The 144,179-nt window shown below is 42.5% G+C and overlaps 6 protein-coding genes across 6 annotated transcripts; 3 read left to right on the top strand and 3 right to left on the bottom strand.

Moving 5' to 3' along the window:
* The first annotated feature begins 66,805 nt into the window (after window positions 1–66,805).
* LOC127336331 (maltose excess protein 1-like, chloroplastic) lies at window positions 66,806–71,336 on the top strand. Its single transcript, XM_051363137.1, has 9 exons — window positions 66,806–67,254; window positions 67,346–67,501; window positions 67,589–67,879; window positions 67,999–68,088; window positions 69,085–69,186; window positions 69,284–69,402; window positions 70,445–70,507; window positions 70,615–70,676; window positions 70,865–71,336. Exons 1-9 carry the CDS (start codon window positions 66,976–66,978, stop codon window positions 70,945–70,947), a joined length of 1,245 nt encoding a protein of 414 aa, XP_051219097.1. The 5' UTR covers window positions 66,806–66,975; the 3' UTR covers window positions 70,948–71,336.
* Window positions 71,337–71,575: 239 nt separating this feature from the next.
* LOC127336333 (trihelix transcription factor GT-3b) lies at window positions 71,576–74,337 on the top strand. The gene is made up of 2 exons (XM_051363140.2): window positions 71,576–72,079; window positions 73,514–74,337. Exons 1-2 carry the CDS (start codon window positions 71,849–71,851, stop codon window positions 74,084–74,086), a joined length of 804 nt encoding a protein of 267 aa, XP_051219100.1. The 5' UTR covers window positions 71,576–71,848; the 3' UTR covers window positions 74,087–74,337.
* Window positions 74,338–74,631: 294 nt separating this feature from the next.
* On the top strand, window positions 74,632–77,676 carry LOC127336332 (uncharacterized). The gene is made up of 6 exons (XM_051363138.1): window positions 74,632–75,201; window positions 75,343–75,591; window positions 75,991–76,125; window positions 76,415–76,597; window positions 76,771–76,932; window positions 77,059–77,676. Exons 1-6 carry the CDS (start codon window positions 74,731–74,733, stop codon window positions 77,461–77,463), a joined length of 1,605 nt encoding a protein of 534 aa, XP_051219098.1. The 5' UTR covers window positions 74,632–74,730; the 3' UTR covers window positions 77,464–77,676.
* A 12,288-nt stretch (window positions 77,677–89,964) lies between these two features.
* Window positions 89,965–90,333, bottom strand: LOC139835835 (F-box/LRR-repeat protein 25-like). Its single transcript, XM_071825704.1, has one exon. The coding sequence runs from the start codon at window positions 90,331–90,333 to the stop codon at window positions 89,965–89,967; it is 369 nt and encodes a 122-aa protein (XP_071681805.1).
* A 20,364-nt stretch (window positions 90,334–110,697) lies between these two features.
* Window positions 110,698–112,742, bottom strand: LOC127336334 (putative F-box/LRR-repeat protein At4g15060). Its single transcript, XM_051363141.1, has 3 exons — window positions 111,819–112,742; window positions 111,554–111,721; window positions 110,698–111,277 (listed from the first exon to the last, which is right to left on the bottom strand). The coding sequence occupies exons 1-3, from the start codon at window positions 112,740–112,742 to the stop codon at window positions 110,948–110,950; spliced, it is 1,422 nt and encodes a 473-aa protein (XP_051219101.1). The 3' UTR covers window positions 110,698–110,947.
* Window positions 112,743–112,859: 117 nt separating this feature from the next.
* On the bottom strand, window positions 112,860–115,488 carry LOC127336335 (thylakoid lumenal 29 kDa protein, chloroplastic). Its single transcript, XM_051363142.2, has 11 exons — window positions 115,333–115,488; window positions 115,128–115,235; window positions 114,836–114,920; window positions 114,674–114,708; window positions 114,514–114,579; window positions 114,354–114,394; window positions 114,109–114,239; window positions 113,883–113,989; window positions 113,633–113,770; window positions 113,374–113,508; window positions 112,860–113,253 (listed from the first exon to the last, which is right to left on the bottom strand). Exons 1-11 carry the CDS (start codon window positions 115,417–115,419, stop codon window positions 113,143–113,145), a joined length of 1,044 nt encoding a protein of 347 aa, XP_051219102.1. The 5' UTR covers window positions 115,420–115,488; the 3' UTR covers window positions 112,860–113,142.
* Window positions 115,489–144,179: the final 28,691 nt, after the last annotated feature.

The raw sequence follows: 144,179 nt of genomic DNA, 5'->3' as shown, positions 1-144,179 counted from the left end.
TTGATTACACCAAACACCACTGCGTAAATGGGTGGCTATAAAGGTGGGATTAAGTATCCTAAAGTATGAGTTGAGGCATATGGATCAACAGTGGGATTTGTCCATCCCGATGACGGATAGATATACTCTGGGCCCTCTCGGTGGAATGTCGTCTAATGTCTTGCAAGCATATGAAAGAGTTCATAAGAGACCACATACCACGGTACGAGTAAAGAGTACTTGTCAGGAGACGAGGTTGAACAAGGTATAGAGTGATACCGAAGATCAAACCTCGGACAAGTAAAATATCGCGAGACAAAGGGAATTGGTAATGTATGTGAATGGTTCATTCGATCACTAAAGTCATCGTTGAATATGTGGGAGCCATTATGGATCTCCAGATCCCGCTATTGGTTATTGGTCGGAGTGAGTACTCAACCATGTCCACGTAGTTCTCGAACCGTAGGGTGACACACTTAAAGTTGGATGTTGAAATGGTAGTACTTGAATTATGGAATGAAGTTCGAATATTTGTTCGGAGTCCCGGATGAGATCCCGGACATCACGAGGAGTTCCGGAATGGTCCGGAGAATAAGATTCATATATAGGATGTCATTTTATGTGAAATAAAATGTCGCGGAAGGTTCTATGGAAGGTTCTAGAAGGTTCTAGAAAAGTCCGGAAGAAACCACCAAGGAAGGTGGAGTCCACAAGGGACTCCACCTCCATGGCCGGCCAGCCCTAGTGGGGGTGGAGTCCCAAGTGGACTCCACCATAGGGGGCCGGCCACCCCCCACATGGGAGGTGGGAATCCCACCTTTGGGTGGGAGTCCTAGTTGGGCTAGGTTTCCCCCTCCTATGGAAGGTTTTGGTTTCGGGTCTTATTCGAAGACTTGGACACCAACACTTGGGATCCACCTATATAATGAGGGGCCAAGGGAGGGGGCCGGCCACCCCAAGACCACATAGCTTGGCCGCCCCCCTTGAGTGGCCGGCCACCCCCTCCCAAACCCTAGCTTTGCTCCTCCACTTCATATTTCCCGCGTAGCTTAGCGAAGCTCCGCCGGACTTCTACACCGCCACCGACACCACGCCGTCGTGCTGTCGGATTCAAGAGGAGCTACTACTTCCGCTGCCCGCTGGAACGGGGAGGTGGACGTCGTCTTCATCAACAACCGAACGTGTGACCGAGTACGGAGGTGCTGCCCGTTCGTGGCGCCGGAACCGATCGTGATCAAGATCTTCTACGCGCTTTTGCAAGCGGCAAGTGATCGTCTACCGCAGCAACAAGAGCCTCATCTTGTAGGCTTTGGAATCTCTTCAAGGGTGAGACTCGATACCCCCTCGTTGCTACCGTCTTCTAGATTGCATCTTGGCTTGGATTGCGTGTTCGCGGTAGGAAAATTTTTGTTTTCTATGCAACGTTATCCTACACTATGGCCTTCTAATTTAGCTCAAGTCGCCGCACACATAGTCCTCCCGCCGACAAGGAATAGGAGCATCAGCCCTTTCGTCGCTTGTTGTTATACATAATCATATACAGTACCATATATATTTCAAATTTCCATATCAAAAAATAGTTCAAATCTGAATTTTAACATCTCAAGCTAAACCCTCGCTTGCTCTTAAACATAAACATACCATAGTTCTACTTTTGTCTTCACCGAACAATAGAACACAATGTGTTCATCACAACATAGCCAACCGGAGTACCTAGTAATGTAACTAGAGAAGTGAACCTATAGTTGATCAAGCCTTCAACTTTAACACAATAATACCCCCACATTATGTGTTGAGGAGCCACACCCATATATTTAAGAGTACCATCATGTAGACCACAAATGCATCAATGAAGAGAGGGGTATACTTATAGACCACCTCTTTACAAAACACTTGTAATTAGTAGACCACAATTGCCTCGTTCATTAGCTATGAAATTACATACTATCAGTAGCTACAATGGCTGCAAGCCCTGTTTCAGAATTAAACATCACACTTGTTCCAATCCGGGGCGTTGGCAAAGTTTGGGATGAACCAAAGCGGTGTCTTTACCAGGTACCTATCTTTTTTTGTTTTGCATGTTTTCTCCAAGGCGTTGGTTTGGAAACCAACGGCGCAATCTTCACGATTCAGACTGAATCGGCATATTTCAGGCAGCTGCGAATTGCGAAGCCATGCTTCATTCGGCAAGGTGTACACACAATTTCTTCTCGTCGGACATCCTGGGACAACATCTGCACCGCCTAATGGCAGCATAATCGGATAGTTCACTCCAAGGAAAAGAGAATATTCTCCAAGGTCATCAATCTTTTCCCATGGAATACCTTCATTTAACTTACTAGTGTCCTTCGTGAACACCAGGCAACCAAACCCGTAAGCATAGTTGCCAACAGGCGACCATGATGAACACGACGATCGGAAGCAAACGATATGGCAAACTTTACAGAATATTCCCTTTCATCAGCAATGCCCAGTGTATGGATCAGAAGAAGTCTAGAACCATCTATAGATCTTGCTAACCACCACATGCCATAATCGACCTCGTGATCATGGCCAAGAGCATCATCAAGTGCACACCGCCATTCAAACACAATGGGCGGTGGCTCTACGATCAGCGGAGGACCTGCTTGAAAACGAAATTACTGTTAAGAAGGGTATGTTTGGTTTGCACAAATCTGAAAATGTAAGAATTGGGAAAACGCATTAGGATTCAGATGGGATGATATAATGGCATTTCCATTCAATAATACAACATATTGGTGTATTTGAGTACATCACATGGGAAACCAAAGGATTCATTTCAAGAAGTTCAAGTAGAGGTCAAAATCCAACATAATTCAATCTGAGAATAAAACTCCTAATTATACAATCCTCAAATTTTTCTATGGTAATCATCTCGAATAAAAAGTCTAAATACCAATGAAATTTCATCCGAAGCAAATATGCCCCAAGCCTCCAAGTCAGATCAGTCAGGTTCGAAAATTAATAAGTTTGTGCATTAAAATTATCTTTACAGCCATGAATAATGAAGCTCATCATACACTACGTCCGGAGGAAAATTACCAACTTGCCGAGGATTCCATGCGTGAACGGTGCGTATGAGTTGTGGCAAACACAAGCCCATTGTGGAGAATTGCATCGCTGTAATTGTAAAAGATGTGGGACTTGGGCTCGTAAGAACTGTCCATCCGTAATCTTCGCCGCAAAGGAGGGCAACTCGATGTCAAAAACAGCAACAAGAGAGAAATTTTGTACCCCCAGAACTGTGGGAACTTGGCAAATATATATCTTGTGAAATATAATAGCACGAAGGTTGTGGTGGTATATATTTGGAATGTGGGTGGTTTCAAACGACAGGAGAGGAATTTCACGGCGAGTGTAGACGTTGACAAGTTTCCATTTGCAAGCAGGAAAGCCAGTGTCAACCATGGCAACCCAATCTCCATTGGCACCTACCCACTGCTTACCCGTACCGTCTGGCATCACAGCGTCGGAGGAGAACCTGTCCAGCGGCGTCAGCTTGCAATCCCGTGCTACCTTCGTCGGGTGAGAATGAAGAACACATGGCAGGCCGAACGGGAGAGAAAAAGATAGAGTTGCACTATCATTTGCAGAGTCGAAAAATAGTTTGGACGAACCGACGAGGCTCGCGGCGGTGATGACGTCGCATCTTGTTACGAGTTCTTCAAGGGGACCTTCGGAAAAGACCTTCTGAAACAGTTCAGAGTCATCATTTTCCTTGTTCGATGCCGCCATCGCAGGGCAGGGGTGGGTCTATGAGGTTTGGGTTCAACTGATTGGAGTTTAATTTGGGTTCGATGGCGGCAGGTGGCGGGGAAGATGAAGAACGGAGGCTCTCAAACTGGGCGGTGGAATTGATTCTAAAGCTGCATGGCGGCGGCACTGGCGCGCGCTATGGAAGGTGGTCGATTGGTGCGGGCGGGGGCGGAGGTAGACGATGGAGGTGAACCGAAATAGGGCAGGTGGGGGCGGGGCGCTTGACTTCGCTCCTCTACACTCTACAAAGATCTCCTCCTGTTTCTTGGAAAGTGTATAGACCCATAATAAAAAGTCACTGTTCTCCTACGAAAAGGTGAAGAACAAGTCACTGGTCTAACGTGCAAATTTGGACATCCCAAGCTATGTGTTGTCATGTCAATTCAATGTCCATGGCAGTATTTTGAATTTTGCGTGAGCAAAAGAAGTACGCCTTGGCCTTTCACAGTCGGGGTTTCTTTAGAGCAAGAACAATAGAAGAGCCAACAGCTGGCAAAAGTACCACGTAGGCGGGCTATAAGCGCCCACTATTGTCCTACTTCCTCTTGGCGTGATACTCCCTCCGTCCACAAATAAGTGGACGTGCGGGATTTTCAAGGTAAATTAGTAAAAGGAAAGAAAAATGCATTGGAGCACTCGTATCTTAAGAAACACATGTACTCAACCACGGTTGTAGATTTTCTCGGCGCAAGACTTTTCCCCAGCCAGTTGTGGCTTTCAGTTATTCGTGGGTGTGGGGAGGAGCTCCGCCGCATCGGTAGAAAGCAAAGTGGGACGGCGGCTCTCGATCGTGCGGTGTACTCGTAAATCACGTGCGACCCATGCCCTAATAATTCACAATGCATTGATGAGGGCTATCACTTCATCATCCAATAAAATGTACTTAGTAACTATGGTAATAATATTGTCTTCTCGCAAAAAAAATGGTAAAAATATTGTCTCTTAAGCCATGTACTAGTACAAGGCAAGATGCTTTAGAGAAATAAACCTATATTTTATTGCTACTCCGTAATACACATGGTTATTTATTCTAGGCAAATGCCTACCGAAAGATGTAGGAATAGGGAAATGTAGGATTGCAATGTCATGTCCACTCCAATCCTATAGGAATTCATAGAATCCAAACTTTGTTTGATTCCACCATAGGAAAAGTAAAGCATTCTTAAAAAGAGGCATGAGTAGATGTTTAATTTTCTATGGAATCAGGCAAAGAAATCCTTAGGAAAAATTCCTATCGGAAACAATCCTACAAATCAAACAGCCAAGGATTCAATTGTACCAATTTCCTATGCAAATCCTTGGTGTTCACCCAATCCTCTCGAATACTCATCCAAAAAATGCACTAATACTTTGATGGGGAGTTTTTGTATTCTAGGCAAGAATAGAGGGTTTGCGGGGATCACTTGAGAAGTGTATTAACCAAAGAAGGCATAAGTAATACACCAACACACACTAACATGCCCTTAATGGATGTATCTCCATAAACTCCCTCTGTTCTTTATTACTACTACTAGTTTATGTACTTCTTAACTAATATGGGATAATCATGAAATATATTTTCAAACATTCAGCCAAAATATAGTGTTTCGACTTTTTAAAATACTGAAAAACTAGTAATTAAAAATATTTGAGCTATCAAATCTAGGAAGTTTGAAAATATTTTGTATTCCGTCTGAAAGTTGTGTTACTTGGTGTAAGATTCACACAAAAATGATGAAAATATCAAACCTTCAAAAAAATTGTAGTAATTCAAACGTTATGTGCGTTTCATAATTTTGCAAAATCGATTCTATTTGCAATTAAAACTATAGTAGTTGGTGGTCCCCGATCATCTGATTTGCTCTTAAACAGCTCAATCCTAAATTTGAACCTCCCCGCAATGTAACACGATAGTTGGTGGTTTGTGCGGAAAAAAATTACAGTTTAAAAAAGTGTTTTACGCAACGAAGGTAGCAATAAGCGGTAGTTTGTGCAATTTCCTCGTGTAAACAACATGTAGCGTCGAAGTAATAGTACTAGGAGTACAGGAATCTTGTGTAATTTCTAGTTCTACATATTACTAGTGTCCACTGTTTGAGAGTTGATGGTGAATGGGTCTAATTTTCAATCGAATGAGAATTAGCAAATTGATTTTTATGACAAAAGCATACAAAGGGAGTAAAACAACATACCCGCATTCGCATTGCTACCAGCATGCGATGCCTCCACGAGTGCATTGACGGCTGCTGCAAATCCTCGGAAGGCATCTAGGTTTTGCTGATCGTCGATTGCCGCTGTCCGGCTAAGCTTAACCAGCATAGCTGCCGCCAAGATATCTCGGATTTGGACCACAGGCAGAAGCTGATTGGGGTCGAAGGATTGCCTGATTCGGAATTTGAAGTACCAAGCCCTCGGCTCCGATGATGGAAGTTTGGAACTCGGCCCGGCGTAACCTCCCAAATCAGTGTGGCATTGGATGCCCATCGGCATCCCCAATGCTGCCGACGCCGTGATGTGGTCGATCGCACTTTGGTCCCCACTAAAGGCCGGGGCTGCGACACGTCGTCGCCGCCCCGACGTCCCCACGACGGCAACGCCATGGACCGAGGCGCTGAGTTTGTTGGCGAACCCGAAGCCCTGGATGGCAAGTGCTTCTTCACAATGGAAGCATCCTCACCCGGCGAGGTTCGCCCCCGGCGCATGCCTATGCTCCGACCAGCCCACTTTGTCGCTGCTGCCTGGGCTGCCGCCGATACCTGGGCCACCGCCGCTTCATGGGACCCCCCTCCCTCCTCTCCCTCTCCTAGATCAAAGGGCGCCAGGAGTCTAGCCACAAGAAGACACGGAGCCGCACTGCTTCATCGCACACCAATGGCACATGACATTTGCGAGCTTTAGCGCACACCCCTCCGAGGCTGAGTCGTGGAGCCTGGGTGCACGGGGCTATGGCTGGAGGAGTCGCCATGGGACGAGGGGTGTCGAGTGCTCGGGTAAGTACGGGAAAGGCGATGTTTTGCATAACCTTATATGATCACATCAATGCTTCTCAAGGAGCCAAATACTGTATGAGAAACCGGAAAAGTTTGAACGTTTGAAAACTTTGCCGGCATAATGCATCCTTCCAATGCACGCCTACTAAGGTAGAAAGCCAACTCAATTGCTACTTTGTTGGAAAAATGTACCATGGCTCAATCTTAGGTCACACACCCATGAAGCCAAGTTAACACATCTATCAATTGGTCTATTTTGGTCATATTAAAATTTTTACTTGAAACTTGTTGGTCATGTCATTCTACTACTCGCCTAACACTTTTTCTACGCGGGAAGGAGGGGGGTATGATGCTACCCTGAATTTTTATGCCCATTTGTATCTTGGTCAAATCCTAGGTTTGACCAAAATTTAAAACATGAAAATGAAAAATTAAGCCTGGATCCACTACAAGAAAAGTTGCCAAACTTTTCTTGTAGTGATCCTTCTTAATTAGTAACTTCAAAATAAAGCTTTTGGAAGGTTTTTGAAATTTCCATGTCTGGAACCCAAAACACCTCTTCATGATTGACTTCATAAGACAAATCGAGTTTAGGGTTAGGGGTAGATACATGATTTTTCTAGTTTGAATATGTCTAGACCTGGCTTATCAACTTGAATGCTTAGTATATGACATAAGAAGATGTACTATGTGCATTGGTTTTTCATTTATTTGATTTGTTTTGAATTTTTATGCCGAATCAAATTTTGGTCAAATCATAGGTTTAACCAAGATTTAAACAAGTTTAAAACATTAAAATGAAAAATTAAGCATGGATCCTTCTTAGTCACTCCAAAATGAAGCTTTTGGCACTACAAGAAAAGTTGCCATGGCCGACGAAGTTGAAGTCGCGCCGTGGTTGCTGGTGTACCATGGCCGACGATTTTGGGTCCCCCCGTGGTGCATGTCAAAACTTTTTTTTCTCGTTTTTGAGGCCACCTAGCCCAACGAAAGCGGCCAAAACGTCGCGTATGGTGGCCCGGGATGTGGTGCATCTCGAAATCTCGGGTTCGCCGGCCGAGTCAACGCAAATCCGCACCGCCGAGGGATGTAGGGCCCAGATGGCAGCCTCTCTGGCATTGTTTTTTTTCTAGATCGCGCCATCTCGTTCAACGTTCTCCGATCGAGCCGTTTACGATGCAGGATCATGGGTCCCGCATGTCATCCTCTATGAACCAAAATTCTTTCTATTCTTGGATTTTTGACCCCCGATTTCTCGCTACTTCCTTTTCTTTTGATCCCTTGCCGCCTTGGAAACGTTGAGACCGCTGCTGCTAAAGGGTACCGGAATGTCATCCTCTATGTGAAATCAACTTTCTTTTCTTGGATTTTTTTTGGCACCTCATATTTGGTCACTTGCCTTTTTTCGATCCCCCGCCGCCTCTCAAACGGTGATACCGCTTCGCTAAATGGGACCCGCATGTCATCCTCTATGTACTATAAAACTTTCTTTTCTTGGATTTTTTTTGGCACCTCATATTTGGTCACTTGCCTTTTTCTTTCGATCCCCTGCCGCCTCTCAAACGGTGATACCGCTGCTGCTAAATGGGACCCGCATGTCATCCTCTATGTACTATAAAACTTTCTTTTCTTGGATTTTTTTTGGCACCTCATATTTGGTCACTTGCCTTTTTCTTTCGATCCCCTGCCGCCTCTCAAACGGTGATACCGCTGCTGCTAAATGGGACCCGCATGTCATCCTCTATGGACTATAAAACTTTCTTTTCTTGAATTATTTTTGGCTCCTGATATTTGGTCACTTGCCTTTTTCTTTCGATCCTCGCCGCCTCTCAAAGCAGTGAGACCGCTGCAGCCTAAATGGGAACCGCATGTCATCCTCTATGAGCAATCAACTTTCTTTTCTTGGAGTTTTTTTTTGGCACCTCATATTTGGCCACTTGCCTTTTTCTTTCGATCTCATGCCACGTTTGAAACGTTGAGGAACCTGCTGGCTCATGGGACCCGCATGTCATCCTCTATGTGCTATAAAAGTTTCCTTTGTTGGATTTATTTTTTACCGCTGATTTTTGGCTTGACTTATTATTTTGATCCTCGCCCCCTTTGAAACGTTGAGTAAGCTGTTGGCTCAAGGGACCCGCATGTCATCCTCTATGTCCATCAACTTTCTTTTCTTGGATTTTTTCACCCCTAATTACTAGCTACTTTCTTTTTCTTTTGATCTCAAGCCGCATTACAAACATTGAGACCGGCTGCTGCAAAATGGGACCCACATGTCATCCTCTATGTACAATAAATCTTGGATTATTTTTGGCTCCTGATATTTGGTCACTTGCCTTTTTCTTTCGATCTCATGCCACCTTTGAAACGTTGAGTAAGCTGCTGGCTCATGGGTCCCGCATGTCATCCTCTACGAACAATAAAAGTTTCCTTTCTTGGAGTTATTTTTGACCCCTAATTTCTGGCTATTTGCCTTTTTCTTTTGATCCCCAGCCCCCTTTGAAACGATGAGGACGCTGTTGGCAGGTCGGTCCCACATGTCATCCTCTATGAACAATAAAAGTTTCCTTTGGTGGATTTATTTTTGACCCCTAATTAATTTCTGGCTATTTCCTTTTTTTCTTTTGATCCCCTGCCGCCTTGGAATTGTTGAGAATGCTGCTGCCTCATTTTTCTTTTGGTCCTGTGCCGCCTTGGAAACGTTGAGACCGCTGCTACAAAATGGGACCCGCATGTCATCCTCTATGTACAATAAAGTTTCTTTTCTTGGATTATTTTTGGCTCCTGATATTATGTCACTTGGCTTTTTCTTTCGATCTCATGCCGACTCTGAAAAGTTCAGGATGCTGCTTGCCTCATGGGTCCCGCATGTCATCCTCTCGTAACGATAAATGTTTTCTTTTCTTGTATTTTTTTACCAACTGATTTTTGGCTTTTTTTATTTTCGATCCCCGCCGCCTTTGAAACGTTGACGACGCCGCTGGCTCATGGGTCCCCGATGTCAGCCTCCCCGTACAAGAAACATGTGATATTTTATTTTGCGTATAATAAACGTTGTATTTCGCTCTGAGCTATTGCAAACGGATAAATTAAATCTTTATATCTACATAAACAAACTTATATGTTGAATCTCCTTGTTTTTTGTTTTTGCGAAGCATAGGACTTTCCTGTTTTTTTTTTGAGAAAAATCCGACCTTTCCTGTTTTGGAGTGGGCTGAAATTGTACGAGTCAAAAGGCCCGGCAGATAGTTCGAAGGCCCGGATGTCCAGATACAGCCCAATTGAAATCTTTCTTTTCTTGGATTTTTTTTCACACCCCGATTTCTGGCTACTTCATTTTTCTTTTGGTCCTGTGCCGCCTTGGAAGCGTTGAGACCGCTGCTACAAAATGGGACCCGCATGTCATCCTCTATGTACAATAAAGTTTCTTTTCTTGGATTATTTTTGGCTCCTGATATTATGTCACTTGCCTTTTTCTTTCAATCTCATGCCGACTTTGAAACGTTGAGGAAGCTGCTGGCTCATGGGTCCCGCATGTCATCCTCTATGAACAATAAAAGTTTCCTTTGTTGGATTTATTTTTTCCCCTAATTTCTGGCTATTTGCCTTTTTCTTTTGATCCTGCCCCCTTTGAAACGATGACGATGCAGCCGGCAAGTGGGTCCCTCATGTCATCCTCTATGAACAATAAAAGTTTCCTTTGATGGATTTATTTTTGACCCTAATTAATTTCTCGCTATTTCCTTTTTCTTTTGATCCCCGCCGCCTTGAAATAGTTGAGGATGCTGTTGCCTCATGGGTCCCGCATGTCATCCTCTCAGAAAGGTAAATGTTTCTTTTCTTGAATTTGTTTACCAACTGATTTTTGGCTTATTTTTTCTTTCGATCTCCTGCCACCTTTAAAACGTTGACGACGCTGCTGGCTCATGGGTCCCCAATGTCAGCCTCCCCATACTGCAAATCCTCTTTCTGCAAAGGTTGTATTTCTAGATAGATAAGGTGGATTCGAATCTGCCATGGTTCAGGCAGCTCAGGTAAGCCTTCTTGCACTGATTAATGGAAGTAGTGTATAGCAAGGTCAAGACATGTGGCTCGGTGTAATGAATCTATTTGAATCATGTTGTGGGTTCAATCTGATAGTTCTCTAACAGGTCAGCCAAAATAGAAATTAAGTTTTTTTCTAAAACGGAAATGCAAATTAAGATGAACACAAACATTAGTTATCATAATAGCTGATCATACATACATACTTGCTAAGAGCAAAAGCTTGCCGTAGTTTTACCACCCATACAATTAATTAGCAGTTCAGATAAGATAACCTTATATAAGTATAACTACAAATGCATTTGCTAAGGGCTCATGGGGCAACAGAACTAGACAACCGCGAACTTTATGACCAGCATGTCACAACGGCATCGAAAGATCTTGACCTTCAACTTTGATCCAATGCGAAGTTTGGCACCGTCAATGAACTTTTTCCACCTGGAAGTAACAGCCAAGCGGCCATCTCTGTGGACTCGACGGAATACCATCCCTCCACGGTGAGACCTTCACTCTCCATGACGAGGGATATCTTGCCCCTTCGGCCAGCATTGAGATCCTTGGAGATACTTTTAGGCAATTTCTGATTCAAAGCAAGAGATACCACCAAAAATTAGTCAATGGCACCAATGCACCGAACCATGTGAGACTTTGAGCAGAGAAGACATCAAGATAAGAGCGCTTATCTTTGTCATATACTCACGAACATAGCCTTCGGATGCGTCCTGGTCACCACACGGGTGGCCACAGCAATGAGCCGAGACCTCGGTGATCCGGCCGGGGCAGTGCAGAGCCCGGGGCTGGTACACGAGCCGGGTGCTGATGCAGGAGACTGCTGGGCAGGTGCGATAACGGTGCCTCTAGAGGAACCGGTGCCGATGCAGGAGATCTGGGCAAGGTGCGAAACGGTGCAGCTAGAGGAACCAAAGGTCTTGATGCAGGACTCGCCGGGCGGAGTGTAGTATATGGGGCCTCTACAGAACCAATGCTGATGTAGGGGACTGCTGGTAGATGCAAGAAATGTAGCCGGTACAGAACCGGTGGCCGATGCAGAGAGTGGGAAGCCGGTGCCGGTCTTTGGTGTGGTTGCCCTTTGTGACATCCGCTCATGTTCCATCGGGGATCTGCAGCTTTGATCATGTTAAACCCGACAAGCTAGAACAGAGGGAATGGTTTAGAACAACTCGCTCGTAACAGTTATCAAAAGATATGAGTAGAAAAAGTTACATATTATATATTTGGAAGTGTCTCCAACTCTGTAAGCGATTACGTATATCTGCCCGTTTGAGTTTCGATCCTCACTCGTCGCCCTTCTTCGCACCGTAGTCAAAAGCAAACTTTCTCCAATCATGTACATACAAATATGTGATGGCCTGCGTCTTGTAGACATACACCTCATAGACCGTGTAGGTGTTCATCAATTTGCCATTGCCATGCATAGTGAAAGACCCTTCATGCGGACACATCTGGTTAATCATTGGACGAAGTTCACAAGGTACAGTCTGCATGTGAAAATTGATACAAATGTAAGAAGCAGAAGACTAAAAACAAGACTTTACTATATGCCACTTCATGCTACACCACTGAGAATACATACCTGTAACTCGGTGAAGGAGGTACTAGTCCGGTAGATAGTGCCAGAGGAGGTGTTATATGCGGGGTATGTGCAGGGGCCCGCCTTCTTCCCGCAAGCTCGGCATCGTGATGGTGAAGGAAACATGGGAGGTACTACTGGTGCGTAGCGCTGAATGTAAGTGGAAGAATTAGGTTGTGTAAAGTGCATAGTTCAGAGCAATGCAAATGTTGACAAGCGAGTGCATAACACTATGTTACAAACTCAACAGGTGAAAAATTAGTGTATGATGAATATAAGCATGCTAATTTGGTGTTTCCGAATTCCAAAAAGCATTAGACAGAGCCGGTGATAATATCATACATAAATCATGGCATGTATATGTGGCTTAAGAAAATATACCCGAACCCTTGGATGGTTACGGCCCGGCTGGTCCTTGGACTTGAGCTTATATAAGCATCCGTAAGGTGGGGCCGACAAGAACTTGGTGGCAGCCTCTCGCAGATGCCTCATCGCCAGCAGCTTGCAATCCTTTTGACCAATGAAGGGTTAGCGCTTTCAGTGCATATGAAAATTGAAGAGCAACAGACATCAGCAGTGATATATAAAATGAATCTATGAGACACTGATGCATATAGTGCTGGATGTAAGTGTAAGAATAGGTGTGTGTGTTTCTGAACTATTGGTAAGCATTAGACAAAGCCGGCAATAAACAGAAAAAAATCAAATCATGTATGAGGATTAAGAAAATATACCTTATTACTGAATAGGGTACCACCCAAATGGCCCGTGGCCTTGTGCTTGAGGAGGTTTTGAAGATGGTGGCGGCACCATCGTCTTCACAAAGAGCCTCATCAGGATCATTTTTTATCCATTTGAGTAGAGGCACAGAAGTTTCATCCTGCATATGAATAGCAACAGAACTCATCATTGATATTTAATAAATCTATGAGATAGACTGATGCAAATAGTGCGGGTGTAAGTGGAAGAATAGGCTTGTGCATAGAGAACAGTTGACAACAATGCAAATGATTACAAAAGAAGCCAATGGAAATCAACAGTTTATATACTGGATGAGACAGACTGAAAAGTGAAAAATTAGTGTATGATGATTGTAAGCAAACGCAGTGTTTCTGAACTTTTGGTAAGCATTAGACAAAGCCAACAGTAATTAAACAGATAATAATGAAATCATGTATGTGGATTAAGAAAATATACCAGATTCATTAAAAGGTCACCGCCCAGCTGGCCCATGGCCTCGTGCTTGTAGAGGTTTTCGGAAGATGGTGCCGGCACCATCGTCCTCACAGCAGCCTCATTAGCCTCATTTTGCATCCACTTGAGTAAAGGCGCAGCAGTTTCAGCCTGCATAAGAATGGGAACAGATCTCAGCAGTGATATTGAATGACTCTGAGACAGACTGATGCATATAGTGCTGGATGTAAGTGGAAGGGTATGGCCGTGTATGGACAACAGTTCACAACAATGCAAGGGTGTGTTCGGTTCTGAAACAGCGTGGAATGGAATGGAATGGTTCCATTTCAGAGGAATGGAATGGTTAAATTTTTGTTCGGTTGGGATAAATGGAGAGCAGAAGAGATCGAGGTTAAACTAACCATTTGTCTCAAAATTATAATTAACAATTGCAAATGACATTTTAATCTCAAAGTCGTAATTAACAGCGCCTAATGGTGATCTTTTAATCTAAAAATCATAATTAACATCATTTTTTGTTGGGTTAGGGGAACTGGAGTAGATGAACATTACTGTATGATGATTGTAAGCAAACGAATTTGGTGTTTCTAAACTTTTGGCTTCGAGATCTTATGGGTTTCAACTCTAGCCTACCCCAACTTGTTTGGGACTGAAAGGCTTGGTTGTTGTTGTTGTAAACTTTTGGCAAGCATAGAAAAAACCGACAATAAACAGAGAAAAATCAAGGCATGTTTTGTGGATTAAGAAAATATACCATATTCATTAAAAGATCACCACCCAGCTGGCGCGTGGCCTTGTGCTTGTAGAGGCATTTAGAAGATGGGGGCGGCATCAACATACTGGCAGCCTGATCAGCCGCAGTTTTGATCTTCCTTTTGAGTAAAGGCCCTAAAGGCAGACCTCAGCAGTGATATTGAATTACTGTATGAGATAGACTGATGCATATAGTGGATGCTCTTAGCCTTTTGCAGCGTGAACACTAGCTATGGACAGACAAAAAACTAGTTAACTCAGCTTTGTCTAGATATGAATGTACTACCACCATCCAAAAGCTTAAGCCTTATTTATTTTTGAGAAATCAAAACAAGCAAAGTTTGACCAAAATTTTAGAACATTCTATCAACAAATATAATACTGTGTAGATACCGTAGGAAAATATATTTTATTATCTATTTAATGATATTAATTTTGTATTTTGCATGTTACTGATTTTTGGTAAAATCTTAGTCAAACATGGTATAGTTTGACTTTCTAAAAATAATATAAGCCCAAAGCTTTGGGATGGAGGCAGTAGTATCTAGAGCTAAAACACATCTAGATACATCCGTATCTACAGATAGTTGAGTCAATTAATTTGGATCTGAGGGAGTATCAGATTCAGACTACATCATGGTAAGTTGGTTAAAAAAATTACCCTCGGGCGGTCCCCGCCCACTCGGCAAAGGCATTTCGCTTCTTGTGCCGCAGATCGGGCCATGCTCCTGCAGCAGGTGGGGCGCTATTCTCGTTCCCCATAGCCTCAAAGACGGAACACGGAGGTACCAACCTGATACAGAGAATATAGAGCATGGTGTCACAGAGGCTTTACGCACAAACACCCGAAGACATGTGCTACTTTAAGCATATTCCGAACGAGGAACAGATTGAGGATGCAGAGAGACACTTAAAAGGTAAAGAGTGGATAAGCAAACGGAGTACTGCCGCGGGCTGGGGATGCAGCTCAGGCTCAGCCAACTGCCCACATGCGTGGTGGCCTTACGCTCCATTGCCCCCACCGCCGAGGTCTTACCTTTCCTGTACAAGCTGACAAAAGATACAGTGAGGATCAGCAGAAACTACAAAGGTTGCAAATGTCGACAAATAAAGGAAGAACACCCCAATCCAAGCAAAGGTAGCCCCCGCCCCCACCCCCATCAATCACTCCTAGCTCGAGGGTGACCAGAAAGACACCCCTTCGCCCAGAATAGGAAAGAGATGCGCAAGATATCGAGGAGAGGAAAAAATAACCGATCTCGAGAAAGGAAAGAACATTACTAGTCCTACCTAATCCGCTTGGTCTAGATGCAGCTTGCCCCTCCAAGCTGGATGCCTGGACGGTGGAGGCGAAAGGAGGGGATCGAGCTAGCGGCTTGCATCCGTCGGCAATCGGCACTCGATCGGGAGAGAAGGGGTGCAACATAAAGGGGAGGGGTAACATATTTTATTACACAGTGAACTTACTGATGTGACTAGTCATTACATGTCTCACGAAAACTAGGGCCCATAGCGTGGCACCCCAAATTCACTTGAAGCTGCCCGGCGGGACGCATTGGCGCGTCAAGAAACCCCCGAATTGTAGCGGGGAAATGAAACATTTCACAAAAATTCGAAATTCAAGCACACCGCCATGCGCCAAGCACGCGGCTGTTCCTTCCTCTTCCTCGGTTCCTCCTCCCCTATCCGAAAAAACCCCAAATCCCAAGCTCAAACCAAAAAAAAAAAAATCCCCTGGCCGCCATGCATGTCCTCGTTAACCCGCTAGAGATCGTTCCCGGACGATGCGGACCCCCGCCCGAGATCCGTAATTCCGTCCACCTCGAGGCACTTTGCGTGCTTTGTCTCGCCGCAGCGGCTTGAGGGCGCTGAAGAGGAAGTTCCACCGGAAAGTGCTCATGGCAACCGTGCAAGCTCACCGGCGTGCTGCATCCCGAGAGGAACTGGTCAAAGCTTTGCTATTCGCCACACACAAAAAATTGCGGGCCAAGATCTGGTCAAAGCTTCGTCGATGGCTTGCCGCGAGAGGCTTGGAGTCCAGAGTCAATAAACTAGCTGCTCGAGGATCAAGTGGCGGTTTACACGGATTCATATTAACTCGACTCAAGTTTGTTAGTCTAGTTAACAAATGCATCTAGATACATCCATATCTAGACAGAATTGAGTCAATTAATATGAATCGTAGGGGAGTACCCGAAAGTGTTTCATGCTACCAACTAATGCGCCTGCGGTGAATCGGCCGTAGAAGTAATTGTGCTACTACTCATACGATGAACTGATTGTGTGGGTGTCGAATTTTGCAACGCGATCATCCACGGAATGCTAAATCTAGCGCCAAAGGCGTACAAATCATAACATACTACAGCACCAGAACATAAGAGTATGAATCATAAAGTAGCTCAACATTTTGCATCAGGGCTGGGTGGTCCTGAGACTACCGGGACGCCCCTGATGATCTCCGGGTGTGCATCCTCTTCAACGCAAAGCTGTGTACTCGGTCCACGGCCTCCTTCGGTAGGCTGGATAATCTCAGGTGCAGGACCTTCGTCTATGAGAGGCTCGTCATCAGTACCATCCACAGTGCATCGGGCTGGGTGGTCTTGAGACTACCCGGACGCCCCCGATGATCTCCGGCGTGCATCCACTTCAACGCAAAGCTGTGTACTCGGTCCACGGCCTCCTTCTTCGTAGGCTGGATAATCTCGTGTGCAGGACCTTCGTCTATGAAACGGCTCGTCATCGCACTCATCCACAGTGCATCAAACTGAGATTCATCTTCAAATCTCCCATCAAACCGAGAGACCTCTTCAACTCTATGCTTCGCAATTAGTACATCAACCGATTAGACAAACATCTAAGGGATGCAAACAACAAATGCCGTTTTACATATTTACCTTCTCATCCGGCACAAGACATGTCCCAGAGCTGAAACCCGTTTCTGAAGCAAGCGCTTTTTCTCTCCTTCCCGTCCATCCATCTGCAACAAGTTAAATTTGAGTACGTAACCTTGCACAAAGAATGCAAACTATTGATTGAAACAAATGGGCATCAATATAAATAATTAACTACATATGCCAAGCACACATACAGTGTGAGCAAGATCTCGCTTCTCCCGCTAAAGGATCATTATATGGTTCACCATGCTAAACCCGCCTAACATATGTGCGGTCCATCCCAAAAGCGTGTAAATGATCTGCCACTACAGGGTGAGGCCTCTTCTCACCATTCATACATGTGCAGCGCGGGCAATACACGTCTGTGTTGTGACCTTCATGAGCTCTAATAAACCCCATAAAGGGTTGAACACCATTTATATATGAAGGGGAACATAAGTGTCCATGCAGTATCCAAGTTCTGTCCATCTATTTAATTATGAGATACAGTGGTTGGTGATTAATTTAAGGCGAAGTAGGAAATGTATATCCATCGAGTACAAAACTATATTACATGATTATGCATTTCAGCAATCATGTCGAGTACAAAACAAAAAATGCCCATCGACATTTTAGCAAACAGATCGTGTACAAAACTCGCCATGGCATTTCAGCAAATTAACGGATCGAGTGCAGAACCGACTCTATATGCCCACGCAAATGAACAAATTGATCGATGACAAATCGAGCGGAAAACTATAAAGTGCCAATTAGTTCGAGCATACCGACGAATTTTTTAGCAGCATCAAGATAATATAAATCGTTAGGCCGTCTTGCCCGATACATGATTGAGCTAGAGATAGCAGCCCTACCGTGGATCAACTTGACCGCCGGTGCCTCGAGAAGAACGACGGGAGGGGAAGCTTCTTCTTCGCACCTGACGGGACGGGGAGGAAGCTCTTCGCACGGACGGGGATAAGTTGTGTAGGGGTGGGTGGGGGTCATGCGGCCGGGCCGCCGGGTGATAATTAAGGTCGGTAGGTGGCGTTTAATGGAGTTGCGTGTGTAATTTGCCGTGCACAAGGTTGAGGAATAGGCGGTTCCCTTTGCCGCGCGCACAATTCAAACTATCCCGCCCATGTAGTTTAAATTCGCCATATTTTCGTTAAATCGACATAAAGTCATGTGAGTGGGGGAAAATTAGCAAAGTTGCTTGAAAAATAGTAAAACTCTGGAATTATCCTTTAAATATGCTCTACTTCGTGTGGAAATCGGGGTGTGGAAGCATGTTGAGCTGTTTTATTTGTACTTTCTTCATTAAAACTCCCATTTTATGCACTTTGGATGGAAAGAAATCATTTGTACATAAATTTTGACAACGCCATTTGCAAACACTAATTGTTTTACATGCCAAGATGCACCCATCCACCAAATATATATGGGGCAAAATTTTATCACAATCTAGCAGATATGCACAATTAGTGAGGGACCCCTTTTGATTTTGTGCAATTTCCACTAATTAGGTAGAGAGAAGGGGTTAATTAATTAGGCCATGTTAGGGGTTATGTGTTTTAGATTAGGTTGTGTGGATTCAAATACAACTTCTTTATTTGTGTGCTATGATTAATCAAAACTAGATTGATCGACTGCGCACACATTATTAGAGGCGCATGCCTTTGCGCACAAAGTGCATGTGTGTGTTGTTGGCCACCAATTAACGAGAGAGAGAGAGAGAGACAGAGAGAGAGAGAGAGGTAGAGAGAGAGATCTACATACGAGAGAGCGATTGAAATCCCCAAATTAAACACATATATATATGCATGGCACATTTAATTTAATTAGAGGACCGCGAGCTATGGCACCCCTGGCCTGCTTGATGCACAATTAAGTGTCATTGGCCTATATATAGGGTTTAATTAGGGTTTAGGGTTTAGGGTTAGGAGGTTAGGGTATAGGGTCTAGGGTCTAGGGTTTAATGTTTATGGTGTTTAGGGGTTTAGGGATTAGGGATTAGGGTTTATTTAATTAGGGTTTAAGGTTTATGGATCATCGATCGAGTGCGCACACACACATTATTAGAGGCACACGCGCCTTTGCGCATAAAGTGCATGTGTATATGTGTGTGTTTTTTTGGCCAACAACGATATATAGATGATCGAGAGAGAGAGAGATTGAAATCCCCAAGAATATGTTCAAATATATATTAAAATATATGCACGAATGCATGCATGGTAGGCCATGCATGCACACTAATTATATATATATTATGAGGAAACTTAATCAAATGTGTTTTCATTCGAGAGAACTTGTCAAAATTCAAGTTAATTAATTTATCATCGATAATTATATAATTAATTAATGAATCTCAGGGAGATGTTATACAACATATGATCGATATAGGCCATGTCGTATATATTAATTGGTGTTAATCTACCGTTTAATTTGCTAGCTAGCTGCTATATATAGATCGAGCATGTTTTTATTAGATCGGGTTATAGCTAGCTAGTATAGTTTAGGGTTATGTGTTTTAATGAACTAGGGTTTGATTAGCTAGGGTTAGTTATATATATGGTTTAGGGTTAATGCATGGCACATTTAATTTAACTAGAGGACCGCGAGCTAGGCACCCCTGGCCTGCTTGATGCACAATTAAGTGTCGTTGGCCTATATATAGGGTTTAATTAGGGTTTAGGGTTAGCTAGGGTTTAGGGTTTAGGGTTTAGTGTTTAGGGTGTTTAGCTAGGGTCTAGGGTTTAGTTTAGGGTGTTTAGGGTCTAGGGTTTAGGGTTTAATTAGTGTTTAGGGTGTTTAGGGTTTAGGGTTTAGGGTTTAGTGTTTACGGTGTTTAGGGTCTAGGGTTTAGGGTTTAGTGTTTAGGGTGTTTAGGGTCTAGGGTTTAGTGTTTAGGGTGTTTAGGGTTTAGGGAGTTTTTAGGGTTGTTTAAGGTGTAGGCTCGATCGATCGAGTGCGCACACACATTATTAGAGGCACCCACGCCTTTGCGCATAAAGTGCATGCGTATATATGTACGTGTGTGTTTTTTGCCACCAACAACGATATATAGATGATCGAGAGAGAGAGATTGAAATCCCCTAGAATATGTTCAAATATATATTAAAATTGATATAGGCCATGTATATTTTAATTGGTGTTAATCTACGGTTTGCTAGCTAGCTGCTATATATAGAGCATGTTTTTATTAGATCGGGTTATAGCTAGCTAGTACAGTTTAGGGTTATGTGTTTTAATTAAGTAGGGTTGATTAGCTAGGGTTAGTTACATATATATGGTTTAGGGTTAATGCATGGCACATTTAATTTAATTAGAGGACCGCGAGGCACCCCCTGGCCTGCTCGATGCACAATTAAGTGTCGTTGGCCTATACATAGGGTTTAATTAGGGTTTAGGGTTAGCTAGGGTTTAGCGTTAGGGTTAGGGTTAGGGTTAGGGTTAGGGTTTAGGGTCTAGGGTGGTTTAGGGTCTAGGGTTTAGGGTTTAGGGTTAGCTAGGGTTTAGGGTTAGGGTTAGGGTTAGGGTTAGGGTTAGGGTTTAGGGTCTAGGGTTTAGGGTTTAGTGTTTAGGGTGTTTAGGGTTTAGGGATTAGGGATTATTAGGGATTAGGGATTTAAGGTTTTAGGGGTTGTTTAAGGTTTAGGATCATCGTTCGAGTGCGCACACACATTATTAGAGGCACCCCGCGCCTTTACGCATAAAGTGCATGCGTATATATGTGTGTTTTTTGGGCCACCAACGATATATAGATGATCGAGAGAGAGAGATCGAGACTGAAATCCCCAAGAATATATATGTTCAAATATACATTAAAATATATGCACGAATGCATTGTAGGCCATGCATGCACACTAATTATATATATATTATGAGGCAACTTAATCAAATGTGTTTTCATTCGAGAGAACTTGTCAAAATTCAAGTTAATTAATTTATCACGATAATTATATAATTAATTAATGAATCTCAGGGATATGTTATACAACATGATCGATATAGGCCATGTATATTTTAATTGGTGTTAATCTACGGTTTGCTAGCTAGCTGCTACATATAGAGCATGTTTTTATTAGATCGGGTTATAGCTAGCTAGTATAGTTTAGGGTTATGTGTTTTAATTAAGTAGGGTTGATTAGCTAGCTAGGGTTAGTTACATATATATGGTTTAGGGTTAATGCATGGCACATTTAATTTAATTAGAGGACCGCGAGGCACCCCCTGGCCTGCTCGATGCACGTACAATTAAGTGTCGTTGGCCTATACATAGGGTTTAATTAGGGTTTTAGGGTTAGCTAGGGTTTAGGGTTAGGGTTAGGGTTAGGGTTAGGGTTAGGGTTTAGGGTCTAGGGTTTAGGGTCTAGGGTTTAGGGTTTAGGGTTAGCTAGGGTTTAGGGTTAGGGTTAGGGTTAGGGTTAGGGTTAGGGTTTAGGGTTTAGGGTTTAGTGTTTAGGGTGTTTAGGGTTTAGGGATTATTAGGGATTAGGGATTTAAGGTTTTAGGGGTTGTTTAAGGTTTAGGGATCATCGATCGAGTGCGCACACACATTATTAGAGGCACCCGCGCGCGCCTTTACGCATAAAGTGCATGCGTATATATGTGTGTTTTTTGGGCCACCAACGATATATAGATGATCGAGAGAGAGAGATCGAGATTGAAATCCCCAAGAATATATATGTTCAAATATACATTAAAATATATGCACGAATGCATTGTAGGCCATGCATGCACACTAATTATATATATATATTATGAGGCAACTTAATCAAATGTGTTTTCATTCGAGAGAACTTGTCAAAATTCAAGTTAATTAATTTATCACGATAATTATATAATTAATTAATGAATCTCAGGGATATGTTATACAACATGATCGATATAGGCCATGTATATTTTAATTGGTGTTAATCTACGGTTTGCTAGCTAGCTGCTATATATAGAGCATGTTTTTATTAGATCGGGTTATATCTAGTATAGTTTAGGGTTATGTGTTTTAATTAAGTAGGGTTGATTAGCTAGGGTTAGTTACATATATATGGTTTAGGGTTAATGCATGGCGCATTTAATTAATTTAATTAGAGGACCGCGAGGCACCCCTGGGCTGCTCGATGCACAATTAAGTGTCGTTGGCCTATACATAGGGTTTAATTAGGGTTTAGGGTTAGCTAGGGCAGATGGTTAGGGTTAGGGTTAGGGTTTAGGGTCTAGGGTCTAGGGTTTAGTGTTTAGGGTGTTTAGGGTTTAGGGATTAGGGATTAGGGATTTAGGGTTTTAGGGTTGTTTAAGGTTTAGGGATCATCGATCGAGTGCGCGCACACATTATTAGATCGAGGCACCCGCGCCTTTACGCATAAAGTGCATGCGTATATATGTGTGTTTTTTGGGCCACCAACGATATATAGATGATCGAGAGAGAGATTGAAATCCCCAAGAATATGTTCAAATATACATTAAAATATATGCACGAATGCATTGTAGGCCATGCATGCACACTAATTATATATATATTATGAGGCAACTTAATCAAATGTGTTTTCATTCGAGAGAACTTGTCAAAATTCAAGTTAATTAATTTATCACGATAATTATATAATTAATTAATGAATCTCAGGGATATGTTATACAACATGATCGATATAGGCCATGTATATTTTAATTGGTGTTAATCTACGGTTTGCTAGCTAGCTGCTATATATAGATCATGTTTTTATTAGATCAGGTTATAGCTAGCTAGTATAGTTTAGGGTTATGTGTTTTAATTAAGTAGGGTTGATTAGCTAGGGTTAGTTACATATATATGGTTTAGGGTTAATGCATGGCACATTTAATTTAATTAGAGGACCGCGAGGCACCCCTGGCCCGCTCGATGCACAATTAAGTGTCGTTGGCCTATACATAGGGTTTAATTAGGGTTTAGGGTTAGCTAGGGTTTAGGGTTAGGGTTAGGGTTAGGGTTAGGGTTTAGGGTCTAGGGTTTAGGGTTTAGTGTTTAGGGTGTTTAGGTTTAGGGATTAGGGATTAGAGATTTAAGGTTTTAGGGTTGTTTAAGGTTTAGGGATCATCGATCGAGTGCGCACACACATTATTAGAGGCACCCGCGCCTTTACGCATAAATTGCATGCATATATATGTGTGTTTTTTGGCCACCAACGATATATAGATGATCGAGAGAGAGAGATTGAAATCCCCAAGAATATGTTCAAATATACATTAAAATATATGCACGAATGCATGGTAGGCCATGCATGCACACTAATTATATATATATTATGAGGCAACTTAATCAAATGTGTTTTCATTCGAGAGAACTTGTCAAAATTAGAGTTAATTAATTTATCACGATAATTATATAATTAATTAGTGAATCTCAGGGATATGTTATACAACATGATCGATATAGGCCATGTATATATTAATTGGTGTTAATCTAAGGTTTGCTAGCTAGCTGCTATATATAGAGCATGTTTTTATTAGATCGGGTTATAGCTAGTATACTTTAGGGTTATGTGTTTTCATTAAGTAGGGTTGATTAGCTATGGTTAGTTACATATATATGGTTTAGGGTTAATGCATGGCATATTTAATTTAATTAGAGGACCGCGAGGCACCCCCGGCCTCGCTTGATGCACAATTAAGTGTCGTTGGCCTATATATAGGGTTTAATTAGGGTTTAGGGTTAGGGTTAGGGTTTAGGGTATAGGGTTTAGTGTTTAGGGTGTTTAGGGTTTAGGGATTAGGGATTAGGGTTTCGTGGTTGTATTAGGTTTAGGGATCATCTATCGATTGCGCACACACATTATTAGAGGCACGAGCGCCTTTGCGCATAAAGTGCATGCGTATAGTTTAGGGTTATTTGTTTTAATTAAGTAGGGTTTGATCAGCTAGGGTTAGTTACATATATATGGTTTAGGGTTAATGCATGGCACATTACATATAGTTTAAATCTCAAGAATGTTTATACATGATAGGCCATATGTGCAAAGGAATTTTTTCCCCGTGAACTTGTCAAAATTCAAGTTTATCAAGTGCCAATGGAAACTAGTCCAAAAAATTACATAGAGGACCAAAAGTACTAGACAATAACTAATAGAACCCGCAACTTTACAAAAAGGACCCCAAAACATATAGAAGAAAATCAATCGAGTCCTTCTCGACCGCACATCGGATCTCTGCTCCGCATCCTTTTCCAAAGAACTCCGTCGCCGGGGACGCACCACTTGGGACGGTGTCGCCGGTAGTCGCCAGGACGAAGGAGAAGAAGGGCCTCAAGAACGGCATATTGGCTCTCGAGAAGGGCCGCCGAAAGGCCAAGATGTGCACGGCAAGACGGATGACGCCGTCGTATGCCCCGAGCTTGTGAACTTTAGCAGCTTGACTTCCCCATTGGCCAGATCTGAAGCTCCGACCAAAGCAAGCCTCACCGTTAGCGCCATCACATTGATGGCACCAGATCGGGTTTGGCCGGCAAGATCCGCCGTATTCACCATAGGCCAGATCTAAAGCCGATGACGAGATCCCCGACTCCATTGCGCCATTCTCGCTCATGGGAAACACCGGATCTAAGCTTACAACAACACTAACTCCTCGGATCCAAATTAGCTGACTCAACTTTGCTTATCTAAATATGGATGTATCCACACATGTTTTTAATCTAGATACATACACGTCTAAGGAAAGTTGTATCAAGTTATTTAGTTCGGAGGTTGTATTATATAAATAGAGAAGTCGGCATCGTCTCCGGCCGGCGAGGCCGCCTGAGAGAAGGGGGAGAGGAGTCGGGGAGTGGGAGAGACTCGAGAGAGAAAGAGAAGAGGAAGAAATGAGAGCTCCCGGGGAAGAACATTATTTTTGTCGTTACGCTCGTAGCTTGAAACTGAAAATTTCGGCTGCGCGCCAAATCATCCCGCCGCATCCATTCGAAAATCCCGTGACCAGTTTTACCCTTTTAACCCTGGTCCTAAGCTACAACCCACCGACCATGGAGGGCTCATTCGGTAACAATGAAATATCTTGCCTAGATCCCGAACCCTCCCCACAGGCCCACACCCACCCACCAACCATTCGCCCCATTAGCTCAAAAATACTCTCACACGCCAAAGCTCGACTCTCTACAAGATTAGATCTGCTTCGCCGCCGGCATACTCCTCCACGGCGTAGCCTTGATCGTGTTGGCTGTCCACCCACCTGATCCGCTCCCCGCCGCCCTCGTCACCGACGGATCTCGCTTCACCGCCGACCTCGCCACCGACGGATCTGCTTCACCGCCGACTCGCCACCGACGGATCTCGCTTCACCGCCGACCTCGCCACCGACTACCTCGCGCAAGCCGGCTGTATCAACTTCACCGAATCCCTTGCCAGCCAACCAGATCTGCCTCACTAACGCCCGCTTCTATCGAAACAGGTCGATTCATCGTCTCCCGCGTTCGCCGCCGCCTGAATGCAAGTTGCCGCCCCCGTCCACCCCGCCGCAGCCTTGGTTAGTACGCTGGCCCGTTAGATCGCGGTGTTTCTTTAGCCATGTTTTGTGTAGTTATTTGCGTATCTCATATGCCGTTAACTTTCTTGATGTGTTGCTTCGCATGAAGTTTGTTTAAATATTGTACAAGACAAAAGCATTATCCGGTCGCTACCATCCTGTTCATTCTATCGACACTGTGTGCATCCACATATTTATAGCCTTATACCCATTCATTTGTCGCCAACTGTTTTTGTACCGCATGCTATTGTCGCATCGTTTTTATAGTCATGCTATGGGCATTTCCAATCTGCTTGTTCTTATACCACGTCATTAGCTCACCGCTAGCTGCTAGTTGTTTTCTCGTGTCTGCTATTCTCACACCGCTTTTATAATCATGCTATGTGCATTTCCAATCGCTTGCTCTTATACCTCGTCTTTAGCTTATATAGTTATTGCTGCGTGCATGTCTCGGTCTTTTGTATTATCGTAGACCGACTTGTCAATGTTATTTTTCCTAGGGATTGATCATGCGAACCACTTATTAGAACATCCAACATTAACAGCTGGGACGCTAGGGAAGGTTGGAATCTCGAGTTCTTGGTTGGTAATTTTGGCGCTTTACTTCCGTTATTATCTATAACCTATATGCATTGTTCCTTATGCAAGAGATTAACACTTGGAACCCCGCCATAGCAATGCCATTCATGCTTTACTATGTTTCGCCTATTTGATATGCTTGTCTTGGAGAAACTGCGAAGGTGATTTGAACTCGACATTTGGTCATTCTTAATGCCGCTTTACTTTATGTGGAAAACCTTGGCATTACCCTACTCTAAATCTGAATGTCTCAAATTCGTATCTCATGCAAAGCAACATCTAGTTGGTTTTAATCGATATCTGGTAAATATTGGCTTATTCATTTGGCAGCTCAAGTTTTTTGTTATTTGAAACCAGGTGACTTGGTCTTAAATGTGATATCTAAACACAGATTAAGGACAATGGAGCAGGAGGATTAGCATTTCACTTGATGGCTGAACCTAAAATGACAGCATGTTGACCACGACTAGTGCACGCAAGAGAAGGACCTGCAATGAGCCAAGATGTGCTTAGTACATGCATCTTATCTTATCTTGTGCTTATTTCTCGCTACATGTCGTTATCTGATCTCTACATTGCGTAATACATGTTTGAATAGTTAATTGTTGTAACTATGTTTGCAATGTTACCGTAATGCGCTTTAATGAAGCAGTCATCATTAGAAGATAGTCGCCAAAAGGATCCGTAGCGACTCGTGCAACATTATGATGTAAGTTTGTGCTTAGTACAAGTTCCATACATTGTCTTATTTATGCAACTTGTTATTATCTTATATCTACATTGCATAATAAATGTTTGCATAGTTCATCGTTTAACTCTTTTTGCATTATTATCGTAATGCGCTTGTGATGAAGCAATCTTCATTAGAAGTGAGGCCCACAAAAAGTTCTCGATATTTCTTCGATGCATCTTCTCATAGCCGTCAACCTAGACCATTGCTTTCATCAAACAAGAAATATCTCAAGGTCAGACTTTATAAAAGACATGGTATTGTCGCTTAAGATCTGTAGCTGATATGTTGACAAAGAGTACACAAGATTCAATCAAGGCGATTGCCAAATGTCAACGTGTTATTGATGATGCTAATAGAAGTCCTCAATGATTCTATGTAATTTTTTTATTTGGGCACATTAATTGCCTTGTAATTTTCCTACTTGTTTTATTTGTGTATGTAATTGTGTGTATCATTGATATCAGATTTTAGGCTCATGAAATTTAATGCAAGTTGACTAGTCAAACAAGTAGGGCACTACAACAGATTGGGCCGGCCCACTTACAGTAGTGTGGGACCCACTTTCATTTTGGGCCAGCCCACTTCTTTAGTAGGCCGGCCCGGTTACACGATAGTGGGATCCACATGCTTATTGGGCCGGCCTACTATCTTGTTGGGCCAGCCCATTTGCTATATGGTGGTCCCACATGGTAAATGGGCCGGCCCTTTAACAGGAAGGTGGGACCCACCTGTGTTTTTGGCCCGGCCCACTATCTTGTTGGGCCGGCCCACTTGCTATATGGTGGACCCCACATACTAAATGGGCCGGCCCTTTAACCGGAAAGTGGGACCCACTGTGTTTTTGGCCCGCCCACTATCTTGTTGGGCCGCCCACTTGCTATATGGTGGACCCCACATACTAAATGGGCCTACTTTTTAACAGAAGGTGGGACCCACCTGTGCTTTTGGCCCAGCCCACTATCTTGTTGGGCCGGCCCACTTGCTATATGGTGAACCCCACACACCAAATGGGCCGGCCCTTTAACAGGAAAGTGGGACCCACCTGTGTTTTTGGCCCGGCCCACTATCTTGTTGGGCCGGCCCACTTGCTATATGGTGGACCCCACATACTAAATGGGCCGACCCTTTAACTGGAAAGTGGGACGCACCTGTGTTTTTGGCCCGGCCCACTTGCTATATGGTGGACCCCACACACTAAATGGGCCGGCCCTTTAACAGGAAAGTGGGACCCACCTGTGTTTTGGCCCGGCCCACTTGCTTCTTGGGCCGGCCCAGTTGCTGTAAGGTGGACCCCACATGTTAAATGGGCCGGCCCATTTAAGTTTTGACCAGTCAACCTTAGAGGTTAGGCCCGGCCCACGTAACTAATGGACCAGCCCAGCTATATAGTTGACTGGTCAAACTATGTCAGCTGGCCCGGCCCGCTTAAGACGTGGCAGGCCTCGTGTGGGCCTACCATCTACCATGGGGTTTCAGCCGGTTAACGCTGTTAATCGCGCGCTAACGGCGTCGCCACGTGTCGCTTGCATGACGTCAGCAGTCAACGGGCTCCCGGAAACACTTGCGCAACGGTCCGATTTTCCGTGGCGGAAGGGCGCCCAAGCGCGACGGACCGAAAAAAACGTCGTTGGACTTTGCCTGACGCAGTTTCCACAACAGGACCCATATCGTCGGGTTAGGCCCATAGGCGACGAAAAATACCCCTTAGCGGACGATTTTGAGACGTTGTCTATCAGAACTTTTCTTGTAGTGTGGGAGGCTTTTGAAATGTCTATGTTTGAAACCCAAAACCACTTCTCTTCATGCTTGACTTCGTTCATAAGACATATGAGTTTAGGGTTAGGGGTAGATACATGATTTTTCTGGTTTGAATAGGTCTAGACCTTGTTATCAAGTTGAATGGCTTACTATGTGACATAAGAAGACTATGTGCTTTGGTTTTTCATTTTTGATTTTTTCGATTGTTTTTATGCCCATTTGAATCTTGGTCAAATCTTAGGTTTGAACAAGAATTTAAACAAGTTTAAAACATGAAAATGAAAAGGTAAGCATGGATCCTTCTTAGTCAGTCCGAAATGAAGCTTTTGGGCGGTTTTCGAAATTTCCATGTTTGAAAACCCAAACCACTTCTCTTCATGCTTGACTTCATAAGACAAATTTAGGGTTAGGGGTATAGATACATGATTTTTCTTGTTTGATATGTCTAGATATTGTTTATCAACACTTGAATGCTTACAATATATGTGACGCAAGAAGACTATGTGTTATGGTTTTTCATTTTTGGGGGTTTTTTCGAATTTTTTATGCGCACTTGAATCTTGGTCAAATCCTAGCTAGCTAGGTTTTACCAAGCTTTAAACAAGTTTAAAACATGAAAATGAAAAAGTAAGCATGTACCCTTCTTAGTCACTCCAAAATTAAGCTTTTCGGAGGTTTTTGAAATTTCCATCTTGTAAACCCAAAACCACGTATCTTCATGTTTGACTTCAAAAGACAGAGTTTAGGGTTAGGGGGTAGATACATGATTCTTCTTTTAATATGTTTAGATCTTGTTTTATCAACTTGAATGTTGACTGTATGACATAAGAAGACTATGTTTTTGAATTTTTTATGAATCTTGGTCAAATCCAAGGGTTGACCAAGATTTAAACAAGTTTAAAACATGAAAATGAAAATGTTTCAAGTTCACCTTTGGTTCGATCTTTCAAGAACTGTGCGCATATATATATGGATGCAAATTGAGATAATTAATTCGTGAAACATTAGAAATGTCCATCGTGTGTCATGTTTCCCCCTCACATGAAAATTGGATTGGTGGCAGACAAGTAAAAGCACATTTATGTGCGACAACCCAAAATGCACATATTTTGCTGAGTTTTCATGCATGCATTAAAAGTTGTGAATATATACATAAAATGCATGTGGCTCATGATTGAAAAGTTTGACATGTATATGGTTCTTGTGTAGTAGTACTATAGTAGGTACGCAAACTCCCAGCCATCTTCTTTGTCAAGAGAAGACGCGCACCAGGATGCGTAGTGGAAGTCGTCTCTGGATCCTTCTGTTGTCCCTCTCACGGAAAAGAAAAAGAAAAAAACATCTCTCTCATTCTCGGCCTCGCTCGACTCGCTCGCCGCAGCCTCGCACCTCCCGCGCACCGACAAACGCCGCACAATAGTCAACATCACCGAGAAAAAGATATACACCATAAGTAATAAGAGGGGCCCCGTGATCGCTATCCCTTCTTCTCCTTCCGTGTGATCCCTCTTCCTCCGAGTTTCACCGGACGGGCAAACACACATGTGCCGCATAGTAATAATAAAAAAGTAAAAAATCGACCTATGAATCTATGATTAAATAGGTAAAATCCTGGTTTTATCAAGGTTTAAACAAGTTTAAAACATGAAAATGAATAGGTAAGCATGGATCCTTCTTAATCACTCTAAAATGAAGCTTTCATGTAGGTTTTTGAAATTTCCATGTTTGAAACCCAAAACCACTTCTCTTCATGCTTGACTTCAGAAGACAGTTTAGGGTTAGGGGTAGATACATGCTTTTTCTGGTTTGAATATGTCTAGACCTTGTTTATCAACTTGAATGCTTACTATATGACATAAGAAGGCTATGTTCTTTGGTTTTTCATTTTTTCTCGTTTTTTTCTGATTTTTTATGCCCATTTAAATCTTGGTCAAATCCTAGGTTTGACCAAGATTTAAACAAGTTTAAAACATGAAAATGAAAAGGTAAGCTCGATCCTTCTTAGTCACCGTAAAATGAAGCTTTTGGGAGGTTTGTGAAATTTCCATGTTTGAAACCCAAAAGCACTTCTCTTCATGCTTGACTTCATAAGACAGAGTTTAGGGTTAGGGGTGTAGATACATGATTTGTCCGGTTTGAATATGTCCAAATCTTATTTATCAACTTTTGAATGCATGCTACTCTCTCAAAGAAAAACTTTTGAATGCTTACTATATGACATAAGAAGACTATATGCTTTTAAAATTCAAACATATGGTAAGCATTCTTATGTCATATAGTAAGCATTCAAGTTGATAAACAAGCAAGGTTTGGACATATTCAAACCAGACAAATCATGTATCTACCCCTAACCCCTAATTAAATTGTCTTATGAAGTCTAGCATGAAGAGAAGTGGTTTTGGGTTTCAAACATGGAAATTTCAAAAACCTCCCAAAAACATCATTTTAGAGTGACTAAGAAGGATATACAAGCTTCCCTTTTCATTTTCATGTTTTAAACTTGTTTAAATCTTGGTCAAACCTCTAGGATTTGACCAAAAGATTCAAATGGGCATGTAAATTCATAAAAAATCAAAAGAATGAAAAACCAAAGGACATAACATTATTATGTCATATATATATAGTAAGCATTCAAGTTGATAAACAAGGTCTAGACATATTCAAACCAGAAAATCATGTATATATCTACCCCTAACCCTAAACTCTGTCTTATGAAGTCAAGCATGCATGAAGAGAAGTGGTTTTGGTTTCAAACATGGAAATTTCGAAAAACCCTCCCAAGAGCTACATTTTGGAGTGAGTAAGAAGGATATATAGATGCTTAATTTTTCATATTCATGATTTAAACTTGTTTAAACCATGTTCAAACCTAGGATTTGACCAAGATTCAAATGGGCATAAAATTTTAAAAAAATCAAAAAATAAAAAACAAGTCACATAGTATTCTTATGTCATATAGTAAGCATTCAATTAAGTTGATAAACAAGGTCTAGACATATTCAAACCAGGAAAATCATGCATCTACCCCCTAACCCTAGCTAAACTCTGTCTTATGAAGTCAAGCATGCATGAAGAGAAGTGGTTTTTGGTTTCAAACGTTTAAGCCAAAAGCCCCTTTTCAAATATTTCAAACTTATTCAAATTTGGTTCAAATATGAAAGACATACAAGTTATAGCACACATAGTGCATACATTTTCACACATACTGCACTAGATGCTAACCCTATAGTTTGAGGCCATTTGGGTGACCTAGGTCGAAAAAGTTCTTGGATTAGAATCGTGTTGTTCGAACCCCGTAGTTGGATTTTTTTGAACCCTTGATCTCGTAGAATCGGGCAAAACCCTAGTTTAACCTATTTAATTACAGATTCGTATATCGATTTTTCTACGAGTACTACCTTTTTATTATTACTATGCAGCACATGGGTGTTTGCCCGTCGAGTGAAACTCGGAGGAAGAGGGATCACTCGGAAGGAGAGAAGAAGGGAGAGCATTATGGTGTCTCCCCTTTTTCGGTGATGATGTTGACTTTTGTGCAGTGGTTTGTCGCTGAGCAGGAGGTGCGAGCGAGCGAGCGAGCGAGTCGAGCGAGGCCGAGAATGAGAGAGATTTGTTTTTTTGTGAGAGGGACAACGGAAGGATCCAGAAGGACCCACAGACTTCCAATACGCATCCTGATGCGTCTTCTCTTGACAAAGAAGATGGCTGGGAGTTTGCGTACCTATTGCACGTGACTTGTGCTCACTGAAGTGTGGGACCTCAAGCGTGGGCACCACATGTAAGTGACAGACCTGTTGGTGTAAAAACTCGATTGATTATTATAGTGCATTAGAACAAAGTTTCCTATGGATTCAAGGGTAGGAAATCCAAGTTAACTCATTTACATGACATTATTATTTCCATGAAGCAAAGTTAACACATCTATCGATTGGTACATTTTTGAGTGACTAAGAAGGATCCATGCTTACTTATTCGTTTTCACATGTTAAACTTGTCTAAATCTTGGTCAAACCTAGGATTTGACCAAGATTCAAATGGGCAGAAAAATAAAATAAAAAACTGAAAAATGAAAAACCAAATCACATAGTCATCTTATGTCATATAGTAAGCATTAAAGTTGATAAACAAGGTCTAGAAATATCAAACCATACAAATCATGTATCTACCCCCTAACCCCTAAACTATGTCTTATAAATTAAGTCAAGCATGAAGAGATGTGGTTTTGGGTTTCAAACATGGAAATTTCAAAAACCACCCAAAAACTTCATTTTAGTGTGACTAAGAAGGATACACGCTTCCCTTTTCATATTCATGTTCTAAGCTTGTTTAAATTATCTTGGTCAAACCTAGGATTTGACAAGATTCAAATGGGCATCAATATTGAAAAAAATCAGAAAAAAGAAAAACCAAAGGAAATAGTTTTCTTATGTCATATAGTAAGCATTAAAGTTGATAAACAAGGTCTAGACATATTCAAACTAGACAAATCATGTATCTATACCCCCTAACCTCTAAACTCTGTCTTATGAAGTCAAGCATGTGAAGAGGAAGTGGTTTTGGGTTGCAAACATGGAAATTTCAAAAACCTCCGAAAAACTTCATTTTAGAGTTTCTAAGAAGGATCCATGCTTACCTTTGCATTTTCATATTTTAAACTTGTTTAAATCATTATCAAGCCTAGCATTTGACCAATATACAAATGGGTGGGCACAAAATTCAAAAAATCAAAAATGAAAAACAAATTAAAGCACATAGTCTTCATATGTCATATCGTATGAATTCAAGTTGATAAACGAGGTCTAGGTATATCCAATCCGGCATAAATCATGTATCTACCCCCGTCGATCTTATGAAGTCTAGCATGAAGAGAGAAGTCGTTTTTGGTTTCAAACATGGAAATTTCAAGAACATCCCAAAAGCTTCATTTTAGAGTGACTAAGAAGGATACATGCTTCCCTTTTCATTTTTATGTTTAAACTTGTTTAAATCTTGGTCAAACCTAGGATTTGACCAAGATTCAAATATATGGGCATAAAATTCAAAAAAAACAGAAAAATTTAAAACCAAGGCACATAGTCTTCTTATGTCATATAGTAAACAATCAATTAATTAAGTTGATAAACCAGGTCTAGACATATTCAAACCAGGAAAATCATGTATCTACCCCCTAACGCCCTAGCTAAACTATGTCTTATGAAGTCAAGCATGCATGAAGAGAAGTGGTTTTTGGTTTCAAACGTTTAATCCAAAAGGTAAGCATGGATCCTCCTTAATTAGTCACTGTAAAATGAAGCTTTTGGGAGGTTTGTGAAATTTCCATGTTTGAAACCCAAAAGCACTTCTCTTCATGCTTGACTTCATAAGACAGAGTTTAAGGTTAGGGGTGTAGATACATGATTTGTCTGGTTTGAATATGTCCAAATCTTATTTATCAACTTTTGAATGCATGTTACTCTCTCAAAGAAAAACTTTTGAATGCTTACTATATATATGACATAAGAAGACTATATGCTTTTAAAATTCAAACATATGGTAAGCATTCTTATGTCATATAGTAAGCATTCAAGTTGATAAACAAGCAAGGTTTGGACATATTCAAACCAGACAAATCATGTATCTACCCCCTAACCCCTAATTAAATTGTCTTATGAAGTCTAGCATGAAGAGAAGTGGTTTTGGGTTTCAAACATGGAAATTTCAAAAACCTCCCAAAAACTTCATTTTAGAGTGACTAAGAAGGATATACAAGCTTCCCTTTTCATTTTCATGTTTTAAACTTGTTTAAATCTTGGTCAAACCTCTAGGATTTGACCAAAAGATTCAAATGGGCATAGAAATTCATAAAAAATCAAAAGAATGAAAAACCAAAGGACATAACATTCTTATGTCATATATATATAGTAATTAAGCATTCAAGTTGATAAACAAGGTCTAGACATATTCAAACCAGAAAATAATGTATATATCTACCCCTAACCCTAAACTCTGTCTTATGAAGTCAAGAATGCATGAAGAGAAGTGGTTTTTGGTTTCAAACATGGAAATTTCGAAAACCCTCCCAAGATCGAGCTACATTTTGGAGTGACTAAGAAGGATATATAGATGCTTAATTTTTCATATTCATGATTTAAACTTGTTTAAACCATGTTCAAACCTAGGATTTGACCAAGATTCAAATGGGCATAAAATTTTAAAAAAATCAAAAAATAAAAAAACAAGGCACATAGTATTCTTATGTCATATAGTAAGCATTCAATTAAGTTGATAAACAAGGTCTAGACATATTCAAACCAGGAAAATCATGCATCTACCCCCTAACCCTAGCTAAACTCTGTCTTATGAAGTCAAGCATGCATGAAGAGAAGTGGTTTTTGGTTTCAAACGTTTAAGCCAAAAGCCCATTTTCAAATATTTCAAACTTATTCAAATTTGGTTCAAATTTGAAAGACATACAAGTTATAGCACACATAGTGCATACATTTTCACACATACTGCACTAGATGCTAACCCTATAGTTTGAGGCCATTTGGGTGACCTAGGTTGAAAAAATTCTTGGATTAGAATCGTGTTGTTCGAACCCCGTAGTTGGATTTTTTTGAACCCTTGATCTGTAGAACTGGGAAAACCCTAGTTTAACCTATTTAATTACAGATTCGTATATCGATTTTTCTACGAGTACTACCTTTTTATTATTACTATGCAGCACATGGGTGTTTGCCCGTCGAGTGAAACTCGGAGGAAGAGGGATCACTCGGAAGGAGAGAAGAAGGGAGATCATTATGGTGTCTCCCCTTTTTCGGGTGATGATGTTGACTTTTGTGCAGGGTTTGTCAGTGAGCAGGAGGTGCGAGCGAGCGAGCGAGCGAGTCGAGCAAGGCCGAGAATGAGAGAGATTTGTTTTTTTTGTGAGAGGGACAACCGAAGGATCCAGAAGGACCCACAGACTTCCAATACGCATCCTGATGCGTCTTCTCTTGACAAAGAAGATGGCTGGGAGTTTGCGTACCTATTGCACGTGACTTGTGCTCACTGAAGTGTGGGACCTCAAGCGTGGGCACCACACGTAAGTGACAGACCTGTTGGTGTAAAAACTCGGTTGATTATAATAGTGCATTAGAACAAAGTTTCCTATGGATTCAAGGGTAGGAAATCCAAGTTAACTCATTTACATGACATTATTATTTCCATGAAGCAAAGTTAACACATCTATCGATTGGTACATTTTTGAGTGACTAAGAAGGATCCAGGCTTACTTATTCGTTTTCACGTGTTAAACTTGTCTAAATCTTGGTCAAACCTAGGATTTGACCAAGATTCAAATGGGCAGAAAAATAAAATAAAAAACAGAAAAATGAAAAACCAAATCACATAGTCATCTTATGTCATATAGTAAGCATTAAAGTTGATAAACAAGGTCTAGAAATATCAAACCATACAAATCATGTATCTACCCCCTAACCCCTAAACTATGTCTTATAAATTAAGTCAAGCATGAAGAGATGTGGTTTTGGGTTTCAAACATGGAAATTTCAAAAACCTCCCAAAAACTACATTTTAGAGTGACTAAGAAGGATACATGCTTCCCTTTTCATATTCATGTTTTAAGCTTGTTTAAATTATCTCGGTCAAACCTAGGATTTGACAAAGATTCAAATGGGCATCAAAATTGAAAAAAATCAGGAAAAAGAAAAACCAAAGCAAATAGTTTTCTTATGTCATATAGTAAGCCAATTAAGTTGATAAACAAGGTCTAGACATATTCAAACTAGACAAATCATGTATCTATACCCCCTAACCCCTGAACTCTGTCTTATGAAGTCAAGCATATGAAGAGAAGTGGTTTTGGGTTTCAAACATGGAAATTTGAAAAACCTCCCAAAAACTTCATTTTAGAGTGACAAAGAAGGATACATGCTTCCCTTTTCATATTCATGTTTTAAGCTTGTTTAAATTATCTCGGTCAAACCTAGGATTTGACAAAGATTCAAATGGGCATCAAAATTGAAAAAAATCAGAAAAAAGAAAAACCAAAGCAAATAGTTTTCTTATGTCATATAGTAAGCCAATTAAGTTGATAAACAAGGTCTAGACATATTCAAACTAGACAAATCATGTATCTATACCCCCTAATCCCTAAACTCCGTCTTATGAAGTCAAGCATATGAAGAGAAGTGGTTTTGCTCCCAAAAGCTTCATTTTAGAGTGACTAATTAAGAAGGATCCATGCTTACCTTTGCATTTTCATATTTTAATCTTGTTTAAATCATTATCAAGCCTAGGATTTGGCCAAGATACAAATGGGTGGGCACAAAATTCAAAAAAATCAGAATAATGAAAAACAAAAGCACGTATAGTACGTCTTCTTATGTCATATCGTATGCATTCAAGTTAAACGAGGTCTAGGTATATCCAAACCAGACAAATCATGTATCTACCCCCTGTTGATCTTATGAAGTCTAGCATGAAGGAGAAGTCGTTTTGGGTTTCAAACATGGAAATTTCAAGAACATCCCAAAAGCTTCATTTTAGAGTGACTAAGAAGGATACATGCTTCCCTTTTCATTTTCATGTTTTAAACTTGTTTAAATCTTGGTCAAACCTAGGATTTGACCAAGATTCAAATATATGAGCATAAAATTCAAAAAAAACAAAAAAATGAAAACCAAGGCACGTAGTCTTCTTATGTCATATAGTAAGCAATCAATTAAGTTGATAAACAAGGTCTAGACATATTCAAACCAGGAAAATCATGTATCTACACCCCCTAACGTACCCTAGCTAAACTCTGTCTTATGAAGTCAAGCATGCATGAAGAGAAGTGGTTTTTGGTTTCAAACGTTTAAGCCAAAATGTAAGCATGGATCCTCCTTAGTCACTGTAAAATGAAGCTTTTGGGAGGTTTGTGAAATTTCCATGTTTGAAACCCAAAACCACTTAAGACAGAGTTTATGGTTAGGTGTAGATACATGATTTTTCTTGTTTGAATATGTCTAGACCTTGTTTATCAACTTGAATTTTTTACTATATGATATAAGAAGGCTATATATATGTGCTTTGGTTTTTCATTTTTTGATTTCTTTCAAATTTTTTATGCCTATTTAAATCTTGGTCAAATCCTAGGTTTAAACAAGTTTAAAACATGAAAATGAAACGGTAAGCATGAATCCTTCCTTACTCACTCTAAAATGAAGGTACTTGAAAATTTTATGTTTGAAACCCAAAACCCCAGTTCTCTTCATATGTTTGACTTCATAAGACAGAGTTTAGGGTTAGGGGTAGATATGATACATGATATTTCTGCTTTGAATATGTCTAGACCTTGTTTATCAACTTGAATGCTTACTATATGACATAAGAAGGCTATATATGTGCTTATGTTTTTCATTTTTTTTTGAATTTTTCTGAATTTTTACTCCCATTTGAATCTTGGTCAAATCCTAGGTTTGACCAAGGTTAAAACAAGTTTAAAACATGGCAATGAAAAGGTAAGCATGGATCATTCTTAGTCTCTCTAAAATGAAGCTTTTGGGAGGTTTTTGAAGTTTCCATGTTTGAAACCCAAAATCACTTCTCTTCATATGCTTGGCTTCATAAGACAAAGATTAGGGTTTAGGGGTAGATATATACATGTTTTGGGAGGTTTTTGAAATTTCCATGTTTGAAACCCAAATCCACTTCTCTTCATCCTTGACGTCTTCATAAGACAAAAGTATAGGGTTATATATATATGCATGGGTAGATACATGCTTTTTTCTGGTTTGAATATGTATAGACCTTGTTTAAAATTATCAACTTAATTGAATGCTTACTATATATATGACATAAGAAGGCTATATATGTGCTTTGTTTTTTCATTTTTTCATTTTTTCCTGATTTTTTATGCCCATTTGAATCTTGGTCAAATCCTAGGTTTGATCAAGATTTAAACAAGCAGTTTAAAAAATGAAAATGAAAAGGTAAGCCTGGATCCTTCTTAATTAGTCACTGTAAAATGAAGCTTTTGGGAGGTTTGTGAAATTTCCATGTTTGAAACCCAAAAGCACTTCTCTTCATGCTTGACTTCATAAGACAGAGTTTAGGGTTAGGGGTGTAGATACATGATTTGTCTGGTTTGAATATGTACAAATCTTATTTATCAACTTTTGAATGCATGCTACTCTCTCAAAGAAAAACTTTTGAATGCTTACTATATGACATAAGAAGACTATATGCTTTTAAAATTCAAACATATGGTAAGCATTCTTATGTCATATAGTAAGCATTCAAGTTGATAAACAAGCAAGGTTTGCACATAATCAAACCACACAAATCATGTATCTACCCCCTAACCCCTAATTAAATTGTCTTATGAAGTCTAGCATGAAGAGAAGTGGTTTTGGGTTTCAAACATGGAAATTTCAAAAACCTCCCAAAAACTTCATTTTAGAGTGACTAAGAAGGATATACAAGCTTCCCTTTTCATTTTCATGTTTTAAACTTGTTTCAATCTTGGTCAAACCTCTAGGATTTGACCAAAAGATTCAAATGGGCATGGAAATTCATAAAAAATCAAAAGAATGAAAAAACAAAGGACATAACATTCTTATGTCATATATATAGTAAGCATTCAAGTTGATAAACAAGGCCTAGACATATTCAAACCAGAAAATCATGTATATATCTACCCCTAACCCTAAACTCTGTCTTATGAAGTCAAGCATGCATGAAGAGAAGTGGTTTTGGTTTCAAACATGGAAATTTCGAAAAACCTCCCAAGAGCTACATTTTGGAGTGAGTAAGAAGGATATATAGATGCTTAATTTTTCATATTCATGATTTAAACTTGTTTAAACCATGTTCAAACCTAGGATTTGACCAAGATTCAAATGGGCATAAAATTTTAAAAAAATCAAAAAATAAAAAAAAGTCACATAGTATTCTTATGTCATATAGTAAGCATTCAATTAAGTTGATAAACAAGGTCTAGACATATTCAAACCAGGAAAATCATGCATCTACCCCCTAACCCTAGCTAAACTCTGTCTTATGAAGTCAAGCATGCATGAAGAGAAGTGGTTTTTGGTTTCAAACGTTTAAGCCAAAAGCCCCTTTTCAAATATTTCAAACTTATTCAAATTTGGTTCAAATATGAAAGACATACAAGTTATAGCACACATAGTGCATACATTTTCACACATACTGCACTAGATGCTAACCCTATAGTTTGAGGCCATTTGGGTGACCTAGGTCGAAAAATTCTTGGATTAGAATCGTGTTGTTCGAACCCCGTAGTTGGATTTTTTTGAACCCTTGATCTGTAGAACTGGGCAAAACCCTAGTTTAACCTATTTAATTACAGATTCGTATATCGATTTTTCTACGAGTACTACCTTTTTATTATTACTATGCAGCACATGGGTGTTTGCCCGTCGAGTGAAACTCGGAGGAAGAGGGATCACTCGGAAGGAGAGAAGAAGGGAGAGCATTATGGTGTCTCCCCTTTTTCGGGTGATGATGTTGACTTTTGTGCAGGGTTTGTCAGTGAGCAGGAGGTGCGAGCGAGCGAGTCGAGCGAGGCCGAGAATGAGAGAGATTTGTTTTTTTGTGAGAGGGACAACGGAAGGATCCGTAAGGACCCACAGACTTCCAATACGCATCCTGATGCATCTTCTCTTGACAAAGAAGATGGCTGGGAGTTTGCGTACCTATTGCACGTGACTTGTGCTCACTGAAGTGTGGGACCTCAAGCGTGGGCACCACACGTAAGTGACAGGCCTGTTGGTGTAAAAACTCGGTTGATTATAATAGTGCATTAGAACAAAGTTTCCTATGGATTCAAGGGTAGGAAATCCAAGTTAACTCATTTACGTGTTAAACTTGTCTAAATCTTGGTCAAACCTAGGATTTGACCAAGATTCAAATGGGCAGAAAAATAAAAAACAGAAAAATGAAAAACCAAATCACATAGTCTTCTTATGTCATATAGTAAGCATTAAAGTTGATAAACAAGGTCTAGACATATTAAACCAGACAAATCATGTATCTACACCCCTAACCCCTAAACTCTGTCTTATGAAGTCAAGCATGTGAAGAGAAGTGGTTTTGGGTTTCAAACATGGAAATTTCAAAAACCTCCCGAAAACTACATTTTAGAGTGACTAAGAAGGATACATGCTCCCCTTTTCATATTCATGTTTTAAGCTTGTTTAAATTATCTTGGTCAAACCTAGGATTTGACAAGATTCAAATGGGCATCAAAATTGAAAAAAAGTCGTAAAAAAAGAAAACCAAAGCAAATAGTTTTCTTATGTCATATAGTAAGCATTAAAGTTGATAAACAAGGTCTAGACATATTCAAACTAGACAAATCATGTATCTATACCCCCTAACCCCTGAACTCTGTCTTATGAAGTCAAGCATATGATCTCAAAAAAAAATGAAGTCAAGCAGATGAAGAGAAGTGGTTTTGGGTTTCAAACATGGAAATTTGAAAAACCTCCCAAAAACTTCATTTTAGAGTGACAAAGAAGGATACATGCTTCCCTTTTCATATTCATGTTTTAAGCTTGTTTAAATTATCTCGGTCAAACCTAGGATTTGACAAGATTCAAATGGGCATCAAAATTGAAAAAAATCAAGAAAAAGAAAAACCAAAGCAAATAGTTTTCTTATGTCATATAGTAAGCCAATTAAGTTGATAAACAAGGTCTAGACATATTCAAACTAGACAAATCATGTATCTATACCCCCTAACCCCTAAACTCCGTCTTATGAAGTCAAGCATATGAAGAGAAGTGGTTTTGCTCCCAAAAGCTTCATTTTAGAGTGACTAAGAAGGATCCATGCTTACCTTTGCATTTTCATATTTTAATCTTGTTTAAATCATTATCAAGCCTAGGATTTGACCAAGATACAAATGGGTGGGCACAAAATTCAAAAAAATCAGAATAATGAAAAACAAAAGCATGTAGTCTTCTTATGTCATATCGTATGCATTCAAGTTAAACGAGGTCTAGGTATATCCAAACCAGACAAATCATGTATCTACCCCCTGTTGATCTTATGAAGTCTAGCATGAAGAGAAGTCGTTTTGGGTTTCAAACATGGAAATTTCAAGAACATCCCAAAAGCTTCATTTTAGAGTGACTAAGAAGGATACATGCTTCCCTTTTCATTTTCATGTTTTAAACTTGTTTAAATCTTGGTCAAACCTAAGATTTGACCAAGATTCAAATATATGAGCATAAAATTCAAAAAAAAAAAAAATGAAAACCAAGGCACGTAGTCTTCTTATGTCATATAGTAAGCAATCAATTAAGTTGATAAACAAGGTCTAGACATATTCAAACCAGGAAAATCATGTATCTACCCCTAACCCTAGCTAAACTCTGTCTTATGAAGTCAAGCATGCATGAAGAGAAGTGGTTTTTGGTTTCAAACGTTTAAGCCAAAAGGTAAGCATGGATCCTCCTTAGTCACTGTAAAATGAAGCTTTTGGGAGGTTTGTGAAATTTCCATGTTTGAAACCCAAAACCACTTAAGACAGTGTTTATGGTTAGGTGTAGATACATGATTTTTCTTGTTTGAATATGTCTAGACCTTGTTTATCAACTTGAATTGTTTACGATATGATATAAGAAGGCTATATATGTGCTTTGGTTTTTCATTTTTTGATTTCTTTCGAATTTTTTATGCCTATTTAAATCTTGGTCAAATCCTAGGTTTAAACAACTTTAAAACATGAAAATGAAACAAAGAAGCATGAATCCTTCCTTACTCACTCTAAAATGAAGGTACTTGAAAATTTTATGTTTGAAACCCAAAACCCCAGTTCTCTTCATATGTTTGACTTCATAAGACAGAGTTTAGGGTTAGGGGTAGATATGATACATGATATTTCTGCTTTGAATATGTCTAGACCTTGTTTATCAACTTGAATGCTTACTATATGACATAAGAAGGCTATATATGTGCTTTGGTTTTTCATTTTTTTTGAATTTTTCTGAATTTTTACTCCCATTTGAATCTTGGTCAAATCCTAGGTTTGACCAAGGTTAAAACAAGTTTAAAACATGGCAATGAAAAGGTAAGCATGGATCCTTCTTAGTCACTCTAAAATGAAGCTTTTGGGAGGTTTTTGAAATTTCCATGTTTGAAACCCAAAATCACTTCTCTTCATGCTTGACTTCATAAGGCAGAGTTTAGGGTTAGGGGGTAGATACATGATTTGTTTGGTTTGAATATGTCTAGACCTTGTTTATCAACTTGAATGCTTACTATATGACATCAGAAGACTATGTTCTTTGGTTTTTTTCCGTTTTTTTTGAATTGTTATACCCATTTGAATCTTGGTCAAATCCTAGGTTTGACCAAGATTTAAACAAGTTAAGAAATTGAAAATGAAAAAGGTAAGCCTGGATCCTTCTTAGTCACTGTAGAATGAAGCTTTTGGGAGGTTTGTGAAATTTCCATGTTTGAAACCCAAAACCAATTCTCTTCATATATTTGACTTCATAAGACAGAGTTTTTATCAACTCAAGTGCTTACTATATGACATAAGAAGGCTATATATGTGCTTTGGTTTTTCATTTTTTGATTTTTTCTGAATTTTTATGCCCATTTAAATCTTGGTCAAATCCTAGGTTTGACCAAGGTTTAAACAAGTTTAAAACATGAAAAGAAAAGGTAAGAATGGACCCTTCTTAGTCATTCTAAAATGAATGAAGCTTTTGGGATGTTCTCACAAATCAATCTAGTCTACATGACTTTGATAAATTTTAATTAAGAAGCAGCAACTTAACAATAATTACCCAAAATCTAACAGCTGGTTCGACAACAACCTGGACGTTACGCTAAAATGAACTGCGAAAACAACGAATGAAGACTTTTGTAATCTTTGTACTCGGTACTCCGTACTTGCTCCGTATAATCCCCATTGCTTCACTACTACGGTAGTACCGTACTACCCTGGCTCGCATTCATTGTTTCCCCGACTATTCGTAGCTTTGGACGTCCATCGAGTTGTACTCCAAGAGTGTCAAGATCGCTAGCTCGATTAATGGCGTGCTATAAAATTCTATACTAGCCGACAGATGTCCATTCCTCGGGTTGCGCGCCAGAGCCTTCGAAGAGAAGGTAGCCGCACTGTCCCATTGATTTACGGTGGACGGATAGGATACTCCGGACCGCTCTCGATTCATTTGCTTCTGCTCCCGCGTCCTGACCCTTCGCGGACTGAGATCCAGTGACTTCACTAAGAGAAGTCACCATGCGAATTTACACACGTGAGCCATTCGATCAAGATCCAACGCTCGCGGTTGATCCAAATTTCGAACTTAAACTAAACTAATATTTTAAATGGACTGGAACTTTCCGAGAATACGTCTTAATGTAAAGTTTTTCTGTTTTTTCTCGAGCTACATAAATTTTAATTTCAAATTTTAGATCGACCATGTTCGTTGGATCTTAACCTGATGGCTCGTATAGGTAAAGTTCATGGTAACTTCGTTGGGTAAAGTCATCGGATCTCGCCGCAAGGGAGCCCTCTCGGCCGTTGATTTAGGATGGGCGGACCAGGTTGCTCGAAGCGAGGGCAGGAGACGGTTGTCTGGTTTTAATAGGGGGGAGTACTTCTTCCATCCCCTTCTTACTTCACTTCCAGTCTCCTTCCACTTCCAGCGATGCCTCCGAAGTCAAGGCCACCATCTCGCTTGAAGAAGCACCATCTAGTGTTGACCAAGGATGCGGAGAGTTCCCGCCGGCGGTCTATCCAGATGCTGGCCGCGAGAAGGGGCCCGCCAGAAAACGAAGGCCCTGCTTCGCGCTCGTCTCGGAACGGCGTCAGTCGTGCGGTCGAAGATTCCTGGTTGGTTTCCATCGCCATGTTTCTTGATTCTTCCTGGCCCGGAGGTCCCAACTCTTTATTCCGTATTAATCCTTTTTATACATATCTCAGTGCCCCACGACGCACCCTGACATCTTCTCATGACGACTTCAACCCCTGTCTCCTGCGCTTAGAGGTTACCACTGATTGGACATTTTCGTCTTCCTCTCGTCACTTTGTTTCGGTACTAATGATATTGCCATGCAGGAAGCATCGGCGTGTTTCAGAGATGAGCTTAAAACTCTCGTGGAACTCGCCTCCAACTTTTGCGATGATGTCGATACTTTGAAGGACGAGGTCACCGGCCGGGGCAAGCTGCATGATGTGAGCGTTCCATCAAGTGAGGAAACGAACTCTATCATCAAGAAGCTCAAGGGCGAGAATTTGATGCTTAAGATCGAGTGCGGCTTTCTTCGCGAAGAAAACATCGAGCTATCAAACAGGTGCGTTCAAGCTCTCAACGGGAGCCTCAACACCCAACATGATGCGGTGAAGAAGATGATGGATGACAGCATCTTGAAGAAAAACAATATGGTGGAGGACACGCGCGGGATGGTCGATCCAATCCAGGCACCGCAGAAGGAAGTCGATGCGCTCCGAGTCCAGCCACCTTTGCGTAGGTCGCCGAGGCGCCCTCGCGCAGGTCACTGAGGAGCGCACGTCGCCGACTAGGCTGGGGGATAAGGAATTCCAACGTGAGAAGCGGAATCACCACCTGTCCTGATGGAGGGCCACTCCGCCAAGTAGGCTGGGGGAGAGAAACACTGCCTCTCATTGTTCTTTAGCTAGTCCTCCGATCCATATTACTTGATGTTAAAATGGATGTATCTACAACTGAAATATGTCTAGATACATATATTTTAGTATCACAAAGTAAGTATCAACGTTTATATTGCCCAAGTCTTATTATCCATCCCTAAGGTGGGTCGCTTTTGTAACTACTGATTGCAGATTCGACTCTTCTGCAGACCGAAAGATTTTTAGAGTGACTAAGAATGATTCATGCTTAGCTTTCCATTTTCATGTTTTAAACTTATTTAAATCTTGCTCAAACCTAGGATTTGACCAAGATTCAAATGGGTTTAACAATTAAAAAAATCAGAAAAATGAAAAACCAAAGCACATAGTATTCTTATGTCATATAGTAAGCATTCAAGTTGATAAACAAGGTCTAGACATATTCAAACCACACAAAACATGTATCTACCCCCTAACCCTAAACTCTGTCTTATGAAGTTAAGTATGAGGAGAAGTGATTTTGGGTTTCAAACATGGAAATTTCACAAACCTCCCAAAAGCTTCATTTTAGAGTGACTAAGAAGGATCAATGCTTACCTTTTCATTGCCATGTTTTAAACTTGTTTTAACCTTGGTCAAATCTAAGATTCAAACGGGCGTAAAAATTCAAAAAAAATAAAAAAAAAATGAAAAACCAAAGCACATATATAGCCTTCTTATGTCATATAGTAAGCATTCAAGTTGATAAACAAGGTCTAGACATATTCAAACCAGAAATATCATGTATCATATCTACCCCTAACCCTAAACTCTGTCTTATGAAGTCAAACATATGAAGAGAACTGGGGTTTTGTGTTTCAAACATAAAAATTTCAAGTACCTTCATTTTAGAGTGACTAAGAAAGGATTCATGCTTACCTTTTCATTGTCATGTTTTAAACTTGATTAAACCTTGGTCAAACCTAGGATTTGACCAATATTTAAATGGGCATAAAAATGAAAAAAATGGAAAACCAAAGCACATATATAGCCTTCTTATGTCATAAGCATTCAAGTTGATAAACAAGGTCTAGACATATTCAAACAAGAAAAATCATGTATCTACACCTAACCAAAAACTCTGTCTTAAGTGGTTTTGGGTTTCAAACATGGAAATTTCAAGAACATCCCAAAAGCTTCATTTTAGACTGACTAAGAAGGATACACACTTCCCATTTCATTTTCATGTTTTAAACTTGTTTAAATCTTGGTCAAACCTAGGATTTGACCAAGATTCAAATAAGTAAAAACATGAAAATGAAAAGGTAAGCATCGATCCTTATTAGTCGCTCTAAAATGAAGCTTTTGGGAGGTTTTTGAAATTTTCATGTTTGAAACCCAAAACCACTTCTCTTCATGCATGCTTGACTTCATAAGACATAGTTTAGGGTTAGGGCTAGATACATGATTTTTCTGGTTTGAACATGTCTAGACCTTGTTTATCAATTTGAATGCTTACTATATGACATAAGAAGGCTATGTGCTTTGGTTTTTCATTCTTACGATTTTTTTCTTAATTTCTATGCCCATTCGAATCTTGGTCAAATCCCAGGTTTGACCAAGATTTAAACAAGTTTAAAACATGACAATGAAAAGGTAATCAATCCTGGATCCTTCATAATTAATAAGTTAGTCTAATTAAAATGAAGCTTTTGGGAGGTTTTTGAAATTTTCGTGTTTGAAACCAAAAACCACTTCTCTTCATGCTTGACTTCATAAGATAGAGTTTAGGGTTAGGGGTAGATACATGATTTGTATTATTTGAATTGTCTAGACCTTATTTATCATCTTTTAAATGCTTACTATATATATGACATAAGAAGACTATGTGCTTTAGTTTTTCATTTTTCTGATTTTTTTAATTTTATGCCCATTTGAATCTTGGTCAAATCCTAGGTTTGACAATGATTTAAACAAGTTTAAAATATGAAAATTAAAATATAAGCATGGATCCTTCTTAGTCACTCTAAAATAAAGCTTTTGGGTGGTTTTTGAAATTTCCATGTTTGAAACCCAAAAGCACTTCTCTTCATGCTTGACTACATAAGACAGAGTTTAGGGTTAGGGGGTAGACACATGATTTTTCTTGTTTGAATATGTCTAGACCTTGTTTATCAACTTTAATGCTTACTATATGACATAAGAAAACTATGTGCTTTGTTTTTTCATTTTTCTGATTTTTTTGGAATTTTGATGCACATTTGAATCTTGGTAAAATCCTAGGTTTGACCAAGATTTAAACAAGTATATAACATGAAAATGAAAAGGGAAGCATGTATCCTTCTTAGTCACTCTAAAATGAATTTTTTGGGAGTTTTTTGAAATTTCCATGTTTGAAACCCAAAACCATGCACTTCTCTTCATGCTTGACTTCATAAGATAGAGTTTAGGGGTTTGCGGATAGATACATGATTTGTCTAGTTTGAATAAGTCTAGACCTTGTTTATCAACTTTAATGCTTACTATATGACATAAGAAGACTATGTGCTTTGGTTTTTCATTTTTCTATTTTTTTATTTTATGCCCATTTGAATCTTGGTCAAATCCTAGATTTAACCAGGATTTAAACAAGTTTAAAACATGAAAATGAAAAGGTAAGCCTTGATCCTTCTTAGTCACACTAAAATGAAGCTTTTGGGATGTTCTTGAAATTTCCATGTTTGAACCCAAAACGACTTCTCTTCATGCTAGACTTCATAAGACAGAGTTTAGGGGTTAGCGGGTAGATACATGATTTGTCTAGTTTGAATAAGACTAGACCTTGTTTATCAACTTTAATGCTTACTATATGACATAAGAAGACTATGTGCTTTGGTTTTTCATTTTTCTATATTTTTATTTTATGCCCATTTGAATCTTGGTCAAACCTATATTTGACCAGGATTTAAACAAGTTTAAAACATGAAAATGAAAAGGTAAGCCTTGATCCTTCTTAGTCACACTAAAATGAAGCTTTTGGGATGTTCTTGAAATTTCCATGTTTGAAACCCAAAACGACTTCTCTTCATGCTAGACTTCATAAGACGAGTTTAAGGTTTAGGGGTATAGATACATGATTTGTCCTGGTTTAAATATGTATAGACCTTGTTTATCAACTTGAATGCTTACTATATGGCATAAGAAAACTATGTGCTTTGGTTTTTCATTTTTCTGATTTTTTTAAATTTTGATGCCCATTTGAATCTTGGTCAAATCCTAGGTTTGACCAAGATTTAAACAAGTTTAAAACATGAAAATGAAAAGGGAAGCATGTATCCTTCTTAGTCACTCTAAAATGAAGTTTTTGGGAGGTTTTTGAAATTTCGATGTTTGAAAGCCAAAAACATGCACTTCTCTTCATGCTTGACTTCATAAGACAGAGTTTAGGGGTTAGGGGGTAGATACATGATTTGTATGGTTTGAATATGTCTAGACCTTGTTTATCAACTTTAATGCTTACTATATGACATAAGAACACTATGTGCTTTGGTTTTTCATTTTTCTGATTTTTAAATTTTAATGCCCATTTGAATCTTGGTCAAATCCTAGGTTTGACCAAGATTTAAACAAGTTTAAAACATGAAAATGAAAAGGGAAGCATGTATCCTTCTTAGTCACTCTAAAATGAAGTTTTTGGGAGGTTTTTGAAATTTCCATGTTTGAAACCCAAAACCACTTCTCTTCATGCTTGACTTCATAAGACAGAGTTTAGGGGTTAGAGGGTAGATACATGATTTGTATGGTTTGAATATGTCTAGACCTTGTTTATCACCTTTAATGCTTACTATATGACATAAGAAGACTATGTGCTTTGGTTTTTCATTTTTCTGTTTTTTTTAATTTTCTCGCCCATTTGAATCTTGGTCAAATCCTAGGTTTGACCAATATTTAGACAAGTTTAACACGTGAAAACGAACCGATAATCCCATTTGTTGACTCATTTAACTAGTTAATCCCATTTGTTGACTCTCTCAAGGACCAGGCACTTGAGGTAAAACTGAGTATATTGCACTAGCCGGTATTAGTACTCAAGGGGAAAACTGAGCACACAAAAAATGCTACAAAGTATAGGACTCGTGAGTATATCTAAATTTCCGTGGTTAGACTCGAGTACGCGTGTTGCGGTGCGAAGTGGAAGACGTGCAATTGTTGACGGGCATCGACGCGAGTCGCGGTGCGTAAGTCGAAGACGTGCAATCGTGGACGCGTGTCGCGTTGCGAAGCTTCCAAGACGTGCGCACGTTAAATGGTGGACGCGTAGGACGCGGGTCGCATTAACCACCCTCGCCTTTATAGACGCCTCCTCGCACTATCTCTCGTCACTCTCACTCGCTCATGCAACGCCGCCTCTCACGTCCCATCATCTTCTCCAAAGCAAAAAACCCTCTCCCTCTCTGCAGCGTAGATGGACATGGAGAATGCGAATCCCATCGTCCATGACGCCATCGGCTCCAAGCGCGACGCCTCCCTCTTCGACGTCGTCCCCTCAAAGGCCGTCGCCGCCGCCGGTGGCGGTCGTATCCCGCCGGGATGGGACCCCTATGAGCCGGTGCCGTACATCTCGCCTCCGAACCCCTACGACACCCTGCATGGGACGACCCATGGAACGAGGTAACTATGGTTTGCTCCCTTTTTTGTTCCCCATTCCTTTTTGAACCCTATTTTTGCTGGTTCCCTAGTAACTATTAGTGCCGATCTGTAGATGGTTGAGTATTGGGTTAATATTTGCGCCGATTTTATTCCATTTTGCTTTGATCCCTTCTTGATTTCGTTTAAGATTTGGAGTTCGGCCGTTCGGTTAATTTATGCAAGTAATAATGGGATCTCAATCGCTTAATTTATGGGATCTCGCGCTTATTTTATGCACGAATCAAAAGATATCAACCGTTTAATTTTGCAAATATTCTCGGGAATCTCGTTCAAAATCAGATCTCGAATCTGTTTCTTTGCCTATGATGAATCGTTGGGCACAAATTTTTACGTAGTGGGTTCAGCGAACCATTGCCGTGTACAAATCTGTTGTGCATGAGCTATGGTTCGCTAACACCATCCCTCAGACATATAATCGTGTCCACTCTAACCGAGGCTGGCTCTGTTTTTCCTTACTTTGTTATCATGCACGTTAGTCATCGTTGCATCTCATTCACTAATAGTTCCCGTTTGATATGGATCAGCTGTCTGCGGCGACGTCGGCGGCGACGACGAGCACCATGACGTCAAGACTCGCCAGTCTTTGCGGAGGCTGCAGGTCGGCCAAGACGTCTCTACTTCGCCAAGGGTGCTCTATAGGTGCCCCTTCGCACTAGGAGGCTCGGCCGCACCGACTTCAACTGCCTCCTCACGCATGCCGAGAACATCGGCAACACCAACCCCAAGGTCGGCGCGTCGGTGAACCCCCACTCCTTCCGCGCCAAGCACATGGCGCTCGGCATGCACCTCTCGCAAAGATCCGGGCCGGGTGGAGATCTCCGCCGGCGCATGCCTCCGCTCAAGCCCAAGGCTCCCAAGGGGAGCAACAAGTGGAGGCAGAGGCGGATGGGGTAGGCGGAGTCTTGGACGTGTCTTTCGCTGCAAAGCAGCCTTCTATTTTGTTGTTAGCTAGGGATCCCTTGTTGTTATGTTGTTAGTATGATGGTGTTGTGAAGAACCTCGAACCTGTTGGCTGCTGTGTATGCAGCTTATTATCTAGGGAGGGATCCCTATTATCTATCCCTATTCTACTCGGAGTATATTTTGTTGGCCCTACTTTGTTTTCTCGATTTACTATTACCGTGAATTTGTCGTACGGAGTACATTACCCTGGAGATTTGTTTCTAGATTTAACTACATACATATGGACCGGAGGGAGTACTAGATTTGCTGCCATATTGGGCAAACAACGAGGGCCAAAAGGCACAAATAATTGAAGAAAGACAGAAATGCAAGCTTCTCTAGATTTGATACTAATTTGGTTAATAAAGACAAAGAGACAGAGGGGGAAAAGGTGCTCTTAAAAATGCCAATTCGCGCCGAGAGAGACAGAACCCAGCTCCGCTCACGTACAACCAAACGCGGTCTCGTCCCGTCCCACGCGGTCCCTTTCTACTAGCCCCACACGTCAGCACGGAATGGTCAACTAAACTGGAATCCTCCCGTCCGAGCTCCTTCTCGCGGGTTACAAATAAGGGCTTGGCGAAACCGAGGAAAAACATAAGGCAATCTTATTGACTAATATAGCTGCTTAATTAATAAAAGGATTAGCTACAACGTGCTCAGCTTGCCCATTTATTAAGGTATAAGACCGGCAGAGAGAAAGTAATCGCTAGTTTCCTCATTTTGCCCCTGCATGCTCGCACGATTAAAGCTCCTTCCGCACGCGCCGGACTCCTCGTTTCCTTAAACCTCCTCGTTTCTCGGGATAGACCAACAGCTTTTTCAGATCTTGGGTTTTTTTTTTTTGACAATCAATACCACATATATTCATAGCAACAAATAGTACATGGTAGAGATACATGAACCGACTCCAACGATTACAAAATAAAGTCTAAAAGATAGTAACAAATCTTCGAGGTCTTCAATTTTTTTCTTCTTCCGTAACACAATCTTGTACTTTTCTGAAGGCAGCCAAAAATAGATAACTAACCATAGACCTGTAGATACCGATGAAAGTTCTCCCATAATTTTTTGAGCCGCAATGCCAAAGCTGCGTGCACGCACGCAACCATTAAAGCAGTCATACAACATCGGCAAGAGTACCAACACCAAAGATATCGTGAATAATAACCGACTAGCTTTGTCATCGTCGATGGAGAGCCGAGAGTACGAATCACCATTGTCGAGGACGTAGCAGCCGGGACAAAAACTGCGAGGATAATCCTCCCCACGGCAACAAAGACAAAAGATCCAAAATCGATCCGCGAAGCAAGATCCAAAGGCCCATACCTAGAAAATTGTGATCGTTCAAGACCACCATTGACGCCGGGAAGAAGATCTCGTCGCCGAACGAAAGGCCGAAGATCACTTATTGCAGACGATGCCATCTCCATTGAGGGGAAACCAACAAGAAGGCGGCTACCAAAATCCTAACATAATCTAATATAATCTAATGAAAACAATACTTTTATTCGAAACTCCACGCATAGATCGGGTTCCCCACTCCTCCTGACACCGGCGAAGCCAAGCGGAGGAGGGGGAACCAATCTATGGAGGAGGAAGAACTGGAGGCGGCTAGGGTTGAGGCGGCGGCTTCAGGATCTTGGGTTAATGTGGCCAGGTTTCGACTTTCGACTAGTGGAAACGGGAAAGCAGGTGCAAATTAGGGAGATAATCGAACCACAACCACCCGCGCCTTAAGCATCGAGTAATATCGGGAAAAATGCGCCTTTTGGCTATGATTACGATTTGACAAGGGCTCCCATCGGCATGGGGTGAACAAGCCCTCCCATCAAGATATCTTAGGAATTTGACAAGGGCTACATGACGACTAGATACATCACCAAAAAAGGTGATGCATGTCTCCTTCACCAAAACAGCTGAAACAAGTACATGAACGCAAGTACACCACCATAATAATACTACTACATTAACACAAGTACGAGTAATAAAGTAAGAGTACTACTCCCTCTAATCTAATTTAAACCAAAATAAAACTTAAACTTCATCCTGAATTTGAACTAGTGCCTCGTCCTCGTTCTTCGCTCATTTTCTGATCCAAGACGGCGCAGAGTGCCAGAGTGCATGGCACGGAACTCTTCATCGGTGGCATGCCATGGGCATGTCACCGGATGCATGATTTTTTTCGCAATGTTTTAAATTTGAATTTAGGGCGCATGTCACACGGTGACATGCAAAAGGTGCATGTCACCTGGTGGTGGTAGGCAACTACCCTCATTTACGGCGGCGTAGGCGACTGGACGCCGCGTGGCCAGCCACTGCCTCGTGGCCGCCTCGGTTTCCACGCGAGAGACCATTAAACGCCGACGACCAACCTTCCCGCGTCACGGTTAGCGACTATGACTATAAGGGCAAAACGCTAAACTCTCTCGTTCCATTCACTTTCTTCCTCTCTCCACCTAACAAACATTTGTTCGTCGCTCTCTCCTCCAGCAATGTCTTCAAAATTCAGGTCGTCAGCGGTCAAGTACGCGGAGAAAAAACGCCGGCTCGAAATTTCGAGAGACGCTTCCAGAAACCAAGTGGGCTCGCCGTCGCCGCCGCCGCCACCGAAACGCGTCCGTGCTGTGCTCACCGGGTTAGTTTCCTTCGCCATGTACTTTCGTTTCTTTCGTCGCTCTCTCCTCCAACAATTAATGTGTTCAAACTTCAGGTCGCCGGCGGTCAAGTACGCGGATAAAAAACGCCGGCTCGAAATTTCGAGAGACGGTTCCAGAAACCAAGTGGGCTCGCCGTCGCCGCCGCTGCCGCCGTCGCCGAAACGCGTCCGTGCTGTGCTCACCGGGTTAGTTTCCTTCGCCATGTACTTTCGTTTCTTCTTGCTCCTGCTCAAGCTCTTTAAGAGTCTCTATGGTTATACATCTTAAAGGGTTGGAAGTTCCAACGACGCCCGTATCGCACCAACTTCCACGACCAAGGAATCATCGTCGTCCGATGATTTCAACCCGGCCCTACCCCAGCGAAATGAGGTAGCACCAAGCACTGTGTAGTTATCTTCTTCTTCTTCTTCTTCTTCCTTTGCGCTTACTTGCTACCGATGATTTCGCCCTGAAGGAAGCGGCGCCGACTATCGACACCACTGTCGCCATCTTGATGGAAAAAAATGAGGAGCTCAGCTTAGAGTATGATCGCCTCCGAGACGATTTGGCTGCCAAGAAGAAGAATTCGAAAACTCTTGTGGAGCTCATTTGCAGCCTTCGCAATGAGCGCGATATGTTGAAGAACGAGCTGATTAAGCAGAAAGAGAGGAACATTGCATCAATGTCGGAGAAAGCCAAGAAGATACTCAAGACTGTGTGCCTCGAAAGAGACAAGTCTAATATAGAGTACAAAATCCTTCTTCAGATAAAGTACAGCTCCAAAAGTTGAACCTTGAATATGTCGACATCGCCATCCTTGCCCTTCTCGAGAGGCAGAAGGCACAAGATAAGTTGATGCACCTGATGTTGGAGAGCTGCAGTGAAAGAGAAGAGACATTGAAAGAAGTGAGCAGTTTGGTGGGATACATGAGTGACGTCGGGCGAACTTCGCAGAATCCGCCCCGGCTGAGCTCAAATTCCAGCGGAACCAGCTTCGGAATGCATGTTATGCGCACCAACAACTTCTACTCATTGATTAGAGGTCGCACGACATGGCATTTTCCCTCGAAATAGTAGTACTGTACTAATAGTTGTACTACTTAATATGTACCTTTTTGTAAAATAATTTCTTACATGTATTAGAAACTACCCCTCTCGTTTCGGATGCACCCGGGACATTGTCATCCGGCCCTCTTCCTGGACAAACCCCTCGGGAAGGACGGTATATTTTGCACATTTCGCTACTAGTACTTCTAATTCCACCGCTTATTTTTCTAATCCGTTAAATCGTTAATTGGATGACCAACTGATGGAAGCTGCGATAGATTAGACCAACAAGTGGTGAATTGTGCAAAAGATATGTCCGTGTTTTATGCAAAAGAGTGATATGGGGATCTCGGTGGAATCTTGAATTTCCTCTTCGGTGGTAGGCATGCTTCACTTATAGCTGGAGTACATTGCGGACCTGGTGCATTTCGTCGCACCGATCAGCTATTTTTGCTTATCCGGGAAGAAAAGGTAGTACTAGCCTTTTCTCGTGAGATGTCTTTTCAAAGGCTACGGAGTTGTCTGTTTCATCGCTTGCTTTGTCTGTCATGACTTTGCCAAGCTGACTTTGCCATGACTTTGGGTGACCGATATGTGGACCACAGTTGTAAGTGACTCAAAGTCACCGACTTTGGGGACTCCTGAATGCTTCGTATATTTCGACGATTTCTGAATTATGTACTCCGTACAACTTTTTGTAATATTGGTCAAACTAGTTTTGACCAGGGTTTGTGTAGGGTGGTTTTTTTTTGGTTGGTCCAAATGGTGTTGTGTGGTCCAAATGTGATGTATCATCACACCACCATGTGCCCCCCTCCCCCCACCCCACCCCTAGGTTTTGGTAATGCCATTCGATACATGCTTCTTAGAAGGAGCACATTTTTTCCGTTAGGGCATGACAATTTTGAAAAATTCAAAAAATGGGAAGACAAATAATGGTAACATCATTTTCCATGTGATGATGCACCCCTGTGCCAAATTTTGGTTCATTTTAAGAATGTAAGGTGACAAATTACTCGAGGAAGCTAGTTGGAGTAGACGGGCATGATCGGATTGGCATAGGGGATTTATTTTTTGAAGGATGTTATTTTTCATAGACAATATCCGACACAAAAAATAAAATGTTAAGGTCTCATATTATTCTGAATGATTTTGAATTACTTATGACGTTTGGAAGTATTGGTATACATGAGTCCCACATGAAGTTAAATGGTCCAAAAAAGTTTCGTACACGTCTCCCGTAAAGTGGAAAGTCGAGTACATGCATGACTTCACGCGTCCACTCACCGGATACGAGAGTCGTAGGCTATAACATAATCGGTCTCATCATCTCTCGCGAGCTCGTCCTCTCCACTCCCCCATCTGGCCCCCCCACACCGTGAAAACCCCCATCCACTCACCGCACCTCCGAGGCATCGACTTTCCCGTTTCCAACCGCAAAGCAGATGAAGATAGGTATTGCATACGAGGCGGAGCAATAGGCGACCGCCCACGCAGAGGATGCCTCTACGGTAGTGGCCATCGCGGTGGGTGAGGCTTCACCGGCACCCAGGCCGCTCGTCTCCTCTCGCTTGTCGGATTCTTCGACCTCGGCCGAAATGGGCGTCCCGGCCATCACGACGGGTGAGGCTTCACCGGCACCCATGCCGCTCGTCTCCTCTCGCTTGTCCGGTTCTTCGACCTCGGTCGAAACGGGCGTCCCGGCCGTCGAGCGTAAGGTGGATACCAATGTTGTTTATCCCGCCGAAGATGTGCACGGCGTTGCGAGTGCCACCACGGCGAGGTCTTCCTAGGCCCGATGCCGGACGCGAACCTCGACCCCTTCGACGATTTCGGCCCAAACGTTCGGGCCCAGGAGGATGTTGAGGGTGATGACGAGGAGGTACTTCTCTTTTACCGAAACCTGTCCCAACCCTCTTTGTGTCATATTGCTGTTCACATGGTTTGCACGAGCCTGGTTCTTGATTGATTTGATATCCTACCTTGTTCTTGTAGATGTAATTGATTCTACGATTCGTAAGATCAGATTCTAGTTTAATTTCGACTAATCTGCCATGTAGTCATATAATCAATTTATGTGTTCATACTTAGTGGACTTGCAATTGTTGTGGCTTATGTTCATGGTTGTTCATAGGGTTTCTCATGATTTATTACGATTTCTTCTGCCATTTACTTGTTCTACACATTTAATTTTAGGGTTTCTAAGGTTCGATTATGTTAGTGGAGTATTTATTCGATCTGTCATAAAAAACCTGATTATGTAGTACTTAATAATTCATAGGAGTATTCTCGATGACATGGACAACAACAAGGTGCGCAGGACCGGAAAAGCCGCTATGTTCTCAAGCGGTCGAAGGGTGGTGAAATTCGTTTCGCATGCGCGGGAGCTATTTTGCCCATTATGTGGCAAATTTCTCTAGAAGGACATCCACACCTGATCCAACATGCGATGGGTGTAGGCCTAAGTACATAGGGGGAAACACCGCCCGCAACCAAGGCCAAGCACGCATCATATGGCCTCTTCCTCCGTAATTACGTCTTGCCTAGCTTGCTCCACGTCAACGCCCTGCTGCTGGCCCTCATGCTCCTGGTCATGTTTAAAGTTCATATGTGTAATCTTAATCCCTTTGGAAGTTCAAAGCATTAAACTCTACTAGTACAACCGTGGTGGTCTTGTGATGTAGTACTCTTTTGATGCATTTGTGATGTAGTAGTACTTTTTTTTGAAATGATATAGTACTATCTAAGAAAAGTACTCCCTCCGATTCACATTCATTTCACATCAAGAAATATGGATCGTAGCGAGGGAGTAAATTAAACATGGCATCTCGTGCATGAAGCTTGACATATCGATCAAAGTTGGCTAGAATAGCAATACAATGCTGCTCATTAGGCAAATGCATGCCATGTACGATAGTATACATCCAGTAAAGAAGTCTATACTGACATAAAAAAACTACTTTGGGGATGAGAGTCAATTGGGGCATCTACAATATAGAAAATCTTGCTCGTAGATGATTTTGGCTAAGAGGGTTTTACTCACATTACACGTGCCACTTTCCTTGTCTCAAAACAAGTTCCAATAAAGGGAGAGGAAAGAAGAGGGTATTGTGGGCGAGATTGAACACCTTTTTTATGTGTTAAGCTGAGGCCTCGTTTAGATGAGGATTTCGACTTATGCCTAACAGCTCAACACACCCACAAATAATTCTGCTTGCGTGCACCACCGTTCATTAAAATAACAATATTAGCTTGCAAGATTAAGAACGAAGTGAATTTAAGTAACTTGGTAAGCTTTTCAAGCAATATATTCAGAGAAAGAGCACACATGTTCGGCTCAAAATAATCATAAGAGAAGAACAATAAATCTAAGGCACCACATGGATTCATACCTTGAGTCGACGCCGGCTCGTAGAAGGGCGGCCGCGCCTCGAGGATGCCGGGGACGTCTCCACCTCGGTCTCACATGTGATCGCTTATCGGCGGGTGGTGCGCCGCGCCATGTAGAAGATCTATCAAGAGAGGAGAGCCCGATGACGCTACCGACGCCTCAACCTTGATAGCACCGACAGTTGCTCCGCACCAAGATGCGCCACGTGCAAGATTTAGCGGATGCACCAATTTTAGAGATATGTCATGATCATTGTAACAAATTTCAACGTGATGATGATTTGATCTTGTACTCGGCCTTGAACATAAGAACTAGTACAATCTCACATTTTTTTTATCATTATCCTTTGCGAGATTTAGCGGATGCGCCAAATTCAGAGAAATATCATGATCATGGTAACACAATTTTCAATGTAATGATGATTTGATGTTGCACTCGACCTTGAACATAAGTACTAGTACGGTCTCACAAATTTGTATCATTATACTTTGCAAGTTTTAGTGGATGCGCCCATTTTCGTAGGTAGATCATGATCATGGTAAGTTGGTAACAAATTTTCAACGTGATGATGATTTGATTTTGCACTCGGCCTTGAACAGAGGTACTAGTACGGTCTCACAATTTTTTATCATTATACTTGGACGGTGGCCAAATTCAAAATCTCATAGCGGCAAAACTTCCCACCCACAAAATACAAAAATTTCACACGCTTCCAAATTCCCATTCTACCCCTGTGGAGATGGCAGCAAAGTCGGTTGGTGGGGGGGTCTGCCCGTCATTTTTTGGATCACCACCTCCCTAGCCCGGAAACCCTCCCAAAAAAAATACATTTCCTTCAGACCACCCACCGGAACTTCCCAAGTCCCTCTCTCCCACCTCCACGACCACCGCACCGAACATCCCCCGCCGGACTTCCCTGGCCTACCCGAGCCCTCGCGATCCTCGTCATCCGCTGCCTGCCGGAGCCGCTTCATCGACGCCGTCATCAACCGGACCGGATCATCCCCGCCGTACCTCGAAACCATATGCTCATCCGCCAGTCTACCGCAGTCGGTTCAGCTGCGGTATCGTCCACCCCGCCGGAGCCGCTTCGCCGGATCCGTCGTCCACCGCATCGGATCTTGCTCACCGACACCGCTGTGCATGAACCGGATCTGCTTCACCGGCGCCTTGCATGATCTAAACTCTTCTACTGTCGCTTTTCTATTACTTGCCTGCAAGTTCTTGTTTAATCTTGGGGGAACCTGTTTGTGCTAACGACGCGCTGTTACGTTTTTGCAGATGAGATGAGTAATCATGAAGTGTAATGGCCGTCTCTCCAACCCCAAGTAGCACATGTAGCATACTTCATCACCGGATCTATCAACCCCAGGAAGATCTCACGTGACTCCCACGCAGTGCTTCTCCTAATGTAAGTCCCTTGTTTTAGCGCCATGTTCTGGGTTCGTATGCTTGTTTGTCTCGAAGCTCTTTTAGTTCATTCCTAGCTATGACCGTAACACGTTGCTATTTTCTACTTCATTGCTAACTTTAAGCGATTGAACATTTTGGTTTGCATTCCCCTGCTCCGTAGATGTAGCCATCATAACTTCTATCTTGCTCAGTCGTTGTTACAAAAATTATAGGTATTATAGTAACATCCTGCTATTATTTAGTTCATGGCCAATTTTAAGTAATTGCACATGTTGGTTCGCATTCCCTGCTCTATAGCTTTTGGCATCGTAACTTCTATATTTGGTTTACATTCCCTCCTCGTAGATCTAGCCATCATAACTTTATCTTGCTCGATCGTTGTTACAAAAATTATGGCCTCGCTACTATGTTGTTTGTGCCAATTTTTTACTCCATGAACATGTTGGCTTGCATTCCCCGTACTACGAGGTGATGCCATTTTTTGTATCTAGTTCATTGTAAGCTAACAAAGTAAGGACTTAGTTTGGCATGCTATCACTCTGCTATCTAGCCTGTAGTACAAATAAACTTGTCATACTACTAGATAATAATTTTGCGTGCCATCTTGTTCTTCAAAAGCTGCATTATTGACTTGTTTCTCTGACTTGGCATGACGCTCACAGATGGAAAGCTGAACATATTGGTTTGCATTCCCTCTTATACAAGTTCACAGGTGATCCCACTATATTCTCGTATCCGGTCCATCCTAAGCTCCAGCATTAACTATCCTCTATGTGTTGCTCATTACAAGTTTATATCCCGAAACATCTTGATTTGCATCCCCTTCACTATAAGTTCAGGAGTATTATTTAGTTCACGGCCAAAATGAAGTAATTGCACTTGGCACATGTTGGTTCACATTCCCTCCTCTTTAGCTTTTGCCATCGTAACTTCTATTTTTGGTTTACATTCCATGCTCTGTAGATGTAGCCATCATAACTTCATCTTGCTCAGTCGTTGTTACAAAATTTATAGCCTGCTACTATGTTGTTCATGCCAATTTTGTACTCCCCGAACATGTTGGTTTGCATGGGACTCGACAAGAGTAAGTCTATCGTTTCATTCTAACATGCTCGTTATATTGGTACGTTGGTATGCGGCATGCACTCTTTGTTTGCTTATTGTGCGCATTACAATGATCTTGTTATAACGACGAAATGATGAGTTCCAAATTCTTTGGCAAACAATATTGCAGTTGTCTTTGCGTTTCCATTGTTGTCATTGTCTTAACTTGTAATGTCTTTGTTTCAGATATAGGTGCTGCATGGACAACTTAAAAGATTGCCGGATCGCTTCATTGTATTGCTAGGTTTAATTACCATTCAATTTCTCTGGTTCTGTAATATTTTTTCAAAGCCTTGCAGCTGATGTAATATTTAGTTAGTTTTTATAGTTCTTTCGCGCATTTTTTCTTTGGTGCTTGTGGTAAGTGAGGCTATCCGACAGAAATCAATGCTGCGTAAATATTCTCGATATCTAAATCACGAATTCCTATCCCTTAAACGGCCCAATTAAGCGAAATCACATACGTGCCGGCCCGCAAAATCCTAAAGCGCCTTTTACGCCGGCATATAAACAGCAACTAAACGGGCTGGCCCACTTACTTATTGGGCCAGCCCACTTGATTTACTGTGGACCCCACACTCTAATTGGGCCGACCCACTTGCTTTAAGGTGGACCCCACCCACTACTGGGCCGGCCCACTAACTAGTTGGGCCAGCCCAATTGCTTTTGCGGTGGACCCCGCATACTAAATGGGCCGGCCCTTTAAGACGAAAGTGGGACCCACCAGTGTTTTTGGCCCGGCCCACTATCTTGGTGGGCCGGCCCACTTGCTATATGGTGGACCCCACATACTAAACGGGCCGGCCCTTTAAGAGGAAAGTGGGACCCACCTGTGTTTTTGGCCCGGCCCACTAGCGTGTTGGGCCGCCCACTTGCTATATGGTGGACCCCACATACTAAATGGGCCGCCCTTTAACAGAAAGTGGGACCCACCGGTGTTTTGGCCCGCCCACTATCTTGTTGGGCCGGCCCACTTGCTATATGGTGGACCCCACATACTAAATGGGCCACCCTTTAATCGGAAAGTGGGACCCACCTGTGTTTTTGGCCCCACCACTATCTTGTTGGGCCGGCCCACTTGCTATATGGTGGACCCCACATACTAAATGGGCTGGCCCTTTAACAGGAAAGTGGGACCCACCGGTGCTTTTGGCCCGACCCAGCTTGTTGGGCCGGCCCATTTGATCAAATGTGGACCCCACGTACTAAATGGGCCTAGATAGCAGGAAAGTGGGACCCACATGCTAATTGGGCCGGCCCAATAACTTCTTGGGCCGGCCCAGTTGCTTTAATGTGGACCCCACTTTGTAAATGGGCCGGCCCGATACCAGGAAAGTGGGTCCCACATGTCTTGTGGGCCGGCCCTTTTGCCTGTTGACCGGTCAAACGAGTGCATTCGGCCCGGCCCACATACTTAGTGGGCCGGCCCATTAAAGTTTTGACCAGTCAACCTTAGAGGTTAGGCCCGGCCCACGTAACTAATGGACCAGCCCAGCTATATAGTTGACCGGTCAAACTAAGTCAGCTGGCCCGGCCCGCAAACTTAATGGGCCGGCCCGCTTAAGACGTGGTAGGCCTCGTGTGGGCCTACCATCTACCACGGGGTTTCAGCCGGTTAACGCCGTTAACTGCCAGTTAACGGCGTCTGCCACGTGTCAGTTTGCATGACGTCAGCAGTCAATGGGCTCCCGGAAACACTTGGGCAACGGTCCGATTTTCCGTGGCGGAAGGGCGCCCAAGCGCGACGGACCGAAAAAATCGTCGTAGGACTTTGCCTGACGCAGTTTCCACAACAGAACCCATATCGTCGGGTTAGGCCCATAGGCGACGAAAAATACCCCTTAGCGGACGATTTTGAGACGTTGTCTATCAGAACTTTTCTTGTAGTGTGTTGTCACTGATGTATGCTTATGATGCTTATGCATGTGTGTGTGTGCTGCTGTTGTCTCACAGTGATGCTCTAGCATGATTCATGCATGAATTTGCGATGTATTCATGTCTGGGTGGATTAATTATTGATGAACTGCTTATGCAGTGTTGATTAATTTCCTTGCTATGCATGGTTTGATATTTCCATGCTCAATTTGGAAATAATCCAAGTCTGAATCCATTACTGGATGATGATGACTTATTTTCTTGGTTAATTAGATGATTTTGTGTTTGATGTGACCTCAGTAGCCTTGCTACTGATTGGTTGCTCACACATTTGGCTAGTTCTTGTTGGCTGCTCACCTTTGCTTGCATAATAGGGAATCATAATTGATATGAAAGCCATTATGCTAGCCTGTGAAGAAATCTAGGGTTTTCTGATGGTTTAGTGGCTAGGGTTTTCACTAGGTGGTTCTTGGTAGGTGCTATTACTGGTAAACCTTCTACTGGTGCTATATGTGCATGTGTTCTTACTTGTGTGCAGCTCTGTGCATCTATTCCCTCTTATATGCAGAAAATGGTGTCTGGATGGTTTTAGACTCTAGTAGCTCCTTTTTACTGCCAGTGATCCTTGGTCAACACCAAGTGATGATCACCCTTGAGCATCTGCTCAACCCATGACTGGTGTCATGCAGAAATGATGGATTGGATCCACTGGATCCTCTCCAGGTATCAAGTATACCTTGTTCCAGCTCCTAGATGGTTAAGATCAACTGCTGTTGAGCAGTTGCTTGATGTTCTTGTTACTTGTCCTTCTCCTCATAGCTCCTGATGATCTTGTTTATGTCCCCATGACTTCCGTTGAGTTTTGGGTTGGTGAATTTGAATAGATAAATGGGTTCAGTGGTTGTTGGTGTTGTTCTTGAGCAAGAACATGATGAACTCTTACTGTTCTTGGCTGGTTACTTGATGAATGGTGACCTGGTCGACTGATGTCTTGTTTCTAGGGTTTCTACCCTATTTATCTCTGCTGTGCTTCTCCTCTGGCTGTGACACACAAGCCTGGCTTGGCTTGTGACTCAGCTATGCTTGATGTGCTGTTGGTGGCTGATACGTCTCCGACGTATCGATAATTTCTTGTGTTCCATGCCACATTATTGATGATATCTACATGTTTTATGCACACTTTATGTCATATTCGTGCATTTTCTGGAACTAACCTATTAACAAGATGCCGAAGTGCCGATTCTTTGTTTTCTGCTATTTTTGGTTTCAGAAATCCTACTAACGAAATATTCTCGGAATTGGACGAAATCAACGCCCAGGGTCCTATTTTGCCACGAAGCTTCCAGAAGACCGAAGAGGAGACGAAGTGGGGCCACGAGGTGGCCAAACCCTAGGGCGGCGCGGCCTGGCCCTTGGCCGCGCCGACCTGTGGTGTGGGGCCCTCGTGTGGCCCCCTGACCTGCCCTTCCGCCTACTTAAAGCCTCCGTCGCGAAACCCCCGATCGAGAGCCACGATACGGAAAACCTTCCAGAGACGCCGCCGCCGCTAATCCCATCTCGGGGGATTCAGGAGATCGACTCCGGCACCCTGCCGGAGAGGGGAATCATCTCCCGGAGGACTCTACGCCGCCATGGTCGCCTCCGGAGTGATGAGTGAGTAGTCTACCCCTGGACTATGGGTCCATAGCAGTAGCTAGATGGTTGTCTTCTCCCCATTGTGCTTAATTGTCGGGTCTTGTGAGCTGCCGAACATGATCAAGATCATCTATCTGTAATTCTATATATTGCGTTTGTTGGGATCCGATGAATAGAGAATACTTGTTATGTTGATTATCAATTTATATCTATGTGTTGTTTATGATCTTGCATGCTCTCCGTTACTAGTAGATGCTCTGGCCAAGTAAATGCTTGTAACTCCAAGAGGGAGTATTTATGCTCGATAGTGGGTTCATGTCTCCGTGAATCTGGGGAAGTGACAGAAATCTCTAAGATTATGGATGTGCTGTTGCCACTAGGGATAAAACATTGGTGCTATGTTCGAGGATGTAGTTACTGATTACATTACGCGCAATACTTAATGCAATTGTCTGTTGTTAGCAACTTAATACTGGAGGGGGTTCGGATGATAACCTGAAGGTGGACTTTTTAGGCATAGATGCATGCTGGATAGCGGTCTATGTACTTTGTCGTAATGCCCAATTAAATCTCACTATACTCATCATAATATGTATGTGCATGGTCATGCCCTCTTTATTTGTCAATTGCCCAACTGTAATTTGTTCACCCAACATGCTGTTTATCTTATGGGAGAGACACCTCTAGTGAACTGTAGACCCCGGTCCTATTCTTTACATCGCATACAATCTACTGCAATACTTGTTTTACTGTTTTCTGCAAACAATCATCTTCCACACAATACGGTTAATCCTTTGTTACAGCAAGCCGGTGAGATTGACAACCTCACTGCTTTCGTTGGGGCAAAGTACTTTGGTTGTGTTGTGCAAAGTTCCACGTTGGCGCCGAATCTACGGTGTTGTGCCGCACTACATCCCGCCGCCATCAACCTTCAACGTGCTTCTTGACTCCTACTGGTTCGATTAAACCTTGGTTTCTTACTGAGGGAAACTTGCCGCTGTGCGCATCACACCTTCCTCTTGGGGTTCCCAACGGACGTATCAACTACACGCATCAGTGGCACATCAGCTCCATGAGCTGTGTGACCACTTTGGTGAAACTTGAGCCCCTGTGGTGAGGCTCAGGTTTCGTCTGGTGTGACTTATCCTATGCTGTCCAAGTTTTGGACAAGCACAAGTGTCATTGATACTTGGTTTCACACCTGGCTTGTTACTGTCTTGCTTTTAACCCCCTGTATAGTGCTTTCTCTCTGTTTTGCAGGTTTCAAGGATGGATAGGATCTAGGTCAACTTCTTCCAAGACATTAGTTTCGGATTTTAGTATAGATTCAAATTCATGTAATCTTCTTTTTATTTGGCTTTTTATTCATCCAATTCTTGTATAAAGAATAATGTAAAGATATTGTATGTGTGTATGAATATCAATAAAGCTCAAATTTTCGTTATGAGCTCAATTTACATTTATATCATTTACTTATCAATGATGTGTATTTTATATTGCAATTTGAAATTCAAAATGTTTTGAATTATGAAATGCATTTCAATTATGAAGTGTATTTGAATTATGAATTCATATTTCATATTCTATATTGTTTATCTTTTACCTTTTTAGTTTTAAATTCAATATGACTTGTCAAATCAAAATCAACTCGCAAATACACAAGTTACAAAAGAGATCATGTCGAAATTCTTAACTCACCTTGCCTAACCCTAATTGCAATTGAGAGAGAACCTCGATCCCTCTTAGGTTTAGTTGCAATAAAGCGCGAAAATTTCCCTCGTTTTGCGATGAAATGCACATCCCAATTCTAAATCTACCCTTCGATGTTCCTATGTTCTGGGTTATTACACTTGTCCTCCTCCAACTCTTCCTCGGCAGGCCAGCGCGATCGACGCCATCCTCGTCGGACCACGCCGCGCCCTACACCGTCCCCAAGCGCGAGGTAAAGGAGGAGCCGGAGTTCGCGACACCGCCCGTCAATCCGAGGTGCGGCGGCAACGACAACAACAAAGGCGCGACGGTGGCGCCCTCCTCATCCCGAAGCCGGAGGTGAAGGAGGAGGAGCAGGACGACGAGACAGCCGGGAAGGCGGCGCTGCTGCCGGAGTACGAGCGGCAACATCAACTCATCGCGAGCAGCGACGACCCCGAGGACTGCCCAGGGCTGCACGCGGCGTTCGCGGCGTCGCTGAACGACAAGGACGCCTGGAGGGGCGACCTCGATAGGGCGATCGCCATGTCCATCCGCGACACCGGCAAGCCACCCGTGGACCTCACCGATGACGGCGAGGCTGGGCCAAGCGGCCTAGTGAAGGACGAGCCCGTCGATAAGTCCGACGAGCGCGTCAAGCACGACATGTACATTCCACCAGTACTACGACGCCTCTAGCCGCCGCAAGTACTTCTAGATTAGGATTTAGTTTAAATTTAATCGAATTTCGTTCGAATCTATGTAATATACAGCAAATTTGAATGAATTCGCTCGAATTGTGAATTTCTGAAATTTTGTTTGGGGAACTTGGCTGGGGAGCGACGTCCCCAAACACGATAAGAACAAAACACGTCTCTTAAACGCTGGATCTAACGGTGTTTGGGGACATTTTGGGGACGCGGCTGGAGATGCCGTTAGCTCCCAGCTTTCGGCACTGTGGTTGCATTTTACCTTTTTTTTGAAAAGAAAACCACTGGCTACAATTCCGTAGAGCCCGGCGGATGTAGAGAAGAGGGAGAAGGTTACGGACGGGGACAAGAAAGAACGGACGGCGGCGCGGGGTCCCGGGTCCATCGGATCGAGTGCCCTGCCCCTTCCCCTGGGCACCCGGCGCAACCACGGCGCGCGTCCCCCGCGGCTCCCTCCCCATCCTCCCCTCCTCACGTTCCCTCTCACTACTTCACTCGCTCGCTCCCCGCGATTCCCACCGTCCCATCATGCCTTGCCTCCCCACCTCCGCTGCCATGTCGCTGCCCTCCGTCCGCCTCCCGCTGCGCCCGTCCCCTCCCGCGACAACCACGCCGCTCTCCCGCCGCGGCCCCGTCCTCCGCTCCCTCGCGCCGCCGTCCCCCGCCCTCGCCCTCCTCGACCCCCTCGTCTCCGCGGCGCCCGCGTCCAGCTCCTACCGCTCCGCGCTCCTCCTCCACCGCCGCCGCCGGCACGCGCTGCCCGACGCCACCGAGGCTGTGACAATCACCCCCGCACCGATCCCCAAGGTCTGCTTCGCTCTCCTCCTCCCGACATTCTTAGCCGCTGTCCGAATATCTGACGATATTTCGATTCGCGGTGGTGTCCGTTGCCGCGCAGGTCACGAAGCAGTACCAGGAATGGGACTCCCTGACGGCCAAGTTCGCCGGCGGGGCCAACCTCCCCTTCCTGCTCCTCCAGCTCCCGCAGATCATCCTCAACTCCCGCAACCTGCTCGCCGGCAACAAGGCCGCCCTCTTCGCCGTCCCCTGGCTCGTACGCCCCCACCCCCCCTCTCACACTTCCCATCCCCAGTTCCTTATCATGCTCTGATGGCGAGCATTGGCTGCCTGCTTCCTTCAGGGGATGCTCACGGGCCTGCTCGGCAACCTGTCGCTCATGTCCTACTTCGCCAAGAAGAGGGAGACGGAGGCCGTCATCGTGCAGACGCTCGGCAGCATCTCCACCTACATCGTCATCGTCCAGCTCGCCATGGCCGACTCCATGCCCATGCCGCAGTTTCTCGCCACTTCCGCTGTTGTGGCGGCCGGGCTGCTCCTCAACCTGCTCAATTACCTTGGCTGGCTCCCTGGAACCCTCTGGCAGCTCTGGGAGGATTTCATGACAATCGGTGGCCTCGCCGTGCTCCCTCAGGTCACAATTACTGCTCATCTTGCAATGTTGATGCTAATGCTATGCCGTCCAATGTTGATCTTAGATATGATTAATGTATCTCCTCTCCCTCTCTCTCACAATGTGAATTCAAAATGCAGGTCATGTGGTCAACATTTGTTCCCTTCATCCCCAATAGCGTGCTGCCTGGCATTATCTGTGGCTCTCTGGCTGTTGCTGCTGTTGTCATGGTATGATGCTTCCTCTTGTAGTCTTGTTTAAGCTTTGTAGTGAACCATCTAAATCTCTCGAAGAAAACTAGAAAATGTAGAAAATCTATGTTGTACTGCACCAATATGCAATGTAACTATAGACAATCTTTCATAACTCGCAAGACTTTGAATAGTAGCCCATGCTAATTCTAGGTTGTAAATTAGCCCGTGGATTTAAGAAAGACAAAATAGTTGCGCGGATAATAATCGAATCCATATTAGTAATCAGGATAGAGTTCTTATTACAAACGTTTTATATTCTTTGTAGCGTGGTAGGTTTGTTTCTCCTTTAGCATAGTAAGTATGCATGTGTGGCTGTGCTCTGTTACCATCTCAATGCCTGGAGGAAAACTAAAAAAAGCACTATAAGATCTAAGTTGTACTGCACCAATAGGTAATTATAGACAAATCTTCCATCACTTGCATGACTTTTGCTAGTAGCCCATGCCAATTTTAGGCGGTAAAGTAGCCTCTGAATTTAAGAACGACTTTCTGCAAATATAGATGTATTGATAATAATTCCAGTTCCATATTAGGAATCTGGACAGAGTTCTTATTTCAGGCATTTTATATTGTTTGTACCTGGTAGGTTTTTTCCCTCTTTTTTAGCGCAGTACAAATCTGACCAATGATTCTTTACTTAGTAGTAGTTCAATCTATTTAAATCTGTCTTTTAGGTCCACTTGCTTCATCAGGAATTTTTTTTCAATAGAGTTTATTTTGCTTCTTAATATTATAGGTATCTTCCCCCCAGTGACCATTAAAAAAATCTAGGTATAAGGCTGTACATTGTATTTACTCTGCTATATCCTTTCTGTTTCTGTTCACATGCCTTTATAATAGATCGTTCGTGCTGATTAATCAATCTAGGGCTAAAAGTAGATTGTCTTCTCAATTTCTCATGACACCATATCTTTTTTAATACATTTGTCCTAGCTTATATTAGCTCTTGATTTGCTGGTGCATTCAATTCAGGCCAGGATGGGCAAGCTTTCCGAGGGAGGGACTAAGCTTGTGGGATCATTGTCTGGTTGGACTGCCACACTTCTATTCATGTGGATGCCAGTTGCACAAATGGTATTCAAATTTTTACACTTGCAGCATTCGAAACTTGAGAATTTAGAATCACCTAACACGAGACATTCACTTATAATTTGTTTGGTGGGTTGTGCAGTGGACAAACTACCTCAACCCAAGTAACATCGAAGGGTTATCATCTTTCTCAATGTTGCTTGCAATGATTGGAAATGGACTTATGATTCCTCGTGCTGTATTTATCAGAGATCTAATGTGGTATTATATATTTCAGCCGCCTCTTTTCAAAATTTGAGCACAACTATATGAGAATCTAAGAAGAAAATTGTTTTTTCATGTGACGAGTCAACTCACAACTTCCTTTTCTACTCTGATGCCACAGAAACAATCATTTTATTCCTAATCAGCATTTTAAGTGTTTTGCATGCTTACACATGGAAAAGAGATTTGCTTAGCTTATAGATTATTAAGCTTCATGCACTAACCAACTATTCCAAAAGACCGATCTAATGGAAAGAGGTAGGCAGTCCACTTATAGTTTAACATCCCCCCTCACGTGTGACGCGGCGGAGACAAGTCAACACGTGTAAACAGAGGCGTATGGCCCTAGAAGCCAGTACGTAGACAAGAGGGGGGGTAACAGCAATTTATATAATAAATTGTGAAAACCAGGACTCGAACTCAAGACCCTGGCTCTGATACCATATTAAGCTTCATGCACTAACCAACTATTCCAAAAGACCGATCTAATGGAAAGAGGTAGGCAGTCCACTTATAGTTTAACATAGATTAATCAGATTTGGCATTGTGAACTGGAGTAATGCTAAAGTATCTGAAGCAGGACTCCAATGGTCCAATCAGTAGTGAAATATGTTTCGTCATGTTGTTGAGGTCTTACTGTCTTATGACATAGTATACTCCTGAAAAATGTCTACTATAAGAGAGATAATTTTTATTTATTTGTTGTGGCAAATAGAGTAGATGAGGTTGTATGGCAAGATTGCCAACCTAATTATTTTCTGTCTATGAGGCTGTACCAAAATCATCCAATAAGATTTTTTTTCATTTACATCCTCATACAATTACCTCACCGACATAGGTTGGATATTTTTCATTCATGTCTAACCTAATTTTCATTCTCGTGAAGTGTCATCTGAAAAGCAAATAACATGACACTGTCAGAGTTTGAGTGTAGTTTTATATGGGTGTTTTTTCCCATAGTCAACAAAATGTGGGTTGCATATGTTGTGTCAGTGTTCCTCTATGACCTCTCTCAATCTCGTTTCTTTTAATCCATTAGGTTCACTGGTTCTATTTGGGCATCTATCCTACAAGGTTGGGGTAACTTGGCCTGCATGTACTGGTATGTTTTTGCTGCAGCTATGACAGCCCTGACTTGTTACTAATAGCTGTTTTTTAGAAACATTTCTTCTCCAAGACGATTAACCCCTGAATTGTTTCCAATTCCAGCTGCGACAGCATCAGCAGAGAATTTTTCTTCGCAACAACATTTGGATTGTTTCTATGGCTAGGTTATCTTCCTACTCATCTCTAATTAATCTGTTACTTTCCTAGTGGAGTTTCAGTCAAAAATAAAAATGTCTTCACCCCAACCATTCCTCCGTATTCAGAGGAGCGAAGACCACACCTATATTTCTTTAATGAACTGCCACTCTTCAGAATTAGTCTCCTAACTGTGAAAATCACCTTGCTTGCTCAGGTTTCACCTTCTGGAGAGATACCGGCGCCTACGGCAACAGCTCACCTGTGACATCTCTGAAGGAGCTGATCTTCGGAAAGTGAAGACCATTTCTTGCAAGCACTTGAAGCAGCTGACTATTCAGGTGTAGGAAGCTCTCCCGTAATAATTACTTCCCGGTGACTTGGCAAGATCCGAGCCGTGGTAAAATATTGGTAGAGGTAGATAGAGGTGAAAGAAACGCTGTGGCCGACAACCCTGATGAACTGAAGGCTGTGGTGAAACGAGAGTCCCCGACCCCCCAGCTCACAGAAAGCGCCATGGAAGTTTCACGTGGTAACAGAAGCTACCGTGTGACCACTGGCGGACAGCTTGCGCATCCGGCAGAAAGGGTACAGTGCAGGAGTAGATCTATTCGTTGTAAGAAAAATGTTTGTGTTTCTTCTACATATCCTATTGAATAAATTCATCAGCTCATGCTGGTATGCAAATATATGCAATTGAAGGTTGTCCAACAACTGGGTCTGGTGCGCATTCTTGTTTTTCTCCTAGAGCTGAGTAATCTGTACAGGAAAAAAGGCAGGAATATCAACTGTTCTTGGATCCTTGGTGATGGAAGGCCAGTGGGGTGGGCGGCACCGGGCCCGGTCCAGTCCAGTCCAGTCAAGTCCAACCTAATAAAATTATCAGTAAAACGATGATTAAAACTATAGAAACGATGTGCCTACAGCTAGTGTGAACGGGATGGGCCCATCTTCCTCTCGGAGCGCAGAGTGAGGCGTGTGAATGCGCAGAAAAGTAAGAAATGGCAGGCAGCTGCAGCAGCAGCATCCACCGGCGAGACGCGAAGAAAAGCGACGCGAGGCCACGGGTCGCGTGGCAGAGCAAGCAAGCCAATCGAGCAACGCGGAGAGAGCGAGGAACGCCCGCGGAGCCTGCTCTGCACCGCCGCGTTGGTGTCGATAGGCGCGCGGCGGCGCCGGGGCGGGAGGGGGCGGCGGGGCGATGGAGGCGGGCGGCGGGTTTAGGGACGAGAGGGTGCCGCAGTGGGGCGCGCAGGAGACGCGGGAGCTCATCGCGGCGCGCGGGGAGCTGGAGCGGGAGGCCGCCGCGTCCACGGGCCGCAGCGCCAAGACGCTGTGGGAGGCGGTGGCGGACGCGCTCCGGGCGCGCGGGTACCGCCGCACCGCCGACCAGTGCAAGTGCAAGTGGAAGAACCTCGTCAACCGCTATAAGGTAACTGTATACCCTGCGTCCCTGCCTGCCTCTCCCTTCCACCCCCACCTTGCTAGGATAACCACTGCGTTCTGGATTATCCTAAAAAAAACGATTCCTCACGTGTTGCCCTTACGTTGATGGCAATTTCCAACGCATGGCCCCGCTACCATATTTAGGCTCTGGGTCACCAAATGGTTTATATCAGGAGCTCATTTTGGGAGCTCATTCTGATATTATCAGGAGTAATGTTTCAGTTGCTGTTTGAAAGGGGGGCAACCCCTATTTGTCTATAAAACAATAATCTAGACTGCACTTTGATATCATGATTTGAGAAATGATGTGTTCAATGGCAAATGTTCAAGTGTCGGCAGAGATTTCGTATAAACTTGCAGCTCAAAATTACGAAGTACATGCCGGTCTAATGCAGTTTTCTGTAATGCTAAACATTCAAGGTAGTTTCGTTTCTGATTTTCTCCACCATAGCACAGTTCAAGCTTTCCATATTCTTCATACTGATATGCTCTAGTGCTAGACAAGTGATGCTTTGTGAGTCTATTCCACTTCGTTGTAATTTGGGGTAAAAGCTAATCCAACATGAGACAACTGTTTTGCGGTTAGGTTAATTAAAGGAAGTTTCAACAATATAAGGGGAATGAATAATGGCTCCTGATAGAAAGGGGAAAACTTGTCAGCTCAGGTGAATATGGTGCCATGTGTGATAGTAAAGTGCAAAGGAAAGTGAAGGTGGAATCACTCTGCTTTTAGGGAAAGCTCAGTGGCAAACCATCCAGAATTGGAGGTTGAATAGATATTTTATTTCTATTTCTACGATGGTATGGAGCCGGTATGAGCACTTAGGAAGTTTCTTCAGAAAAAGGATGCTAACATTTTCTTTGGGTTCACACTGGACTCCACCATATATGACTCTATCGGATAAACCGCAATGGTAGTGGCTAAGTATGTGACATTTTCCATCCTTTACTTTGAAAAGTATTTTTTTTTTCAAAATAAGGGCTAAAATTAGGATAACAAAACGTTTGGCATTTCACAGAAAGGGATAATGAAGTTAAACTCTGGCAGAAAAGGGTGTGGATAGTCAGATGGTTTAATTAGGTTTAGTGAGAGAATTAGGGAAAATATGTCTAACGGATCACAAGAATGTACAAGACTTGAACTTAAGAATTATACAAAGAGCTTTGAAGGAGATAGACAAGTACTGCGATTAGTTCAGATGGGGTTTAAAATTTTGATGTTAGGTTTAGAATGACCCTGCTGTTGGGTTTGCTTGGGTGATGGGACCAATTTCAAGCTTCCATGTGGAAATGTTCCTGGACACTTGTACACATAAATTTACTCCAAAATGGCTTCTAAATTGTTTCATTATATCTTTACTGATATAGTAACCTCCATTGTTTAGTTTATGGAGCAATAACTCATTCTATTTCTCATCAGGGGAAAGAAACATCTGATCCAGAAAACGGTAGACACTGCCCCTTCTTCGAAGAATTACATGCAGTCTTCACTGAACGTGCTAGAAACATGCAACGCCAACTCCTTCAGTCTGAATCAGGAGCTTCAGTTAAAAAGAAACTAAAGAGGCCTAGTGGTGACCGGTCACCTGGGGAGTCTGATGACGAGGAAGATGACGCTGAAGCAACCGAGGACGAGAAACCAATTAGAACCAAAAAGTGGAAGGCTGGCGGTGATAAGGGGCAGCAATCGCAACGAACGAACTCAAGGGCGGTCAGCTCAAGCATCCACGATCTGTTGCAGGAATTCCTGGTGCAGCAACAGCACATGGATATGCAGTGGCACGAGACGATGGAGCGGCGTGCGCAGGAGCGGCTCGTTTTCGAACAAGAATGGAGGCAGTCGATGCGGAGGCTTGAGCAGGAGCGGCTGGTGTTGGAGCATGAGTGGATACAGAGGGAGGAACAGCGGAGGATGAGAGAAGAAGCAAGAGCTCAGAAAAGGGATTCGCTCATGACCGCCCTGTTGAACAAACTCTTGCATGAAGATCTGTAGAAGGCGCGTTGCGCTTCTTTGTCAGCGGATAGATAATGTACTAGACACCATTTTTTTTCTCACCGTGTTTCATCGATTCTTTTTAGCTCTTGCACATGTTGTTGTCCAGAAGAAATGATTCTTGTAGCATTGTAGGACTCTTTTCCGATTTTTTTTATTTCAGCCAAGTAATCTTAATTTATCTATTAGTCATGTAAGTATCAGACGTGATATAGGTGATCTACTCATCTGTGCGATTTTCAGAGATTTTAGAGTTTCAGGCTTTCAGCCAGCAGTCCTTGCATGAAAATCGTGATGTTCCAGCGTCTTCATGGCGTGGTACCTTATGTTGCTGCTACTGCAGTGGTGAATTTGTGTTGTGACAGTATGTTACATGTAGCTAAATGTGTTTTTTTAAAACACATAAATTCATTTTTATTCTTTTGTTGAAGCTTTAACATAAACTTGGAACACCTGAATTTCGAAAACAGACATTTCCAGTTATCGTAGGAATCACTGCAAAAGTACAGTTCCATACGAGTTCTAACTTCTAAGGCACAGGTTTGGCTGGGTTCAGGCTTGAGAGCCGCAGGTACTTCCACTTGACACGTTCTACTAGGCCAGGCCACCGGATAAGCCCACCGGCGGCGGCAGCCTGATCGGCGATGGAGGGGAAGCCGCTCCATCTCCTCCTCCCCAACCCTCGCCGCTCATTCCCCGGCCTGCTCCCCAACAATCCCGACCACCACCTCCCCGCGTCCCGCCTCCGCTTCTGCCTCCGCCACCGCAAGCCGAAGGCGAAGCAGCTCGCCTTCTCCCGGCAGCCTCCGTCTCCGCGCGACAGCCAATTGGGCACGCCCGGCCGCGGAGGCTGGGATTTGGCGCGGAGCGCCTCCGCGGCTGCCCTGGCGCTCCATCTGGCCGTCTGCTCCCTCCTCATCCTTTCCCCCACCTCCGCACGCGCCTGCGTCCACCCACCTCCTCCCGCCGCCGCCGCCGTGGAGGCAAAGGAGGAGGAGGACGACGACGAGGAGTGGGAGGCGGCGCTGCAGCAGTGGAAGTCCAAGACCTACGCGCTCTCCGTGCCCCTCCGGGTCGTCGCGCTCCGCGGCTCCTTCCCTCCCACATGGATCAAGGTCTGGCCCTTCCTCCTCGCTACAGGCAAAACATTTCCTTCACTTATACACCAGTTGCTTTGCCTACTATCTGAGAGATGACGAGTTGAACAGCAAGGTAGCATGGAATGGTGTGAGCTGATTTTGGTTTGGTGTTTGTAGGATTTCGTTGAAGTACAGGGAAAGAGGCTCAAGTTCAGCCCCGAGTTCCGCCCTAGCATTGACGCCCTCTTCTCCGAGCTGTCGCAGTGTGTGGACAAAGGTCAAGTTCAGCCGAAATCCGCCATGGCGGCTGATGTAGTTTCGATCGGGGACTCTTGGCTCGGCTACGCCATCCGTAAGGGACTGGTAGAACCTATCAAGAATGCTGAAGAACAGGATTGGTATAAGAGCCTAAGTGACAGATGGAAGGTGAGAATTGACAGTTGAAGCCTCCCTTCTCTATTAACAGTTCCGATAGTTCGCTGGCCCCTGTCGTTAATCTCGCACTGCTTGTATGCTGTGATAATACATGCTGACGGCTTAAAACTGTCTACTCCGATCATGCTCATTTATAAGAAAAATATTCTATCATGTGGATTGCAATGGCACGTAGGTCTCTCTTTTCACTGGATGCTAGTGCAATATTCTTAACTGGAATAACATCTGCAATGCCCATTATTTTCTAAGGTCATGCTCATTTTCTTCTAGAAATATTATATTCGTGAAGTGTAAATATTGATGTACTCCTCTGGAACATGTGAACTGAAGTAGTCAATCCAAGTGAAGATGTCTCAAGGTGTAGCTTCCATTTTCATTATAGTCTATCAGGTTCATTTGTGCAGGAACCAGAATGGAGAGGCGGATTCTAATGGCTCAGTATGGGGTGTTCCATACAGATGGGGCACTGTGGTCATTGCTTACAAGAAAAACAAATTTAAGCAGCACAACTTGAAGCCAATACAGGTAAACCTTTTCCTTCTGAGAACATGTAAAATTATGCTGAAGATACAAGGTCAACTATACAGTAGTTTAAGTTTTTTTCTTAAAACATGTACTTTGGCGTTAATGAAAAGATGTAACATAGTACCGAAACATGCCTTTTGGTAGTATTGATTAAGGTTGACTATCTTGTGGTTTATATTCTCTTTGTGAGTAAACACACATATATAGATGGCATTGTGCTGCCAGACATCAACGTGATCACCTGTTAGGTACTTGGTTTTACTTACTCATATGGATGTACTATCTTTAGGATTGGGAGGATTTGTGGAGGCCTGAACTTGCCGGGAAGATTTCAATGATTGATTCTCCTAGAGAGGTCATTGGTGCAGTTCTTAAACAGTTGGGATCATCATATAACACGATTGACATGGAAACCGAAGTTAGTGGTGGTAGAGAAGCAGTCTTAAACAGCTTTACACAGCTACAGAAGCAGGTTTGCACCAAATGACTCATCTTCTCTGTATATTTCTTGCATTCCATCTGACGATAGCGCAAAATGATTTTGCGAAAAATACAACATGCACCTTGTATATCAGGAACAACAAGAAAAAAGTCTTGAATTATAATGTGTTGCGTTGAATTTAATTTTAGTCTGTTTTTCTGTAGGTCCAGCTATTTGACAGCATGAACTATCTCAAATCGTTTGGAGTTGGGGATGTTTGGGTCACAGTGGGCTGGAGCAGTGATGTCATCCCTGCTGCAAAGCGAATGTCTAATGTTGCTATTGTTGTTCCAAAGTCAGGCAGTAGCCTCTGGGCTGATCTATGGGTACGTTACGATTTTCTCACGCTTAATTTAATTACTATGTGACTGAATCCATGAGTATATATGCCGTTGCTTCCTTGTGATATGAGACTAGTGTCTTATTAGCTGTGTTGGTCTTATGCACCACAGGCGATACCTTGTGCGACAGGATTTCAGACTGACCGAATTGGTGGCAGAACTAGAGGCCCATCTCCACTCATCCACCAGTGGTTTGATTTCTGCTTGCAGAGTGCCAGAAGCTTACCCTTTCGCCAAGAGATCATCCCAGGAGCATCGCCGCTGTTCCTCGAGAACCCAGCACCAGAGGTTCCTCAAGATATAAACAAGAAAAAACCAAAGCTGGAAAGTAATCTTGTCAGGGGAGTACCTCCCCCTGAAATCCTAGAAAAATGCGAGTTCTTAGAACCTCTCTCGGACAAAGCATTGGGTGACTACCAGTGGCTGATGTCGAGAGTGCAGAGACCACGAGGCGGTCTGCTTGGAAACGTTCTGCAGAAGATATCATCTGTTCTAGGCGTTAAATTGAGATTTTAGAGCACACACCTATGATTATGAATTTCAGCATTTTTTGAGACGACCACTAACTAACCAATAGGTCATGCATAGGATCCAGTGCTTATAGTACTAAAAACCTCTCGCTGGAAACTTGATATAAACTAACTCTGAGATTTGGATGACAAATGCTGCTGTGGATCATCTCGGCAAGTTTCTCGTTTAGTAAAGGAACAAAGTATGAATTGAGTGGAACATTTGGGTTATTTAGGAGTTTTTTTGAGAATTTTCCGATGAAAACATTCTCTTACAAACCAAGTTGCCCATTTTACATTAAGGCATTGGAACTAAAACCTAGAACACCCAAACGGTTAGTTAACTCCTTGTTGTTTTTTTATTGATCAGTCAAAACTTCATGCAAGTGCAAGATGTACTCTCATCATGCTTTGGCACACACACTTGCCAATTATGAAGAATAATGGAGGGCCAAAAGGGCGAGAAGCAGGAACAACCCACACTTTTCACTCTTTTTTGTAGCAACCATCATAGTAACTTATAACTAAAATAACTCCATGATTTACATTGTTCACATAAATGTTCTTACAAATCATTAACTGGCCATAAGCGCATTATTTAAGCTCGAAAAAATAAACCCACAGCCACCAACGATTCTTGAAGCGCCAAATGTACTCTAAACATGTATCGATCCAACTCGATATGCACATGTAGAATCCGTTTCTTAAATTACCAACTCTGAAATCCCGTTGTTGGAAGTGGCATGTAGTCTAACTCTAAGATTTGGACGACAAATGAGGCGGACCTTCTCGGCCACTTCAATTATTGGAGGAGGTCGACCATGGTAAGTCATACTGTATTAATATCCACATTTTTTAGCTTTGTTGCACTACATCTGGATAGTAGCAGCTTTAGGAATTGCACCTCGTGGTCTGCTCCTGTGAATGAATTAATCTCTATCTCTTCAAGTGAATCGAGGGTAAAATTGCCTGCCCCATGACTCTCCGTCAACTGGCAGGGACAAGGGAACCGGCATAGGTTTATCTGATCAAAATATAAAATTAGTAAGAGTATATTTTTAAACAAAATAGAATAGGAAGATTGAAATACGTACTAGTGCCAAGCCAGCTCGAAAACATATAAAGGGAATAAAAAATTGATATCATGGTTTCTGCACAGAATTTTGTGACAGGGAATATATATATATTGTTCCGTCAGTGTTTTCTTGGGCATGCTACTACCAGCTAATAGTTTTGCTGCAGCCAGATAGGTTGCCTCTAGAAACTGCTTTTTTCAGCAGACTAGTTGAATGCCCGTGCGTTGCTACGGAGCATACATATTCTAATACTGTTAAGCATGTAGAATTCTCGTGCATATCAATCATCATTGTCCAAATTTTGAGCAGAGATCTATTGGCATGTACTGTAATCAACACCGGCCTAAGTCAACAACCTAACAATATAAATGTGATCACATAAGATTTATTTTTATACCAGCCAACTGTTCAAACAAAATACACATATCTTTCATAGGCAACAATCAAACTCAATTTCAACAAAACATACTCTATTGACTTGAACTTCATCGGTGGGATGCTCTCCCTGGATGCCTGTTGGCATGAACTCTCAGTAGAAGGAGCGTGTGGTTAGATGATGTCGTAGTGATCACCTCATTACCAGTGTGAAGCAAGGTCACATTCAGAAATCTAGGACCAATGTAAATATTATCTTCGGCACATCCTACTCCATAGAGTTCGTTTGAGGAGTACTTTAAGCTCTCTGACCATGTCCACTCATAATGCGTAGATCTTCTGTGAAATCTCTTCCATACTGGATCTAGAAGTTAGACTAAAGTGAACCTTTTTTAATAGAAGAAATTGGCCCATGTGTTCCACTTGGGCAATACGTATTATGTTTATACATCTGGTTAGTGATTTAACCGTATGTACAAAATTCATGAAGGGATATATATTAGTTCAATTGTCACCTTCGTTCAAGCCTGTCATATCATCTAGATTTTTGATGACTTGGTACCTCTAACGCTGCAACAACACAAATATACATATACAATCTTCATTGGGCATAATTATCAATCAAAGTCCATGTTTTAATTAGCAGCTCCTGCAGCAAAATTCATTTTAGTAGAATAATAGGACAAGCACATGGGAAAATTTAATACGGTACGGCAAAAATACTTAACAGAATAAAATCTATGTCAAATTTGACTGCTAAGATAGCTTCACGTAAAATTTTCAATCAAACTCCATGAATCAGTTTATCACCTCTAAGGTATGTGTTTATGAGTATGGAGATCCTTGTATTTCTTAGCAAGCACATATTCGATTATATAGACCTACAGATGAAAAAGAGCACAGGTCTATGTTCTGCTCATGTCTGGATAAAGAACTTGGTTTTGCTAGATGTTGCATATTAAATAACTAACACTGATGTCAAATTTATACCGAAAATAACTCTAGTAGATAACATGAATCGGATAACCTTTTTCGACAAAGCACACCTGATTAGCTTTTCAGCTTAAGCCCATAAGGAAGTTGTCTAGCTTGATGTCATTGTGAAGATATAACAATGAATTGTGATGATAATCTTACATGCGCCGCAACAGCGTGTCACCGCATGGGGAAGGTCTTGGCGATGCAGCTGGTGTTGAAGACGTGTCATGGGCAGGCACAGGATTCTGAAAATGGGTATCCAAATTTTAAAAAATCAGCTTCCTGCCGGCCCTTTCCGATGGGGTTGCTGCACTGGGCGCCGCTAGTGAATCCTTCATTGGAGGCTGGAGCGAGCCTGGAGACCTCTCTTTATTACAAGAGACAAAATGTTAAGTGGATATAGGACAGAAAGGACAACTATATTTGCCGGCTTAGTGCCATATATACTACGTAATAATTTTGTTGTTCAATTGAATAACTATAAAAACATTTGTGCCTGCCACTGCGGTGTGTTCTGTGAACCCAGTTACCGTTGGTACCCTTGCACCTCAATGCATCGTAGGAGTGGTCCATCATGGTCTAGGACGGCTGAAATGTTCACATCAACAAAGGAACAACAATTTCAGAAAACTACGTTTATATGATAAAGCATGGGTTGGAACCGAAGAGACTAAAACTACTCTTATAAAGATATAGCATAATAGCATCTTATAGTATGGAGTTATATCTGGTCTGGTAACTGATCTGCAGCTCATCTTTAATTTTTATGTATGGTTGATATTTGGTATAATGTCTAATTCGTTGCCAAATATTGTTGCATAACTCCATAGACAAATCTAATGATAATCAAACCCATTTCCTTTTAGATTACCACATTCAGACATTCTTCATCAAACACACATAAAAATAATTTCAGATTGGATTGGATGGAAAATAAATGAAAGGAAAAATAGTAACTCAAATAACATGCATGAAGCTAAATTTTCGCATGAACGTATTCATGCACAAGCACATATCATGGTAATTTACTGCTTCTACTTTGCACACTTCCATTCAAAAAGGATCAGTGGTAAACTGTAGTACAGATTATCTTTAAAAGGGATCGGTTTTAAAGTGTACTAGCAATGGCCGGCACGGCGGCACGCCGTGCCATCAAGGTACCCAGGAGCTAAACAATGAAAGATAAATTGATGTTGATGATGTCGTGTTTTTTGAGCAGACAGGGGATGCGGCCATTGGCCTGCTGGCTTACGATTACCGCAAGAGCGTTCAACTGGACGTCTTGTTTGATGTTGAAGAATCTGACGCCCAAGCCTGTCTTGATGCTGTCAATCTTGCTACTGCCTGGGTACATGGACTGGTTATCATTAAAAGTGACTGCTCTGCAATCATCTAGGCTATGAACTCATCAAGTGCAAAACTAATCAGACACTGCACTATCTACAACTCTACTATAGAGGGAAGGAAATATAGCATGGATATCCTTGAAAAAAGAGCAAGACTGCGAATGAACAACAAACATATATCTTTGACAGTAGAAAGGCTTTGTCAACAAAGAAACAATAATGAAAAAAATAGATGATTTCAAGGGAAAATACGCTAGTCAGGCATACAAAGACTTCAATAGTATAAGTTTAAATAATGGATACACTGACATGATCACTACAAATATGTTTCCAGATAGCTTATATATTGACCAGCATCCAAGCATACTACAAAGATCACTTTAAAACAGCTTCCTGAAAACAAACTGTTTGCTTTATCAGAAAATTCATTAGCCTAGCTAATATATGGAGGGCAAACAAGAGACTTGACCTTCCCCAAGCACCAGGATGCATCACCTTTGTAGAATCAATTTTCAGTGCTCCTTCCATCCTGCATGCCTAAACAAAAGAGATCGATAACCCTATCTAGACTGCAAGGAGAACTAATAGATCAAATAGTCCAGATACAATCGATTATGCAATACTCACTACTCACGTTCTCTTGTGGTGACATATATCTTGCACACGCTTCTTTTGTAATGCAGATTTCAGCTGACACCACGTACACGTGCGAACTCAAGCAGCACAGACTGTCGGTTTCAGATAGAGGCCACATAGAAGTGCCAACTCAAGCAGCACATACTGCCAGTTTCAGATAAACGTACTGATACTGCTCCTGTGTAGGACACTAATATACCCCTCCCATTCAGAGTGAGTGACTGAACATGCAGTCGGACAAAGATGGGAAATAGCAGACCAAAATTAGGGAGGGATCCTAGGCATGCTTATGCTAGGCATGTAACTTTTTTTACTAAGAAATTATCAAAAGAACTACATGTACACAGGAAATTGGCTGTTTGGCCTAAGCCACATTGTAGATCCCGCCTGCTGTGAATATTTGATGTGTCTATGATAACATTGCAAAAATTCATTGACATATCAACCATCTTGACTACTCGCTATGTTTCATTCCTCTCAAACAGTCAAGTAACAACACTTAGCAGATGCACTTTTGAATTCTAAACGATAGTTCAAGGACTAAGCATCAGATATGGAGAAGGGTCCTGACAGTATATGGCAATCATGCAAAACCATTGTCATGTCTCATCCATTGTAGCATTAGCATGACCCAGATATCATTCGCTTGCATTAACCTCACTGGGATTGTTCTCACTGCATATTGATTAGTTTTCATGGAACTAATATTGGTATCAAATCAGAAAGCCATTGAATATAAAATAAAGCTATAGATCTAGCCATGCTCATATTGGACAGCAAGAACTATATCCCTGAAAATTATTTTCACGGGGAGACTGATCTTGATGCCAGCTTTGGGTTTTCCAAACAGCTCTTCTTGTCCCTCTTGGTAAATTTCTTCTTTTTTCTACCGTGCCTTGAATGCTCTCCTTCTCGTACTGAGGACTAACTAAACAAATCCCTTAGTTGTCTATATTAGTATCAAATCAGTGAGTCCATCGAATAGAAAATAAAGCTATCATAAGATCTATCAGTGCTCATATTGGGCAGCAAGAACTATATCCCATTTGATGATTTCAATAATATTTTCTTCAGAGAGAAGAGCTAGCATTTTTTATGTTAATGATGGAGTTAACTCAAAATCCATACATTTCAGCTTTGAAGCCACCTGTCCTCCCTTGTCAATGGCTCTAAAATCGCTAGCCATATATCCCTGCTACAGCAGCAGGTGTGAACATGCACTTTTAGAGAAGCTCTATTAATAATTCAATATAATAGACAATTGGATTATGTAATGTTATCTCTACACAAAACTTCTGCACCAGCCCTGCGCTATCCATGTTAGACAATGCAGTAAATTTAGGCAGGTACTTCACCTAATTATTCTTGCCTATAATTTGTAACCAGCATCAGCAGAAGTATGTGAATAGTACAATACAAAACCGCTACTACACTACCAGATTGTTGCACTACATATTAGTCAAACATCCTTTGGAGATAATGCGATCCTAATTCCTCGATCCTAAAAGGAACAAAGATTATACTGAAACCTTCAAGAAATTTGAAACCTTGAGTAAGAACAATGAATGCAAGGGATGATAGGAAGGGCACAAACCTGAATTAGCAAGGAGACCCACTATACACCTTGTTCTGTGGCTTCCCGCTGGCATCAGTACCTCCTCCTACTCTTCCCGCATACGCCGTTGGCTCGACATAGACAACCTGAACGCCTGACCTCCTGGCGCATTCACAAATAAGAATCTAAGTTACTGAAAGATGAAATCACTGAATAAAATAAATAAAAATGGAAATAAATGGCAGAGTTAATCGACCCGTTCCTAGGAGAGGAGGGGCAAGGTAGATCAACCGATCTAATTGACGCCATCCTCTGTAATCGTCTCATCACCGTCGGAGCCTTGGTAGTTTTCGTTGACCGCCTGCGTGTGCTGTTGCAGTACCGTGGCCGAGGTCGCCGCGCAGCAGCAGACCCTGCAAGCCATCATGCGGGCGTAAACACACAGGAGGAAGACAATAGTATGGATCATCAGCAGGCCGTGCTGTCGATCGCTGCGCGTCAAAGTATAGGAGACGGGATACCTGGGGGCAGCGTTCGCGGAGGTCTTTGCCGGCATCGGCGTTCGATGGAGGTTCGGGACGGCCTGCTCGGGAGTCTGACACGATGCGCGGCCGGCAGCGGGCAGATCTGAGGACCCCGGGGAGGCTGCCGAGACGGGCCACTTGAGGAGGAGATGGTGCACGGGTACCTTGTCGGTGGTCTCATGTCGATGAGGAGCTGCACGGATGTCGCTATAACCTCACGCCACTGGGGAGGAGCAGGGAAGCACGGCGGCGTCGCGCCGGTTGGGGAGGAGCCGGGCGGTTGCAAGCTGGGATGGACGGAGTGCACAGGGGGCAGGGGTAGGGGTGGCGACGAAGAAAAGGAGGAGAGAGGGAAGAGTGAGGATGATGACCATCGAGGGATGAGTACGATGTCCCTTGAACTGGCCGCCGCTTGCCACGCTGCCGCTGGCAGCCTCCGGTGTGCGAGCCAGACCATGCTGGTGGCTTCGCTGACATGTCTGCACAGTTTGATCCGAAAATTGGGGATCAACGCACGGCAGGAGCCGGGATCCATAGCTTCCATCTGGCGAAGCGGTGAGCACCGGGGCGGCGGCCACGAGGCTGAGTAGGGACGCGAGCGAGGAGGCCGCTGATGCGCTTGGAGCAGGGGGGACAGGAGAGCCGAGGGAGTCACCCTGTGAGGTTGAGTGTGCTTGGTGAGGAGGGCCGCGAGTAGCTGGAGGCTGTCGCCCTCCCCACCATGGTGGCATCGGCGACATACCAAGCCGAGCAGCTGTGGGAGCCTCGAGAAATTCCGGTGGCTAGGGACGGGGTCGCCAAAGCAGGAGAAGAAAGAGGAGATGAGACATGACTCCATCACTTGTTCTGTGGCTTCCCGCAGCATCATTCCATCACTCGTCGTGGCTCGCCGCCGGCTGAGAACGGCGGCAAATCAGGATTGGGCGAGGTACAGAGGAGTGGCGGATGAATCGACAGGAAATGGGGCGGTGGGAAGACAGAGCCAGACACCATTTCTCCAGAAGAGCCCGTGCCAAAGACAAAAAGCAACATTTGGTCAAAGCGGTGCACGCGGTCACGCAGCTAGATCCACCCAACCAGTGTACACAGAAAAAAATCAGCAAGGCCTCAAAATTCTAGTAAAAATCGAAGTTGTTAAGCTTTAATATAGTAGATATTCACCATCTACAAAACCCAGGAAAACGATTCAATGAAGTTCATTTATACATGCATCAAATAGCTAAGAAAGCTAAGTTAGAAGCACTAAATATGGGATTATTGAAATAGCGGGTGATAAATTCGCAGGCTTGATAATATAATTTCAATCATATGCACAACCAAGAAATGACATGTATGAATACAGAAATCAAGGCGGGCATCAATGAAAATGTTGAGGAACGTTGACACACCTGAGGTGCTTGCATACCGCAGCTGTGGTGCCACTCAGACCAGGCAGCGACTGGCATGCACAGTCGAATAGCACCACCGCCCTCGACTCCACCACCTCGCCCCCTTCGCCCTTTGCTTATATCAACACACTGAGGACCCTATCTTCTTGCTTCATCTTCTGTGCAGGTTAAAAGATGAGGCACGAAAAGAACTTAATTCATTAAAAAATCGAGATATTATACTCACTTTGAATCTCCCAGATTATCTGAATCAGAGTCTTCACCAACATCATTACCTTCATTAGCATTACTTAGAAGCATCCCCTCCCAAATATATTGATTTTGATTGTTCATGATGTCACACCAGGAAGTTCTGAAAGAGGGTGGCTCCGCAATTGTAACCAACTGATGTTGCAAGAACGATCCTAGCAGCAGTATAATTTGCTACATTTTTTTATCATTAGTAAAACCATCAATGAGAGTACGTTCTCACTAAATAATGCATTGGAGTTAAATTGCCAAATCTTACATGAATGAATTTGCAGTGCCCAAACTATATACAGCGAAATGAAATTCCTCAAAAAGCCGACCTTGTGAATTACCAAAAACATTAATGACAAACTGCAGATAATTTACTACATTATAGAGCAGCATCGCTCCACCAAACCTCCCAGATTCGTAAACTGCAGGAGATGTGAAGAAGAAATAAACATTATTGGTTAGTAAACTGCAAGTTTCGCGTTGTAAGTTTTACTGAAAATAGCCAAATTCCTGAGGTATATTATAGAGCAGCATCGCTCCACCAAACATCCCGGATTCGAATCTCACCAACCTGTACAAAAACCGCGACCAAAATCGCCCAAAATGACCGCGGACAGCCCCAACACTCTCGTGTTCGATCTCAGAGGCGGCGACGTGCATGATTGGGACGATGCTGTTGAGAGTTGAGGGCAAGAGCTCGTGGTCGCACCTCCATCAAAATTCAAGAAGGTAGCCATCGCGGCTCCCCTCAGCCCCTGCCGGTTCAGCCCCGACATGGTGGGCTCGCCGATGGTGTCTACGATGGATCATCCCTGCTACCAGGCAACATCGTCATCTCTGCTTGATCGTGATCTCGAGGGCTTCCACCCTGCATTCGGACAAGAGCCAGCGCTAAGGTTGATCTGGTTGATCTGGACGGAATCGAGAAACGGTGAAGAGAACTCGCGTTCACGAACCTCTGAGACACGTCCCTGCCACTATGGCTATCCTCCACCGAGCCTACTTCATCTCTCCAACCCGTCCCCATGGCCGAGCTCCAACTATCCCCCCTCAATCTCTTCCTCAAGTCACAGATCGGAAGCAAGACGCCACCCATTGCCCCAGCTGCTCTCGTCTCGCAATGTTCTTGGTACTCCATTATCTTTCTTTGTGTAGGGAAACACAATGAAGGGGAGCGAGTAATAATGGGATTATTCAACGTAATCTGCATCCGGGAATCACGTCCCAAATTATTTCAGATTGTGCCCAATAGGAAGGTTGGGATTTTGTTCCGATTTTCATTGTGAAGCGGGGCCTGGGTTGGTTAGCAAAAAAGCGATCGGACGGTTTAGGTGGGCTAGGTGTTGAGGTGGGATGATTGGACGAACAAGATGCTTCCAATGACGACCACCAAAGTGCGTTGAGTGTCAAACGACCAACTCGTATTTAATAGTAAAGAAAGATTGTTTACCATAATATTGTGGCGTTGTGTAGTGAACTAGTGATGCCCAAGGAAACAAATCAAATGTCCTAGAAAGTGACTAAACATATCAGCCATTTCTTCATGGCGTACGTGTGTAGCCTTAAGTATGGGCCGACGGGTCAACCGTGTGTGACCTTACTTTCATGAAGTACCTTAATTAGTACTTCCTAAAAAGGCATACATTTCGAAACGGAGACAATACATTATTTTCTCCTAATCTTAATGAGAAAACATGCAATGCTCTGTACTTGAAGAACAAATCGAGCTGCGATCTACTCCCTCCGATCAGAAGATCGACGCGGAAAAGAACAATGCTAGGTACAATCTCACGTCGATTAAATTGGATAGGAGGTACAGCAATGACTAGATTAGAACTGCAAATTAGATTTAAGATCGCAGAAATTACCATAGTTGGATATTTGAGCAGGACAAACTTCCTTATACCGTTGTGCCTCTTCAGGACATGTAGGATGATCGGCACGCAGCCGTAGTAGTGATGCCCTGCTAAGCTTAATGATAATGTCTCACACATCGGAAGATTGTTGACACCATCCAAGAAGGTAGTGTATCCCTCCATCCCCTGACAAAGTTGATAACATAGTCACATATTAACCATCGAAGGGCGACGCAAGAATTAGCATAACCATACGGGTAGAAATCAAGACGCACGTACGATGAAGGCATACAGTCTCAGCTCGCCAACCGTATCGAACCGCCGCATCCTCGGGGGAGGTGTTGCACCGACATAAGACTCCGCCATGTCTAGCCGCCGGAGACGCCGAGGCACATCGTCGGCGAAGCGATACTGGTAGAGGCTCTGAACCTCGACCTCGTCCAGATTAGGGGCAGAGACGTGAGCTTGCCCGAAGGAAGACGCGGCAAACACTTGGAGCATTGGGGCAACGACCTCGAGCCGATTGACGTGTGTGGCATTGAATTTTAGGCGCTTGAGTGAGGAGGAGCAGACACTAGTGGAAAACGGGGCTATAGGCCCGGTTCATTTGGGCCTTTAGTCCCGGTTTTCAAACCGGGACCAATTAGGCGGGACTAAAGGTCCCCCTTTAGTCCCGGTTGTAAAACAAACCGGGACTAAAGGTCCCGCCACGTGGGCTGCTGGCGCGCGTCGAGGAAAAACCCTTTAGTCCCGGTTTGTAACACGAACCGGGACTAAAGGTTATTTCGTTATTTTTTTTATTTGGTTCCCAATTATTTTTCGCTCCTCTTTTTTTTCCTATTTTTTCAGAATTTCTACTATTTCAGTTATTTAACTAGTTTAGTTTCTAACTCCACTTAATCTCTAACTACGCTTAATCTCTAGTCAAATTACTTACCCGTGGTCCAACTTCCCGCTCGGTCACCCATCCTCCTACTACTCCAGCACTAGCACGCTTAACTTCCAAGTTCCTTTCCCATCCCGCTTCCAAGTGCTTCGCGCGCATGTTGTGATACTAGTATCATATCAATCCTATTAACATGTTGGTCGATGTCACACTTATTTATTATTTGAATTCCAAATAATTATTTTAATAAACAAAACTAATAACGTAATAACATGTTGTGGTAATGGTATTATAATTATAATTTTTAAAATTTGTATTATAATTGTTTTTTAATTTATTATTTTTTAATATTTTTTTGCCAAACTTGAAAATTTGAAAATCTAAAAAATTGGCTAACTTTATGGTTAAGTAATAGTAATCTTTATGCATGATGTAATTATTATTTTAAAAAATTAAAAAAATAAAATTCCAAATTTCTGACAAAAACTAAAATCTTCCTGCTTTCATATTTTCATTTGGAATTTTGAGAATCTAAAAATTGGCTAACCGGGTAAACCCGGGTGAATTCGGATGTAACTTTTTCCCAGGTATTTTTTGATATATTATACGGTTTTTTTCGACGTCGTATGCAAAAGTTATTGCGGTTTTACCATTTTTCAAAACATTTTTGCAAAAAAAGTGAAAATTCAAATTTGTTAATTTTCCCTAATAGTAGGTTGCATAACATACAAGAATCCGAAAACATTTTATTTTTTGAATTTTGTATCATTTTTTCTTCTATTTTACAGTGCTAAAAAAGGCGATCCACGGGGGGGGGGGGGGGGGTGGAGGTGCATGGGGAGGCAAAAAGCCCTTTAGTCCCGGTTCATAATACGAACCGGGACTAAAGGGTAGACCTTTAATCCCGGTTGGTAATACGAACCGGGACTAAAGACTTTTGCCCCATAGACCACCCTTTAGTCCCGGATTGTATTACCAACCGGGACTAAAGGGTCCAAACGAACCGGGACTAAAGGGTTTTCATGATGAACCGGGACCAATACCCTCCATTGGTCCCGGTTTGGTTCAAAACGGGGACTAAAGGTTGGGACGAAAGGCCTCTTTTCCACTAGTGAGATAGAGACGTCGTGGCTGCCAACGAGTTGGTTGCGCAGGAGGGTAAGATCCGTCAGACACAGGCACATTGAGGACACGAAGTTTCCGAGCTCGCGGCCAACCATGGCGGCAGATTCTATCTTCAGGTTCGTCAGCGCCGCGAAGGGAGCCGCTGGCCGTAGGACGAACCCGCCAAGGGAGAGCGCGACGCGCGTCGCTCTCCCGCACGGGAGGAGCAGATGGAGCTCATTGTATCGTTGACGTTCACGAGGGAGTGGGGGCACGGTGAGAGCAAGTACAATAGAGTCCAGTCAGCTGACTATAAGATATTAAATAATATATTTTAGATGAGTTGGAGGAGAGAGAAAATGAGAGAGAAGAGAGGTGGGCTACTATGCAATAGCCAGCTCTTGCACGTGCTTCTAGACACCTTGTGAGAGTGAAATGTGGGCCATATATTAGTAAAATACTACATTCTTATAGCCAACTATTGTACATGTTAGCTATATGATGACTACAAATGATATGACATCTTGTTATAGCCAACAGTTGGCTATACTATTGGAATTGCTCTGAGGGAGAAGGTGCCGGCGACGTAACGCGAGGCGAAGCGCAGCCACGTGGCAACGTGGCAGGCGGGGACGTGGAAGCCTCCGACGTCGGGCACGGTGATGGTGAGCGCGGGTACGTGATCGTTCAGGGCAGAGTAGGCGGCGAGGGCGCCGTCGATGGTGCGCAGGAAGGTGCTCGGCGGCTGGCCCGGAACGTGGAGGCCGGCGAGAAAGAGCTCGGGGAGACCGACCCAGACGCGGCGCCAGCGGCGGGAGAAGAGGCTGGTGCGCACGGCGGCGGGGAGGAAGTGCAGGTGGAGGAGGATGCCGTGCAGAAGGTCGTCGGGGAGTCCGCTGATGCGGTCCTCCATGTGACCGATCGTTGATGCGGCGCCGAGTTGATCGATGTTGACAAATTAGGGCTTGTGGTCAAGTTGAACAGACTATGGGATTCGTTTGGTGGCCTTGCCTTGTTTGGTTGGGTCCGTGCGAGTTTTTTTTTTGTTTTTTGAAAAAAAAATTAGGTAAGCAAGTGCTTCATTAAAAATCTTTTAATCCCTTTCGGTATCCCGGAAGAAAAAAAATGCGCTGCTACAAAACCTAGAACGAACAGAGTCACATCTCTGATTACTAAAGGTAAAATAAAAGAGCGAGTTTGGCAGCCTTGCCTTGCTTGGTTAGGATGCGCGCGAGTTAGTTAGGGTGAGGTGCGGACCCGCCGTCGTTTTTGTTCTACGAATTGACTGTACCATCATCCTAGAATGCTATTATGGCAAATTTTCTTTCTCCACCTCTGAAGTTAGCCATAGTTCTTGTATTTTAGCTAGTATCATGTAGATTGGTCTCACAAAAATGCCGATCGACGATCGAAAGAGCACAGGTAGCGCACCCTAAGTGTTTGGGCGCGCCACCTAAGGTCTATCGGGCCTCAGGCCCATCCAGGTGTCCTCCAAAGCTTCAGGGTGATTCTCCCGATGAAAAAGTGACGCTCCAAAAATCTCAGTCAATTTGACTTCGTATAGGCCTCTGAAAGTGAAAATACACAAAACATGGTTTTTCGGTTCTGCAGAGTTATAAACCAAATAAAGGCATCATTGGTAAATCCTCATAAATCAATGTAAAACAAGATATTATCATCATATATGTTGCAAATATGTGAGAATTTAATATGATAAAGGACAAAGTTCATGTATGCATTTTACATGCATCAACATCCCCAAGCTTAACATATGCTCGTCCCGAGCATGAAGGTGCTAAACCTAACATGAACTTCGGAGTTTATAATATACATAGCTTCTAAATAATCATGCTAAGTATCACAAGGTTCAGTCAATAAAGAATGACAATAAGTAATATGAACTCATCAAGTGATAAATCTTACATTCTACAAAGCATGCATAATAGTAAATAACATTGTAATAAACATGAATGATAAGTGATATGAATCATAAAACATCCTTAGGGGAATCATATAGAATTGTTGGGAGGCTTTTGTTCTCTCTTTTCAGGAATATTTCTTTTTACTCGAACACAAGAAAGTAAGCAGAAAATATATGTTCTAAACCTCGAACAAAATAAAAAGTAGAGAGCATAAAATATGGTTTTGAGCTATGCAATTCATGTCAACAATAATAATAAGGATGGGGTACCAAGTATCTCATGTATGAAGATATCTATGTGTCATGGGTTTGACCTCTTATGAGTAAGTGTTGCCTCACTTTTTTGAATGCTAAGGACTAAACCTCTCATTTTAGAACTTCGGGTTACTAAGACCTTTCAACATACATGTTTCAACCAAGTATCACAATGGGATACCTTCATGCTGCATGTACAAAGGAGTAAAGGACCAAAGTAGATGTGTATCTCAACTATAGGCCATCCATACCGTGAAAACATAACAACAGACGTTGAGCATCCTCTCTAACTCTCTCTCACTTTTTCTTAGACTCTTTTTTTCTTTATTTTCTACTTTTTTTTTCACAACTCTTTTTCTCTTACTTTTTTCACTCTTCCTATTGAGGATGCTCGTTGATGAAACTTCCACCATGATTAGGCATGGCTTTGGTTAGCAGCCCATGCTCTTGTCTAACAATACATGCCTACTTGCTTAAAATAACCTCCATTCATTCCACAAGAGATATCCATCAACAAAACAAAATAAATGATGATCAATGCAGGGTGCAATACCGGAAAAGTGCAATGTTGAAAGACTTCCCTAGTAAACATGGTTACGGTCTAGCTCATTACTCATAATTAGTCAAACCAACAACATGCATAGTGGTATTTTCCTACCAAACCTTACTTTCTTATGAGCTTTAAATTACACAAAGGAAATTTTGAAAAGGTTGGAGGAAAAACACACACATTATACTTGGAATAGCAAGTGCTATATAGGTAGGTATGATAGACATTTGATTTGAATTGAGATTGGAAACAAGTCTATGCTTGTGTAAGAATTTAAATCTTTTGGCTAGCAAGAGGTCTAAAAACATGCAATAGAATTCATAGACTATTCATTCATCATCAATCAATGAAACTTAAAATTAAACATCTATGTGTACTAGGAAGAAGTAGCACCGAATAAGGCACATAACAAATCATCACTCAATAGAGCATGTGAAACTAGAAATATCATACACAAAATAAATTTTAGCTTTTAGGCATTTGTCCTTTTCTTTTATAAGCATGCAACTTATTTTACTTTGAACATTCAGAGATAAATATTTTGGTCCAGTAGCTCATTCATATTCATTATAAACACTTGATAACCCACAAGTATAGGGGATCGCAGCAGTCTTCGCGGGAAGTAAATCCCAATTTATTGATTCGACACAAGGGGAGACAAAGAATACTTGAAAGCCTTAACAGCGGAGTTGTCAATTCAGCTGCACCTGGAAACAGACTTGCTCGCAAGAGTTTATCAGTAGTAACAGTTTCATAACAGTAGCAGTAGTAGAATAACAGCAGCAGAGTAACAAAGACATCAGTAGTAATTATAGTAAACAGCAGGATTAAAATACTGTAGGCACGGGGACGGATAACGGGCGTTGCATGGATGAGAGAAACTCATGTAACAATCATAGCAGGGCATTTGCAGATAATAATAAAACAGTGTCGAAGTACAAAGCAATCAATAGGCATGTGTTCCAATTATAGTCGTACGTGCTCGCAATGAGAAACTTGCACAACATCTTTTGTCCTACCAGCCGGTGGCAGCCGGGCCTCAAGGGAATCTACTGGATATTAAGGTACTCCTTTTAATTTAGTACCGGAGCAAAGCATTAACACTCCGTGAACACATGTGATCCTCACATCACTACCATCCCCTCCGGTTGTCCCGATTTATGTCACTTCGGGGCCATTGGTTCCGGACAGCGACATGTGTATACAACTTGCAGGTAAGATCATAAACAATAAATATCACGATGAAACAATAACATGTTCAGATCTGAGATCATGGCACTCGGGCCCTAGTGACAAGCATTAAGCATAACAAGTTGCAACAATATCATCAAAGTACCAATTACGGACACTAGGCACTATGCCCTAACAATCTAATGCTATTACATGACCAATCTCATCCAATCCCTACCATCCCCTTCAGCCTACAAATGGGGGAATTACTCACACATGGATGGGGGAAACATTGCTGGTTGATGGAGAGGCGTCGGTGGTGATGGCGGCGATGATCTCCTCCAATTCCCCGTCCCGGCGGAGTGCCAGAACGGAGACTTCTGGCTCCCGAGACGGAGTTTCGCGATGTGGCGGCGTTCTGGAGGGTTTCTGGCGACTTCGACTCCTCTCCGTGCGTTTTTAGGTCGAAGGCAATAAGTACTCCGAAGGAGGGCGTCGGGGGCCGACCGAGGCCGCCACACACTAGGGCCACGCGGGCCCCTCCTGGGCCGCGCCGGCCTAGTGTGTGGGGCCCTCGGGCCCCCACCTGGCTTGCCCTTCTGGCTCCGCCAATATTCTGGGAAAATAGGACCTTCTGCATAAATTCCGAGGATTTTCCTGAAAGTTGGATTTCTGCATAAAAACGAGACACCAGAGCAGTTCTGCTGAAAACAGCGTTAGTCCGTGTTAGTTGCATCCAAAACACACAAATTAGAGGCAAAACAATAGCAAAAGTGTTCGGGAAAGTAGATACGTTTTGGACGTATCAACTCCCCCCAAGCTTAGCTTATTGCTTGTCCTCAAGCAATTCAGTTAACAACTGAGCGATAAAAGAACTTTCACGAACACATTTGTTTATATGATGTAAATATTCTCATGCTATGGCTAACACTTAGGTAGTTCATAATAAGGTGCATGCAAATAAGATCATCTAACAGCTATGTCAATCATGGAGAGGTACCAACAATTAATAATAAGCATCATGAATCATGTCTATAAGCAGGATTGCAATGTTCATAAAAGAGTATGATAACGTGGTATCTCGCTTGCCCATATTTGATCAGCAAAACATAAATGCTCAGGCACCTCTGAAGTTCATAGAAAGACTAGAAGTAGTGATTGTCAAAGATAAAAGCATCAAAGTTATACTACAATCAATCATATTTTGAGACAAGCATATTGTACTAAGAATGACAGTTGTGCTCTCAAGAAAGTGCTCAAAGAAAGGATGAAGACACAACATAAAAGTGAAAGATTGACCCTTCGCAGAGGGAAGCAGGGATTAACATGCGCTAGAGCTTTTCATTTTTAAAATAGGAGTAAAATTATTTTGAGAGGTGTTTGTTGTTGTCAACGAATGGTAATGGGTACACCAACTACCTCGCCAACCAGACTTTCAAGAGCGGCTCCCATGAAGGACGTTATCTCTACCAGCAAGGTAGATCATCCCTCTTCTCTTTTGTTTACACACGTATTTTAGTTTTATTATGGGTGACACTCCCCCCAACCTTTGCTTACACAAGCCATGGCTAACCGAATCCTCGGGTGCCTTCCATCAATCACATACCATGGAGGAGTGTCTATTTGCAAAATTAAGTTGCTTACTGATGAATCAGAGCAAAACATGTGAAGAGAATTATTAATGAAGTTTGATTAATCGGGGCTGGGAACCCCATTGCCAGCTCTTTTTGCAAAATTATTGGATAAGCGGATGTGCCACTAGTCCATAATGAAAGTCCGTCAAGAGTAAATGACAAGGTTGAAAGTTAAACACCACATACTTCCTCATGAGCTATGAAACATTAACACAAATTGAGAAGCATTTTGAAGGTTTTAAAGGTAGCGCATGAGAATTTACTTGGAATGGTTTGAAATGCCATGCATAGGTATTTATGGTGGACACTTTGGAACAACTTGGTTTTCAGGTGTTTGGAAGCACGAGCAGCGTTCCCGCTCAGTACAAATGAAGGCTAGCAATAGACTGGGGAGTGACAAATCAAGAGAGCAGTAACTGTCATAATCATGCTTGCGGCAAAATAAATTAACGGAGGCATAAAAGTGATACAAGAACTCTGAAGCAGTGTAAATCATCGAGGCTTAATTGACTTTTGTTCAGTCATATGCATGCGTGAGCATGTGCCAAGTCGATATAAATGAATTATTCAGAGGAGGATACCACAATACCATACCTACTTATGAATAAAACAATGCAAGCAAACATCCATGACATGCTACTCATATTAATAAATTGGAGCTAAGCACGAGAGATCATGAACTACTAGACTTTCTCAAATGACATATACCTCACATGAACCAACTAAGCATGCTCACATGGATGAGTATATGTACAAAAATGAAAACAAATAGAGTTCATACCAGCCTCTCACCACAATCCAATTGTCGTAGATCGTCATTATTGCCTTTCACTTGTGTAGCTTGGATAATATGAAATGAAAACCATGCTCCAGCCACCGAAGACCATTGAACTCAAAATGAACTTTACAAACCAAAGAAGAACAGCAAATATTTTTGGTGTTTTCGAATTGGAAACAAGAACAAGAGGAAACAAGCGAACAAAGCAAAATCTTTTTGGATTTTCTTATAGCAAACCAACGATAGCTAATAAAGCAAGATAAATGCAAGAAACCAAAACAAACAAATGGTGAAGAGAAACAACAGAAATATTTTTGGTCTTTTTGGGTTTTAGGAAAGAAACAAAGCGAAAACAAGAAATGGCAAACTAGAAGAGTCACATAAACACAAAGCAGCAGAAATTCGTCAAACTTGACAGAAGTACAGTACTCGATTTTTAAGAAATTCTTCCACTGCTCAAATCGAAAAGTGTTCAACTAATGAAAGTTAGATAACAACCTGGGGAACATGCTCAAAAATTGGCTTCGCAAAATAACGTTCTGGCTGTTTTTGAGAATTTTTATGGTGACAGTCCAGAATCTGTTTTTAGGCAGGACTTCCCCAAATATCATCTTCCTCTCATTAGAAAACCACTCAAAGAAGCAAAACAAGTATATACAAGTATCCAGCAATCATAATATGCAAAGAATGAGTGATGCCGGTATACCTCCCCCCAAGCTTAGGCTTTTGGCCTAAGTGGAGTTCAACCCCAACGAGGATCGCTGTTCCACGCCGGTGGATCATACATGGCGTAGTCATAATAAGGTCCCTATGCAGAAGAAAAGCGTGGAGGCTCCACATGCCCAAAATGTTGATGCGAAGAACTTGCTGCATCGGATGACGAGTCGAGGTGTTCCTCGGCCTCCTCCGTGCCACCTCTTGCATGCTGGCCATCTCCCTCCAAGTATACATTCAGTTCACCTTCTGTGACTGACCAATCCTTCCTGGAATCAAAGTTAAACAGAGCAGGTGCAGGCAATCCTACTAGTTTTTTAGTTTTCTTAGTTGTACTCCAAGTTTTCTTGTAAAATGTTATCTTGTAAGACAGGTTACTCAAATTAGATGAATCAGAAACAAATTCATGCTTAATCATGGAGACTATGTCAAGTTTCTCTATGGAGAGCGGAATATCAAGATGGTGAGGTTCTACACCATGCATAGCTAATAAATGGGAGGCGATGAGACCTCCACAAATTCCTCCCTTCTCACGGTTAGTAGCAAGTCTATATGCTATCAAAGCTCCCAAATTATAAGTCCTATCACCTCGTAATGCAGCAGCTAGAAAGGCTAAATCCTGAATAGATAGCTTACTACCATTCTTTCTAGCAAGAATGCACTTGGTAATGAAGTAGGCAAAGTAGCGTATAGCTGGGAGTTGAATGCTACTAATTTTACCACTATCCTCTGAGAAGCTTCTTCCATGACTAATCATCTTGTAGAGATTCAAGAGCTCTTGTGGCGATCCCCTCATCTTCTCGCACGATCCCCATTGTGGCACTCTAATGGCTGCACAAAAATCATTGAAAGGCAAGTTGACAATTTTGTTATAGATTTTGTACCGAACCATGGGGTTAGATTGAGACCAATTGAATTCAAAGTCCTGCACTACAGACATAGTCAGTTTGGCATATTGGCATGGTTCATCATCAACAAAATTACCCAACCCTGCACGAGAAATTAGATTCTGAACATCTTCCAATATTCCCGCACTTCTCATGAAATCTGTGCACGGGTAGTAAGAGGGGTATACTCCCTCTTCGCGGTTCACTCTCATGACTTGTTGTACCTCCAATTCTTGTTGGTTTAGTTGATATCTATTCCACTCCATTTTCAAGGAGCAAATGTGCCAAATTTCAGCAAGAAATCTGGGCTGAGCAAGGAGATCGAAAAATCTGGAGTTCTTGAGCAGAAACGCGAGTGAGAGGAAGCTGGTGTTGATTTTTTTGGGAGAGAGAAGAGTGTGGGAGGAAGAGATGAAAAAGTGGGGCAAAGGGGGGCCCACACACCAGGGTGGCGCGCCCCCCTTGCTGGCCGCGCCAGCCAGGTGTGTGCCACCCTGGGGTGCCCCACTGGTCATCCCCAGGTACTCCCAGGTGCGTCTTCGAAAATAGGACCAATGGTATAATTTTTGTGAATTTTTGAGAACTTTGAAAAATGCACATTTCTGGGTATTAATTTTATTATTACTGGGCAGGAATTTTTTTGAAATCTCTATACAACTAAAAACTTTGGAAAACAAAAGTGCTACAGCAAGTAAAACAAGTGGAGGAAGAAAGAGATGTTGTTTACCCCCTCTATGCATATAAAAAGTATTTGTTAACAAGGTTGATCAAGTCTTGCCACCAAATAAATTTTACATAGCATAAGAAGAAATAAACCTCAAATCAATCATGTTACCTTGAATTGTATTGATATGGACCCAATCATAAGAGTTTGATATTCTTCTTTAGGCTCATATATTGGACAATCAATAGTTCCAACTTTGATAGTTCTCACATTAGAGATAGTATTAACTCCACATACTTTATCAATCCTCTTGGGGAAATAGACGGTATGCTCCTTATCATCAACATTGAAAGTAACCTTCCCTTTGTTGCAATCAATAACAGCCCCTGCGGTGTTAAGAAAAGGTCTCCCAAGAATAATAGACATATTATCATCTTCAGGCATTTCCAACACAACAAAATCAGTTAATATCAAGCAGGTATTAGTAACTTGAATAGGAACATCCTCACATATACCAACAGGAATAGCAGTAGATTTATCAGCCATTTGCAAAGATATATCAGTAGGTATCAACTTATCTAAATAAAGTCTCTTATAAAGAGAAAAAGGCATAACACTAACACCGGCTCCCAAGTCACATAGAGCAGTTTTAACATAATTATTCTTAATAGAACAAGGAATAGTAGGTATACCTGGGTCGCCCAACTTCTTTGGAACTTTACCATTGAAAGAGTAATTAGCAAGCATAGTGGAAATCTCCTCATTGGGGATTTTCCTTTTGTTAGTAACAATATCTTTCATATACTTTGAATAAGAAGGCAATTTAATAGCATCAGTCAAAGGGATTTGCAAGAATAAAAGTTTCATCCAATCACAAAATTTATTATAGTGTTCTTCTTCCTTTGATTTTAGTTTCTTAGCAGGAAAAGGCATTTGCTTTTGCACCCAAGGTTCTCTTTCATTACCATGTTTCTTAGCAATAAAATCTTCTTTAGTATACCTTTTATTTTTAGCATGCTTTCCAGGTTCATCTTCAACTTCTTCTTTATCAGAAGCGTCATTCTTATCATTATCATTACCATTATCATGTTCATTACCACTTTCAGTTTCAGCATCGGAAATAGAAATACTATTAGGATCATTAACATGTTCAGAGGATTCTACAACCTTTTTATGTTTCTTCTTCTTTTTCTTAGAAGGAGCACTAGGTTCAATTCGTTGAGAATCTTGTTCAATTCTTTTGGGATGCCCTTCAGGATATAGAGGATCCTGGGTAGAGACACCGCCTCTAGTTGTTACTTCATAAGCATGTTTCTCTTTAGAATTATTTTTTAACAAGTCATTTTGAACTTTAGTGAGTTGATCAATTTGAGTTTGAACCATTTGAAAATGTTTAACAAGCATCTTAACATCATTGGAGGTTGTCTCCACAATATCATGCAAATTGCTAATAGCTTGAGAATTTTCCATTAGATGATTCTCTACTCTCATATTAAAATTTTATTGCTTAACAATATAATTATCAAACTCATCTAAGCATTGAGCAGGAGGTTTTGAATACGGAATATCTTCCCTAGTAAAGCGTTGAAGGGAGTTTACCTCGATCATGGATGAAGGGGGAATTATCTCACATATATCTTCTATGGGAGGTAGATTCTTCACATCTTTGGATTTAATACCTTTTTCCTTGAGAGACTTCTTAGCTTCCCTCATATCTTCATCATTCAATTCAATTAAACCCCTCTTCTTCAATATTGGCGTTGGAGTTGGTTCAGGTATATTCCAATCATCATGATTCCGGCTTATTCTAGCCAATAATTCTTCCGCTTTGTCTGGAGTTCTTTTCCTGAAAACACAACCAGCACAACTATCCAAATATGCTCTAGACTCAATGGTTAGTCCACTATAAAATATATCAAGTAGATCATTCTTTTCTAAATCATGTCCAGGTCGAGCTCTGATAAGAGAACAAAATCTTGCCCAAGCCTCAGGCAATTTCTCTTCATCTCCCTGGTCAAACCTATAAATTTTCTGTAAAGCAATATGTTGAGCACTAGCAGGAAAGTATTTTCGAAAGAAAACATCACGCAGCTCAGTTGGACTTTTAATAGAGCCAGGAGGCAAATTATTATACCAAGTTTTAGCATCATCCTTTAATGAGAAAGGAAAATTTTTAGCAACAAAGTAAGTACGCATTTTGACATCATCAGAAAACAAGCTACTCATAGAAGAAAGTTCAATCATGTGTTCTACAGCACTTTATTTTTCAGTACCACAAAAGGGTGCTTTCTCTACAATAGCTATATGAGATAGATCAAGAGAAAAATCATAATCTTTATCCTTAATGCATATAGGAGATGTGGCAAATTTAGGATCATGAGATAACTTATGTCTAACAGTATATTGTGTGAGGAACTTTTTAATTTTTCTTGCATCAGCAGTGGCATTGCATCTATTAATAAAATCATCATTAAGCTCCACATAATCCTCATCAGATCATCACTAGAATAATCAAGTTCGTGTGAATTAACAAAGCGTAGTAAAGATTAGGAGTTTCAGCATTTTCAATTTGTCTAGACCTAGCAATTGTAGCATCTAGAAAGGATCCCAATGAACCACTATCATCAAGCACAGCAGAAACATTATCAATATTATGAGAGTTTTCAGATTCAGCAGAAGTACCAGCAAGTGAAGCTTGCGGCGGTGAAACAAGTTGACTTATCACAGATGGTGAATCAAGTGTAGCAGAGGTACTCAGAGTTGTACCTTTTCTTGTAGTGGATGGTAATATGGCGACTTTTGGATCGCGAGATTTACCCATGATGGAGAATTTGCAGCGAACAATATCAATCCAAGTGAACTTCCAAATAAAGCTATGCTCCCGGCAACGGCGCCGTAAAAACAGCCTTGATAACCCACAAGTATAGGGGATCGCAGTTAGCCTTCGCGGGAAGTAAATCCCAATTTATTGATTCGACACAAGGGGAGACAAAGAATACTTGAAAGCCTTAACAATGAGTTGTCAATTCAGCCGCACTGGAAACAGACTTGCTCGCAAGAGTTTATCACTAGTAACAGTTTTATAACAAGCAGTAGTAGAATAACAAAGCAAAGCAGAGTAACAAAGATAGCAGTAGTAATTATAGTAAACAGCAGGATTAAAATACTGTAGGCACGGGGACGGATAACGGGCGTTGCATGGATGAGAGAAACTCATGTAACAATCATAGCAGGGCATTTGCAGATAATAATAAAACGGTGTCGAAGTACAAAGCAATCAATAGGCATGTGTTCCAATTATAGTCGTACGTGCTCGCAATGAGAAACTTGCACAACATCTTTTGTCCTACCAGCCGGTGGCAGCCGGGCCTCAAGGGAATCTACTGGATATTAAGGTACTCCTTTTAATAGAGTACCGGAGCAAAGCATTAACACTCCGTGAACACATGTGATCCTCACATCACTACCATCCCCTCCGGTTGTCCCGATTTATGTCACTTCGGGGCCATTGGTTCCGGACAGCGACATGTGTATACAACTTGCAGGTAAGATCATAAACAATAAATATCACGATGAAACAATAACATGTTCAGATCTGAGATCATGACACTCGGGCCCTAGTGACAAGCATTAAGCATAACAAGTTGCAACAATATCATCAAAGTACCAATTTCGGACACTAGGCACTATGCCCTAACAATCTAATGCTATTACATGACCAATCTCATCCAATCCCTACCATCCCCTTCAGCCTACAGCGGGGGAATTACTCACACATGGATGGGGGAAACATTGCTGGTTGATGGAGAGGCGTCGGTGGTGATGGCGGCGATGATCTCCTCCAATTCCCCGTCCCGGCGGAGTGCCAGAACGGAGACTTCTGGCTCCCGAGACGGAGTTTCGCGATGTGGCGGCGTTCTGGAGGGTTTCTGGCGACTTCGACTCCTCTCCGTGCATTTTTAGGTCGAAGGCAATAAGTAGTCCGAAGGAGGGCGTCGGGGGCCGACCGAGGCCGCCACACACTAGGGCCGCGAGGGCCCCTCCTGGGCCGCGCCGGCCTAGTGTGTGGGGCCCTCGGGCCCCCACCTGGCTTGCCCTTCTGGCTCCGCCAATATTCTGGGAAAATAGGACCTTCTGCATAAATTCCGAGGATTTTCCTGAAAGTTGGATTTCTGCACAAAAACGAGACACCGTGAGCAGCTTCTCGAAAACAACGTTAGTCCGTGTTAGTTGCATCCAAAACACACAAATTAGAGGCAAAACAATAGCAAAAGTGTTCGGGAAAGTAGATACGTTTTGGACGTATCAACACTCAATATTATGATCTTCTCATTTAAAAAATAAAACTAGACACAGATAAAACAAGTACGCTTCAAGTTTTTGCGAAAATTTTATGTTGCTCAAAAAGCAGAGTTTAGAGATGCTCAAACCAGAAGTTTTTGAATGAGTCCCGTGGGGTGTTATGGGCATTCCCAAGCTTATGATAGTCATCATACTTGAATCATCTTGGTGTGATATTCTTCTATTCCCTGTGAAAAAACTTCAACACAAACTTTTCTGACCATTATTTTCTATGGGGTGATGTTAGAGGTACAAAAAATTCATAGTTGCTGCTATTTTAATCAAGAATAAAATTATATCTTCATTAACCAGAGAGAACATAATGTTCTAATCATTCTAGTATATCAAAAGTTTCAAGTAAAAATCATTTTGATACTCAAAAGAATGGATCTAACAAAGTAAGGCATGTCCAGAATTTTTAGCAAAACTGAATTTTTGGCACGACTTAGGCACCTCAGAAAATTTATTCAATTTACGTGCATATAGAGGATGGAAAGTTACAGCTTCTTTAATTTTATGAAGATTTTAGGAGTTACCAAAAAATACAAAAATTGTGTACCAAAAAGTGCAACGCAGAAATCAACAACTCCATATTATGTTTGCAACTTTTAAACATCCAAATGGGTGAAAACTTGATACTTTATTTAAAAACTATAGAGTAAACTAAAAGAAAACTAACATGGATACAAAAAGTATGAAAAATAAAACCAAATATAGAAAATATCGGGTTGCCTCCCGTAAAGTGCTTTCTTTATAGCCATATAGTTAGGCTTACTTACTTGATTCAAGTGTCATGGAAATTATGTGGTAGCATGAATGCTACCTCCTTATTCCTTGGAAAGTGTTGCAGATAGTTCTTGTTTGGTAATTGAAATTTGACATTCCCTTCTTTAGAATCAATGATAGCTCCTATTGTTCTCAGAAAAGGTCTTCCAAGGATTATTATATGACTAGAGGCATTTCTTCGCATGTCAATAAAAATGAAATCAACATGTACATATGTTATATTCAATTCAACCATTGCATCATTTATTTTGCCTAAACCCTTTTTGGTTGAATCATCAGCAATTAATAAAGCAATGGAGCATTTTCCATATTTTCGAGATTAGTAATTCATATAGCTCTTTTGATATGACAGAAACATTAGATCCTAAATATAGAATGGCATGATGTTTTCTTTATCAATAGATATTAAAATCTTGGGGATCCACGCATCCCCAAGCTTAGGTGGTATCATAGCCTCATTATTGTACCTCTGGATCTTTTCTTTAATGACATAGTTAGAAATATAGGAACCAAAACCAACTTGATTAACATTAATAGTGGGATCTTTAGCAAATTTGTCAAGTATAGCAATCAATTCATACAAGCTAAATTTATGAAGATCCAAGAGTGGTTCCCTAGTTTCACTATGCATTTTAACTTCTTCAGTATGTTTATCATTAGCAATCATAAGAGTTTATTTTTCATCCATAACATTCAGAGTCTCCCAAGATTTATCTATAACTTCTTGCACACACTTAATTGTTTCTTCATGGCTCTTTTGTTGTAAGATATTTTTGAAAGACACAACTTCTTGTGTTAAGAGCTCAACTTTATCAATCAATGCATCTTTCATTCTATGAATTCCTTATTCAACTCTTTTTGTGAAGCAATAAAAGATCTAATGGTGTTTTCTAGTTCATTAGAGTTACTACCACTAGCATGTTTGTTTGGCACATAAGGTGGCCGGCCATAATTATTGTTATTTCCAAACCCATTGTTGCCAAAGTTTATTATAAAATTAACATCCACATTTTTATTGTTGTTTCCAACTAATTCTTGTAAAGGGACATTGTCATTATTTTGTTTGGCTATGTAGGCAAGTATGGCATCAATTTTATTGGATAAAGGATTTTCTTCTTCAATTGAATGCACTTTCTTAGTGGGATTATGTGCTCTTTCAGTATGCCATTGACTATGATTATGTAACATGCTTTGTAATATGGTTTTAGCTTCAAGCACAGTTTTACCCATAAAAGCACCTTCCGCAGCGGAATCTATCATGCTTCTAGACATTATGTTTAACCCATTATAGAAAGAGTGTAAGATAGTCCATTCATTATCTCCAAGTGATGTGCAAGTTCTAAGCATGTTTTTAATTCTTTCCCACGTTGTTTCTACATGTTCATTATCATTTTGTCTAAATGACAAGATGCTATTTTGATTTTGTAAAATATTAACATGTGGGTAATACTTTTAATGAAAGCCTCGTTAAGATCATCCCAAGAATTAATACTAGCAGTAGGTAATGACAATAACCATTCTTTCGATTTTCCTCTAAGAGAAAATGGGAATAATTTTAGCTTGAAAATATTATTTTACACATTTTTAAACTTTTGCATATCACAAATTTTGCAAAAATCATGTAAATGCATAGGGGCATCTTCACTAGCACTACCGCCAAATTGTTTCCTAGTTATAAGATTTAATAACCTAGGACTTATTTCAAAACTTTCAGCAGTTATCTGAGGTGTAGTGATAGTATTAGCAATAAAATGATCATTAGGAGTGTTTGTGTAATCACACAATTTAGTATTTCTTTCCCCGTGATTTTCAGATGATAGTTACTACTACTTTTTATGTGTTTTTCAATTTTTAAGAGAAAGATCTAACAAGAAAATAAAGACTAAAAACAAGATAAATAAAATACGATGCAAAATCTAAAAGAGATAAGAGAGCTCACATCAGTATTACCTCCCCAAGCTTTGGTGAGACACAGTTGTAAGAAGATTCTTGTAGGGAATACCTCTCACGCAACAACCACTATGATGAAACTCCTTTTAGCTCCTCGGCAACGGCGCCGGAAAATACTTTGATGGGGGTAGATGGAGTGTCTTGATTACTCACCGGCAACGGCGCCAGAAAATGTCTTGATGACATTGGAACTCCAAGTGCAGAATGTTTTATCAGCAGAGTATTTTCCCCACCAGGGTGACTCGAGGGTTTATATCGAACTCTCAGGGAACTAGACAAAGATTATCTCTTCTCCCTTCTTCTAGCAATCCTACAAATAAAATAAAAGCCTTGTGTCCCCAACTCCACCGTGTGGTTGTCAAGCACAAGGTTTCGTGTAAGTAATATAATACAACTAAAAATAAAGTGAGTAAAACTAGACTAAATAAAATAGCTAAGTAAAGACTGTAAAGAGTTGATTGTTTTTGGTGTTTTGGATGCAAATAAGAAAAGTAAATATTTTTGTATTTTCGGATTAAAATAGTGCATCAAATAGAAAACAAGGTAAAAGCATTATAAAAGTGTTTCTTATGATAAAAAGTGGACCAGGATTCATGGGTTCACTTGACTATTTTCTCTTTAAGTTGTGGTGGACAAATAGTAATTCATCAATGAGATATGAGGGTGCAAATAATAGTATGCATAAGATCAGAATTAATATGGACATCACGTCCTAACATAGAGATGATGCAACACATCTCCTCATATACTCCACAAGAAAGGGAAAACTTCATGCAAACTTGTATTAAGAATTAACAGAGCATAGCCATAAGTACTTTAACATGATGTTTGAATATCAAATATGCTACCTTGAACAAACAAGATTATCACTACCGTCACGTGATGAACATAGCACATGCATTCACTTTATCCCTAGTGAGGTAGCAAAAGAAAAAGGCAAAGCCATAATAGATCATAAATATATTGTCACTATCCAATCACTAAAACCATGCTACTCCATCTAATACACACATCACCCCACGCACGCTCTTGCATAGATGTTGGATCAGAACAAATACTTAAGAATGGGGTATATAACATGCATCTATCAATACATCTTACACATAATATGATCAGATCGCATAGCACAATATCATAAAATAAGGATCCACCACATTGGTATTACAAATATGGCCATAATCATGTGAGGCAGCTCATATGGCACTAAGAACTATGAAGAACATGAGAGAAATAGATCAAGCTACTGCCACAAACCCGTACTCTAGAGGTGGACTACTCTCCCTTGATCATGGTGATGATGATGAAGATGTTGGATGAGGTAGAGATCCCTTCGGCGGTGATCCCGGTGGAGTTTCCCCCTCCAATCTTCTCTCATACAGCCTCTGTTTTCGTGTTTCCGTGTTTGTGCGGCGCTCCCCTCCCGATAACTCTGCGAGGTCAAAATACGTCGGTGGGCGAAAAGATCACGCGATTTTGACGATCGACGACCGAAAGAGCACAGGTGGCGCGCCCTAAGTGTTTGGGCGCGCCACCTGAGGTCTTTCGGGCCTCAGGCCCATCTAGGTGTCCTTGAAAGCTCCAGGGGGCTTCTCCCAATGAAAAGTGACGCTCTGAAAATTTCAGATCAATTTGACTCCGTATAGGTCTTTGAAAGTGAAAAATATACAAAACAGGGCTTTCCCGTTCTGCAGAGTGATAAACCAAATAAATGGGATCATTGGTAAATCTCCATAAATCAATGTAAAACATGGTATTATCATCATATATGTTGCAAATATATGGGAATTCAATATGATAAAGGACAAAGTTCATGTATGCATTGTACATGCATCACGTATCATAGCGCATACCACGAGAAAAGTTAGTGCCAAAAAAATCTTGTACACAAATTTGCATTGAGATTTTAAAAAGCAATAAATATAGCATTACCATGATACTACTGGATCATACTACCCACTATAGAAATAGTATCATATACAAGACCAGCCTGAACTTTTGGTACCAAAAATAATAGAAACTACCTATTTTACTGTCGGTATTGCTTCAAAAATTACTTCTTGAAATAACATGGTTTTTTCATGTGTGTGGATATCTCCCAATCCAGCTTGGTATCCGTCTCACTTTATTTTTTTTGTCTCCAACCATGTGATTCCTCATAGTGTTAGTTGTTGGCTTCTCCGTTCTTGACCCCTACATCGCTAACATCAGCTAGCTCCATCGATGCCTTCAAAGGGCGGATTTATCATCCGGGCATCATGGGCACATGACTGGTCTCATCACCTCTGCTTATACGGACTCCGACGAGCTTCCTAGACATCGTACATAGCTGGAGCAGCAAGATTCAACTGAAAATTTTGTTTTAGAGAAGAATCAGCTGAAAAGTAGGGTTTGTCATTTTAAGATGGCTAACTCGGGCATGTTCGGTTGTTCCGCAACATGGCCCATTGCATTCCATAGACCATACTTAGGCCATTACTCACGTTTGGGAACTTGGGAAGTTAGACAAGAGTGAAATCCATTCACTTCATATGTTCGACACTTCATCTCTTGTAGCTAGCCGAGGCAGAAAAATATGCCTAGACTCTAAAAGTTTTCTTGGTCCACCACTGCTCCCATTCCGTGATTTGGGACTCTTTCGTCCTCACCCTTAATTGTTCCTATGGCTTAGCAATTGTTGTTGCATGTCCAACGTGTTTCTTTAAGGCATATCCTTCCATACACATCATTAGAGTTATGCGATACTACCGAGCACATTTTCTCTGCCTGCCCCATGTGATAGTCATGTTAGTCCCTCATATTGTGTGTGTTGGGGGGGGGGGGGGGGGGGAGGTCGTCGTTACCTCTCTTTAAGAACTTTATGAGCACGCCTTTGTTCCCCTTACAAATCTTTATGTGCATAATTTGGAAGAATCTCAAATACGCGGCATCAAGTTCTTCGAAAAGAACTAAAGTTCAGGAGAAACTTTGACATAAAGAAAAATATGAGATTTTGTAGACTTGAAACTCGATGACTACCAGTGGCTTTGTTACCTAGAATAGTACTTTCATTGAAAGAGCCAAAGCAAGAGAAAAAACCTCCCTCGTGGGGAGAGATCCTTCAGAATGTAATCCTTGAAAAATCTGAGTTCTATAACCTTTATCGATTGTAGCTTTGTGTGACTATCAAGAGGGCAGTGTTGGGTCACACAGCATTCAATGTCTGCATAATTAAAAAAATCACCGTGCAACAACACGATCTATGTCTAGGGTTTAGTTTGTGCGTTTGCCAATAGACGTGAAGGTGCAAAAGTTAATAAAGTGTGTCGGGCAGTGTAGTTTAACTCGTCTGGTCCCTCACATAGCTTCGGTGGATCCCACAAACTCCTTCGCATTTATCCTTTGACTACAACGATTTTGTCGGTATCGACTTGTACGAGAAGGAAGGTAGAGCGGTTGATTTCTAGATCTGATCGCATGTCCTAGGTCTTTATGGTGGCTATGGTTTCCAACACTTGGAACTTGTGTCAAGTGTTAGCCTTGGTCACCCTTGCCTCCATCTTATATAAGCATCCAAGCCTATAACTATCGCGTTCCCACTAAGTCCTTATAAGCCTTCTACAATACCCATCGTGGAGAATATCCCTGTGGATCTCTCTCGCCCTTGACCTTGGCCTGTGAAACCACCGCCGGCCTCTCTCCCCCTCGCCGCCGGCGGCCATGGTGGCCGGCGTTGGGTGGGGGAGGGGTCTAGCTCCAAGTAGTCGTAGGGTTCTTAGTGTTAACTTCCTCCCCGGCGAATAAATTCGAGGTCAGATCTGGAGCTTATATTCTTCCCCCTCTTGCCATTCTTAGTGGGGATGAGGTGGCGATTTGCTCCTTGGCTGACTCCTCCAGGTTGGATCCATGGCAAAGAGTAGCTTCGGCTCTCTTTTCTCCTTTTCCCCCTTGTCCTTCTTTTCTGAAGGAGTCGATGTCCTGGCGAGGCAATGGATGCTCTCCGGTGAGGCGCTCCGACGACTCTCCAAGGTGGAGGCGTGGTGGGAGCTGCAGATCTGGCGAGATCTTCTTCAATAATCGCCGCAGAAATTTTCTCCGTCAAGGTTTTCATCGGCTCTGCTGTTACTCTCGTCGTCATGGTGGAGGAGGAGGTAGCCGAGCTCCGCTTGCTTGGTGGTGGGGAGATTCTTGCTGCTTCGGAGCTTCTACCTGGGCGCAACACACAGCGACGGCCGTCGTTGTGATCCTTGGACGTAGTGGCGGCCCATCTGCAACCTCCATGGCGGAGGCCCTCATGGTCGGCTGCTGGAGCTCGACGCCGCGGGGGAGTCAAGTGGTGCGTCCCCGACTCTCAAGTGGTAGCCAGGGGCCTGATCTTCGCGCCGGACAAGAGTATTCGAGTGTCCTGTGCTCGGGACTCGGCGGCGACGCCTTGAGTCCACCGGCGATGGGTGGCCGAGGAGCACTTGGACTTGATTGCTTTTTCTTCATTTTAGTCAGGGTGCTTTTTGCAAAGTGGAAGGCCTCTTCTTCAAATTCTAGGTTTATCATGGCAGTAGATGCTAAGGGGCTTTTCTGTAAGATGTACCTGCCACGTGTGATAATATAATTGCTCCACCGGGGTCTTTTGACCCCAATTCTGTGCAAAAAAAAAACCAAGTCCTTATATGAGAGCAACACAAATCCAATTCAAGCATGACTCTGTCCTCGTTCGACTCGATTCCAACCTAGTCATCCTAGTTTAAGTCGGATCACATCCGACTAGTTTCGTGTCCTTAAATGTGTGAACTTGCAGGTTTACGACCAGTTAAACAACTAGAGCTGCCCTAGCCTTCCAGTCCCTGCCATCACTCTAAGTCCAACTCGCTCCCATGAACACTCAATCTCAAGTCGATAGTCAGTAGCAGCTCCTAGCAGAACATGCCGATTTCCAAGTGTCGTAAAGTCATCACCACCAACCTTTACAATGAGTCGTATGCCTCATTCACTTTGCCTCACTATATACCTTGTAAAGCTATAGATGAGTTCTTGTCATCCTTTTAATAGCTTTACTGTCTTCTCAATCCCATGATAGGGATTCACCGGACTAACTCTTAGTCCAACTCCTTGATACTTTTAGTCGAGTTGCATGGACATGCTTTCTGAATCAATCACAGGGCCAGAGAATATTTCTCCATGTCGGCAAGGGAAGGGGCTGGGGTAAGTTCCATCTTAATCAACCACGCCACGCAACTTGCTTCACAGTTACTACCCAGTTACTAAGTACCATTTGATAGGCCCTAAGTTCACATATCCACAACTCGGATCATTTGAAGACCTTAGATCTAAGGTCATGACATATATATAGTTTGAGACTAACAAATGATAATATGCTCTTTGCATCTCAAAGTGGGTTTGTTCGGCTCGTTAAACCCCTTTACCAGAATCAATACTATTGGATTAGCATCTCCATGGCCATGACTAGTGGGACCGGGTTATTAGCCGAGTTGTATAGTCCCCATACAGTTTTACAACCGAATCATATATTCAATGATACATATCATTGATAATGTTCAAGCACAATTGCATAACTTATAACTTATGAATACACTTCGAAAATACCACCATACATGATCGACTATAGTGCATATTTTCAACATGGAGACCATGTGGTGATCTTCTTGTGAACACCATGAAAAAGATAGCAATTGTACTAGAAGAAAAGCCATTATTTTAAGACTTACATATGTCGATATGAAATTCAGCACTATAGATCTTATAAGGCAAACATTTACTAACCAAAAGTTCAAAACTTGTACTGTCTAGGATTTAGGTTACAGAAATAAAACCCACGCACGTTCATGACGCCAAATGTACTCTGAATATGGGCCCAACTCGGCATGCATATATAGTATCCAGTTCTCACAATACTATTTCTGAAATCCCGTTGTTGGAAGTGATATGTACTCTGACTTTAAGATTTGGACGACAAATAGCGCGGACCTTGTCGACCACCTCCTCAATTGGAGCAGGTAGATCAAGGTACGGTTCATAGATGTAAGATATATTAATTTCCACATTTATCAGCTTTGTTGGACTGCATTTGGACAGAAGCAGCTTTAGGAATTCCACATGGTCATCTGTTCCCTTAAATGAACGGATCTCTATCTCTTCAAGTGAATCAAGGGTACTGTTATCCGCCTGGTGACTCGCCGTCAAACGACACGGACAATCCAACAAGCATATATTTTTCTGATAAAGAAGCACATGAAGTATTTTAGTCACATTCGTAAACAAAATACAACATGCTAGATTTATACTCCCTCCCTACTAAAATAAGTGTTTTAATTTTGCCTAGACGTGGATGTATCCTTGACTCGTTTTAGTTGCAGATACACCCATATCTAGAAAAAATTGAAACACTTATATTAGATCTCGACTAGGAGGTTCTTATTATGCTATATAAAAGAAAAAAATTTAAGTAGGCAGGGAAATATTCACTGCCTAAGAAAAAACTGAAGAAATTACCATCTCATATATCTCCAACACAAGCTTCCTTAAACTGTTGCGCATCCTCAAGAGAAGTGGCATGCTTGGAAAATAGCCATAGTGACGCCCTGTTACGTTTGCCGACAAGGTTTCACACATTGGAAGTTTGTCCAGATCATCCAAGAAGTTACTGTATCCTTCCACTTCCTGTCAAAAATTGGAAAGCCAATGAGAAGAATTAACACTAATAGTTTGACCAAATAATAATGCGAGTGGTTTTTCTGGAAGCTAGACGTGTGCGTACAATGCAGACGCGCAGCCTCAGCTCGTCGACTGCATCGAACCGCCGCATCTTGAGGGGACTGAGGGGAGGTGTTCCATCTCCGTAGTATCGCGTGGTCTGTAGCCGCCGGAGACGGCGAGGCACATCGTCCGCGAAGTGGCACCGGTTAAGGCCCGGGACGTTAGCCTCGGCGAGCTTCGGGGCCGAGATGTGAGCTTCGATGAAGGGGCAACCCAGAACAAACACTTCGAGCACAGGGGCTACGACCTCGAGCGGGCAGGCGGACTCGTTGAGCTGGAACTTGAGACGCTTAAGAGAGGTGGAGCAGACGGAGACGGCTCGGTCGGTGAGGGGTTGGACGCGCAGGGTAAGGTCCGTGAGGCGCGGGCACATGGAGGAGATGAGTTCTCCGAGCTCCTGGGCGTCCACTACGGCCCACTGTATCGTCAGGACGGTGAGCGCCGGGAACGAACCCAGCGGCCGGAGTCTGAGTGTGAACCAGTCGAGGGAGAGCGTGATGCTCGTCGCTCTCCCGCACGGGGGCAGCTTGAGCGCATTAATAGTGACGGGAGAGGGGAAATTGGTGAGGGTGAGAGAGAACGTGCCAGCGACGCGACGCGAGGCGAAGCGCAGCCACGCGGCAGTGGGGCAGTAGGGGACGTGGAAACCTTCGACCTCGGGCACGGTGATGGTGAGGGCGGAGACGGTCGGGGCAGAGTAGGCGGCGAGGGTGCCGTTCACGGCGCGCAAGAAGGTGCTCGGAGCGTGGAAACCGGCAAGGACGAGCTCGGGGAGACCGGTCCAGACGCGGCGCCAGCGACGGGAGAGGAGGCTGGTGCGCGCGGCGGCGGGGAGCGAGCGGAGGCGGAGGAGGATCTCCTGCAGAAGGTCGTCCGGGAGGCCGCTGATGCGGTCCAGCCCGCGCCCCTCCATGTGATCGATCATCGATGCCGCATCTGGTTTGATACGATGGATCGACGGAGTTTTTAACTGACGAATTAGGGCTTTCGGGCGCGTCGTTTTTTTTTATGCTGTTATCTTTTGCATCAACCAACTATCCCGTGAGATAATCTTTCTTCTTTCAAACCACTTCATCTCTTGTTTCGTAAGTTACAGAACATTCAATATCATGCCGGTCACTACTTCAAACAAACCATCTAGTCGCCCTTCCTGCCATGGACGAAAATATGTACTCCTCGTGATAAACTACAAGGCCTGCTGGCACGGCTAAAACACAAAGCCGAATCAAAGTCACTCTCCGTAGACACCTAACATGGTCACCTGGTGAAGCTCTCGGTTCATGAATGCCATGGCTCGCAGGTATTATGCCCAGAGAAATCATCAATCACAGCTTCAGATTGCCCAAGTTAATCTTTTGCTTGGGGTATGTGTAGGCCTCGTAATTTATCTTCTGCCCAAGGTAGCTCAGCTTCGTGAGCGTGGTTATCAGGTCAACCTGCGATATATACGTTGAGAAGTAAAAAAAAAAAAAAAAAATCCCAGTTGAAGATTTCAGAACCATACATCCTGCAGCATTGGCATTGCCAGCAGGTACAAATTGTCGGATCTTCCGTACCTCGTAATCAGTCCTGGAGACCGTCTCGCGACTACGCTGGTACTTCTCGACCCACGGACGACAGTCTGGATCAACGATCAGTTTCGCCTCCGTGACAGCTTGGTCAGGCCCAAAGAAGGCTGACATCACAGCAACCTACAATAGAATTTTCATGACATTGGTGTGGTTTAATCACAGTTCTGGAGACCTAGAGAAAAAGTGATCGATACCAAAAAAAAAAAGTTCATGAAGATATAATTGACTAGTAGTGACTAGTGACCTGACGAGGACCGAGACCAACGGCGATGAACTTGTCCTTCATTTCCTGCACAGAAGCGCTGCCCCACTCAGGCACCCTGCCCTCTGGATCAGGTTCTTGGGCGTCATCTCGCCCGAATATTTTGTCGAAAAAACCCCACTGCAGTAGTAGATGTATTGAAATGCATATGACTTTGTATTAGCACACTAGGCCTAAATGTAGAGAAGAAAAATGAGCAGCGAAACTCTGGTCTGGCGGAGCGAATGAACACCTGCCCACTTGACCCGTATGCTGAGTATAGGGTTCTTCCCTTATCTATGTTCCCACCGGCCTTGGCGATGGCCTCATCAAGAAATGTTTTCTTGAGTGCCTGTTGTGCTGTTGCAGGTAAAAGTAGATTTGAGCATACAGGAGTACCCACAAAGATCCTAGTGCTTACACTCTCCTTGTTTACCAAAAATAAAATGTTGCTAACTAAATTGTGCAAATTATCGCACCTGCTATTTGGATCAAATCTGCAAATGAGATGGGACCTCCCTTGGAGTAGGAATCTATCTCTTTCTTTGTTTCGACTAGTAGATCCAAAGCAGCAGAAAGCCCACTGTTTTCAGGTCTGCTTATTTCTGCACTTTATTACATAACAGGAATTGATCAAACAACAGGACCGAGCAACTTGTTAGGATGTCATCTGCAGATCATAATTGCAACATCAACACAAAGATGTAGAGACACAAGCTGCTACCTTAGCCTGATCGATCCATTTGGCCCTCCTGACTTTGTGGCCTATAGAAAAGAGTTATAAACAGACAGTACATCAGGTTTAGGATATTTTCATATTGTGACATGTATAGAGGCTCCATCCAACTGGTAAAGAATTATAGGAAGCCTTGTGGAGAGTAGACCTTGTCATATGTCATAGCATCATTCAGCGCCAAGGTCAAAAGAGATGAGACGAGCTCTGGCTTTGCCTGCAACAAAAGACTTTGAAAGTTTGAGCCTACAAAAGAAACAGATAGGTGAAATGGAAAGCAAATTGTGAGTGTGCATAGTCTGCAGTCTCACCTCTATGGCTGCTGTGAGGGTGCCTTTGATGCTTGCTGAGGAAAGAACAGAGTGCATTAGTCATTCAGTTGACGTGATGGTAAAGAGCTTGTACAATTTTATCGAAAAAAAGGGAGCTTGTACTAGCATTTCAAGGGGAAAGAAGGACCTGAGGCAACCTACATTGGAACTCAGAGCGCTGTCTGCGTTCGATCAAATCAGCTGCAGCAGCCTCTCCTGTGAACCTTGTCGAACCCTCGATAATTTCCTAACGGACACGCATAGCATATAGAATTAGCTGCAAAATTTTGCAACTATGATGAAAATAGAAGTATGGAACCATCTTCCACCAAAGCTACATTTGTGTCAGATGTGTCCTGCTAACACAGAATTGCGCTGTAATGATACAGACTTGCAGTGTGCATTGCTTCTTCTTGTAAGAAATTAAAAAGAAACAGCAGTGTAAAGCACGTACCAATCCAACGGTGGCGCCGAAGCAGCCTCCGATAAGATCCCTTCTGTGGAATCGCAGAGGCTGTCCGGCCTCAGAACCCTCAGGTGTGACCCTGCAGCACACTTGAATCTGCACAGAAATAGCAAGCGTTACTCACCATGTTTTTAGACTAACAGCATTGAAAAACTAAAAACCAAGAAGAATCGCAGGGTCGACATACACGTACCTGCGCATGCCTGCCGCGTGCCGGGGACGAAGAGGACGACGGTAGGCGGAGCAGCACCGGAGCCGAGAGGAAGGTCGCACCCGCCATTTCCTCCGTTAGACTTGAGCGTTCTCAGTCACGGGGCTGGCTGGTGCCTGTGTTGTGCGCATGGCATGCAACGACAGGGTTCAGGATAAGGCAGCCAATCACAGACATGCACGGCAGCATCAGGCATTTCCCCTGTCTACCGGCACCACACGTTTGCCGGCAAAGCGTCGCGTCGCGGGGTACTTCCTCCGCGTCCCCGATTGGCTTTCCACGTTCTTACCGAGCCGGCAGAAACTGTTGGATAATTAGGCACAATTTTCATGATTAATTTCAGAATATTAAGCATGACGACAGTAACTACTAACATGTGAAACTCGAACATACTAGATGCAGTGATCAATATGAACAGTAGCAGAGCAACCAGTACAACATCCATCGCTAAACAGATCGAGATATGTCGCACGTACCGATCTGGTGGAGGTGGCGGTGAAGGTGTAGCAGACGATGTCGCAGCAGTAACGTTGTTGATGACAACGTTGTTGACGACGGGGACGACGGGTCGAAATAGACGGCGTTGTAGACGACGGTAGGCAGCACCGCCCGACTTGGACGGAAGGCGACCCGTGATGAAGAGCTTGAGCAGTCGCGCAGAGCGCTTCCCAAAAACCTAATTCGCCCTTTCCCGTACAGGATCGCAAGGACGAGCGGTTCCGGAGACCTGCTCTCCCGTTCGCCGATGCACGTCGGCGCGCGGGATGGAGTAGGCTACGATGGCGGCGCAAGCAGAGAGAGAGGTGGAAACCCTAGCCCGTGTATATGATGTATTTCTGCGGTAGCCGGGCAGGAGATTATATAGGCTCGGAAAACCCTAGGCAACGTGGGCCACACCCACGTCGCACGAACGTTTCGAGTCGGTTACAGATAGCCCACGATCCGGGAGCGACCCGAACCGACTAACTGCGACGCGTCCGTCTAGGACTCTGTTCGTTTTCCTGAGCTGCAAAAAGTAAGGAAAGTTTCGGCTCGAGGCTCAATCCACTCACCACGAGCGCGGCGCGCGTGTCGTGTCGTGACGTGACGTGTCGTGTCGAGACGAGCGAGCGAGGAGGAGGAGGAGCGCGCGTGTAGCACTCCTATTCTCACTCACTTACTAGTGGTGGAACAACCCACCTTATAAGGTGGTCTAACTTCCTCCCAACTTTCCATGTGGGACTAAACTTCCCACCTCTTGCCACTCCCTAGTGAGCTGCCACCAACTTGGGCTCAAACTCACAAGGCTGCCACTATGTGGGCTTTGAGATTTATAGGAAAAACTGAAATCTAATTTGGGCCACTAAAAGTGGGCCCAATATTTTAACAATCCCCCACCAGATCTCAAATCTCATTTAGAGATTTACCAATACTCACTGCTTGTTTATATACCAGTGTTTCAGCGGAGACTGTTAAGTTGAACTTTCGCCTAGAACCTTAAGCTACATCCATTCACACTTGAACAATGGACTAAGCCTTGAATTGCAAGTTTTGCGTGAACAGGTGTCGAGGGTACTCCTCGCCAATGCCCTCCGATAGGGGCTTAGGGTTGATGGAATCCTGCAAGCTGACTCGAGACATCGGTTCACAGACAAGCGGGGAGAGCGATTTACCCAGGTTCGGGGCCCTCGATGAGGTAAAACCCTTACGTCCTGCCTGTCTGTTCTTGATTATGATGACAATGGGTTACAATGGGATGCCGAATAGTTCGGCTGAGATCTCGTCGAGATTACTACTGCTAGGGTTACCTAGCTCTAAGCTTTTTCTGGCTATGATCGCTAAGATTGTTCGTGTCCCTCGGCAGCCCCTCTCCTGGCCTTTATATAGGAGGCCAGGTCTCAAGGGTCCTAACCGAGTACGACTAGGTTTACAGTACTTTTAGATCTAATCTTTCCTTGTTGTCCGCTTCCTTGTCTTGCCCGCCAAGGTTTCTTCCGATGTGATGTCCAGGTGGCCCATCTAGCCGTCGGGTGTCTTCATGGGCCTCCAATTAGTCAATACAGGATAGGGCAACGTCCATTACTCGAAGGGTAGTGCCCACGTCAGTAGCCCCCGAGTGTCTAGCCGAAGATAGTTCGGGTAGAGACTAATGCATGTCTTCTCCTGATGTTCTTTGCTTATCTTGAATTTGCTCCGTCTTTATTTTATCGGGTGCGCGTCAGCGCTCCCGATGGGAGTAGCCCCCGAGTCTAGGTACGGATGCTTGTAATCCGTGCGTAGACTCAAGTTGTACCACTCGAATATTTTCCTCTGTCGATGTTTTCCACAGGTCTTCATAGGTCATCCGATATATTTTCTTTATGCAAAGGATAATGAGTAACGTGCCCAACTTTTGTTGGTTAACTGCCGATGGCAAAATAACGTTACCCTACACAGAATCAAGTCCCCGGGCATGATCCTGGAGTGCAAAAAACTTGTATTGGGTGTGCATCATGCACTCCCGATGGGAGTGTCTAGGTGCAAGCGCTTGTAACCGAGTGCAGACTCAATCCTTCTTCCTTCGACTGCTCATGCTATCGAGTCGTCATTTTATCGGGTGCGCGTCAGCGCTCCCGATGGGAGTAGCCCCCGAGTCTAGGTACAGATGCTTGCAATCTGTGCGTAGACTCAAGTCTTTCACCCGATAACTTTTCATTTCTCCTTCGAATGCCTCAAGGGTTGTTTTTTTATGACGTCACTGCTGACGTATAACTGCTGTGGGCTGATTGACAGGACTTGACCTGACGGGCCCATCCTAACTCTGCGCGGACAGTTTTTAGGGCTTGATCATTGCACGCGTGGTGACCGAGGTGCCTCCTCGATTTTCGCACAACGTGGACATAGTGGGCCGCCGGTTCCTCCCCTCCTTCAAGCGCCACGTGCTTACTTAACTCTTAATTCCTCCTCAAAATCTCCAAAAGGCGAAAAATTCCTAATCTCCTCTACGGTTCCCGCAGTATCTCCTCATTCTTCCCCTTCTTCCTTCCTTCGTCGTTGTCGCACCGCCACCGCAGCTTTTCCAATCTTCCTCAGATCCCACAATGGTGAAGAAGAATAATCCTGCCGCCGCCGCCAGCTCCACCAGCGGCGGTGCCGCCGCCAAGTCCTCCTCTTCTCTTCCGAAGGGGAGCGCTCCAACCGCTCCTCCCCCAGCTCTGGCGCCGCCAGCGCCGTCGAGCTCAATGGTCAAGCCCGGGGACTGGGTAGCATCAACCGTCACCAAGCGTGACAAGAAGAGATCCCGAAGCCTAGGATTGATATCCTTCGATGCGGGAAATGTGATCCTTCCAGGTGCGATTTCTCGGCCTGATCCTCCTGCTGGCTTTACTGTGATGTTCTTATCTTTCCTTCACCGAGGCCTTTCACTCCCCACTCATGGATTCCTCCTCCATCTCTTGCGGACGTACGAAATCCAACTATGGCAACTTACTCCCAACTCAATCCTCCACATTGCTGTGTTCATCACCCTTTGCGAGGCGTTTCCAGGTATTGAACCTCATTTCGGGCTGTGGAAAAAGATCTTCTATGTGAAGAGATACAGCAGTAGCAATGGGTACTTTATCACCGGAGGAGTAGGTTTTGTCGCTCGTTCAGAGGTCAATTACTTTAATTTCCCAATGAGAGAGTCCGTGCAAGGATGGAGGCTGAAATGGTTTTACGTCAAGGACTCCCTGTCACCCGAATCTCGGCTTCCTTGCTATGCCGATGTTTCCGAAGCCAAACCCAAGAACTCTTGGAAGAACATTCTCTCACCTGATGAGAGAGCATCAGCCGAAGAATTATTCGCCAAATTTCTTCGAATCAAAGAGGCCGACGGCCAAACTATGATCGGTACGGAGGTGGCAGCGGTATTCTTGAAGCGCCGAATCCAACCAGTCATGGCCAGAGTTCACCCGATGTGGTTGTACTCAGGTCCAAAGGATGAAACCAGGATTAATGCTGTCGACCTGTCGGAAAAGGAGTTGCTTGATGAAGTTTGACGCCTTACTTCCTTTAACCAAGAAGATTCGATTCCACTGATCTCTTCTCATTCTCCTCTTGATGCGGATCATCCACCATCAGAGGTATTTTTCTTTCTTCATGTCTTTACTATGCCGTTTTTTCTTAGTCGACACAATTTCCATTGTTCTTACTCTTTATTTTCTTCGTCAGATCCCCATAGTTTCTGGAGATATGCATGATTCTCCAGATGACACTTCTGAAGGGAGAGGCTCCTCAATCCCCGTAGATTTCCACACTGTCGAGCATGCAGGCCCAGAGGACGAATGCAATGGTCCGATAGATTTTGATGCTGCCCACACCGACCTTCCCTCCTCAGCCGATGATGCTGGTGTCGCGGATGGATCGACGCGTAATGACAACGCTGACCATGATACCTTTGTTGATGCAGCTGCAGAGGAGGCCAGGGCTTCACCTGTGAAGAGATCGACCGGCGGCTTTGCCGATGAAGATGATCTCTTCGACATGTAAGTAGTTTCTTTTCGGAAGTTATATTTTGCCCCTTTTATTTTTCTCACTCTTTTTATAACCATTGTCGACTTTTCACCTTTGCAGCGACGAAGGGTTTATTGAGCCCCCATCTAAAAAAGCCAAATCTGATGCTGCCTCGCCAGTCGTAGCGGCTTCCAAAGCTTCGACTCCTAAGGCTGCCCCTATGGCTCAAGCATCGACTGCTTCTTCCCTTTCCAAAGGGAAAGGTGTTTCTCCAACTGCTGCCACCGCAACTCCTCCTTCTGTAAGCCTTTTTCTAACTGTTATGCAAATCTCTTGGAGCGTGCTCTGCTTGACAATTTCTAGTAAAATATCTTCTTTCTTAAGGACTTGCGAGGCGTCATTTCCTCTTTGGAGGCCTTCGCCTCCCAATTCACCTCTCTGGAAGCTGACAAGGCTCGGCTGCAAGAGGAAGTCAAATCTTCCTCCTTGAAATTGGATGGCGTGGTCAAGATAGCTGCTAAGGCTCGCCAAGAGGTTGACTCTCTGAAGGCAGAACTGAGCAAGCTGAAAGAGAAGTTGAAGGAGGAGGAAGCATCCAGGCTGATGGCTGAAACTCGTTCAGCCGAAAAGGATGAAGTCCTTCGCCAGTCTTCTTTAGCCTTACTTGGTAATTTTTATACACCTCTGTCAATTGATGTGCTTATGGATTCGATCCTTTTGCCAATGTACTTGTTTCCTTCTTTTCCCTGCAGAAGCGGCGAATATCCCTCTTGATGCCCTGGACAAAGTTCCAAACAACTCTCCAGCGAATGCTGTGTCGATGATTCTTGCCTCACACCAGCTTACGCGGGAGCTTCTTGTAAAGGGGAAGGGTGTAGGATAACGTTGCATAGAAAACAAAAATTTTCCTACCGCGAACACGCAATCCAAGCCAAGATGCAATCTAGAAGACGGTAGCAACGAGGGGATGATCAAGACTAACCCTTGAAGAGATTCCAAAACCTATAAGAGTAGGCTCTTATTGCTGCGGTAGACGATCACTTGCCGCTTGCAAAAGCGCGTAGAAGATCTTGATCACGATCGGTTCCGGCGCCACGAACGGGCAGCACCTCCGTACTCGGTCACACGTTCAGTTGTTGATGAAGACGACGTCCACCTCCCCGTTCCAGCGGGCAGCGGAAGTAGTAGCTCCTCTTGAATCCGACAGCACGACGGCGTGGTGTCGGTGGCGGTGTAGAAGTCCGGCGGAGCTTCGCTAAGCTATGCGGGCAATATGGAGTGGAGGAGCAAAGCTAGGGTTTGGGAGGGGGTGGCCGGCCACTCAAGGGGGGGCGGCCAGCTTATTGTCTTAGGGTGGCCGGCCCCCTCCCTTGGCCCCTCATTATATAGGTGGATCCCAAGTGTTGGTGTCCAAGTCTTCGAATAAGACCCGAAACCAAAACCTTCCATAGGAGGGGGGAAACCTAGCCCAACTAGGACTCCCACCCAAAGGTGGGATTCCCACCTCCCATGTGGGGGGTGGCCGGCCCCCTATGGTGGAGTCCACTTGGGACTCCACCCCATCTAGGGCTGGCCGGCCATGGAGGTGGAGTCCCTTGTGGACTCCACCTTCCTTGGTGGTTTCTTCCGGACTTTTCTAGAACCTTCTAGAACCTTCCATAGAACCTTCCGCGACATTTTATTTCACATAAAATGACATCCTATATATGAATCTTATTCTCCGGACCATTCCGGAACTCCTCGTGATGTCCGGGATCTCATCCGGGACTCCGAACAAATATTCGAACTCCATTCCATAATTCAAGTGCTACCAATTCAACATCCAACTTTAAGTGTGTCACCCTACGGTTCGAGAACTATGCGGACATGGTTGAGTACTCACTCCGACCAATAACCAATAGCGGGATCTGGAGATCCATAATGGCTCCCACATATTCAACGATGACTTTAGTGATCGAATGAACCATACACATATATTACCAATTCCCTTTGTCTCGCGATATTTTACTTGTCCGAGGTTTGATCTTCGGTATCACTCTATACCTTGTTCAACCTCGTCTCCTGACAAGTACTCTTTACTCGTACCGTGGTATGTGGTCTCTTATGAACTCATTCATATGCTTGCAAGACATTAGACGACATTCCACCGAGAGGGCCCAGAGTATATCTATCCGTCATCGGGATGGACAAATCCCACTGTTGATCCATATGCCTCAACTCATACTTTCCGGATACTTAATCCCACCTTTATAGCCACCCATTTACGCAGTGGTGTTTGGTGTAATCAAAGTACCTTTCCGGTATAAGTGATTTACATGATCTCATGGTCATAAGGACTAGGTAACTATGTATCGAAAGCTTATAGCAAATAACTTAATGACGAGATCTTATGCTACGCTTAATTGGGTGTGTCCATTACCTCATTCACACAATGACATAACCTTGTTATTAATAACATCCAATGTTCATGATTATGAAACTAATCATCCATTAATCAACAAGCTAGTTTAAGAGGCATACTAGGGACTTCTTGTTTGTCTACATATCACACATGTACTAATGTTTCGGTTAATACAATTCTAGCATGATATATAAACATTTATCATAAACATAAAGATATAAATAATAACCACTTTATTATTGCCTCTAGGGCATATCTCCTTCAGTCTCCCACTTGCACTAGAGTCAATAATCTAGTTTACATTTGTAAAGATATAACATCTTGGCCTTCTGGTGCTTTATCATGTTTTGCTCACAGGAGAGGTTTTAGTCAACGGATCTGACATGCTCAGAACCGTATGTATTTTGTAATTCATTTGCGTCTTAACGCATCACTCATTTCCAAATGAGTCGGCATTAAATATGTTTGGTCTTCTGGTGGAACCTTAATTCCGCGGTCTGAAATATGTCACTAATATTGTCACACACAATATAGCTTCAAAGTTCTCGACTCATTTTAACTACACCAAGTTCTCAAAGAACCTCTTGACTTAACATCTTTTGTCATTGTCAAAATAATGACATACTCTGCCTTCTTTTGTAGAATCCGTCACAATATTTAGAACTCTTCTAAATCTAGCATAGACAACTTCTAGCTCATTGTGCTACCTTTTAAACAACACTTAGTCTAATTTGAGATTTGAAATTTTATTTTCATATGTGACAAAACTAATATCGGTGCAACATTTTACAGCGATTTGTTTGTCATTCCTCCATACAAAAACTATATATATATATATATATATATATTCTTGGTTCTTCTTAAGTACTCCAAGAATATTCTTACTGTTTTTCAATGATTATCACATGAATCATTCTGTTATATGCTCCTAACCTTTTAGAGCACAAGATATCTGATTTTGTACATATTATTCATGATTTAAAATCACTCATGTGTTTTTACTCATCGAGTGTCAGATACACTCAAGTCTTGTTAAACCTTCACATGACAAGAACATTTTCTTAATATTTCTATATTGAACTATTTCAATATCCATTCTATGTACTTTGACTTGAACATATTATGTGTTTCAATCTATCTTCATAGATCTTGACACAAAATTTGTTTCAGTTCATATCCTTTCATTGAAGTTAATTTTTCAATGAAACCTTTTAATCAAGTATATAATTACATTATTTATAACCAACTACATGTCTTCTACATAAGTATTATAAATATGTCTCAGCGCTCCCACTTAATTTCTTGCAAATGCAAGCCTCTTCATCATTTCTGATGAAATCAAAAACTCTTTGACTATTTCATCTGGTGAAGATTCCAACTCCGTAATACTCACTTCATCCAATTGAAGTTCATATTCCTATCTAGTATTCTACGGACTAGCAAAATAATTGGTTGTATCTTGTATACATACTTCTGTTAAGTAGTGTATTTTGCCATCCTACTAGCATATCTCATAAAAGAAATATGTAGTGATTACTAGAATAATCCACATAGACTATAAGCATTGCTACGGAAGATCTAATCTTATCGTAGTCAACTCTTTGAACTTTGTCGTAAACAATTTTTTGACAAGTCGAGCTTCTTTAAGGATATTTCATCCAAGTCTATAGATCCATTTACTTTCAAAAAGTATTCATCTATTATGGATTTCATGGCGTAAGGCCATTTTAACGGAGTCAGGGCCCATCATAACTTCTTTGTTTGTAGTTGGTTTATTATTTTTCAAAATCAATCCTTTGTCCACAAATCATTTATTTGATCACAAAGTAAACCATACCTACAAGGTTCAATATGTACTTCGATCTCCATGGCTAAAAACACTTTGTAGTCATGGGAGCCATGATCGTCGCGGTCGCTTCTGAAACCAATTCCGATGCTGCGCTACTCTGATCATTATGCTCAGGTTCATAAACCTTACCAAATTATATTGTCCTCCCACTCAAATACTTCACTAGAAACAATTTCTCGGAAATAAGAAACATTGACAAACACTTTTGTCTTTGTCTCGTGGGAAGAATTCCCAATTAAATCTCTGGGATAACCAACAAAGACATTCATCCGATTTTGGTTTAGAACAAAAATTTAAAGAAAGGACTATTAGGGTTTATACCCATGCCATAACCTGTATGGTGTCATTTCAACGGATCATGATGATGCTCTATTTAGTGTAAAAGCGGTAGTCTCTAAAGCATAATCCATAAAAAATATAATGGCATTAATATTTTATCTCATCATTGACCCAACAAGGTTTGGATACATCTCTCGGATACTTCATCATCACTATGATACTCCAAGAAACGTGAGTTGTAGAACAATTTCATAACTCTCTTAGATGTTCGCTAAAACTAGTAATTCAAATATTTCCACTATGATCCAATCATAGATATTTGACTTTTCTATTACGATGATTTCCACTTCATGCTAAAATTTATTTGAATCCATTCAAATGTTTCAAACTTCTTCCTTGTTGAATATATCCATATATATATACTCAATTCATTGTTGAAAGTTTTCATGAAGTAGAAGAATCTCCCGCACACAACTATGCCCAGTGAACCACATACATCATCATGTATTTTTCCACTAAGTTAGTTGCCCGTTCAACTCTTGGCCTATGAACGGTATTTTAGTCATTCTCTTTTTAGAAAAGATTTGCAAGCGCCAAATGATTCAAAAATCAAATGACTCCAAAAATCCATTTACATGGAGTTCCTTCATGCGTTCCTTTCTAACATGACCTAAATAGCGGTTCCACAAATAAGTGGAATTCAAATCATTTGCCTTATGGCATTTTAGCGTCAGTGTTATGTATGTGTGTTTCACCATTAAGATTTATAATAACTTATCCATCGTACATGGAGTAATGTCATAATTTGAACAACTCATTGTTTTTCATTTGACCAGAGCAAAATAACAATTATTAAGTTCTTTATTATAAATTCTAAGGGGTAGATAGAATGCCAACGACGAACACAATAACACTTTATTTTGTTTCAGACGTGCATTCCTATCATATTCCTTAATAGTCACCACTTAGGCCATTGTATTCTTGTATTGCGTTGTTTTGTATGACACTTCATACCAACCAATATGGTACTAATACCCAAGAATTTTCATAGTGTGACTTAACTAGGAATACAACCATAACATGTATATCATTTATATACACCTGAGCTAGACTTTCTAGTCTTTTCTTTTCTTTTTGCCAAAATATCTTTTGCAGTTTCTCTTTTAGCTTTCCTCATTATTCAGAAAAACACTTCAACATCAATAACTTCTAGGTTTGTTGGTCTAATACCAATAACCTTGAGGTTCTTACTTTGAAGTTGATCATCATATGACAGGTGTTCTAGATTTCACTTATTAGTAACTTTGTAATACGATGAACAATTTCACTCATAATTTTATCCATCAATTCATGACAACTTTTTGAGACCATGTCTGTACATGCTAGGCTCATAAAGTTTAACCTTGGTATTTGCATGTGCAAATCTAGCTTGCACCCGTTGTATGCACTCGTAGAATCTATCACACCCGATCATCACGTGATGCTTCGAAACGACGAGTCTTAATAACGGTGCATATTAAGGATGGTCACTTCATGGATATGCGAATATTGTTAGTGCCCCAATAGTTGGAGGATTGTGACGCCTGGCGTCTTCAACCTTCATACATTCCCATAAAACTTATGAGTTTATGTAGTCTCACCAAATTATATTCTATTATCTTGTAATAAGGTCTTAGATATCACATATATCTCATACCTTGATTATTTCTGAAAACTAAATTTTCAGCTCCTTACTTTTCAAACGAATTTGAACTTCAAGTTTGACGGAGACAAGATAACTTTAGGTACTAATTGAAAACATAGCTCTTTGAATCAACAATGTGAGGTTTACTAAAAGTTTGCAATAGGACTTAATCAATTCTTGATTCTTTAACAATACGGTACCAATCCGTAAAGTTTCTTGTCAGATTTTAACAGTATTTCTATCTCAATAACAAGACTAGCGCATAGTAGAAAACGGATGCCAATTCTACAAAATTAATTCAAAATACTACTCAGACTATGTTTATGATAATTAGTTCATGTTTTAATCTAATTACTAATGAACTCCCACTTAATACAACATCCCTCATAGTTGTTAAGTGGTACACGATCCAAATCCACTACACCAAAACCGATCATCACGTGAGATGATGTAGCTTCAATGGTGAACATCAACATGTTGATCATATCATCCATATGACTCGTGTTCAACCTTTCGGTTTCCGTTGTCCCGAGGCCATGTCTGTACATGCTAGGCTCGTCAAGCAAACCCAAGTATTCCGCTGCAGTGCAACATGGCTTACACCCGTTGTATGTGAATCGTTGAATCTATCACATCCGATCATCACGAGATGCTTCGAAACGACGAACTATTACAATGGTGCATACGAGGGGAGAACACTTTATTATCTTGATATTAATGTGAGGGATCATCTTATAATGCTACCGTCGCGATCTAAGCAAAATAAGATGCATAAAGGATTAACATCACATGCAGTTCATATGTGATATGATATGGCCCTTTTGTCTTTGCGCCTTTGATCTTCATCTCCAAAGCACGGACATGATCTCCATCATCAACGGGCATGATCTCCATCATTGTCGGCGCAGCGTCAAGGTTCATGGCGCCGTATTCATGGTTGTTCACCTCATGTAGCAACTATTACAACTACTTTGAAATACTACTCAACATGAAAATTAAAGACAACCATAAGGCTCCCCGCTAAGTTGCCACAATACAATAATGATCATCTCATACATATTCATCATCATATCATGGCCATATCACATCACCAAACCCTGCAAAAACAAGTTAGACGTCTCTAATTTGGTTTGCATATTTTACGTGGTTTAGGGTTTTCGTGTAAGATCTAATCTACCTACGAACATGAACCACAACGGTGATACTAGTGTTATCAATAGAAGAGTAAGTTGAATCTTCACTATAGTAGGAGAGACAGACACCCGCAAAGCCTCTTATGCAATACAAGTTGCATGTCGAACGAGGAACAAGTCTCATGAACGCGGTCATGTAAAGTTAGTCCGAGCCGCTTCATCCCACTATGCCATAAAGATGCAAAGTACTCAAACTAAAGATAACAAGAGCATCAATGCCCACAAACCATTGTGTTCTACTCGTGCAACCATCTATGCATAGACACGGCTCTGATACCACTGTAGGATAACGTTGCATAGAAAACAAAAATTTTCCTACCGCGAACACGCAATCCAAGCCAAGATGCAATCTAGAAGACGGTAGCAACGAGGGGATGATCAAGACTAACCCTTGAAGAGATTCCAAAACCTATAAGAGTAGGCTCTTATTGCTGCGGTAGACGATCACTTGCCGCTTGCAAAAGCGCGTAGAAGATCTTGATCACGATCGGTTCCGGCGCCACGAACGGGCAGCACCTCCGTACTCGGTCACACGTTCAGTTGTTGATGAAGACGACGTCCACCTCCCCGTTCCAGCGGGCAGCGGAAGTAGTAGCTCCTCTTGAATCCGACAGCACGACGGCGTGGTGTCGGTGGCGGTGTAGAAGTCCGGCGGAGCTTCGCTAAGCTATGCGGGCAATATGGAGTGGAGGAGCAAAGCTAGGGTTTGGGAGGGGGTGGCCGGCCACTCAAGGGGGGGCGGCCAGCTTATTGTCTTAGGGTGGCCGGCCCCCTCCCTTGGCCCCTCATTATATAGGTGGATCCCAAGTGTTGGTGTCCAAGTCTTCGAATAAGACCCGAAACCAAAACCTTCCATAGGAGGGGGGAAACCTAGCCCAACTAGGACTCCCACCCAAAGGTGGGATTCCCACCTCCCATGTGGGGGGTGGCCGGCCCCCTATGGTGGAGTCCACTTGGGACTCCACCCCATCTAGGGCTGGCCGGCCATGGAGGTGGAGTCCCTTGTGGACTCCACCTTCCTTGGTGGTTTCTTCCGGACTTTTCTAGAACCTTCTAGAACCTTCCATAGAACCTTCCGCGACATTTTATTTCACATAAAATGACATCCTATATATGAATCTTATTCTCCACCATTCCGAACTCCTCGTGATGTCCGGGATCTCATCCGGACTCGAACAAATATTCGAACTCCATTCCATAATTCAAGTGCTACCAATTCAACATCCAACTTTAAGTGTGTCACCCTACGGTTCGAGAACTATGCGGACATGGTTGAGTACTCACTCCGACCAATAACCAATAGCGGGATCTGGAGATCCATAATGGCTCCCACATATTCAACGATGACTTTAGTGATCGAATGAACCATACACATATATTACCAATTCCCTTTGTCTCGCGATATTTTACTTGTCCGAGGTTTGATCTTCGGTATCACTCTATACCTTGTTCAACCTCGTCTCCTGACAAGTACTCTTTACTCGTACCGTGGTATGTGGTCTCTTATGAACTCATTCATATGCTTGCAAGACATTAGACGACATTCCACCGAGAGGGCCCAGAGTATATCTATCCGTCATCGGGATGGACAAATCCCACTGTTGATCCATATGCCTCAACTCATACTTTCCGGATACTTAATCCCACCTTTATAGCCACCCATTTACGCAGTGGTGTTTGGTGTAATCAAAGTACCTTTCCGGTATAAGTGATTTACATGATCTCATGGTCATAAGGACTAGGTAACTATGTATCGAAAGCTTATAGCAAATAACTTAATGACGAGATCTTATGCTACGCTTAATTGGGTGTGTCCATTACCTCATTCACACAATGACATAACCTTGTTATTAATAACATCCAATGTTCATGATTATGAAACTAATCATCCATTAATCAACAAGCTAGTTTAAGAGGCATACTAGGGACTTCTTGTTTGTCTACATATCACACATGTACTAATGTTTCGGTTAATACAATTCTAGCATGATATATAAACATTTATCATAAACATAAAGATATAAATAATAACCACTTTATTATTGCCTCTAGGGCATATCTCCTTCAAAGGGTGCCCTGGCGCGGATGCACTCGATGATTTTCCCCAAGATCAAGCAGGAGAAGACCCTGGGGCAGCTGGTTGATACCTTCGCGGTTGACACCAAGGAGGTTATCGAGGTATTCAAGCGTACATCGCGCACTTATGGTGCTGTCCTTGCCTTCCAGCTTATGATGGGTTACGGCTTTAAGGGTGACATTGAAGGGATGACCAAGGAGCTGCCGAAAGAGCAAGACGGGCAGCTTGTTGATTTAAGCGCCTTTAAAGCATCTGCCCTTACTTGTGCCCGCCAGCTTCTTGAACTGGTTTCATCAAGGAAATCGTCGGCTGGACCCAGTTTATCGACGCAGACCCTAGCCCCTTGATTCTTGTAGCAAGCTTATGCTTAAGCTATTGTGAAACATTGTTCTGCCGCAAAACTTACGCTTGTAATAAACTCCGTGCTAGCAATGTTGTTAGCACACCTTTTGTTATGATGTTTCTTCTCATACTTCTCCCGATGGGAGTTATTTCGGATGCTCAGTTGTATCATGTCCATCATTCTTTTGTAACGGTGTTTCCTGCAGGTCTTCCCAGTGTCCTCATTTGTTGACGACTCTTCGGGTGTCCTTCCTGAAAGCGATCGGATCCAGCACATGAAGGATCGGATTACGCAGATGGAAAAGGACCTGCGAGCACTTATGCCCTAGCTGCTATTGTCAATAAGAAGAGTGAGATTGCAGCCGACGTGGAACGGTACACTTTTGCGGAGCTGCATAAAGCTACTGAGAGTTTGAACTGTAAGTTTCCTGATTCCTTTGCCCTTTTGCCAACAACACCTTGCCTGACTCTTTACTGATTCTTTTGCCAGTCATAGCGTTGAACCGTGCGGAAGAGAACAAACGGATACATGAGCGGGTGCATGCTTTGACCCAACTTTCCTGATCCGAAGAGATTTTCTGGCGGGATCACTCGAAGGCTTCGGCTGTTGCAAAATTCCAAGATCGGGTCCAACAAGTCCATCAATTCTTTGATAAGTGCTACAAAGCTATGAGGGTGGTTTGGAAGACAATGTTTCCGTTAAATCCAGTTCCCCCCACGCTTTTAACTTTGATGTCCGAGTTTGGAAACGCCAAGAAGGTTCGGGACTTGGTGCGAGCTCAAGTTTTCGTGGGGGCCAAGTGTACGCTTGCCCTTGTGCTTGCTCGTTATCCCTCAGCATGTTTGCTATCTATCGCCAACGCAACTGGTGATTTTGAAGAACTGTACCCGAAGGTTTTAGTGCCTGCCAACATAATTGTCGACAGGCTTGAGGAGGAGTCAAATGCACCTGAAGAAAAAGGAAACTCCGCAAGGGTGACGTTAGGGTGTAAAGTTATCTTTTGTAAAATGAATTGTATTGGCTAATCCATCTAAATGTTAGGATTGTTAAGCCGAAACTTGTTATTTGGTAGATACATGAATATGTATTTTTACGGTGCCGTTGGCAAAATTTTGAAGGAGCAAATCTTAATTGCCCATTGTATACTAGTTGGTCATTAAATCATTATGAGTGATCAGCTCGTGTTGCAGGTTTTGCTAAACCTGTTGTATGCGCAACTTTGCTTTCAACCGATTGTGAATTTCGACAGTCACTCCCGAATATTTCGGGTGCAATGATTCTGCCAATGAGCCCGTTGTTCTTTGATATTTCCATAAGTGAAATATCGAACGTGGGTTGTTTTATATTTTCCGAACTCTTGCTTTTTGTGGCACTCGTAGAGGCATCTAAAGCAGAGGTAAGGATTAATGTCCTTGTTTTGCTTAGCAGCACTCGTAGAAGTTTTTCCCTCGTGGCGCGATCTTCTGCCACGCGTTATGTTGTACCGTTACTTGTGAGCAAGGTTCACGGTGGCGTGGTCACAGATGCTTTAAATTACTGCAATGCTTAACAAGAATCGAAACTTAAATGCTCATTGATGGGGTAAATACGAAACTAGAGGGCGAAAAAGGGAGGGCCCTGTGTAAAGTAAAGGGAAAAAATTTAAAGACTAAGGAAGTGTTTTATCAAGGAAGGGATTCTTCTCATCTTCAGCAGCATCTTCCGACTTCTTCGTCATGCTAGTGGTTGCTGCAGCGTGATGGCGTGTAACTCACACGTTCATTGGGAACCCCAAGAGGAAGGTATGATGCGCACAGCAGCAAGTTTTCCCTCAGAAAGAAACCAAGGTTTATCGAACCAGGAGGAGCCAAGAAGCACGTTGAAGGTTGATGGCGGCGGGATGTAGTGCGGCGCAACACCAGGGATTCCGGCGCCAACGTGGAACCTGCACAACACAACCAAAGTACTTTGCCCCAACGAAACAGTGAGGTTGTCAATCTCACCGGCTTGCTGTAACAAAGGATTAACCGTATTGTGTGGAAGATGATTGTTTGCAGAAAACAGTAGAACAAGTATTGCAGTAGATTGTATTTCAGTAAAGAGAATTGGACCGGGGTCCACAGTTCACTAGATGTGTCTCTCTCATAAGACAAACAGCATGTTGGGTGAACAAATTACAGTTGGGCAATTGACAAATAAAGAGAGCATGACCATGCACATACATATCATGATGAGTATAGTGAGATTTAATTGGGCATTACGACAAAGTACATAGACCGCCATCCAACTGCATCTATGCCTAAAAAGTCCACCTTCGTGTTATCATCCTAACCCCTCCAGTATTAAGTTGCTAACAACAGACAATTGCATTAAGTATTGCGCGTAATGTAACTAGTGACTACATCCTTGAACATAGCACTAATGTTTTATCCCTAGTGGCAACAGCACATCCGTAACCATAGTGGTTCTTGTCACTCCTCCAGATTCACGGAGACATGAACCCACTATCGAGCATAAATACTCCCTCTTGGAGTTACTAGCATCAACTTGGCCAGAGCATCTACTAATAACGGAGAGCATGCAAGATCATAAACAACACATAGATATAACTTTGATAATCAACATAACAAGTATTCTCTATTCATCGGATCCCAACAAACGCAACATATAGAATTACAGATAGATGATCTTGATCATGTTAGGCAGCTCACAAGATCCGACAATGATAGCACAATGGGGAGAAGACAACCATCTAGCTACTGCTATGGACCCATAGTCCAGGGGTAGACTACTCACACATCACACCGGAGGCGACCATGGCAGCGTAGAGTCCTCCGGGAGATGATTCCCCTCTCCGGCAGGGTGCCGGAGGCGATCTCCTGGATCCCCCGAGATGGGATCGGCGTTGGCGGCGTCTCTGGAAGGTTTTCCGTATCGTGGCTCTCGATGCACTGGGGTTTCGCCACGGAGGCTATTTGTAGGCGGAAGGGCAGGTCAAGAGGCGGCACGGGGCCCCACACCATAGGGCCGCGCGGCCAAGGGGGCCGCGCCGCCCTAGGGTGTGGCCCCTCGTGGCCCCTCTTCGTCTCTCCTTCGGACTTCCGGAAGCTTCGTGGAAAAATAGGCCCCGGGCTTTGATTTCGTCCAATTCCGAGAATATTTCCTTACTAGGATTTCTGAAACCAAAAACAGCAGAAAACAAAGAATCGGCACTTCGGCATCTTGTTAATAGGTTAGTTCCAGAAAATGCACGAATATGACATAAAGTGTGCATAAAACATGTAGATAACATCAATAATGTGGCATGGATCATAAGAAATTATCGATACGCCGTAGACGTATCAGCATCCCCTGCTTAGTTCTGCTCGTCCCAGCAGGTAAAACGATAACACGTATAATTTCTGGAGTGACATGCCATCATAATCTTGATCATACTATTTGTAAAGCATATGTAGTGAATGCAGCGATCAAAACAATGTATATGACATGAGTAAACAAGTGAACCATAAAGCAAAGACTTTTCATGAATAGCACTTCAAGACAAGCATTAATAAGTCTTGCATAAGAGTTAACTCATAAAGCAATAATTCAAAGTAAAAGCATTGAAGCAACACAAAATAAGATTAAGTTTCAGCGGTTGCTTTCAACTTGTAACATGTATATCTCATGGATATTGTCAACATAGAGTAATATAATAAGTGCAATAAGCAAGTATGTAGGAATCAATGCACAGTTCACACAAGTGTTTGCTTCTTGAGGTGGAGAGAAATAGGTGAACTGACTCAACATTGAAAGTAAAAGAATGGTCCTCCATAGAGGAAAAGCATCGATTGCTATATTTGTGCTAAAGCTTTGATTTTGAAAACATGAAACAATTTTGTCAACGGTAGTAATAAAGCATATGCATCATGTAAATTATATCTTATAAGTTGCAAGCCTCATGCATAGTGTACTAATAGTGCCCGCACCTTGTCCTAATTAGCTTGGACTACCTGGATTATCACCGCAATACATATGCTTTCACCAAGTATCACAAAGGGGTACCTCTATGCCGCCTGTACAAAGGTCTAAGGAGAAAGCTCGCATTTGGATTTCTCGCTTTTGATTATTCTCAACTTAGACATCCATACCGACAACATAGACAAATGTGATAATGGACTCCTCTTTTAATGCTTTAAGCATTCAACAACAATTAATTCTTTTCTCATTAGAGATTTGAGGATGTTTGTCCAAAACTGAAACTTCCACCATGGATCATGGCTTTAGTTAGCGGCCCAATGTTCTTCTCTAACAATATGCATGCTCAAACCATTCAACTCAGTGTAGATCGCCCTTACTTCAGACAAGACGAACATGCATAGCAACTCACATGAAATTCAACAATGAATAGTTGATGGCGTCCCCAAAGAAACATGGTTATCGCACAACAAGCAACTTAATAAGAGATAAAGTGCATAATTACATATTCAATACCACAATAGTTTTTAAGCTATTTGTCCCATGAGCTATATATTGCAAAGGTGAATGATGGAATTTTAAAGGTAGCACTCAAGCAATTTACTTTGGAATGGCGGAAAAATACCATGTAGTAGGTAGGTATGGTGGACACAAATGGCATAGTGGTTGGCTCAAGTATTTTGGATGCATGAGAAGTATTCCCTCTCGATACAAGGTTTAGGCTAGCAAGGCTTATTTGAAACAAACACAAGGATGAACCGATGCAGCAAAACTCACATAAAAGACATATTGAAAACATTATAAGACTCTACACCGTCTTCCTTGTTGTTCAAACTCAATACTAGAAATTATCTAGACCTTAGAGAAACCAAATATGCAAACCAAATTTTAGCATGCTCTATGTATTTCTTCATTAATGGGTGCAAAGCATATGATGCAAGAGCTTAAACATGAGCACAACAATTGCCAAGTATCACATTACCCAAGACATTTATAGCAATTACTACATGTATCATTTTCAAATTCCAACCATATAACAATTTAACGAAGGAGAAACTTCGCCAAGAATACTATGAGTAGAAACCAAGGACATACTTGTCCATATGCTACAGCGGAGCGTGTCTCTCTCCCATAAAGTGAATGCTAGGATCCATTTTATTCAAACAAAACAAAAAACAAAAACAAACCGACGCTCCAAGAAAAAGCACATAAGATGTGATGGAATAAAAATATAGTTTCAGGGGAGGAACCTGATAATGTTGTCGATGAAGAAGGGGATGCCTTGGGCATCCCCAAGCTTAGACGCTTGAGTCTTCTTGATATATGCAGGGGTGAACCACCGGGTGCATCCCCAAGCTTAGAGCTTTCACTCTCCTTGATCATGTTGCATCATACTCCTCTCTTGATCCTTGAAAACTTCCTCCACACCAAACTCGAAACAACTCATTAGAGGGTTAGTGCACATTATAAATTGACATATTCAGAGGTGACACAATCATTCTTAACACTTCTGGACATTTCATAATGCTACTGGACATTAGTGGATCAAAGAAATTCATCCAACATAGCGAAAGAGGCAATGCGAAATAAAAGGCAGAATCTGTCAAAACAGAACAGTTCGTATTGACGAATTTTAAAATGGCACCAGACTTGCTCAAATGAAAATGCTCAAATCTAATGAAAGTTGCGTACATATCTGAGGATCATGCACGTAAATTGGCTTAATTTTCTGAGCTACCTACAGGGAGGTAGACCCAGATTCGTGACAGCAAAGAAATCTGGAACTGCGCAGTAATCCAAATCTAGTACTTACTTTTCCATCAACGGCTTAACTTGGCACAACAAAACACAAAACTAAGATAAGGAGAGGTTGCTACAGTAGTAAACAACTTCCAAGACACAAAATAAAAACAAAGTACTGTAGGTAAAAACATGGGTTGTCTCCCATAAGCGCTTTTCTTTAACGCCTTTCAGCTAGGCGCAGAAAGTGTGTATCAAGTATTATCGAGAGACGAAGTGTCAACATCATAATTTGTTCTCATAATAGAATCAAAAGGTAACTTCATTCTCTTTCTAGGGAAGTGTTCCATACCTTTCTTGAGAGGAAATTGATATTTTATATTACCTTCCTTCATATCAATGATAGCACCAACAGTTCGAAGAAAAGGTCTTCCCAATATAATGGGACAAGATGCATTGCATTCAATATCCAAGACAACAAAATCAACGGGAACAAGGTTATTGTTAACGGTAATGCGAACATTATCAACTTTACCCAAAGGTTTCTTTGTAGAATGATCAGCAAGATTAACATCCAAATAACAATTTTTCAGCGGTGGCAAGTCAAGTATATTATAAATTTTCTTAGGCATAACAGAAATACTTGCACCAAGATCACATAAAGCATTACAATCAAAATCTTTAACCTTCATCTTAATGATGGGCTCCCAACCATCCTTTAGCTTTTTAGGAATAGAGGCTTCGCGCTATAGTTTCTCTTCTCTAGCTTTTATGAGAGCATTTGTAATATGTTGCGTGAAAGCCAAATTTATAGCACTAGCATTAGGACTTTTAGCAAGTTTTTGCAAGAACTTTATAACTTCAGAGATGTGGCAATCATCAAAATTCAAACCATTATAATCTAAAGCAATGGGATCATCACCCCCAATGTTGAAAAAAATTTCAGCAGCTTTATCACAGGCAGTTTCAGCAGTTTTAGCAGTTTCAGTGCTTTCTCGCGCTTTGCATTAGAAGTGGAAACATTGCTAACACCAATTATTTTATTAGTATTAGTAGGAGGTGCAGCAACATGTGTAGCATTAGCATTACTAGTGGTGGTAATAGTCCAAACTTTAGCTACATTCTTCTCTTTAGCTAGTTTTTCATTTTCTTCTCTATCCCACCTAGCACGCAGTTCAGCCATTAATCTTATATTCTCATTAATTCTAACTTGAATGGCATTTGCTGTAGTAACAATTTTATTATGATGATTCTCATTAGGCAAAACTTTTGATTTCAAAAGATCAACATCAGCAGCAAGACTATCGACTTTAGAAGCAAGTATATCAATTTTCCCAAGCTTTTCTTCAACAGATTTGTTAAAAGCAATTTGCGTACTAATAAATTCTTTAAGCATGGCTTCAAGTCCAGGGGGTGAACTCCTATTATTTTTGTAAGAATTCCCATAAGAATTACCATAGCCGTTGCCATTATTATAAGGATATGGCCTATAGTTGTTACTAGAATTGTTCCGGTAAGCATTGTTGTTGAAATTATTATTTTTAATGAAGTTTACATCAACATGTTCTTCTTGTGCAACCAATGAAGCTAATGGAACATTATTAGGATCAATATTAGTCCTATCATTCACAAGCATAGACATAATAGCATCAATCTTATCACTCAAGGAAGAGGTTTCTTCGACAGAATTTACCTTCTTACCTTGTGGAGCTCTTTCCGTGTGCCATTCAGAGTAGTTGATCATCATATTATCAAGAAACTTTGTTGCTTCACCAAGAGTGATGGACATAAAGGTACCTCCAGCAGCTGAATCCAATAAATTCCGCGAAGAAAAATTTAGTCCTGCATAGAAGGTTTGGATGATCATCCAAGTAGTCAGTCCATGGGTTGGGCAATTTTTAACCAGAGATTTCATTCTTTCCCAAGCTTGAGCAACATGTTCAGTATCTAATTGTTTAAAATTCATTATGCTACTCCTCAAAGATATAATTTTAGCAGGGGGATAATATCTACCAATAAAAGCATCCTTGCATTTAGTCCATGAATCAATACTATTCTTAGGCAGAGATAGCAACCAATCTTTAGCTCTTCCTCTTAATGAGAAAGGGAACAATTTTAGTTTAATAATATCACCATCTACATCTTTATATTTTTGCATTTCACATAGTTCAACAAAATTATTAAGATGGGCAGCAGCATCATCGTAACTAACACTGCAAAATTGCTCTCGCATAACAAGATTCAAAAGAAAGCAGGTTTAATTTCAAAGAATTCTGCTGTAGTAGCAGGTGGAGCAATAGGTGTGCATAAGAAATCATTATTATTTGTGGTTGTGAAGTCACACAACTTAGTATTTTCAGGGTTGGCCATTTTAGCAACAGTAAATAAAGCAAACTAGATAAAGTAAATGCAAGTAAACTAATTTTTTTGTGTTTTTGATATAGCAAACAAGATAGCAAATAAAGTAAAACTAGCAACTAATTTTTTTGTATTTTGATTTAGTGCAGCAAACAAAGTAGTAAATAAAACTAAGTGACATAGGCATCCCAAATGGGCCTGCCGAAGATAGTACCCGGGGTTTACTGAAGGCCCACTACCCGAAGAATAAGAAGATTCGGGAGCCCAAGATATACCAAGGAAAGTCAAGAGTTGTAATAGGAAGTGTTATTTGTAATCTGGCGGGATGAGTTAGAAACCGTCCCGGACTCTGTAACTTGTATAGCACGAATCCCTCGGCTCCACCTCCTATATAAAGGGGGAGCCGAGGGACGAAGAAATAATCGAATCATTGTCTACAAACCCTAGTTTTCATAATCGTCGAGTACTTTTCGGCTGAAACCTTCGAGATCTACTTACCCTCTACTTCCAACTAAACCCTAGCCTACAATCCATAGGCATTGACAAGTTGATACCTTGTCAATTGGCGCCGTCTGTGGGAACTAGAGGCGTAAGGATCTGATCTCGATGGCACGTTCAAGATCTTCGACATCGTCAACCGCAAGCAACACAATGGATCGAGGTAAACAGATCGCTGCTGGTCTTGTCGATTTTGTTCCTCACCCACCCTCCCGTTTGGATGCATATGCGTATCTGGCGGAGCCCATGGAGATGACGTTCGGAAGGTTTCACTTTCGCGTCGAGAAGGAAGGATCGTATCGTGTCGAGATTCCGGTTTCGTCGGGATCGTCGGCGGTCGATTCTGATTTTTCAAGCTATGCATCGTCAACCGAGTCAGGAGAAGAAGAAACTTCGGCGACACGCTACGTCAGCACCAGAGCAAGAGAGAAACTCGCCAAGATCTTCAACGACATGTCATTTGAGTCATCTGCGGACTCATATATAAGCGATGGCTCAAGCGATGTCGACAGTCACGACTTCATCGACAAATCTCTCACAGTGGGCAAGGTCTTCATCAATCTCAACGATGATGTCACCAAACCCAACATAGATCTGAGTACAAAGTATCATCAGATTTATGCCATTGAAGATCAAGAGGAAACATCTGAGGCTTTCGACAGTTTGGGAAATCCATACGTCGATCCCTCCAATCTGCACCAAGGCCTGGGCAACAAATACGTCGGGCCAGAGCCGCGAGATAGAGCTCAACTTTCACAAGCAGCGTGGGACAGAGCCGCGAGAGCTATGAACGGTACAGAACCAATGGCTACCACGGCCACACCAGAGGAATTACAAGCATATCAATATAGGCTCGCACGAGCTGCCAGGGAATTGGAGAAACAGACAGCTGAGTTGAACAGGAGAAAGGAGGCACCTTCTGCATCCAGCAGGAGAAGGGCAGATCTAAGTCGATAATCTAGAACTACGGGTGATAGCCACCGGGAGGCGCGGAACAGAGCAAGATCAAGGCTGCAACACATACCCGAAGCAGAAAGAGAGCACTTGGTCCAAAACCTCGACATGCCCTTTATGTCGATAGATACAAGAGGAAACATCATCCCTAAGACACCAGAGGCTGGGTATATGGCAACACATGCTTTTATCCTTGCATCTAAACCACCTCCAGGTGATCCAAGGGAAACACTGTACAATATGGCGGTAGCAGGAGTTGGAGCTATGGGGACAACGTTTGTATCAACGCCTCCCGAAGGAGCGGCAAGGCAAAATAGTCCACGACTGCAGCAAAGCAACGGCAGCAAAGACCAAGGACCAAGTGGAGCAAGAGACACAGCAGCACAAGCAAGGGTCGACAGAGCGCGGCAAAGCAGAAGGGATCATCGGCAATCTCCAGAACTTAATGACGAGGATATGTGCGGCTTACCATGCTTCACGAGGAGAGTCCGAAAAACTCGAGTCCCCTCAGGATTCAAGTGAAGGAGATATGCCCTAGAGGCAATAATAAAGTGGTTATTATTTATATCTTTATGTTTATGATAAATGTTTATATATCATGCTAGAATTGTATTAACCGAAACATTAGTACATGTGTGATATGTAGACAAACAAGAAGTCCCTAGTATGCCTCTTAAACTAGCTTGTTGATTAATGGATGATTAGTTTCATAATCATGAACATTGGATGTTATTAATAACAAGGTTATGTCATTGTGTGAATGATATAATGGACACACCCAATTAAGCGTAGCATAAGATCTCGTCATTAAGTTATTTGCTATAAGCTTTCGATACATAGTTACCTAGTCCTTATGACCATGAGATCATGTAAATCACTTATACCGGAAAGGTACTTTGATTACACCAAACACCACTGCGTAAATGGGTGGCTATAAAGGTGGGATTAAGTATCCGGAAAGTATGAGTTGAGGCATATGGATCAACAGTGGGATTTGTCCATCCCGATGACGGATAGATATACTCTGGGCCCTCTCGGTGGAATGTCGTCTAATGTCTTGCAAGCATATGAATGAGTTCATAAGAGACCACATACCACGGTACGAGTAAAGAGTACTTGTCAGGAGATGAGGTTGAACAAGGTATAGAGTGATACCGAAGATCAAACCTCGGACAAGTAAAATATCGTGAGACAAAGGGAATTGGTAATGTATGTGAATGGTTCATTCGATCACTAAAGTCATCGTTGAATATGTGGGAGCCATTATGGATCTCCAGATCCCGCTATTGGTTATTGGTCGGAATGAGTACTCAACCATGTCCGCATAGTTCTCGAACCGTAGGGTGACACACTTAAAGTTGGATGTTGAAATGGTAGTTCTTGAATATGGAATGGAGTTGGAATATTTGTTCGAGTCCTGATGAGATCCTGACATCACGAGGAGTTCCTAATGGTCCGGAGAATAAGATTCATATATAGGATGTCATTTTATGTGAATAAAATGTCGCGGAAGGTTCTATGGAAGGTTCTAGAAGGTTCTAGAAAAGTCCGGAAGAAACCACCAAGGAAGGTGGAGTCCACAAGGGACTCCACCTCCATGGCCGGCCAGCCCTAGTGGGGGAGGAGTCCCAAGTGGACTCCACCATAGGGGGCCGGCCACCCCCCACATGGGAGGTGGGAATCCCACCTTTGGGTGGGAGTCCTAGTTGGGCTAGGTTTGCCCCTCCTATGGAAGGTTTTGGTTTCGGGTCTTATTCGAAGACTTGGACACCAACACTTGGGATCCACCTATATAATGAGGGGCCAAGGGAGGGGGCCGGCCACCCCAAGACCATAGCTTGGCCGCCCCCCTTGAGTGGCCGGCCACCCCCTCCCAAACCCTAGCTTTGCTCCTCCACTTCATATTTCCCGCGTAGCTTAGCGAAGCTCCGCCGGACTTCTACACCGCCACCGACACCACGCCGTCGTGCTGTCGGATTCAAGAGGAGCTACTACTTCCGCTGCCCGCTGGAACGGGGAGGTGGACGTCGTCTTCATCAACAACCGAACGTGTGACCGAGTACGGAGGTGCTGCCTGCTCGTGGCGCCGGAACCGATCGTGATCAAGATCTTCTACGCGCTTGCAAGCGGCAAGTGATCGTCTACCGCAGCAACAAGAGCCTCATCTTGTAGGCTTTGGAATCTCTTCAAGGGTGAGACTCGATACCCCCTCGTTGCTACCGTCTTCTAGATTGCATCTTGGCTTGGATTGCGTGTTCGCGGTAGGAAAATTTTTGTTTTCTATGCAACGTTATCCTACAGTGGTATCAGAGCCAGGTTTATGCATAGATGGTTGCACGAGTAGAACACAATGGTTTGTGGGCGTTGATGCTCTTGTTATCTTTAGTTTGAGTACTTTGCATCTTTATGGCATAGTGGGATGAAGCGGCTCGGACTAACTTTACATGACCGCGTTCATGAGACTTGTTCCTCGTTCGACATGCAACTTGTATTGCATAAGAGGCTTTGCGGGTGTCTCGTCTCTCCTACTATAGTAAAGATTCAATTTACTCTTCTATTGACAACATTAGTATCAACGTTGTGGTTCATGTTCGTAGGTAGATTAGATCTATATCGAAAACCCTAAACCACGTAAAATATGCAAACCAAATTAGAGAGCGTCTAACTTGTTTTTGCAGGGTTTGGTGATGTGATATGGCCATAATGTGATGATGTATATGTATGAGATGATCATTATTGTATTGTGGCAACCGGCAGGAGCCTTATGGTTGTCTTTAAATTTCATGTTGAGTAGTATTTCAAAGTAGTTGTAATAGTTGCTACATGGAGGACAATCATGAAGATGGTGCCATTGACCTTGGTGCTTCGCCGACGATGATGGAGATCATGCCCGAAGATGATGGAGATCATGTCCGTGCTTTGGAGATGAAGATCAAAGGCGCAAAGACAAAAGGGCCATATCATATCACATATGAACTGCATGTGATGTTAATCCTTTTATGCATCTTATTTTGCTTAGATCGCGACGGTAGCATTATAAGATGATCCCTCACTAAAATCTCAAGATAATAAAGTGTTCATCCTTAGTAGCACCGTTATCAAGTCTTATCGTCAAGCATCTCGTGATGATCGGATGTGATAGATTCGATAAGTACATACAACGGGTGCAAGACAGCTTTGCACATGCGGATACTAAGGTGGCCTTGACGAGCCTAGCATGTACGTACATGGTCTCGGAACACGTGATACCGAAAGGTAGAGCATGAATCATATGGTTGATATGATGAACACTTTGAGTGTTCGCCATTGAAATCACACCTTTTCTCGTGATGATCGGGTTTAGGTGCGGTGGATTTGGTTCGTGTGATCACTAAGACAATGCGAGGGATATTGTTTTGAGTGGGAGTTCACTTAGGTTTTTAATTATGTTGAATTAAAATTTGAACTCAATATGTCATAAACTTAGTCTAAACTATTGCAAATATATGTTGTAGAGATGGCGTCCCCAATCAATTTTAATCAGTTCCTAGAGAAAGAGAAACTTAAGAGCAACGGTAGCAACTTCACCGATCGGTTCCGTCATGTGAGGATCTTCCTCTCTAGCGGAAATCTGCAATTTGTGCTTGATGCACCGCTAGGTGACCCTCCCGTAAGATGAATCCGATGAAGTAAAAGCTGTTTACGCGACTGGAAAACTCGGTACTCTCAAGTTCAGCAGCCATCCGTGCGACTGAATCCGATCTTCAAAAACGTTTTGAGCACCATGATCCTCATGAGTTGATGAATGAGCTGAAAGCTATATTCGAGACTCATGCGGCAAAGGAATGCTATGAAGCATCGAAACATTTCTTCAGCTGTATGATGGAAGAAGGCAGCTCCGTTAGTGAGCACATGCTCGCCATGACCGGGCATGCGAAGAAACTCGATGACTTGGGAATAGTGATTCCTAACAGACTGGGATTAATCGTGTCCTTCAATCATCGCCACCAAGTTACAAGAACTTTGTGATGAACTACAATATGCGTAACATGAACAAGCATTACCTGAACTCTTTGGCATGCTAAAAGCTGCTGAGATTGAGATCAAGAAAGAGCACCAAGTGTTGATGGTCAACAAGACCACCGCTTCAAGAAACAGGGCACGGCTAAGGGAAACGTCAAGCACGGTGGCAAGAAAGCTGCCACGCCTCCTATGAAACCTAAGAACGGCCCTAAGCCCGATGCTGAGTGCTATTATCGCAAGGAGAAGGGACACCGGAAGCGTAATTGCTCCAAGTATTTGGCAGATCTGAAGAGCGGCCTTGTCAAGAAGAAGAAAGAAGGTATATCTGATATACATGTTATAGATGTTTATCTCACTAGTTCTCGTTCTAGTACCTGGTATTTGATACCGGTTCGGTTGCTCATATTTGTAACTCGAAACAGAACTAAAGAATAAACGACAACCGCCGAAAGATGAAGTGACGATGCGCGTTGGAAATGGATCCAAGGTCAATGTGATCGCAATGGCACACTTCCTCTACATCTACCTTCGGGATTAGTTTTAAGCCTAAATAATTGCTATTATGTACCTGCGTTGAGCATGAACATTATATCCTGGATCTTGTTTAATGCAAGACGGTTATTCATTCAAGTCCGAGAATAATGGTTGTTCTATTTTTATGAATAATATCTTTTATGGTCGAGCACCACAAAAGAATGGCTTATTTCTCGTTAGATCTCGATAGTAGTGATACGCACATACATAACATTGATGCTAAGCGAATTAAACTTAATGATAATTCTACTTATATGTGGTAATCGTCGTCTTGGTCATATTGGAGTGAAACGCATGAAGAAACTCCATACCGATGGATTACTTGAATCACTTGACTTTGAGTCACTTGATAGATGCTAAGCATGTCTAATGGGAAAAATGACAAAGACTCCATTTTCTGGTATGATGGAGCGAGCCATCGACTTATTAGAAATCATACATACCGATGTATGTGGACCAATGAGCGTAGCATCGCGGTGGTTATCGTTATGTTCTAACCTTCACAGATGATCTGAGTAGATATGGGTAT

Source organism: Lolium perenne, chromosome 2, assembly GCF_019359855.2.
Source record: "Lolium perenne isolate Kyuss_39 chromosome 2, Kyuss_2.0, whole genome shotgun sequence".
In the NCBI taxonomy this organism is placed as follows: domain Eukaryota; kingdom Viridiplantae; phylum Streptophyta; class Magnoliopsida; order Poales; family Poaceae; genus Lolium; species Lolium perenne.
Note: the sequence above shows the minus strand (reverse complement) of the source record. Positions and strands in the feature narration are given on the sequence as shown.

Excerpts from the sequence above, each read along its gene's own strand:
- LOC139835835 (XM_071825704.1), bottom strand. The coding sequence starts at position 90,333 with ATGGAGGACCGCATCAGCGGACTCCCCGACGACCTTCTGCACGGCATC.
- LOC127336334 (XM_051363141.1), bottom strand. The coding sequence starts at position 112,742 with ATGATCGATCACATGGAGGGGCGCGGGCTGGACCGCATCAGCGGCCTC. Across the intron at positions 111,722-111,818 it reads TGAGGCTGCGCGTCTGCATT|GAAGTGGAAGGATACAGTAA; the intron begins GTACGCACACGT and ends AATTTTTGACAG. Across the intron at positions 111,278-111,553 it reads TGTTGGAGATATATGAGATG|AAAAATATATGCTTGTTGGA; the intron begins GTAATTTCTTCA and ends CTTCTTTATCAG.
- LOC127336332 (XM_051363138.1), top strand. The coding sequence starts at position 74,731 with ATGGAGGGGAAGCCGCTCCATCTCCTCCTCCCCAACCCTCGCCGCTCA. Across the intron at positions 75,202-75,342 it reads TCCCTCCCACATGGATCAAG|GATTTCGTTGAAGTACAGGG; the intron begins GTCTGGCCCTTC and ends TGGTGTTTGTAG. Across the intron at positions 76,598-76,770 it reads TTACACAGCTACAGAAGCAG|GTCCAGCTATTTGACAGCAT; the intron begins GTTTGCACCAAA and ends GTTTTTCTGTAG.
- LOC127336333 (XM_051363140.2), top strand. The coding sequence starts at position 71,849 with ATGGAGGCGGGCGGCGGGTTTAGGGACGAGAGGGTGCCGCAGTGGGGC. Across the intron at positions 72,080-73,513 it reads ACCTCGTCAACCGCTATAAG|GGGAAAGAAACATCTGATCC; the intron begins GTAACTGTATAC and ends ATTTCTCATCAG.
- LOC127336335 (XM_051363142.2), bottom strand. The coding sequence starts at position 115,419 with ATGGCGGGTGCGACCTTCCTCTCGGCTCCGGTGCTGCTCCGCCTACCG. Across the intron at positions 114,580-114,673 it reads CCCTCACAGCAGCCATAGAG|GCAAAGCCAGAGCTCGTCTC; the intron begins GTGAGACTGCAG and ends CTTTTGTTGCAG. Across the intron at positions 114,240-114,353 it reads AATGGATCGATCAGGCTAAG|TGCAGAAATAAGCAGACCTG; the intron begins GTAGCAGCTTGT and ends TATGTAATAAAG.
- LOC127336331 (XM_051363137.1), top strand. The coding sequence starts at position 66,976 with ATGCCTTGCCTCCCCACCTCCGCTGCCATGTCGCTGCCCTCCGTCCGC. Across the intron at positions 67,255-67,345 it reads CCCCCGCACCGATCCCCAAG|GTCACGAAGCAGTACCAGGA; the intron begins GTCTGCTTCGCT and ends GTTGCCGCGCAG. Across the intron at positions 68,089-69,084 it reads CTGTTGCTGCTGTTGTCATG|GCCAGGATGGGCAAGCTTTC; the intron begins GTATGATGCTTC and ends CATTCAATTCAG.